General features: G+C 53.8%; 11 protein-coding genes across 19 annotated transcripts; all 11 read right to left on the bottom strand.

Annotated features, from left to right (window-relative positions):
* Positions 1-6342: 6342 nt before the first annotated feature.
* On the bottom strand, positions 6343-33419 carry LOC308184833 (uncharacterized protein). Of its 3 annotated transcripts, XR_013942934.1 has the most exons (5): positions 33242-33419; positions 31696-31801; positions 29417-29463; positions 11311-14257; positions 6343-6384 (listed from the first exon to the last, which is right to left on the bottom strand). XR_013942934.1 is itself a non-coding variant. In XM_080572417.1 (4 exons), the coding sequence occupies exons 1-4, from the start codon at positions 33382-33384 to the stop codon at positions 25868-25870; spliced, it is 324 nt and encodes a 107-aa protein (XP_080428543.1). In that variant the 5' UTR covers positions 33385-33419; the 3' UTR covers positions 11268-25867. The 3 variants fall into 3 exon arrangements, 2 of the variants coding, with proteins under 2 accessions (XP_080428543.1, XP_080428542.1); XM_080572417.1 differs by lacking the exon at positions 6343-6384 and having other exon boundaries at positions 11268-25895; XM_080572416.1 differs by lacking the exon at positions 6343-6384 and having other exon boundaries at positions 11268-14257.
* Positions 33420-38274: 4855 nt separating this feature from the next.
* Positions 38275-41844, bottom strand: LOC308184806 (adenosine 5'-monophosphoramidase HINT1-like). The gene is made up of 4 exons (XM_080572384.1): positions 41655-41844; positions 40104-40209; positions 39193-39400; positions 38275-38978 (listed from the first exon to the last, which is right to left on the bottom strand). The coding sequence occupies exons 1-4, from the start codon at positions 41795-41797 to the stop codon at positions 38932-38934; spliced, it is 504 nt and encodes a 167-aa protein (XP_080428510.1). The 5' UTR covers positions 41798-41844; the 3' UTR covers positions 38275-38931.
* Positions 41845-44509: 2665 nt separating this feature from the next.
* On the bottom strand, positions 44510-50224 carry LOC308184828 (adenosine 5'-monophosphoramidase HINT1-like). 3 transcript variants are annotated; one of them, XM_080572407.1, is made up of 4 exons: positions 50043-50216; positions 48500-48605; positions 46221-46267; positions 44510-44957 (listed from the first exon to the last, which is right to left on the bottom strand). In XM_080572407.1, the coding sequence occupies exons 1-4, from the start codon at positions 50183-50185 to the stop codon at positions 44876-44878; spliced, it is 378 nt and encodes a 125-aa protein (XP_080428533.1). In that variant the 5' UTR covers positions 50186-50216; the 3' UTR covers positions 44510-44875. The 3 variants fall into 3 exon arrangements, 2 of the variants coding, with proteins under 2 accessions (XP_080428533.1, XP_080428532.1); XM_080572406.1 differs by lacking the exons at positions 44510-44957; positions 46221-46267 and adding exons at positions 46670-47373; positions 47589-47796 and having other exon boundaries at positions 50043-50218; XR_013942933.1 differs by lacking the exons at positions 44510-44957; positions 46221-46267; positions 48500-48605 and adding an exon at positions 46670-47373 and having other exon boundaries at positions 50043-50224.
* A 4853-nt stretch (positions 50225-55077) lies between these two features.
* LOC308184825 (adenosine 5'-monophosphoramidase HINT1-like) lies at positions 55078-58639 on the bottom strand. Its single transcript, XM_080572404.1, has 4 exons — positions 58450-58639; positions 56907-57012; positions 55996-56203; positions 55078-55781 (listed from the first exon to the last, which is right to left on the bottom strand). The coding sequence occupies exons 1-4, from the start codon at positions 58590-58592 to the stop codon at positions 55735-55737; spliced, it is 504 nt and encodes a 167-aa protein (XP_080428530.1). The 5' UTR covers positions 58593-58639; the 3' UTR covers positions 55078-55734.
* A 4836-nt stretch (positions 58640-63475) lies between these two features.
* On the bottom strand, positions 63476-67034 carry LOC308184822 (adenosine 5'-monophosphoramidase HINT1-like). The gene is made up of 4 exons (XM_080572400.1): positions 66845-67034; positions 65306-65411; positions 64395-64602; positions 63476-64179 (listed from the first exon to the last, which is right to left on the bottom strand). Exons 1-4 carry the CDS (start codon positions 66985-66987, stop codon positions 64133-64135), a joined length of 504 nt encoding a protein of 167 aa, XP_080428526.1. The 5' UTR covers positions 66988-67034; the 3' UTR covers positions 63476-64132.
* A 4837-nt stretch (positions 67035-71871) lies between these two features.
* Positions 71872-75434, bottom strand: LOC308184824 (adenosine 5'-monophosphoramidase HINT1-like). Its single transcript, XM_080572403.1, has 4 exons — positions 75245-75434; positions 73702-73807; positions 72791-72998; positions 71872-72575 (listed from the first exon to the last, which is right to left on the bottom strand). The coding sequence occupies exons 1-4, from the start codon at positions 75385-75387 to the stop codon at positions 72529-72531; spliced, it is 504 nt and encodes a 167-aa protein (XP_080428529.1). The 5' UTR covers positions 75388-75434; the 3' UTR covers positions 71872-72528.
* Positions 75435-80286: 4852 nt separating this feature from the next.
* On the bottom strand, positions 80287-83850 carry LOC308184813 (adenosine 5'-monophosphoramidase HINT1-like). Its single transcript, XM_080572391.1, has 4 exons — positions 83666-83850; positions 82119-82224; positions 81208-81415; positions 80287-80990 (listed from the first exon to the last, which is right to left on the bottom strand). Exons 1-4 carry the CDS (start codon positions 83806-83808, stop codon positions 80944-80946), a joined length of 504 nt encoding a protein of 167 aa, XP_080428517.1. The 5' UTR covers positions 83809-83850; the 3' UTR covers positions 80287-80943.
* A 4846-nt stretch (positions 83851-88696) lies between these two features.
* On the bottom strand, positions 88697-92253 carry LOC308184805 (adenosine 5'-monophosphoramidase HINT1-like). The gene is made up of 4 exons (XM_080572383.1): positions 92061-92253; positions 90522-90627; positions 89611-89818; positions 88697-89400 (listed from the first exon to the last, which is right to left on the bottom strand). Exons 1-4 carry the CDS (start codon positions 92201-92203, stop codon positions 89354-89356), a joined length of 504 nt encoding a protein of 167 aa, XP_080428509.1. The 5' UTR covers positions 92204-92253; the 3' UTR covers positions 88697-89353.
* Positions 92254-97083: 4830 nt separating this feature from the next.
* Positions 97084-117500, bottom strand: LOC308184823 (adenosine 5'-monophosphoramidase HINT1-like). Of its 4 annotated transcripts, none has more exons than XM_080572401.1 (4): positions 100457-100641; positions 98910-99015; positions 97999-98206; positions 97084-97787 (listed from the first exon to the last, which is right to left on the bottom strand). In XM_080572401.1, exons 1-4 carry the CDS (start codon positions 100597-100599, stop codon positions 97741-97743), a joined length of 504 nt encoding a protein of 167 aa, XP_080428527.1. In that variant the 5' UTR covers positions 100600-100641; the 3' UTR covers positions 97084-97740. The 4 variants fall into 4 exon arrangements, 2 of the variants coding, with proteins under 2 accessions (XP_080428527.1, XP_080428528.1); XM_080572402.1 differs by lacking the exons at positions 97084-97787; positions 97999-98206; positions 98910-99015; positions 100457-100641 and adding exons at positions 113943-114646; positions 114858-115065; positions 115769-115874; positions 117316-117500; XR_013942929.1 differs by lacking the exons at positions 97999-98206; positions 98910-99015.
* Positions 117501-122368: 4868 nt separating this feature from the next.
* On the bottom strand, positions 122369-125934 carry LOC308184807 (adenosine 5'-monophosphoramidase HINT1-like). Its single transcript, XM_080572385.1, has 4 exons — positions 125750-125934; positions 124199-124304; positions 123288-123495; positions 122369-123072 (listed from the first exon to the last, which is right to left on the bottom strand). The coding sequence occupies exons 1-4, from the start codon at positions 125890-125892 to the stop codon at positions 123026-123028; spliced, it is 504 nt and encodes a 167-aa protein (XP_080428511.1). The 5' UTR covers positions 125893-125934; the 3' UTR covers positions 122369-123025.
* Positions 125935-130791: 4857 nt separating this feature from the next.
* On the bottom strand, positions 130792-134353 carry LOC308184814 (adenosine 5'-monophosphoramidase HINT1-like). Of its 2 annotated transcripts, XM_080572392.1 has the most exons (4): positions 134169-134353; positions 132622-132727; positions 131711-131918; positions 130792-131495 (listed from the first exon to the last, which is right to left on the bottom strand). In XM_080572392.1, the coding sequence occupies exons 1-4, from the start codon at positions 134309-134311 to the stop codon at positions 131449-131451; spliced, it is 504 nt and encodes a 167-aa protein (XP_080428518.1). In that variant the 5' UTR covers positions 134312-134353; the 3' UTR covers positions 130792-131448. The 2 variants fall into 2 exon arrangements, 1 of the variants encoding a protein (XP_080428518.1); XR_013942926.1 differs by lacking the exons at positions 131711-131918; positions 132622-132727 and having other exon boundaries at positions 134169-134350.
* Positions 134354-136043: the final 1690 nt, after the last annotated feature.

Genomic DNA, 136043 nt, shown 5'->3' with positions numbered 1-136043 from the left:
CACCTCCCTGGGCAACCCGTTCCAATGCCTGACTACTCTTTCTGAGAAGAAATGTCTCCTAATTTCCAACCTAAACCTCCCCTGGTGTAACTTGAGGCCATTCCTTCTTGTCCTATCGCTAGTTATCTGCGAGAAGAGACTGACCTCCAGCTCCCTATAACTTCCTTTCAGGTAGTTGTAGAGAGCAATAAGGTCTCCCCTGAGCTTCCTCTTCTCCAGACTAAAGAAACCCAGTTCCCTCAGCCACTCCTCATAGGACTTGTGTTCCAGGCCCTTCACCAGCTTCGTAGTCCTTCTCTGGACACATTCCAGGGCCTCGATGTCCTTCTTGTAGTGAGGGGCCCAAAAGTGAAGACAGTACTTGAGGTGCGGCCTCACCAGAGCAGAGTACAGGGGGACAATCACCTCCCTGGTCCTGCTGGCTATGCTATTCCTGATATAAACCAGGATGCCATTGGCACACTGCTTGCTCATGTTCAGGTGAGCATCGACCAACACCCCCAGGTCCCTTTCCTCTGCACAGCTTTCCAGCCACTCTGCCCCAAGCCGTTAGTGTTGCATGGAGCTGTTGTGGCCAAAGTGCAGGACCCGGCACTTAGCCATATTGAACCTCATCCCATTGGCCTCTGCCCATCCATCCAACCTGTCCAGGTCCCTCTGTAGGGCCTTCCTACCCTCCAGCAGATCGACACTTCGCCCCAGCTTGGTGTCGCCTGCAAACTTACTGAGGGTGCACTCAATTCCCTCATCCAAATCATCAATAAAGATATTAAAGAGGATGGGCCCCAGTACCGACCTCTGGGGAACACCACTCGTAACTGGTCACCAGCTGGATTTAACTCCGTTCACCACCACTCTCTGAGCCCGGCTGTCCAGCCAGTTTTTAACCCAGCAGAGGGTACCTGTCCAATCCATGGGCTTCCAGCTTCTCCAGGAGAATACTGTGGGAGACCGTGTCAAAGGCCTTGATGAAGTCTAGGTAGACTACGTCAACAGCCTTTCCCTCATCCACCAGGTGGGTCACCCAGTCATAGAAGGAGATGAGTTTGGTCAGGCAGGACTTGCCTTTCATGAACCCATGCTGACTGGGCCTGATCCCCAGGTTGTCCTGCACATGCTGCGTGATTGCATTCAAGATGACCTGTTCCATCACCTTTTCTGGAACCGGCTTCAGGCTGACAGGCCTGTAGTTCCCCAGGTCCTCCTTATGACCCTTCTTATAGATGGGCGTCCCATTAGCAAGTCTACAGTCATCTGGGACCTCTCCGGATGACCATGACCGCTGATAGATGACAGAAAGCAGCTTGGCAATCACATCCACCAACTCCCTCTGCACCCTCGGGTGGATAACAAGGTTGAACAATCTAAGTGCGATGTGCTGCACATGGGTTGGGGCAATCCCAGACATGAGAACAGACTGGGAGAAGAATTCATAGAGAGCAGTGTGGTGGTTTTACTCAGAGGGTGGTGAGGCACTGGAATAGGTTGCCCAGAGAAGTTGTGGATGCACCATCCCTGGAGGTGCTCAAGACCAGGTTACATGAGTCCCTGGGCAACCTGATCTAGTGTGTGGTGTCCCTGGCCATGGCCGGGGGTTGGACCTAGATGATCTTTGAGGTTCCTTCCAACCCAAGCCATTTTATGATGCTATGATCTATGAGTGGTTACTCCTATTTTCAGTTCCTTCAAATAAAGAATTCTTTAAAAAGCTTTGACTAATTATTTCAATTTACGGAGCATACAGTGTAGCAATGATCTTTATGTACATTTAGAAAAATATTGAAGTTATTTTGAGAGATGCTCTTTCACAATTACTACCTGATTAGCTTCTATAAAACGATTAAATAGTTTACAGCAAGTTATATCACAGAATGGTTGAGGTTGAAAGGGACCTCTAGAAGTCATCTAATCCAATACCCCTGCTCAAGCAGGGACACCTAGTGAAGGCTGCCCTGCTATGTGGGTGTGAAGCATTTTTTTTGTTTTGTTTTGTTTTGTTTCTAACAAACGGAAGTAGGTGGCTTCTGCTTTACCTCTGGTCAAGGTAATGCAGTTTCTTCTACTTTTAGGTGGGGTTTTTAAAGTAGTAGTCATTCTTCCCTGTACTAAGGTAAGTGGTTTTTAAGAACTTTTTTTCTTTGTGTGTCTGTCTGTGGATGACTTTGATCTGATACGGAACTTGCACTTTGAATATGAGGAAAAGTATCAGTCTTAATATTTGGCTATCTTCTCGTGTACCTGCCCTCTGATTGCAGAATGTGTCCAGAATAACAATACAAAGGGACTTCTCATGGAGCATGAACAAACAAATATTTTAAATTCAGTATCTATCTTAACTGAGTCTCAAATCAGGCTATACTTTGTTTTGTTTTTCAGAGTAATATAATTGAAAGTGCTTCTCCTATATTTGAGGAAGAACAAATTGCTGGTTGGATGGTGGATTAATAAGTAGTTGCCATATTACAAGAGTAAGAAGATATTTGGGGATTTGGGAAGAACTGGATTTTCACCCTAGTTCAGCAGCTTTGCTGCTCACTTAAACACAGATGAATGAAGACCCCATTTGGAAAATCACCAGGTCAGCGGTCCAGAGCTGATGCAGGTGAGGTGTTATTGAATTTGTTTTCATTGTTTGTTAATTGGTTTTTAGTAGGTAAAAAATATTCTTAATACATAAGAAAATATATAAAATAATGGCTTTATGAAGCTGTTACTGTTTCCTTATGTTTTTTTCTGCTTGTTTTTAAAGATAAGAATTATACTTTGATTATAGAAATTGCAGAATTGAAAGGTTATACACAAATTTTAATTAAGCTGTACAGACTTACATATAAGAAATTGTACTGGTTTTGGCTGGGATAGAGTTTATTTTCTTCATAGTGGCTCATATGGTGCTATATTTTGTAGTTATGACCGAAATGGTGTTGATAACGTACCAGTGTTTAAGCTATTGCTTAACAATGCTTATGCAGCATCAAGGCCTTTTCTGCTTCTCATGCTGCCCTGTCAGCAAAGGAAGCTGGGGTTGCACAAGAAGTTGGGAGGGCACACAGCCAGGACAGCTGACCCAAACTTACCAAAGAGTTATTCCATACCATCTCATGTCATGCTCAGCAATAAAATCTGTGGGAAAGAAGGAGGAAGGGGGGATGTTCAGAGTTGTGGTGTTTGTCTTCCCAGAAACTGTTACACATGATGAAGCCCTGCTTTCCTGGAAATGGCTAAACATCTACCTGCCGAAGGGAAATAGTGAATTAATTCCTTATTTTGCTTTGCTTGCAAGTGCAGCTTTTGCTGTGCCTATTAAACTGTCTATCTCAACTCACGAGTTTTCTCTTTTGATTTACCTTTGTGAATCTCTCCCCCATCCCACTATGTGTGTGGGGGGGGGAGTGAGCAAGTAGCTGTGGTGCTTAGCTCCCTACCAGGGTTAATCTACAACTGAAATGCTTGTTAAACTGAAATGCTTGTTAGTAGTCTATAATATCAAAGGTTTAACATAACAGGAAGTTAACTAAAATTCTACAAAGGAGCTTGTGATAGGACTAGAGTAACATTTTGCTCATCCCAGAAGTGCTTGAAAATAAACAGTAATGTATTTACCATACATATTCACCACTGGAGGCCAGTAACTAGCGGAGTACCCCAGGGGTCAATACTGGGTCCAGTCCCTCAGGTGCATCCCATCGGGGCCCATAGATTTGTGGGTGTCTAGCTTGCCTAAATAACCTCTAACCCAATCCTCTTCGACAGGGGAAAGTCTTCCTTTCTCTGGGTTTTCTTTCTTCTTTCCTGGCTCAGTAGTACGTGTAGTGAAGACTGAAGCAAAGAAGGCACTCAGTAACTCCGCCTTCTCTGTATCCGCCGTCACCAAGGCACCCGCCTCATTTAGCAGCGCACCCACGTTTTCCTTAGTCTTCCTTTTGTTGCTGATGTATTTGAAGAAGCCCTTCTTGTCGTCCTTGATGTCTTGCTAAATTTAATTCTAACCAGGCCTTGGCCTTCCTCATTGCATCCCTGCATTCTCTGACAATGTTCCTAGACCAACTGGTCTGTCCCTTCTTCAACATCATGTACGCTTTCTTCTTCTGTTTAAGTTTTCCCAAGAGCTCCTTGCCCATCCATGAAGGTCTCCTGCCCCCCTTGCTCGACTTCTTTCTCGTAGGGATCCACCAGTCCTGAGCTTGGAGGAAGTGGTGCTTGAATATTAGCCAACTCTGCTGGGTCCCCTTTCCCTCTAGGGCCCTGGCCCAGGGGATTCCTCCAATTAGGTCCGTGAAGAGGTCAAAGTTAGCTCTTGAAATCCAGGGTTGCCATCCTACTTTTTGCTCTGCTTCTCACAGGATCTTGAACTACAACATCTCATGATAATTGCAGACGAGACTGCCCTCAACCTTCACTTTTCCAACTAGACCATCTCTGTTTGTTAGTACCAGGTCCAGCAGCGCCCCTCTCCTTGTTGGCTCACCTACCACCTGTGTCAAGAAGTTATCCTCAGTGTTCTGCAGTAACCTCCTGGACTGTTTGTTCTGAGCTGTGTTGTCTTCCCAGCAAATATCGGGGTGGTTAAAGTCTCCCCTAAGAACCAGGGCCTGCGAACGTGAGGCAACTTGCAGCTGCCTGTAGAAGGCCTCATCCACTTCCTCTTCCTGATCCGGTGGCCTGTAGTAAACACCCACCAGAATGTCACCCCTGTTGGCCTGCCCTTTAATCCTCACCCATAGGCTCTCGACTTGCACTTCATCCCCCCCAGGCAGAGCTGCATACATTCCAGTTGCTCACTCACATAAAGAGCAACTCTACCACCTCGCCTTCCTGGCCTGTCCTCTCTAAAAAGCACAAAGCCATCCATGGCCACATTCCAGTCATGGGAGCTGTCCCACCATGTCTCAGTAATTGCGACAAGATCATAGCCCTGCAACCACACGCACACCTCTACTTTCCCTTGTTTATTCCCCATGCTGCGTGTGTTTACATAGAGGCATTTGAGTTGGGCTCCCAATGCGTCTTCCTTTCTGGATGGGGCAACTATAACTCGTCCATGTGGGCCTACGGTAGCTCTCCTGTCAAGCTCTGTTCCCTCTCTAGACTGTAGACATCCTTTGCTGGCTGTGATGTTCAGCTGGCATGAGTGGAATGGCATGTCATCCCGTACCTTATTGCCAGCATCCCTAATGATATCCCCCTCCCTCATCGAATCTAGTTTAAAGCCCAATCAATGAGCCCTGCCAGCTCATGACCAAGGACCCTCTTCCCTCTTTGGGAAAGATGAATCCCATCTGATGCCAGCAAGCCTGGTGCCATGTAAGGCTTCCTGTTGCCAACGAACACAAAATTTTGGCGATGACACCAGCCATGGAGCCATGTGTTAATGGATGCTATCCTTCTTTTCCTGTCACTGTCAGTACTAGGGAGAACGGAGGAGAAGATAACTTGTGCACCTGAATTCCTGATCATCCATCCCAATTCCTTGAAGTCCCTTTTGATTGCTCTCGGGCTACGCGTTGCCACTTTTCCTCCCAGATGTAGGACCAGCGATGGGTAATAGTCCAAAGATCGAACCAAGCTGGGAAGTCTCCTGGTGATGTCCTTAACCTGGGCCCCAGGAAGGCAGCAGACTTCCCTTTGAGGAGGGCCCCTTCTACATATTGGACCCTCTGTTCCCCCCTATTGTGAAATCACCCACAACTAAAACACACCTTTTTTTCCCCCTGCTAATGGTTGTGATATGGGGGGTTGGCCTTTCTGACCCTGGCAATATCTCTGGTGGAGAGGGATTGTCACCTTCTCCATCCATAAATTGCCTTTCAGCCTCCATGGCCTCATACCTGTGGCTCAGGGCTACCTGATAGGGTAAGATGGGTGAAGGCGGATTTCTCCTGCCACCTCGAGTCTGGATTGTCTCCATTCATTCACATCCTTGTAGCTTCTGCCTTGTGTCTGCTGGGGGATGGATACTGCATTCCCTTCTTGTTGGCAAACTCCTCGTGCCTGTTCTTGTTTGACAGAGGCCAGGACTTGGCAACTCCAGTCTACCTCCCTCTCTGAATCCCAGATGCCCCTCAGTTTTTCCACCTCTTCTCATAGCTCAACTACCATGCTGAGCAGGTCTTCCACCTGCTCACATCTCATGCAGTTGCTATCTCTGCAGCTGCCCAAAGGTGGTGTGAAGCTTTGGTACTCCCTGCAGCCTGATACCTGGACGGCTGCATGCTTTTTCAGAAGCTCAGTTTGGGTCCCCACCTCCTTTTTGGCAAGTGTGGATGTGGCATACTGGTAAGAGTCCAATGGAGGTGTGAGAAACAATCTGCAGCCAATAACACAGGCTCAGGCAAGGAGCTCAGTTAAGTAGCAGTTTTATTCATGATTGCAATGGCGGGTGTCCTGCAAACAGGAGCACCCAGCAAAAGTTTATCATAACCTTATATTCCCTATTACACAGTGCTTGATTCCTCTCTTGTTTCATCATTGGCTGAGTACTACAGGTTCACAAACTACTCGACGCTTATCACTATACCATATATGTACAATTATATTTGACCAACTGTTAATTTTTCCTTTTTTTTTTCCCCCCTTCTTCTCTCGTGACTAGAGAGCCCATGATTTTTTTGTTTTTACTGATTTTGCACTGCTTGTCTTGTTTTTCTTAGCTATCTGCCTTATTTTCGGACAGTGGGACCTTCCACTGTCCCCTTATCTGCTTAACATACTCCCCACTGTTATGCCACTGTTATGCCTCTGCAGTCACTTTTGAATATGCAAGGTTAGTGGATTTTCCACTGTAAAAACACAACTTTAATTCTTACAATTCCCCTTCTTCTTTTCTTACTCCTATTGTTGTTTTTGTACCTCTTTACATCCCCCACTACTGGGTTTTTCCAACATTAGGGTGCAATATTTTTCTTCAGATGTCATAGAGGGTGACAGATACACAATGCCATTATTACTAGAATACTAACAAATAGATGCTTGAGCCAATCCCATCCAGGCAACCATGAGGTCAATTTTTCCCAAATGTCTCTAAATCCCCAGGAAATTTCATCTTCGGCCACCTCATGTAAGATCTTGGTTTTCTCCCAAATATTTTTGAGATTAGTCTCAGTTTGCCCCGTTTGGTCTACGTATGTACAGCAACTGGCATTAATTATCGTGCAAACCCCTCCTTGCAAGGCCAGTAATAAATCCAGTACCATTAGATTCTGGAATACCATCTTTGACAGACTTGTCACCTCCTCTTGCAATGCCCAGATCACATCTAGAGTGTTATTTTCTAATTCTTCAGCTATAGCTGAGATATTCACAATAGCTTTCTCTAATTCACTCACCCCTAACCAAGGGATAAACCACCTCACAGAACTGTGAAATACCCTATTCCTTTTTACTAGAGGATAAGCTGGAGTGCTCTTAATTCTGCATATATGGGTCCCAAGGGGGCTTTGGCTTTGTATGTCTTCAATAATAGTTACATTGGAGTTATTGTCCCCAGGGTGCAAGCTCCCTTCCATCCTAGGGGCATTGCCTTCCTGGCTTTATTACCACATAGCCAATACCATCCTTTGCCATTTGAGACAATATATTAGCACACCCATAATTACCATATTTGGTACAGTATGTATAATTCCCTACCTCACAGGTAACATTTTGACACCCAGGGTCAGTATTATTGCCCCCTGAATTTCCATCGGTATGAAGAATGATATACATACTAATATAAAAACCAGAATCCCCTGGGGACACTCTAATTCTATGTAATCCAACTCTTTCCCCCAGTTACATGTGGTATTCATTATTTTTTTCTTAAGGAGAGGTTAAAGGTTAGATTACTACTATGATTCATACCTCTGTGGTGGTTTACTCAGGTGGGCAGCCGAGCTCCATCTCAGCTGCTTTCTCACCCCCCCCCTCCTCAAAGGGAAAGGGGGAGAAAATACAATGCAAAGGGCTCAAGGGTTGAGGTAAGGATGGGGAGATCGCTCAACAATTATTGTGACGGGCAAAACAGACTCAGAGTAGGGAGATAGTAAGATTTACTGCCTATTACTAACAAGCTAGAAAAGTGAGAAACAAAGGAAAGTCAGGACCAGTCAGATGGTCAATTAGGACCAACAAGTACTTAAGTCATCCTACTTTAGGTAACTCAATAAAGTCTACCTGTATACTTTGGAAAGGTTGAATCCCTGGCTCTAGAGGGGTCTAGGTGGGTTACAGATGACCTTTTTATTTACCTTTTGACATATGGTACATCCTCTGCATATTTGCTTCACTAAAGTGTATATTCCTACACAGACATACTTTCTTAGCACAACATCACACATTGCTTGCACCCCCCAATGACTCCCTTGATGTAAAACAGTTAATATTTGCCTCATTAGTGCTTTATTCAGCATTTCTCTCCCATCAGGGAGTATCCATTTTCCTTTGGACTTTGTGGCTCCTAATTCCTTAAAAACCTCTTTCTCTTAAAACTTTTTAGTTCTTTCTTAGTTTTGTGTAGGGGTAGCTCAACAATTCCCTGAATCCTCTCTGGATTTATTCTTTGTTTTCCCTCAGACACTAGATGCCCTAAATACTTCTCTTTCTACATATTGTAATTTATTTTTCAATACTGTCAAGCCCTGTTTTCCCAGAAAGTTGAATAGCTTGTTAGTGGCTTCCTTCACAACTGTTTTCTCCTATTGTCCTGACAATAAAAGATCATCCACATATTGTAACAGTAACACCTCCTCGGGAGGTTGGAATTGCTCCCCGCACGGCCCCGCAGAGAGGCTCATGGTGGAGCAGGCTGCTCCCCCTGCAGCCCATGGTGTACCACGGTGGAGCAGATCTCCATGCTACAGACTGTGGAGAGGAGCCCACGCAGGAGCAGGTGATCAGGGCGGGGAGGGATCTGATGCCTGTGGGGGTCCCAAGCCAGAGCAACCCACTCCCAATGGATGGACCCTGCGGCACAGACCCACACCTGGAACAGCTCCCAAAAGAGCCGCTGCCCATGGAGAAACCCACACAGGACCAGCCCACAAAGGTTGGCACCCCGTGGGAGGGACCTCACACCAGAGCAGGGGAGAGAGTGACCATGGAGGGGTGGTGGAAACGAAGCACCACGGGCTGACTGCATCCCCCACTCCCGGCCCCCCTGCACCACTCAGGGCAGGGAAGAGGTAGAAGAGAGTGGATAGGGGTAGGTGCCCCCAGCTTGTTTCTCTGTTTCTCACCACTCCAGCCTGTCAGAAATAGGTAATAAATTTTATTAATCTTCCTATGCTAAGTCTGTTTTGCCCGCGACGATAACTGTAGAGTGATCCCCATGTCCTTATCTTAACCCTTGAGCTCTTTTTCATTTATCAGGGTCTCTCAGTGGGACTAGCTTTCTGAGAAGCCCCGACTCCCCTATTCTGAATTTATAACAGCAATCTCTCCTCCTTCTTCCACTCCGGATACTCCTATTTGAAGTGGCCAGCCTGGCCACACTTAAAACATCTTCTCAAAGCCTGTCCCTGCTAGGATTTAGGCTGCAACACAGGCAGCTTTCCTTGCCTGCCATTCCTTCGTCTCTCTTCCTCTCCTTTCCATCCTGGACATGACTCCCCCTGAAGATTTTCTTCCTCTTTCTCCAACCCTCTGCCTCACTATCCGGTCCACTCTGAAGACCATTACTTTCGTCTCTGCTTTTCCTTCTCATCTCCTCCTCCCTTCAGGGCCTCCCACAGTAGGGCCTCCAGTGACTGTTCACTCCATCCTCCCACCTTCTGGAGCTTTTTTCCTGTGTATCTGGCCAGGCTTTAATCACAAAATCACAAAACTTTCAAGAGGCCTTGGGATACTGGGTCCTCAGGATTCATCCTCGAGTACTTTCTCATTCTGACCCCAAGTCTCTCATATGATTTCTGTGTTGCGCATTATTATTATTATTATTCCAGCCAGGATCGGCAAGTGGGTATTTCTGCTCTGCTGGTATTACCCCTGGTCCTGGAGGATGAGCTCTTTCCCATTCTTGTATAGCAGCTCTCCTCCTGATCATTCCCCTGTCTTCCCCTGTAAACAACATACTTAGTATAGACATCATTTCCCCCCAAGAGTATAAGTTAGGCCCTAGGAACTGGTCTAATTGTTCAGCTAGCCTGATGGGGTCCTCAATTAAAGACTTCATCTCCTCTTTAAAACCCCTAACACCTCTCTGCCGGTAAGGAGAGGGGGGAGTTCACCTAAGAGGATACACAGTTAGTGTTAGTACTGTTAGTATCAGGGAAGGCAAAATTCTCAGTATCTCTTCTACCTTGTTCTAATTCTTACCAGAGCCTAGAGTACGCTCCTTCTCTAGGGACAGTGTTAATTGCAGTCCCTGTCTCCCTTCCTGGAGCAGCTGTTGCTGCCACTGGTGCAATATTAGGATTATAGGGAGCATAACTTGGCTCCTCCTCCAAAAAAGGAGTCTTATTGTTTACATAAAAATTTAAAGCCTGAATTTTCATTAGACCCCTATTTTGGCCAAAATACTGTTGTTTCCTTAATTGGTTCTTTTGTCCAGATTAATACACAGTATTTCATCATTTTCTTTTTATCATTTCCTCTTAATTTTTTTCCACCCAATTTCTTATAATTCTTCCAGAAGGACTGTCAGTAGGCACTCCCCCAGGGATATCTCCCTGTCTCCTGGAACCCATATTTCCCATTTTTCCTGCTCTTGTCAGTGTGCTGCTACGGAAATTTACCTCCTGCAGGGTACCACACACTAACATTCTGATTCTGGAAAATGGGGGTTTACTGCCAAGCACTTCACCATGCAAGGGGTACCGTACACCAAATTTCCCGAGACTCTTCCTTTCTCTCTCTTATCTCACAATTCGTCCGTCTCTGGCCGCGCCCCTCACGGAGCTATGGGACCGCGGATCAGGACTCCACACTCCCTTCGTACAAAAGTACGTCTCAATCACACGTCACACAGAGTCTCAGCCGACCCCCAAGGCAATACTTAATATTTCTTACCTTGGTCTGTGCACAGAGTTACCAGGTCAATTCTCGAAACCAGAGTGCCTACCTCTTTTTTTTTTCTTCCCTAATTCTTCACCGATCCTGCCTTCTTAACAAGTCTCAGTTCCTTTGTCAGCTCTCTGCAGAACCACTGTCACCAAGACACAGGACTGCTGAAATCAGCAGGGTATGACTTCCTGCTGCAGTGGTAATGGGGCTCCCCAGAAGGTGACGATCCCGGACAAGCCCCCAGTTTGTGAAAAACACTCTGTGGCCAATAATATAGGCTCAGGCGAGGCTCTCAGTGAAGTAGCATTTTTATTCACGATTGCAATGGCGGGCGTCCCGCAAGCGGGAGCGTGCCTACTAGTTACATAGCACGGTTTATATACTTTATCTCTTGACAATTGGGACCCTCCCGTTTCCCCATTGACTGGGTACTCCAGATTCACAACCGATCTGATGCTTCACAGATAATGCATGGCTTTCAGTTGCCAGCCTGTTATTTTTCAAGTTTCTTGTGACTTTTTACTTTGTGAGGTGGTGACATTCCTTCCCTTATCTGACTTGACACTGTGATTTTCACTTAATTGCACTGAGTCTTGTTGTCTGCATTTTACAAGGTTGTCTGGTAAGCTTTCTTATCACTGCAAGCATATCTCAATACCACATTCCTTACCTTTAAACAATGTAACATCTCTTTACAAAAACACAAAAACACTCTTTCTTACAATAACAGCATACAAACTCCTCCTTCTTCTACTCCGGATACTCCTATTTGAAGTGGCTGGCCTGGCCATACTGAAAACATCTTCTCAAAGCCCATCCCCGCTAGGATTTAGGCTGCAACACAGGTAGCTTTCCTTGCGTGCCATTCCTTCATCTCTTCTTCTCCTTTCCATCCTTGGCCCAACTTCCCCTGAAAGTTTTCTTCCTCTTTCTCCAACCCTCTGCCTCACTACCTGGTCCACTGTGAAGACCATTAATTTCCCTCTTTGCTTTTCCTTCTCATCTCCCTTCCTGACATACACCTTCTGGGCCTCCTGCAGGAGGGTCTCCAGTGACTGTTCATGCTGTCTGCAGGTTTGTGCCCAGTACACCCCACCTACAAGCACAGAGTCAGAATCCACATGAAGGCCTTTTAATTAAATAATTATATAACTCTGCAGAGTCAGGTGCTTGGCAATCTTTTGCAAAGTAAGCACACCTCTGGCTTGATTATTTATACACAGCAAACTTGTGAAAACTATCTCTCTGGCTACTTTTGATTGGCTGTTACAGCTCACCTAACTTATCTCTACTGAGCTTGCACTCAGAAGACCGGGGGGGGGAGGGGAGGGGGAGGGGGAGGAGGGAGGGAGGGGGGCACTAAATCCCACATTAGCATACATTAGCTTTTTGATGAGTGTGGTTTTTTAATACGTTAATGACCCTTAATGAGCAAAAGGTTACCATAGGTCAGTCTGGAATTTTCCTGCAGGTGTTTTTCTCCGTCCTGTTTTCTGCCTTTCATCCCTTATCTTCCTTGCTTCTGCTAGCTCAAGGCTACCAGTCTCTCTGTTTTCTTTAAGGTTTCCTTATTTTCTCAGCTAAAGACTACACAAGCTACAAGCCTCCCTATTTTCTTTAAGGTTTCCTTGTTTTTTTCCCAGCTTGGGACTACAATTTCCCTCATTTGAGACTATGTACCTCACTTTTAGGCCTCATAGTTCTCACGACATATTTCTTGTCCATTTCGGCTAATTTGAAGAAGCACTCTGTATTATCTATATCTCATTTTGCTAACATTACTTGGTGAGGTTTGGATGAATAAAGCACTATATGAATTTAGACAATTAGGCATGTATCACAAAACACAACTACATATCACTACCATAGCTACAACTATTATGATAATTAAAAACAGTTGTTTCAACCGTCCAAAATCTGGAAACCATGATCACAGACAGGAAAAAGCTGGTCCACTACCAATGGTTGCACCCTGAGATATTTGGTGAAACAGGTGGGATGCTTGCCAGACTTGGTTAATGTCTGTTTGAATTTGCTTCTTCTCATTTACATAGACACAGCAGCTGCGGTTTATTACAGCACAAACTCCTCCCTGGGCTGCAAGTAGCCCATCTAAGGCAAGATGGTTTTCTAAGGCTATTTGGGATACTTGTTTTATTTCTGTTTGTATTTGACCAAGAGCATCAGTAGCGGCATTGCTTATGATTTCTAGTGTTGCAGATGTTTACTATTGCTCTTTCAAGTTCTACTATTCCCAATGAAGGGATTAAGGCCCTCCACAAATCATGAAACCAGCTATTTCTGTTTGAAAGGGGATTATAAATTCCTTGTTTCTCCCGAGGTGTCATAAAGATGGCCTGTGATCCAAGTGTTGGCCCTTATGTCGATGTGTTTATAGAGTCTAATGGCTGGAACTACAGCTCCCAGGGCACAAGTCCTGTACTCTTCAGGAGGAAGTGCTTTATGCGCTCGTGGACCACATAGCCAATATACTCCTCCTGGGGATATCCACCAATGGAGGCTGATAGGTCCACTTCTGCTTCCATATTTTTTTATGACAGTGTAATTGGTGGTTTCAACTACAATCATTGTTTTACGTTGTCCAATGAGATTCCAAGAACCTACATACGATCCCTGGGCCACATTCTCCTTAATTCTATTAATTGAGTATACACATGATAGATTTTTCTCTTTCGATAGGGTACACAGGGATAGAGGAAGACCGTGATGGAGGAGAAATACTAGTATTACTTGAGTTTGCTAATTGCCACACGTCTGTCTTGTTTACAGTGAGTGGTATGGCATAGATAGGGGTTCCCTCATGCTGAGGCAGGTACATGTGTACACAACCAACAAGATATGTTTGCAAAGTGGGTTAGGTTTAAAGCTAACTGAACTATAGAATTCTGTGTCCAAGCATTGGAACTGTAAGTCGACCCTGTTAAGGAAATTATAATCAGAACAGAAATCATTTTGTCCTTTTAAACAGCAATTTCAAGTCCTCAGTTGGTTCTACCTGCCACAAAGTCTCTTGTGCTTCTTTTGATGGTAGGTCTTGCTTCTCCTCTTCTGGTGGTGCTGCCTTCACACGAGTATAGTGAATTCACAATTTGATCCCTTCTACTTTGATTGCAGCGTAGGTGTGGAGCAAGATAGTATAGGGTCCTTTCCACTCTTTCTTTAGAGGCTTGTCTTTCCACATTCAAATCAGTACCTGATGTCCAGGTCGGAATGGGTGTACCGGAACATCAGTGGAATCGGTAGTCGCTCCTGCATATATCTATGGAGAAAGGACAACATGGCAGACAAAGACAGCAAATATTGCCTTACCCAACCTTCCCACCCCCCCCCCCCCCTTATATGCATTTGATTCCCTTCTGTCACAAATTCATTTACAGGGTGTGGTTTGCCATATAACAATTCAAATGGGCTAACTTTTTCTTTAGCTCTGGGGGCTATCCTAATTCTCAGCAAAACTATTGGTAGGGCTTCTGGTCACTTTAGCTCAGCTTCCTGGCAAATTTTAGTTAACTGCCTTTTTAATGTTTGATTCATTCTTTCTACTTGTCCTCTTGATTGTGGTCACCAAGCAGTATGTAAATCCCACTTGATCTGTAATGCCCTCAATATTTCTTGAACTACTTGTGATATAAAATGAGGTCCATTGTCTGAGGAAAGTCCCTCTGGTATTCCAAAGTGTGGGATTGCTTCTTTCAGTAAAGCCTTTACGACCTCCCTAGTTTTTTAGTTTGGCATGGGAAGGCCTCTGGCCATCCAGTGAATGTGTCTACTAGTACTAGAAGATATCGATATGATCCTTGTCTAGGCAATTCAGAAAAGTCCACTTGCCAGTACTCCCCAGGTTTCATCCCTTTTCTTGACTCCCCTGATGGTGGTTTTGGTTGGATCTTGGAGCTGTTAGCATAGCATACAGGCCATTTTTGCACTATTTGGTTTGCTATAGTTTTCATTTTTGGTCCAATCGAAAAGTGCTTCAGGCTATCTGCCATGGCATCAGCACCAAAGTGTGTCCCTTCATTTAAGTCTTTCATTAACTCCTCAGTCATAGTTTCCATTATCAGGATCTGTTCCACCAGCCATCTTTTTGCTTCGTACATTTTAGTTTTTCCACTAGTTGGATCTCTTTAGTAGAATATTGTGGTGGATTAAGTGAAGTCTTTGCACAGGGGACTAACATGCCTTGTAGGGCTCCTGGTGCCCTTCTGGCTGCTTCTTTGGCGGCTAAGTCATCTTTCCTGTTCCCTAATATTATGTCACGATCACCCTTTTGGTGGGCCTTACAGTGCACTACTGCAACAGCTTTGGGCCTTTGCACTGCCTCCAACAACTGTAAAATTTCTGGACCATGCTTGATTGGTCCTCCAGCTGTTGTCAATAGCCCTCACTCTTTCCAGATGGCTCCATGGACGTGCAAATCTCCAAAGGCATATTTAGTCTCTGTAAACACATTGAGGGTCTTCCCCTCTGTTAATTCTAATGCCCTAGTCAAGGCAATTAATGCAGCTTTTTGTGCTGAAGTCTTATGAGCTACTGACTTTGCTTCTACAGTGTCACGACTGCATATCCTGTGTTACGTTGTCCATTTTCCATAAAACTGCTACCATCTGTAAAATAAGATCTGCATTAGTTATCAGTTCATCCTTAAAGTCAGCTTGGCTGGCATGTGTGCGCTCAATAATACCCACACAGTCATGATGGATTTCTCCTGTCTCTTTGGCTGGAAGAAGCGTGGCTGGGTTCAGGGTGCTGACCACAGACAGCTTTATGTCTCCTTGGTCTACTAATACAGCTTGATATTTAGCCATTCAGCTTGGGGATAACCAGCAGTTTCCGTTGGCTTCCGTTATCTCTAGCAATGCATGTGGCACAGAGTCAGTTTTCTTGCTTCCTGAACTAGGAGTGCCAGAGCGCTGCGAACAGGATGTGCAAACAGGACAGGCTTGGCAGTTAGAGCAGGCAGTTTGCGCGGAGCAGTTTGGGTGGGGCAGGGAGGGAGCACAGGGAGGATCCTCTCCTCTCTTTCTCACTTCCCTTTCTCTTCCTTTCCTCTTCTTTGGGAACTCTGTCTCTTATAACTTATAATTTACCATGGTGGGCACCCATCGCAGCGGCCGGGCCAAGGCAGAAACCCAAACTGAGGGGACACAGCCTCTCTGTGCTCATGTAGGCATGCAGGTGGATACCCTGAGGGGTGAAGTGGCAGTCCAGACTGGTGACTGTGGGGAGCTCCGGAATCTGGAGGCCCCCCTGGGTCCTGAGGGAAGAGAGAGCTGTTGTGGGTGCATGTGTGCCCTGCTCAAGGAACTGCTTGAGAAGATGGCCGGGCTGCAGCGAGAAATTGGCAGCCTGAGGGGCTCCTGGGAGTCTCTGAGGGAGACAGATAGGAGGTGTGAACCTACCCCTACTGAAGCCCAGCAGCCCCCTCCTAAGTCCCTGCAAGGGGCAGTAGCCGATCCAGCTGCTCACCTACAGGACAGAGGGCTTGACAGCCCACGAGAGGAAAGGGGCTGGACTCTTGTCTCAGCTCAAAGGAGAAGGAGGCGTCTTCCCCCAACACCCATGGAGCCACCAACCCCCGCGGTGTCCCTGGGTAATAGGCTCGAGGCTCTTGGTCAGGAAAGGGATGAGGGTCTGGAAAGTAGTCAGAACCCGGGCACCGAGAAGCACATCGAGGTTGAGGGAAGTAGCAAGCATAGGGATCTGGGCCGGATGGGGCACTGCATCAAAACCAGTGCCACAAAAAAAGGGCGGAGAGTCTTAGTGATTGGGGACTCCTTTCTGGGGGGCACCAAGGCTCCCGTTTGCCGCCCGGATAACCTCTCCAGAGAGGTGTGTTGTCTTCCTGAAGCGCGTGTCAGAGACGTTAGGAAGGCTCTGCCGCAGCTCATTAAACCGGAAGACTACTATCCTCTCATCATCATTCAGGCTGGGTCCCAGGATGCTGCGACAAGGAAAATGAGTAATGTTAAAAAGGACTTTGCATCCCTGGGAAGGATGTTGAAGGGATCAGGGGTGCAGGTAGTGTTCTCCTCTGTCCTCCCGATGGGTGCCTGGGACCCAGAAAGAAGGAGGAGAACGGGACAGGTGAATGACTGGCTGAGGGGGTGGTGTCTAGACCAAGGCTTTGGGTATTTTGATCTTGGGCAGGCCTTTGAGAAGCTGGGTATGTGGGCTGCTGACGGACTCTGACTCAGCAAGTGGGGCACAAGTGTATTGTAGTCCCAAAGCTGGGAAAAAAACAAGAAAACATGGAAAAAAATAGGGAGGCCTGTAGCTTGTGTAGTCTTTCTATAGCTTGCGCAGTCTTTTAGCTGAGAAAATAAGGGAAGAAAGAGACAGGTAGCCTTGAGCTAGCAGAAGCAAGGAAGATAAGTGATAAAAGGTAAAAAACAAGAAGGAGAAAAACAGCTCCAGAGTGACCTATAGTAACTTTTTGCTCATAAAGGGTCATTAACATATTAAAAATCACACCCATCAAAATACAAATGTATGCTAATGTGGGATTTGGTGTTACCCCCCCCCCGCTGTTCCTCTGTAATGCGCAAACTCAGTAGAGATAAGTTAGGTGAGCTGTAACAGCCAATTGAAAGTAGCCAAAGAGATAGTTTTCACAAGTTTGCTGTGTATAAATGACGGTGATTCGAGTCAGAGGCGTGTTTGCTTTGTGAAAGATTGCTCAGCACCTGACTCTGCAGAGTTATATAATTAATTATTTAATTAAAAGACCTTCGTGTGGATTCCGACCCTGTATGCTTATTGGTGTGGCGCACCGGGCACGAACCTATGGACAACAGTACTGGGGAGCAAGCTCTCTGGACTGATTACCAGGGCTTTAAACTAGGTTCGACGGGGGAAGGGAGGGGAGTTAGATGTGACAGAGAAGGGCTGGGGGATGTTGTCACTGCTGTTAGTGTTGAAGACAGCAGGGAAAAACCTCTGAGTTGTCCCATAGGATCGTCCGAGGGCTCCTCAGCGAAGATAATATTCCCAATACCCCGTCCGGAATCTTCTTCTTGCGTCCCTCTAGGGGTAACTGAGCCTGCTGCTTCCCTAAAGTGCCTGTATACCAGTGCGCAAAACATGGGAAATAAACAGGATGAGCTCGAGATCTGTGTACAGTTGCGGGGCCACAATCTCATTGCAGTCATGGAAATGTGGTGGGACAGCTCGCATGACTGGAACGCTGTCATGGAGGGCTATGTCCTTTTTAGGAAAGACAGGCTGGGGAAGAGAGGGGGAGGAGTTGCTCTTTATGTGAGGGAGCAATTAGAATGTACCCAGCTCCACCTGGGGGAGGGTGATGAATGAGTGGAGAGCTTGTGGGTGAGAATTAAAGGGTGGGCTGGTGTGGGTGATGCTGTTGTGGGGGTGTACTACAGGTCACCAGATCAGGAGGAGGAGGGGGAGGAGGTTGACGAGGTCTTCTACAAGCAGCTAGAATTAGCCTCACGATCCTGGGTGCTGGTTCTCATGGGGGACTTTAATCATCCAGTTATCTGCTGGGTAAGCAACTTGGCCAGGCACGCGCAGTCCAAATGGTTCCTACAACGAGTTTGTCCTGGTTTCAGTTAGGATAGAGTTAATTTTGCTCCTAGTAACTGGTAGGGTGCTATGTTTTGGATTTAGGATGAGAATGATGTTGATAACACGCTAATGTTTTAATTGTTGCAGAGCAGTGCTTACACTAAGCCAAGGACTTTTCAGCTTCTCGCTCTGTCCTGCCAGCGAGCAGGCTAGGGGTGCAGCAGGAGCTGGGAGGGGACAGACCCAGGACAGCTGACCCAAACTGGCCAAAGGGGTATTCCATACCATCTGACGTCATGCTAAACAATATATAGGGGTGGCTGGCCGGGGTGGGGGGCCGGCTGCTCGGGGATAGGCTGGGCATCGGTCAGCGGGTGGTGAGCAATTGCATTGTGCATCACTTGTTTTGTACACATTATTATTAGTAGTACTATCATCAATATTATTATTTTTTTTCTCCTGTCTTAATAAACTGTCTTTATCTCAACCCACAGGCTTCACTTTCCCGTTTCTCTCCCCCATCCCAGAGAGGGAGGGGGGAGGGTGAGCGAACGGCTGTGTGGTGCTTAGCTGCCAGCCGGGTTAAACCACAACAGTCCTTTTGCTGCCCACCGTGGGGCACAAAGAGTTGAGATAACGACAGATCTGACCAGAGTGTGTTAAAACAAGATTCTGATAAGCATTACATCAGTTTAATAGTTGCTAATCACAATTCCGATTTTTGTGGTTTCAAGTCTGCTGTGCCTGCTTTCCGAACTAAGTTATATAGCACATTACTTAGTGTATGTGTTCCCTGTCATGTTGCTTATCATTTCTGGGGTTGGTACGGGGTTATTATTTTGCTGTACTGTGTAACACTGGCTTACGATATGATAAAATTACTGGCCATGAGACTAATCTGGTATTTGTACCAGCATTGTTGTCAACTCCATACTTTGGAAACCCTACCTCAGAAACTATTAATAATTACACCTTTCACACTTTTTCTTTAGGGAGCCAATCTATGGAGGGGTCAGGGGAAGATGTTTTTTCCCACTTGTTCACTCTCCCTTTCTTCTCCTCCAGGAGAGTTATGGTAGCTTTCCAAAACTTCGAATATCCTTGGGATGTTCAGACCAGCATGTTCTCATTGTTATGTCTCCTGAATGCACTTCAGGTTTTGTCTAAGTGTTAAATACTTAAGAGTGTCATCCAGAGATGTGTCCTGAGGCAGGATAGTTATGAGTGGCAGGGAGAGTGGGAGGATATGGGCATGCATCTAGAGCAGTGGGCACCCCCATTGCTTTGGAAATTCACCCCCGAACAACTGAAAAATCCTAAAAAACAGTAGAGTGCTTGAAAAAGTTTTGTCATCACCCTGGCAGTGCCAGACATACACAAATCACTGCAACGTGCTGGGGCTTGGGCTATGCTTACCGTGATGCATTCAATGCCAATATAATAACCCCTGTGACAGACCCTGTAGCCACTTCAACCCCTGAGACAGGCCCAGTGGCCACTGCAAACCCTAAAACGGGCCCCAAGGCTGAGCCAGGGAAACAAACTGTACCAGTGTCGGTTGCACCCGTAACCAAGATGAAAAAATGGTTTAGAGAGTCAGATCATTTAGAACACAGAAAAACTCCTGCTAAGACTAGGTATGGAGAAGATGAGGCCGGGCCATCAGAGGAACGGGAGGATGAAGATGAAGATGTTGCAAAAACAACAGTAACTACCCGAAACCTATACCAGCGTGAGCTATGAGATGTGCGAAAAGATTTTGGTCGCTGTATAGGTGAGCAGCTTGTCACCTGGCTGCTCCGGTGCTGGGACACCGGAGCCAATTGTGTGGAATTAGAGGGCAGGGAAGCCAGGCGGCTGGGATCCCTTGCTAGAGATGCAGGCATTGACAAAGTAATTGGAGATGGAGCACCATCTTACAGCCTCTGGAGGTGCCTCCTGTCAGCTGTGAAGGAAAGGTATCCCTTCAAGGAAGAACTTGTATGTCTACTAGGCAAGTGGACCACTATGGAGAAGGGAATCCAGTACCTGAGGGAATTAGCCGTACGGGAGGTGATTTATAGGGACCTAGACAATGAACAGATATCCACAGATCCAGATGCAGTCCAGTGTACACGACCCATGTGGCGGAAGTTTGTACGGAGTGCACCATCATCATATGCCAGCTCATTGGCAGTAATGGCCTGGAAAGACCATGAGGAACCCATGGTGGATGAACTGGCTAAACAACTGCAGCAGTACAAAGAAAATCTCTCCTCTTCCCTACAGGCCTGCATCTCGACCTCTTCCAACTTTGACCTCTTCCGGGACCTACTTGGAGGTATCTTATGGGCTAGATTGCTAGAAGGTAAGGGTGCTTGTGACAGCTGGGCAACATTTAAATATCACTTCCTCCAAGCTCAGGATCGGTGCATCCCAAAGAGTAGGAAATCAGGGAAGGGGGTAGGAGAGGGGTGGATGAGCAAGGAGCTCATCAACAAGATCAAAAGGAAGAAGGTCTATGAAATGTGGAAAAAGGGCCTGTCCCCTTGGGAGGAGTATAGGAGTGTTGTCAGGGCCTGCAGGGATGCGATGAGGAAGGCTAAAGCCCACCTCGAGATGAAGCTGGCAAAGAAGACAAAGGATAATAAGAAGGTGTTTTTTTTTTTTTAACTATGTAAAAAATAAAAGGAAGACTAGGGATAATGTGGGTCCCCTGCTGAATGAGGGGGGTGTCCTGGTAACGGGGGATGCTGAGAAGGCAGAGATACTGAATGCCTTCTTTGGTTCGGTCTTTGCTTCAAAGACTCCCCCCCAGGACTCCTGGACCCTGGAGGGAGGAGAAAAAGTCTGGGAAATGGAGATCTTCCCTCTGGTTGAGGAGGGGGTGATCGGGGTGCATCTGGGTGGGATCAACACACACAAAGCCATGGGCCCCGATGGGATGCATCCACGTGTGCTGAGGGAGCTGGCAGAGGTGATCGCCGAACCGCTCTCTATCATCTTTGAAAGGTCTTGGAGAACAGGAGAGGTGCCTGAAGACTGGAGGATAGCCAGTGTCACTCCGGTTTTCAAGAAGGGCAAGAAGGAGGATCTGGGAAACTACAGGCCAGTCAGTCTCACCTCTGTCCCTGGAAAGGTGTTGGAACAGCTTGTTCTGGATGCCATCTCCAAGCCATTGGAAGAGAAGGAGGTTATGAGGAGTAGTCAGCATGGATTCACCAAGGGGAAATCGTGCTCGACCGACCTCGTTGCCTTCTATGATGGCATCACCAGCTGCGTTGATGGAGGGAGAGCAGTGGATGTCATCTACCTTGACTTTAGCAAGGCTTCCGATACTGTCTCCCACGACGTCCTGCTAGCAAAGCTGAGAAAGCGTGGGATAGACGAGTGGACGGTAAGGTGGGTTGAGACCTGGCTGACCGGCCGAGCTCAGAGGGTGGTGATCGGCGGCACAGAGTCCGGCTGCAGCCCTGTGACTAGCGGTGTTCCCCAGGGGTCGGTGCTGGGTCCGGTCTTGTTCAACATCTTCATCGCCGACCTTGACGAGGGAATAGTGTCCAGCCTCAGCAAGTACGCCGATGATACAAAGCTGGGAGGAGTGGCCGACACGCCAGAAGGCTGTGCTGCCATTCAGCGAGACCTGGGCGGGCTGGAGAGCTGGGCAGGAAGAAGCCAAATGAAGTTTAACAAGAGCAAGCGTAGAGTCCTGCACCTGGGAAGGAACAACCGCATGTATCAGTACAGGCTGGGGGATGACCTGCTGGAGAGGAGCGCTGCGGAGAAGGACCCGGGGGTCCTGGTGGACGACAGGTTGACCATGAGCCAGCGGCGTGCCCTGGTGGCCAAGAAGGCCAATGGGATCCTGGCGTGCGTTAAAAGGAGCGTGGCCAGCAGGTCAAGGGAGGTGATCCTCCCCCTCTACTCTGCCCTGGGCAGGCCTCGCCTGGGAGTACCGTGTCCGGTTCCGGGCTCCCCAGTACAAAAAGAGACAGGGATCTCCTGGAAAGAGTCCAGCGGAGGGCAACAAAGATGATACGGGGCCTGGAGCATCTCCCCTATGAGCAAAGACTGAGAGACCTGGGCCTGTTCAGCCTTGAGAAGAGAAGACTGAGAGGGGATCTTATCAATGATTACAAATATCTTAAGTGTGGGAGACAGTGGGACTTGGCCACCCTCTTTTCAGTGGTTTGTGGGGATAGGACAAGGGGCAACGGCCAAAAACTGGAGCACAGGAAGTTCCGCACCAACATGCGAAAGAACTTCTTCACGGTGAGGGTGACGGAGCGCTGGAACAGGCTGCCCGGGGAGGTTGTGGAGTCTCCTTCTCCGGAGATATTCAAGGCCCGTCTGGACGCCTACCTGGGCAGCCTGCTCTAGGGAACCTGCTCTGGCAGGGGGGTTGGACCCGATGATCTCTTGAGGTCCCTTCCAACCCCTACAATTCTGTGATTCTGTGAGTGCAGTTGCTGCTACTGCCCTCAAACAAGACGGCCATCCTTTACTTGTTTCATCTAGCTGTTTGGAAAAATAAGCCATTGGTCTTTTCCAGCTTCCAGCATCTGGGTCATCACCCCGGCTTCCACCCTCCTTTGTTCATGAACAAACTGCTGGAAGGGTTTTGCCATGTTTGGCAGCCCTTGGGCTGGTGCTGACATTAGGGCCCTTTTTAATGTCATTAAATCCCTTACAGCACTCAGCAGTCCACTCTAGCACATTTTCTGTCCCCTTTGTTGCTTCATACAATGGCTTTGCTATTAGTCCAAAATTTGGGATCCAGATTTGACAAAAAACTGCTATCCCTTGGAATCCTCCTAATTGCTTTTTTTGTTTGTTTGTTTGGGGGACAGCAATTTGGCATATAGCTTCTTTTCACTCCAGATCCGGTGCTTGCTGTCCTTGAGAAATATCAGACCCCAAGTACCTTACTTTCTGCTGGGCTACTTAGGCCTTTTTCTGAGATACTCGATATCTGGCCGTTCCCAGGTAATTTAACAAGCAGATAATCAACTGCACACATTTTTCTTTGGTTGGAGCTCTTAGCAACAAGTCATCAACATATTGCAATAAGGTCCCTTCATTCTTGATTTGCCAGTTATCTAAGTCGCCCAGGTGAGCTCTGAGGCAATCAGCTCTGAGGCGGCTCGCCGAGGTGATCGGCTCCGGGACACGTTCTTCAGCGGAGCCGGGGATCGTGGCATGCAGGGGGGGTTCCTGAATCAAGGCCACTTGAGGGAGCCGCCAGTATCCGGTAGCCCTCGCAAGAGCGGCTTTCGAGGCTTGGGCAGAGCCAGGAGCCTCTGTCGTACAAAGGCAGCCCCTAGGGAGCGCAAGCGACTAGGAGCACTGCGAACAGAGCAGGCAAACAGGGCGTGGCGCGGCAGTTGACGCAGGCAGGGCGAGCAGAGAGGGCAGAGTATCGCTCCCCGCTCAGGAGACTAGCTCAACTATCAGCTGCCTACCTGGCAACAAATTCAGCCATGGTCTCTACTAGGCAGAAAGCGTATGCCAAAAAGACTGTGGCAACCCAGACCCAAGAGCTTGCCCAAAAATGTGTATGTTCAGGTCTCCAGCTGCAGGGAGTGCCTGAGCCTGTTGGTGCCATCTGAGGGTGGCAGGTACTGAGACATGGGGTTAGAAATTAGAGGGCAATTGATTAAGAATGAATATGTAGGCAACACTCATTGCTTAATATGTGCTACGTTTGCGATGTACTGTGCTTGTGCTGCGCTTAGGCCTCGAGGTAACAGGAGCCCCTGGGACCCCAAGAACCAGATCAAACCAACCTTATGGTTCGGACTGTGACCAAGGGCTCAGAGAGCACGCGCAGGGAGACGAGGTGAAAAGCTCAACTCTGATGAAGATGTCTTACTTCATCCCAATGGCCACCAGAGAGTACTACACAAGCGCAGAAGGACTGATAAGATAATTAGCATACGAAGCGGGGCTGGGCGGAGCTAGGAAATGAATATGCATAGATGTGTTGCGAGACTTAATGCATATGTAATATTTTAGGGGATAAAAGAGAACGCGAGTGAGCGAATTGTTGTGTATGCCTTTGGGAGCTATCCTGCATGAGCCCGGCACCAAAATAAACCACATACCCACTTTATAACTCATTTGCTTTTGAGTTGTAGAGTTCTTCCGCAAATCAATACCACCTGCATGAGGTGTGAGCAGGTGGATGATCTGCTCAGCCTGGTAGCAGAGCTCAAGGAGGAGGTGGAGAGGTTAAGGACTATCAGGGAGTGTGAGCAGGAGATAGACTGGTGGAGCAACTCCCTGCTATGCCTGTGAGAAAGGCACCGGGGTGATCCACCCCAAATAGTGGTGGACCCCCTGCCCTGCTGCTGTCAGGCAGAAGGAGGGGACCTAAGAGATGAGGAGGAATGGAAATAGGTCCCTGCTCAGCATCACAGGCAAGCCCCTCCCTATCCACTTCTCCTTCCCAGGTGCCCTTACATAATAAGTTTGAGGCTTTGGAGCTTGAGGGATGGATAGGTGAGGATGTGGTGGAAGGGCCACAAAGGAGGTTGTCTAGGGCAAGGCAATTGACTCCCTTCATTCTTGCTTTGCCAGTTATTTAAATATGCTCCCAAAGCAGTCACGAATAATGTGGGGCTATTCTTGAACCCTTGTGGCAGTACAGCTCAGGTGATTGGCTCCGGGGCAGATGCATTCTGCAGCGGAGTGGGGGATCGTGGCGTGCAGAGGGCCATTGAGGCCGCATTGAGGCTACTTGAGGGAGCCGCCAGGATCCTGCGGCCCTCAGGAGGGTGGCTGATGAGGCTTGGGCGGAGCCAGGAGTGCCCCCCCCCTGCCCCCCCCCCCCCCCCCCGTACAAAGGCAACCCCTAGGGAGCATGAGTGACCAGGAGCGCAGCAAACAGAGCAGGCAGTCAGGGCGTGAAGCAGCAGTTTGTGTGGCAGTTCATGCAGGCAGGGTGAGCAGGGAGGGTGGAAGGCAGACCGATCTCTTCCCTCTATTCTGGGAGCGCCATGAAGCAGCTTCCAGTGAGGCAAAAATGGTGTCCATATGCCATACCTGCCGGGCTGAGACTGAAACCCAGATGGAGGGGCCACAACCCTCCCAGTAGATGCCTCTACCCAGACAGACCTCCCAAGGACTGAAAGAGCCGCCCAGACCATCTGTTGCAGGGAGCTCCAATATCTGGAGGTCCCCCTAGGGCCTGAAGGCAGTGTTGGGTGTTGTGGGTGTAAGTGTGACCAGACAGATAAACACTGAGCAAGTTGCCAGGTTGCAATAGGAGCTCAGCAGGCTGCGATGCATCCAGGAATCCGAGCGAGATATCGACGTGTGGTATCATGCGCTGGCGCAGGCTGAGCAACAGCCCCGTCTTAAGTCTTCACAAGGGTGGTAAAATGGTTTCCAACCTGAAACCAGCAGAATTGATGGACTCACAAGACAAGGGTGGCTGGACCCTCGTCTCTGCACAAAGCAGAGCGAGGAATATCCCCCTTGCCCCTGAAGTGCCCCTATGCAACAGATATGATGCTCTGGGGCCCAAAAAAGGACAGTGTGCCACCAACAACAGTAATGGTCAAGACGAGGGAAAGGGCAACTGTAAAAAGGTGGACCAGCATGCTACTTGTCTAAGAACCAGTTCCACAAAAATGTACGGAAGGTGTTGGTAATTGGAAATTCCTCTCTGAGAGGCACTGAGGTGCCCATTTGCCACCCAGACAATCTCTTGAGGGAGGTCTGTTGCCTGCCCGGGGCCTGTATTTGTGACATCACAACGAGGCTACCGAGCTTGGTCAAGCTGGAGGACTATCACCTGTTCCTGCTCTTTCACGTAGGGACAACTGAGGCCATGACAAGGAGACTCGGAAACATCAAAAGGGACTTTATGTCCCTTGGAAAGATGCTGAAGGGATCAGAAGCACAAGTAGTGTTCTTCTCAATCCTCCCAGTCGGAGACTGGGACCCACAGAGGAGGCAGCGTACGGATCAGGTGAATGATTGGCTGCGTAGCTGGTGCCACGATCGAGGTTTCAATTTCTACAATCTCAGGCGTGCTTTTGAGAGATGGGGCATGCTGACACTGGATGGGGTGCACCAAGTGGGGCAAGAGCGTTTTGGGCAGCAAGCTGGCTAGACTCATTATCAGGGCTGGGTCTGTTCAGCCTTGAGAAGAGAAGACTGAGAGGGGATCTTATCAATGATTACAAATATCTTAAGTGTGGGAGACAGTGACCAGCTACCACGCGGGCCACTCAGTGCGACCAGACACCAATTCACCCAAGGCAACAAAAATATTTACAGAGCTACACCTCTCCTCGTAACTGTTTGTTGTTTACGGCTGAAACCACTCCTGGGATAGGATATGCCACCTGGACTGAGCAAAGCCTTTGATACGGTCCCTCACCACATTCTTCTCTCTAAATTGGAGAGGTATGGATTTGAAGGATGGACTGCTGGGCGGATAAAGAATTGGTTGGCTGGTCGCAGCCAAAGGGTTGTGGTCAACGGCTCTATGTCTGGGTGGAGGCCGGTCACAAGCGGTGTCCCTCAGGGGTCGGCCTCGGGACCGGTGCTCTTCAACATCTTTAGCAATGACACAGACGACGGAATCGAGCAAGTTTGCAGATGACACCAAGCTGAGCGGTGCAGTCGATACAACAGAGGGAAGGGATGCCGTCCGGAGGGACCTGGACAGGCCGGAGAAGTGGGCCCATGAGAACCTAATGAGGTTCAACAAGGCCAAGTGCAAGGCGTTGACCTTGGGCTGGGGCAATCCCAGGTATTTCTATAGACTGGGAGAAGAAGAACTTGAGAGCAGCCCTGCGGAGAAGGACTTGGGGGTCCTGATGGACGAGAAGCTGGACACGAGCCAGCAGCGCGCGCTTGCAGCCCGGAAGGCCAACTGTGTCCTGGGCTGCATTAACAAAGGGGTGGCCAGCAGGGAGAGGGAGGTGATTATCCCCCTCTACCCTGCTCTTGGGAGACCCCACCTGGAATACTGCGTGCAGGCCTGGGGCCCCCAGCACAAGAAGGATGTGGAGCTCTTGGAAAGGTCAGTCTCACCTCCGTCCCTGGAAAGGTGTTGGAACAGCTTGTTCTGGATGCCATCTCCAAGCCATTGGAAGAGAAGGAGGTTATGAGGAGTAGTCAGCATGGATTCACCAAGGGGAAATCGTGCTCGACCGACCTCGTTGCCTTCTATGATGGCATCACCAGCTGCGTTGATGGAGGGAGAGCAGTGGATGTCATCTACCTTGACTTTAGCAAGGCTTCCGATACTGTCTCCCACGACGTCCTGCTAGCAAAGCTGAGAAAGCGTGGGATAGACGAGTGGACGGTAAGGTGGGTTGAGACCTGGCTGACCGGCCGAGCTCAGAGGGTGGTGATCGGCGGCGCAGAGTCCGGCTGCAGCCCTGTGACTAGCGGTGTTCCCCAGGGGTCGGTGCTGGGTCCGGTCTTGTTCAACATCTTCATCGCCGACCTTGACGAGGGAATAGTGTCCAGCCTCAGCAAGTACGCCGATGATACAAAGCTGGGAGGAGTGGCCGACACGCCAGAAGGCTGTGCTGCCATTCAGCGAGACCTGGGCGGGCTGGAGAGCTGGGCAGGAAGAAGCCAAATGAAGTTTAACAAGAGCAAGCGTAGAGTCCTGCACCTGGGAAGGAACAACCGCGTGTATCAGTACAGGCTGGGGGATGACCTGCTGGAGAGGAGCGCTGCGGAGAAGGACCCGGGGGTCCTGGTGGACGACAGGTTGACCATGAGCCAGCGGCGTGCCCTGGTGGCCAAGAAGGCCAATGGGATCCTGGCGTGCGTTAAAAGGAGCGTGGCCAGCAGGTCAAGGGAGGTGATCCTCCCCCTCTACTCTGCCTTGGGCAGGCCTCGCCTGGAGTACCGTGTCCGGTTCTGGGCTCCCCAGTACAAAAAGAGAGACAGGGATCTCCTGGAAAGAGTCCAGCGGAGGGCAACAAAGATGATACGGGGCCTGGAGCATCTCCCCTATGAGCAAAGACTGAGAGACCTGGGCCTGTTCAGCCTTGAGAAGAGAAGACTGAGAGGGGATCTTATCAATGATTACAAATATCTTAAGTGTGGGAGACAGTGGGACTTGGCCACCCTCTTTTCAGTGGTTTGTGGGGATAGGACAAGGGGCAACGGCCAAAAACTGGAGCACAGGAAGTTCCGCACCAACACGCGAAAGAACTTCTTCACGGTGAGGGTGACGGAGCGCTGGAACAGGCTGCCCGGGGAGGTTGTGGAGTCTCCTTCTCCGGAGATATTCAAGGCCCGTCTGGACGCCTACCTGGGCAGCCTGCTCTAGGGAACCTGCTCTGGCAGGGGGGTTAGACCCGACGATCTCTTGAGGTCCCTTCCAACCCCTACGAATCTGTATATACAGGAGTAAAAATACACGTGTTGATAGCGATAGGACAAGGGGGAATGGTTTTAAACTAAGACAGGGGAGATTTAGCTTAGATATTAGGAGAAAGTTTTTCACTCAGAGGGCGGTGAGGCACTGGAACGGGTTGCCCAGAGAGGTTCTGGATGCCCCATCCCTGGAGGCATTCAAGGCCAGGCTGGACGCGGCTCTGGGCAGCCTGCTCTAGCGGTTGGCAACGCTGCCCAGAGCAGGGGGGTTGAAACTAGATGATCTTTAAGGTGCTTTTCAACCCAGGCCATTCTATGGTTCTATGATATGCTCTTTGAAAGCGTACAGGCTAAAGGAAGGGTCAAATTGGTGCCTCGGGGGCAAATTTCTTCGCCTTCTACGGTTGTCTAACAGTGCCTATTAAGCAAAGAGATTACCAATTGTCTTCCTCCTCTACTTTCTCAGGAATTAAACACCTTTTGTGAAAGACTACAAGCGCTGATAGCATTAGCTAGACCTAGCTAGACCGACTGGGGAACAGTTGAACACGTAAATACTTACTCAAGGTCCATTTGCACAGGTTTCTTTGAGCAGTTCCATGGGCTCTTCTACGTCAACAAAACAGACCAATGAAAGAGACCAAGGACAAATACAGAAACAGAACAGTTGATCAAGTGCCAATTTAAGAAGCTTTCCCTGAAAGGGCAACAGCATCTCCACCTCCACCCACCCCTCCCCTCCCCTCCCCTCCCCCCCCCCCCCCAAGTAGTTGACTTCCACAACTATTTTCATCTGACCCCGCAAACGGCAAATTCTATATTACTTCGAGTAGAACAAGGGCTGTTTCTTGTTTCGGTTTGGTTTTTATCATTCAGCTTCTTCAAAAGACTTTAGTCATTCACAGCTGCAATCGTTAACCCCGCAAACAGATCCAGTAACAAAGATCATTCCTCCTGCTAAGGAATCGAGTTTCTTTGTGAGGAACGGAGTCACAAAAATCATTTCATTAGCAAGTTTCAAACACTAAAAATATTTAATAGCATTTTAACGCTCCCACGCTCCAGTAAGCCTTGAACGTAACCGCAATTAAACAAGGAGCACAGCAAAGCCAGAGGTCTAACAAAGCACGAGAGGTGATCGCATTTAAACGCCTTATGGTGCCTTTAGCTAATCCTTCTTCTAGTTCCTGAACAACGGACTTCGTTTAGGAAAAAAAAAGACTCTAAAAATACATACAAAAAAATAAAGGGAACGGCAGCCGAGTCTTGAACGTTCAGAAGCCGACTCAAGCATCCCAGAGCCTTCTACGCTTCGAAAAGCGTCTGTGGGAGAAATTACTTCTCGAAGTTGCGAAACCCACGACTGAAAAGAAAGCGGTAGCAAAACTCCTACGGTAGTCAAGAACAGGCTGACAAGCACCTGTCAGAAATCACACCGGGTAGAGTTTATTCTGCCTCCTCGGGACAGGGGCAGACAACAGACGATGCCTGGAAGCTTTCTTCCAACCTTATTCTTCTCTGGTTCTACATCTGCCAGTCCTCGATGCGGCTGTTTCGCAATAAAAGCACGCCCTTTTATTTGGGAGCAGGGGGAAGATAGCAAGGCCTCAAACACACAGCACATCCTAGATCGTCTTAGGGAGATGGAGACCCACAGGACCGCCGAGCGCTTCTATCTTCGCGTTTCAAATGACTGGGCAAACCACCATCTACACGACACTGTCAACAGACCGAAACATTCTTTTAACTTGCAGAACTATTTCCATCGGCAAGACACACAAGACAGAGGTCATATCCCCATGCTCCATCTTTATTGTGCAAGTGCTGCTCAAAGCTCTTTATTACCCTCCATAGACAGCCGTCCAGGAAAAAAAAAAAAAAAATCATACCTCAACAGGGGCTAGATTGACGGGCAACATATGAAACCTACTCGGCGGCGACCCGTACGCGTGCAGTGACGCCTGCGGTGCAAAAACCTTAGCCAGGAGGCCGGCCCAACTGACCGCCACCCAGAATACGTAGATGTACACGACAGCCCGAAGGGCCCGAGGGTGGGCATTCACAGCCATCCGGAATCCATTGGTCAGGTCCAGGTTAGCAGCACACTTCTTGCCAACAACCATTACACGCCCAAGAAGCTGGAAAAAGGAAATAACGTTACCTAACATAACGTGCCACGACGCACAGAACGAACGCGAGCGGAGAACCATCCACAGAACACGGTTAGCTAATCCTTCACGATTCAACCGCTGCTCTTTGAATTACCCTCTAGACAGGAACAGACTACAAAACAGTCACAGAAGCTAAATTTGTCTCGGGGGTTAAAGCCCCCGTCATAGCTTCGGGCAACGTAAGCCGCTCTGGCGGAAAATAAAAGCTTCACGGTGCCTTTTCTTTTGCGTGGCCTCACAAAGCCTTGGAACTTGACTTGCATAGCTAACAGCGAAACAAACACCCAGCGCCGCTCAACCAGCTTTCCCTTTCCTCGCCTCTGACCTGCCCAAACCCCAAGCCCTCTTCTGCATAGTCAAAGTACCACCGCCGCTGTCTGGAAACCGTGAAAACGGGCATCAGACCGTACTTCGGAACAACACTGCTTTTTGCACTACAAGCGCGTAGCCGGAGACCAGCATCGCTTTATATCGCCGCTCTTAGTCAAAAAGCTCAACTCCATTACAAGCTAGAGGCAAAAGACTACAGCATCGGAAAACCCAAAATAGCCTACTGTGCGCCCCTCCGCAACATCCAGAGGAAAAGAGGGGACGGGAAAGAGTCTAGGAAGTTACAAACTAGTTACAGGTACAGCCAGCCTAGCGAAAAGAAAGCTCCCACAGTACTCACGGGTCCGCCAGAATCTTCTGCTTCACATAACCGGACAACTGCCTTCTCAGGAAGGACTAGGAAAAAACACTGGAGCCTGAGGCGAACTATCACGGAACGCAAGGCGCTGGAGGAAGAGTAAACAGTTACAACGCAGTCAGCTTCAGAGAAAGGCAACAGCTTAAGCAAATCACTATGCCCCACCGAACTCGTCCTACCGAAGCAGATTATCAGGTACCCCAAATGCGCACGACAAAACAGCGATTCTTCTTAAGCGATCTTTGAATAGGCAAAGTTCTCTACCTTCTACACGCAAAACACACAAGCGGCAAACAATTGCTAACTGTCCTTCAGTTATGTCCAAATATTGCCTCGGCCAGAGGTAGGAAGGCATCTTCAAAGAACCCGGAGTAATCCGGCTGAGGCTGTATAAACTCTCCGTCCTCGATAACGCCACGTACTCAGGGGAAAGAACATTCCAAGTTAGCCCGTTACGGCCGGCTCTACGTCAGACACCTCCAGACCGAGGCCAAGGTATCACCTGCGAAACACGAATACCACCGATCTGTAGGAAACCATCGACTCGCAACTAATTGCGAGGGAACTCCCCAAATCACCAGCAGACCGAAACTGCATACGGCACCAGAAGCAGGATCCAGCACGCAAGGTGACGGGGGCAACGAGACAGCCGAGTACTTCAGATTAGCGACTTCCGGCAGTTTTATTTATTTTAGATGCGACTGAAACAGCGCCGATAAGACTCGATTCCACAGATGCTTTGCACTTCTTACTCACCATCGCCTTTCACTGCGCGACAATCGAGAATTACGAGCCTTCCTCACACTTCTCCCCCCTATAACATCGCTCAACTGTGAAACAGGCCTTCGGTACAGCGAGCTAAGCAAATTCAAGACCATTCGCTATAGCCAACTACACTCCAAAAGCAGTTCTAAGTTCCCCCCCCGCCTCAAGTGAGGACCAGCAGCCTGCGGGATTGACTGGCTTCTAGATGTTTAAGAAAGCTAGGAAAAGCTGCAATTCTTCCCTTTCACAAGCCACTTTGGAGAGAGCGTGCGCTCGCGTGCGCGGTGGGGGTGGTGCCATAACCAAAGCCTAGCACGGCCGAGCCGGGGCGTCTCTAGAACGCTGTCACGAGGCGCATCAAGACCTGCGTTTCTGCTACGCAGAAATGACTGATTACGGTCACTACTGCGATGCTCGCTGCCTATACGCAGGCAGTCCGAACCCCCAAGGAGACCGACTGCGCCGGCGACCCAGTACGCGCCGTGGCACCCCGGGGGCAGGCGGGACGCGCACCGAAGAAGCGCGGGGTTTTAGAGGCGCTGCAGTAGAGAGCGCCACGAGCCGGAGAGACCCCGACCGACCGACCGACCGTCCGTCCGTCCGTCCGTCCCTCCCTCCCTGCCTGCCTCCCTCCCTCCCGCAGCAAGGCCACCACCCGCCCTGCCGCACTCCCGGGACCCGCGACGGGCCCTCGTTTCAGAGGGCTGCGAGCGGCCGAGGGAAGGAAGGAAAGAGAAGACTCGCACGACGACGCCGCGGCTACCTCCTCGCCCACGACCGCTCATCCTCACGGAGAACGTTGGCGGGGACCTCCTTGCCCTTGCAGGCGACCTCTCCGAAAGCGGCTGCAGCGGCAGCGCCGCCGCCGGGCCAGGCGGCCTGCGCCCTAACGATCCCGTCGGCCATGACGGCGCCCGCTCGGTACAACGCCCCCTCCCTTCCCGCACTCGGCCCGGCCCTCCGCGGCGCTCATTGGGCCGACAGATCGCCGCCGACCGCTCCCGCGCCTCGATTGGCTGCCTCGCCTGCCCTCTTCCCTTGTCCCCGCCCTCTCGGCGGCTCCGCTCCCGTCGACCCGGTGCTTATCGGCGCTCAGGGAGGTCGCGTGCCCTCGGGGCGCGGAGGGATCCGACCGGGAGGGAGGAAGTGGGCGCCCGAAAACGGGCTGGGCGGCTCCGCGGAGGGAAGCCGGGCCCTGCACGGCTGGGAAACGAGCTCCACAGAACGGTTGCTCCGATCATAGAATCATAGCATGGCTTGGCTTGGCAGGGACCTTACTTAAAGATCACCTAATTCCAACCCCCCCGCCCTGGGCAGGGACACCTTCCACTAGACCACGTTGCTCAAAGCCCCATCCAACCTGGCCTTAAACACTTCCAGGGACGGGGCATCCGCCACTTCTCCTGGCAACCCGTTCCAGTGCCTCACCCCCCTCTCAGGAAAGAATCTCTTCCAACTATCCAGTCTAAGTCTACCCTCTTTGAGTTTAAAACCATTACTCCTTGCCCTATCGCTCCTCTCCCTGACAAAGAGTCCCTCCCCAGCTTTCCTGTAGGGCCCCCCCTTTGGGTACTGGAAGGCCCCTCCAAGGTCTCCCCGGAGCCTTCTCTTCTCTCTCCAGGCTGAACCACCCCAACTCCCTCAGCCTGCCTTCCTGGGAGAGGTGCCCCAGCCCCCTGGTCATCTTCGTGGCCCTCCTCTGGACGCGTTCTAGTACGTCCCCGTCCTTCTTGTGCTGGGGGCCCCAGAGCTGAACACAGTACTTACTCTAGGTGGGGCCTCACAAGAGCACAGCAGCAGAGAGGGAGAATCACCTCCCTCGACTTGCCGGCCGCCCTCCTTTTGATGCGGCCCAGGATACGGGTGGCTTTCCGGGCTGCAAGCGTCCATTGCATTGCCGGCTCCGGTTGACGAGCTTCTCATCAACCAACGCCCCCAGGCCCTTCTCCTCAGAGCTGCTCTCCATCCATTCTCCGCCCAGCCTGGATTCGTGCTTAGGATTGCCCCGGACCAAATGCGGGACCTCGCGCTCGTAGCCCCAACTATTATTTATGACCCTATCAGCTCCACCCCAAACACGCTGGTGGCTTTTGGGCGCTGCTCCCCGCAGGCAGATCCCCGCTTTTGCCAGGGCAGGCCTTACCTTTTCAGAAGTTGCTCCACAACCTTCCCTGAGAGCCCCACTTCAACTGCTGGTGTTTCTAAGGGGGAAAGCTGCACCTCCCGCGCACGGGGTGGCGGGGAGGAATACAAAGCCTGTGCTCAGCCCTGGCACATCACAACTGGGTTTGTGCTCAGCTGGGGAGGAGGCTTCTGGAAAAATAGGCAGTGCCCCCCAAGGCTGCCCAAGCGTGGTCCGCGGTGCCCTGCAGCAGCCCCAGGGAGAGCGGAGCTCAAACTGGCCCGACACGGCGGCAGGGACGTGGCCGTCCCCACACGCGCGGTTCCTGCCTGAGTAGGCCACAGCGCTTCTGCCTCTCTGACAGGCTTGGAGGGTAACGACATCAGAATACGCTCGCTTTAGTTTGAGGTTCCAGGCGCTACTGCCATCGGGATGGCACACGGGGACGGGGCTGGGGCTGGGGCTGGGGGCAGGCAACCACAGGCAGCTTTAACATCTCAGTCCTCCCCGTCGGCCATCTCCCAGCTACCACGCGGGCCACTCAGTGCGACCAGACACCAATTCACCCAAGGCAACAAAAATATTTACAGAGCTACACCTCTCCTCGTAACTGTTTGTTGTTTACGGCTGAAACCACTCCTGGGATAGGATATGCCACCTGGACTGAGCAAAGCCTTTGATACGGTCCCTCACCACATTCTTCTCTCTAAATTGGAGAGGTATGGATTTGAAGGATGGACTGCTGGGCGGATAAAGAATTGGTTGGCTGGTCGCAGCCAAAGGGTTGTGGTCAACGGCTCTATGTCTGGGTGGAGGCCGGTCACAAGCGGTGTCCCTCAGGGGTCGGCCTCGGGACCGGTGCTCTTCAACATCTTTAGCAATGACACAGACGACGGAATCGAGCAAGTTTGCAGATGACACCAAGCTGAGCGGTGCAGTCGATACAACAGAGGGAAGGGATGCCGTCCGGAGGGACCTGGACAGGCCGGAGAAGTGGGCCCATGAGAACCTAATGAGGTTCAACAAGGCCAAGTGCAAGGCGTTGACCTTGGGCTGGGGCAATCCCAGGTATTTCTATAGACTGGGAGAAGAAGAACTTGAGAGCAGCCCTGCGGAGAAGGACTTGGGGGTCCTGATGGACGAGAAGCTGGACACGAGCCAGCAGCGCGCGCTTGCAGCCCGGAAGGCCAACTGTGTCCTGGGCTGCATTAACAAAGGGGTGGCCAACAGGGAGAGGGAGGTGATTATCCCCCTCTACCCTGCTCTTGGGAGACCCCACCTGGAATACTGCGTGCAGGCCTGGGGCCCCCAGCACAAGAAGGATGTGGAGCTCTTGGAAAGGTCAGTCTCACCTCCGTCCCTGGAAAGGTGTTGGAACAGCTTGTTCTGGATGCCATCTCCAAGCCATTGGAAGAGAAGGAGGTTATGAGGAGTAGTCAGCATGGATTCACCAAGGGGAAATCGTGCTCGACCGACCTCGTTGCCTTCTATGATGGCATCACCAGCTGCGTTGATGGAGGGAGAGCAGTGGATGTCATCTACCTTGACTTTAGCAAGGCTTCCGATACTGTCTCCCACGACGTCCTGCTAGCAAAGCTGAGAAAGCGTGGGATAGACGAGTGGACGGTAAGGTGGGTTGAGACCTGGCTGACCGGCCGAGCTCAGAGGGTGGTGATCGGCGGCGCAGAGTCCGGCTGCAGCCCTGTGACTAGCGGTGTTCCCCAGGGGTCGGTGCTGGGTCCGGTCTTGTTCAACATCTTCATCGCCGACCTTGACGAGGGAATAGTGTCCACCCTCAGCAAGTACGCCGATGATACAAAGCTGGGAGGAGTGGCCGACACGCCAGAAGGCTGTGCTGCCATTCAGCGAGACCTGGGCGGGCTGGAGAGCTGGGCAGGAAGAAGCCAAATGAAGTTTAACAAGAGCAAGCGTAGAGTCCTGCACCTGGGAAGGAACAACCGCGTGTATCAGTACAGGCTGGGGGATGACCTGCTGGAGAGGAGCGCTGCGGAGAAGGACCCGGGGGTCCTGGTGGACGACAGGTTGACCATGAGCCAGCGGCGTGCCCTGGTGGCCAAGAAGGCCAATGGGATCCTGGCGTGCGTTAAAAGGAGCGTGGCCAGCAGGTCAAGGGAGGTGATCCTCCCCCTCTACTCTGCCTTGGGCAGGCCTCGCCTGGAGTACCGTGTCCGGTTCTGGGCTCCCCAGTACAAAAAGAGAGACAGGGATCTCCTGGAAAGAGTCCAGCGGAGGGCAACAAAGATGATACGGGGCCTGGAGCATCTCCCCTATGAGCAAAGACTGAGAGACCTGGGCCTGTTCAGCCTTGAGAAGAGAAGACTGAGAGGGGATCTTATCAATGATTACAAATATCTTAAGTGTGGGAGACAGTGGGACTTGGCCACCCTCTTTTCAGTGGTTTGTGGGGATAGGACAAGGGGCAACGGCCAAAAACTGGAGCACAGGAAGTTCCGCACCAACACGCGAAAGAACTTCTTCACGGTGAGGGTGACGGAGCGCTGGAACAGGCTGCCCGGGGAGGTTGTGGAGTCTCCTTCTCCGGAGATATTCAAGGCCCGTCTGGACGCCTACCTGGGCAGCCTGCTCTAGGGAACCTGCTCTGGCAGGGGGGTTGGACCCGACGATCTCTTGAGGTCCCTTCCAACCCCTACGAATCTGTATATACAGGAGTAAAAATACACGTGTTGATAGCGATAGGACAAGGGGGAATGGTTTTAAACTAAGACAGGGGAGATTTAGCTTAGATATTAGGAGAAAGTTTTTCACTCAGAGGGCGGTGAGGCACTGGAACGGGTTGCCCAGAGAGGTTCTGGATGCCCCATCCCTGGAGGCATTCAAGGCCAGGCTGGACGCGGCTCTGGGCAGCCTGCTCTAGTGGTTGGCAACGCTGCCCAGAGCAGGGGGGTTGAAACTAGATGATCTTTAAGGTGCTTTTCAACCCAGGCCATTCTATGGTTCTATGATATGCTCTTTGAAAGCGTACAGGCTAAAGGAAGGGTCAAATTGGTGCCTCGGGGGCAAATTTCTTCGCCTTCTACGGTTGTCTAACAGTGCCTATTAAGCAAAGAGATTACCAATCGTCTTCCTCCTCTACTTTCTCAGGAATTAAACACCTTTTGTGAAAGACTACAAGCGCTGATAGCATTAGCTAGACCTAGCTAGACCGACTGGGGAACAGTTGAACACGTAAATACTTACTCAAGGTCCATTTGCACAGGTTTCTTTGAGCAGTTCCATGGGCTCTTCTACGTCAACAAAACAGACCAATGAAAGAGACCAAGGACAAATACAGAAACAGAACAGTTGATCAAGTGCCAATTTAAGAAGCTTTCCCTGAAAGGGCAACAGCATCTCCACCTCCACCCACCCCTCCCCTCCCCTCCCCTCCCCCCCCCCCCCCCCAAGTAGTTGACTTCCACAACTATTTTCATCTGACCCCGCAAACGGCAAATTCTATATTACTTCGAGTAGAACAAGGGCTGTTTCTTGTTTCGGTTTGGTTTTTATCATTCAGCTTCTTCAAAAGACTTTAGTCATTCACAGCTGCAATCGTTAACCCCGCAAACAGATCCAGTAACAAAGATCATTCCTCCTGCTAAGGAATCGAGTTTCTTTGTGAGGAACGGAGTCACAAAAATCATTTCATTAGCAAGTTTCAAACACTAAAAATATTTAATAGCATTTTAACGCTCCCACGCTCCAGTAAGCCTTGAACGTAACCGCAATTAAACAAGGAGCACAGCAAAGCCAGAGGTCTAACAAAGCACGAGAGGTGATCGCATTTAAACGCCTTATGGTGCCTTTAGCTAATCCTTCTTCTAGTTCCTGAACAACGGACTTCGTTTAGGAAAAAAAAAGACTCTAAAAATACATACAAAAAAATAAAGGGAACGGCAGCCGAGTCTTGAACGTTCAGAAGCCGACTCAAGCATCCCAGAGCCTTCTACGCTTTGAAAAGCGTCTGTGGGAGAAATTACTTCTCGAAGTTGCGAAACCCACGACTGAAAAGAAAGCGGTAGCAAAACTCCTACGGTAGTCAAGAACAGGCTGACAAGCACCTGTCAGAAATCACACCGGGTAGAGTTTATTCTGCCTCCTCGGGACAGGGGCAGACAACAGACGATGCCTGGAAGCTTTCTTCCAACCTTATTCTTCTCTGGTTCTACATCTGCCAGTCCTCGATGCGGCTGTTTCGCAATAAAAGCACGCCCTTTTATTTGGGAGCAGGGGGAAGATAGCAAGGCCTCAAACACACAGCACATCCTAGATCGTCTTAGGGAGATGGAGACCCACAGGACCGCCGAGCGCTTCTATCTTCGCGTTTCAAATGACTGGGCAAACCACCATCTACACGACACTGTCAACAGACCGAAACATTCTTTTAACTTGCAGAACTATTTCCATCGGCAAGACACACAAGACAGAGGTCATATCCCCATGCTCCATCTTTATTGTGCAAATGCTGCTCAAAGCTCTTTATTACCCTCCATAGACAGCCGTCCAGGAAAAAAAAAAAAAAAAAAATCATACATCAACAGGGGCTAGATTGACGGGCAACATATGAAACCTACTCGGCGGCGACCCGTACGCGTGCAGTGACGCCTGCGGTGCAAAAACCTTAGCCAGGAGGCCGGCCCAACTGACCGCCACCCAGAATACGTAGATGTACACGACAGCCCGAAGGGCCCGAGGGTGGGCATTCACAGCCATCCGGAATCCATTGGTCAGGTCCAGGTTAGCAGCACACTTCTTGCCAACAACCATTACACGCCCAAGAAGCTGGAAAAAGGAAATAACGTTACCTAACATAACGTGCCACGACGCACAGAACGAACGCGAGCGGAGAACCATCCACAGAACACGGTTAGCTAATCCTTCACGATTCAACCGCTGCTCTTTGAATTACCCTCTAGACAGGAACAGACTACAAAACAGTCACAGAAGCTAAATTTGTCTCGGGGGTTAAAGCCCCCGTCATAGCTTCGGGCAACGTAAGCCGCTCTGGCGGAAAATAAAAGCTTCACGGTGCCTTTTCTTTTGCGTGGCCTCACAAAGCCTTGGAACTTGACTTGCATAGCTAACAGCGAAACAAACACCCAGCGCCGCTCAACCAGCTTTCCCTTTCCTCGCCTCTGACCTGCCCAAACCCCAAGCCCTCTTCTGCATAGTCAAAGTACCACCGCCGCTGTCTGGAAACCGTGAAAACGGGCATCAGACCGTACTTCGGAACAACACTGCTTTTTGCACTACAAGCGCGTAGCCGGAGACCAGCATCGCTTTATATCGCCGCTCTTAGTCAAAAAGCTCAACTCCATTACAAGCTAGAGGCAAAAGACTACAGCATCGGAAAACCCAAAATAGCCTACTGTGCGCCCCTCCGCAACATCCAGAGGAAAAGAGGGGACGGGAAAGAGTCTAGGAAGTTACAAACTAGTTACAGGTACAGCCAGCCTAGCGAAAAGAAAGCTCCCACAGTACTCACGGGTCCGCCAGAATCTTCTGCTTCACATAACCGGACAACTGCCTTCTCAGGAAGGACTAGGAAAAAACACTGGAGCCTGAGGCGAACTATCACGGAACGCAAGGCGCTGGAGGAAGAGTAAACAGTTACAACGCAGTCAGCTTCAGAGAAAGGCAACAGCTTAAGCAAATCACTATGCCCCACCGAACTCGTCCTACCGAAGCAGATTATCAGGTACCCCAAACGCGCACGACAAAACAGCGATTCTTCTTAAGCGATCTTTGAATAGGCAAAGTTCTCTACCTTCTACACGCAAAACACACAAGCGGCAAACAATTGCTAACTGTCCTTCAGTTATGTCCAAATATTGCCTCGGCCAGAGGTAGGAAGGCATCTTCAAAGAACCCGGAGTAATCCGGCTGAGGCTGTATAAACTCTCCGTCCTCGATAACGCCACGTACTCAGGGGAAAGAACATTCCAAGTTAGCCCGTTACGGCCGGCTCTACGTCAGACACCTCCAGACCGAGGCCAAGGTATCACCTGCGAAACACGAATACCACCGATCTGTAGGAAACCATCGACTCGCAACTAATTGCGAGGGAACTCCCCAAATCACCAGCAGACCGAAACTGCATACGGCACCAGAAGCAGGATCCAGCACGCAAGGTGACGGGGGCAACGAGACAGCCGAGTACTTCAGATTAGCGACTTCCGGCAGTTTTATTTATTTTAGATGCGACTGAAACAGCGCCGATAAGACTCGATTCCACAGATGCTTTGCACTTCTTACTCACCATCGCCTTTCACTGCGCGACAATCGAGAATTACGAGCCTTCCTCACACTTCTCCCCCCTATAACATCGCTCAACTGTGAAACAGGCCTTCGGTACAGCGAGCTAAGCAAATTCAAGACCATTCGCTATAGCCAACTACACTCCAAAAGCAGTTCTAAGTTCCCCCCCCGCCTCAAGTGAGGACCAGCAGCCTGCGGGATTGACTGGCTTCTAGATGTTTAAGAAAGCTAGGAAAAGCTGCAATTCTTCCCTTTCACAAGCCACTTTGGAGAGAGCGTGCGCTCGCGTGCGCGGTGGGGGTGGTGCCATAACCAAAGCCTAGCACGGCCGAGCCGGGGCGTCTCTAGAACGCTGTCACGAGGCGCATCAAGACCTGCGTTTCTGCTACGCAGAAATGACTGATTACGGTCACTACTGCGATGCTCGCTGCCTATACGCAGGCAGTCCGAACCCCCAAGGAGACCGACTGCGCCGGCGACCCAGTACGCGCCGTGGCACCCCGGGGGCAGGCGGGACGCGCACCGAAGAAGCGCGGGGTTTTAGAGGCGCTGCAGTAGAGAGCGCCACGAGCCGGAGAGACCCCGACCGACCGACCGACCGACCGACCGTCCGTCCGTCCGTCCCTCCCTCCCTGCCTGCCTCCCTCCCTCCCGCAGCAAGGCCACCACCCGCCCTGCCGCACTCCCGGGACCCGCGACGGGCCCTCGTTTCAGAGGGCCTGCGAGCGGCCGAGGGAAGGAAGGAAAGAGAAGACTCGCACGACGACGCCGCGGCTACCTCCTCGCCCACGACCGCTCATCCTCACGGAGAACGTTGGCGGGGACCTCCTTGCCCTTGCAGGCGACCTCTCCGAAAGCGGCTGCAGCGGCAGCGCCGCCGCCGGGCCAGGCGGCCTGCGCCCTAACGATCCCGTCGGCCATGACGGCGCCCGCTCGGTACAACGCCCCCTCCCTTCCCGCACTCGGCCCGGCCCTCCGCGGCGCTCATTGGGCCGACAGATCGCCGCCGACCGCTCCCGCGCCTCGATTGGCTGCCTCGCCTGCCCTCTTCCCTTGTCCCCGCCCTCTCGGCGGCTCCGCTCCCGTCGACCCGGTGCTTATCGGCGCTCAGGGAGGTCGCGTGCCCTCGGGGCGCGGAGGGATCCGACCGGGAGGGAGGAAGTGGGCGCCCGAAAACGGGCTGGGCGGCTCCGCGGAGGGAAGCCGGGCCCTGCACGGCTGGGAAACGAGCTCCACAGAACGGTTGCTCCGATCATAGAATCATAGCATGGCTTGGCTTGGCAGGGACCTTACTTAAAGATCACCTAATTCCAACCCCCCCGCCCTGGGCAGGGACACCTTCCACTAGACCACGTTGCTCAAAGCCCCATCCAACCTGGCCTTAAACACTTCCAGGGACGGGGCATCCGCCACTTCTCCTGGCAACCCGTTCCAGTGCCTCACCCCCCTCTCAGGAAAGAATCTCTTCCAACTATCCAGTCTAAGTCTACCCTCTTTGAGTTTAAAACCATTACTCCTTGCCCTATCGCTCCTCTCCCTGACAAAGAGTCCCTCCCCAGCTTTCCTGTAGGGCCCCCCCTTTGGGTACTGGAAGGCCCCTCCAAGGTCTCCCCGGAGCCTTCTCTTCTCTCTCCAGGCTGAACCACCCCAACTCCCTCAGCCTGCCTTCCTGGGAGAGGTGCCCCAGCCCCCTGGTCATCTTCGTGGCCCTCCTCTGGACGCGTTCTAGTACGTCCCCGTCCTTCTTGTGCTGGGGGCCCCAGAGCTGAACACAGTACTTACTCTAGGTGGGGCCTCACAAGAGCACAGCAGCAGAGAGGGAGAATCACCTCCCTCGACTTGCCGGCCGCCCACCTTTTGATGCGGCCCAGGATACGGGTGGCTTTCCGGGCTGCAAGCGTCCATTGCATTGCCGGCTCCGGTTGACGAGCTTCTCATCAACCAACGCCCCCAGGCCCTTCTCCTCAGAGCTGCTCTCCATCCATTCTCCGCCCAGCCTGGATTCGTGCTTAGGATTGCCCCGGACCAAATGCGGGACCTCGCGCTCGTAGCCCCAACTATTATTTATGACCCTATCAGCTCCACCCCAAACACGCTGGTGGCTTTTGGGCGCTGCTCCCCGCAGGCAGATCCCCGCTTTTGCCAGGGCAGGCCTTACCTTTTCAGAAGTTGCTCCACAACCTTCCCTGAGAGCCCCACTTCAACTGCTGGTGTTTCTAAGGGGGAAAGCTGCACCTCCCGCGCACGGGGTGGCGGGGAGGAATACAAAGCCTGTGCTCAGCCCTGGCACATCACAACTGGGTTTGTGCTCAGCTGGGGAGGAGGCTTCTGGAAAAATAGGCAGTGCCCCCCAAGGCTGCCCAAGCGTGGTCCGCGGTGCCCTGCAGCAGCCCCAGGGAGAGCGGAGCTCAAACTGGCCCGACACGGCGGCAGGGACGTGGCCGTCCCCACACGCGCGGTTCCTGCCTGAGTAGGCCACAGCGCTTCTGCCTCTCTGACAGGCTTGGAGGGTAACGACATCAGAATACGCTCGCTTTAGTTTGAGGTTCCAGGCGCTACTGCCATCGGGATGGCACACGGGGACGGGGCTGGGGCTGGGGCTGGGGGCAGGCAACCACAGGCAGCTTTAACATCTCAGTCCTCCCCGTCGGCCATCTCCCAGCTACCACGCGGGCCACTCAGTGCGACCAGACACCAATTCACCCAAGGCAACAAAAATATTTACAGAGCTACACCTCTCCTCGTAACTGTTTGTTGTTTACGGCTGAAACCACTCCTGGGATAGGATATGCCACCTGGACTGAGCAAAGCCTTTGATACGGTCCCTCACCACATTCTTCTCTCTAAATTGGAGAGGTATGGATTTGAAGGATGGACTGCTGGGCGGATAAAGAATTGGTTGGCTGGTCGCAGCCAAAGGGTTGTGGTCAACGGCTCTATGTCTGGGTGGAGGCCGTTCACAAGCGGTGTCCCTCAGGGGTCGGCCTCGGGACCGGTGCTCTTCAACATCTTTAGCAATGACACAGACGACGGAATCGAGCAAGTTTGCAGATGACACCAAGCTGAGCGGTGCAGTCGATACAACAGAGGGAAGGGATGCCGTCCGGAGGGACCTGGACAGGCCGGAGAAGTGGGCCCATGAGAACCTAATGAGGTTCAACAAGGCCAAGTGCAAGGCGTTGACCTTGGGCTGGGGCAATCCCAGGTATTTCTATAGACTGGGAGAAGAAGAACTTGAGAGCAGCCCTGCGGAGAAGGACTTGGGGGTCCTGATGGACGAGAAGCTGGACACGAGCCAGCAGCGCGCGCTTGCAGCCCGGAAGGCCAACTGTGTCCTGGGCTGCATTAACAAAGGGGTGGCCAGCAGGGAGAGGGAGGTGATTATCCCCCTCTACCCTGCTCTTGGGAGACCCCACCTGGAATACTGCGTGCAGGCCTGGGGCCCCCAGCACAAGAAGGATGTGGAGCTCTTGGAAAGGTCAGTCTCACCTCCGTCCCTGGAAAGGTGTTGGAACAGCTTGTTCTGGATGCCATCTCCAAGCCATTGGAAGAGAAGGAGGTTATGAGGAGTAGTCAGCATGGATTCACCAAGGGGAAATCGTGCTCGACCGACCTCGTTGCCTTCTATGATGGCATCACCAGCTGCGTTGATGGAGGGAGAGCAGTGGATGTCATCTACCTTGACTTTAGCAAGGCTTCCGATACTGTCTCCCACGACGTCCTGCTAGCAAAGCTGAGAAAGCGTGGGATAGACGAGTGGACGGTAAGGTGGGTTGAGACCTGGCTGACCGGCCGAGCTCAGAGGGTGGTGATCGGCGGCGCAGAGTCCGGCTGCAGCCCTGTGACTAGCGGTGTTCCCCAGGGGTCGGTGCTGGGTCCGGTCTTGTTCAACATCTTCATCGCCGACCTTGACGAGGGAATAGTGTCCACCCTCAGCAAGTACGCCGATGATACAAAGCTGGGAGGAGTGGCCGACACGCCAGAAGGCTGTGCTGCCATTCAGCGAGACCTGGGCGGGCTGGAGAGCTGGGCAGGAAGAAGCCAAATGAAGTTTAACAAGAGCAAGCGTAGAGTCCTGCACCTGGGAAGGAACAACCGCGTGTATCAGTACAGGCTGGGGGATGACCTGCTGGAGAGGAGCGCTGCGGAGAAGGACCCGGGGGTCCTGGTGGACGACAGGTTGACCATGAGCCAGCGGCGTGCCCTGGTGGCCAAGAAGGCCAATGGGATCCTGGCGTGCGTTAAAAGGAGCGTGGCCAGCAGGTCAAGGGAGGTGATCCTCCCCCTCTACTCTGCCTTGGGCAGGCCTCGCCTGGAGTACCGTGTCCGGTTCTGGGCTCCCCAGTACAAAAAGAGAGACAGGGATCTCCTGGAAAGAGTCCAGCGGAGGGCAACAAAGATGATACGGGGCCTGGAGCATCTCCCCTATGAGCAAAGACTGAGAGACCTGGGCCTGTTCAGCCTTGAGAAGAGAAGACTGAGAGGGGATCTTATCAATGATTACAAATATCTTAAGTGTGGGAGACAGTGGGACTTGGCCACCCTCTTTTCAGTGGTTTGTGGGGATAGGACAAGGGGCAACGGCCAAAAACTGGAGCACAGGAAGTTCCGCACCAACATGCGAAAGAACTTCTTCACGGTGAGGGTGACGGAGCGCTGGAACAGGCTGCCCGGGGAGGTTGTGGAGTCTCCTTCTCCGGAGATATTCAAGGCCCGTCTGGACGCCTACCTGGGCAGCCTGCTCTAGGGAACCTGCTCTGGCAGGGGGGTTGGACCCGACGATCTCTTGAGGTCCCTTCCAACCCCTACGAATGTGTATATACAGGAGTAAAAATACACGTGTTGATAGCGATAGGACAAGGGGGAATGGTTTTAAACTAAGACGGGAGATTTAGCTTAGATATTAGGAGAAAGTTTTTCACTCAGAGGGAGGTGAGGCACTGGAACGGGTTGCCCAGAGAGGTTCTGGATGCCCCATCCCTGGAGGCATTCAAGGCCAGGCTGGACGCGGCTCTGGGCAGCCTGCTCTAGTGGTTGGCAACGCTGCCCAGAGCAGGGGGGTTGAAACTAGATGATCTTTAAGGTGCTTTTCAACCCAGGCCATTCTATGGTTCTATGATATGCTCTTTGAAAGCGTACAGGCTAAAGGAAGGGTCAAATTGGTGCCTCGGGGGCAAATTTCTTCGCCTTCTACGGTTGTCTAACAGAGCCTATTAAGCAAAGAGATTACCAATCATCTTCCTCCTCTACTTTCTCAGGAATTAAACACCTTTTGTGAAAGACTACAAGCGCTGATAGCATTAGCTAGACCGACTGGGGAACAGTTGAACACGTAAATACTTACTCAAGGTCCATTTGCACAGGTTTCTTTGAGCAGTTCCATCGGCTCTTCTACGTCAACAAAACAGACCAATGAAAGAGACCAAGGACAAATACAGAAACAGAACAGTTGATCAAGTGCCAATTTAAGAAGCTTTCCCTGAAAGGGCAACAGCATCTCCACCTCCACCCACCCCTCCCCTCCCCTCCCCTCCCCCCCCCCAAGTAGTTGACTTCCACAACTATTTTCATCTGACCCCGCAAACGGCAAATTCTATATTACTTCGAGTAGAACAAGGGCTGTTTCTTGTTTCGGTTTGGTTTTTATCATTCAGCTTCTTCAAAAGACTTTAGTCATTCACAGCTGCAATCGTTAACCCCGCAAACAGATCCAGTAACAAAGATCATTCCTCCTGCTAAGGAATCGAGTTTCTTTGTGAGGAACGGAGTCACAAAAATCATTTCATTAGCAAGTTTCAAACACTAAAAATATTTAATAGCATTTTAACGCTCCCACGCTCCAGTAAGCCTTGAACGTAACCGCAATTAAACAAGGAGCACAGCAAAGCCAGAGGTCTAACAAAGCACGAGAGGTGATCGCATTTAAACGCCTTATGGTGCCTTTAGCTAATCCTTCTTCTAGTTCCTGAACAACGGACTTCGTTTAGGAAAAAAGAAGACTCTAAAAATACATACAAAAAAATAAAGGGAACGGCAGCCGAGTCTTGAACGTTCAGAAGCCGACTCAAGCATCCCAGAGCCTTCTACGCTTCGAAAAGCGTCTGTGGGAGAAATTACTTCTCGAAGTTGCGAAACCCACGACTGAAAAGAAAGCGGTAGCAAAACTCCTACGGTAGTCAAGAACAGGCTGACAAGCACCTGTCAGAAATCACACCGGGTAGAGTTTATTCTGCCTCCTCGGGACAGGGGCAGACAACAGACGATGCCTGGAAGCTTTCTTCCAACCTTATTCTTCTCTGGTTCTACATCTGCCAGTCCTCGATGCGGCTGTTTCGCAATAAAAGCACGCCCTTTTATTTGGGAGCAGGGGGAAGATAGCAAGGCCTCAAACACACAGCACATCCTAGATCGTCTTAGGGAGATGGAGACCCACAGGACCGCCGAGCGCTTCTATCTTCGCGTTTCAAATGACTGGGCAAACCACCATCTACACGACACTGTCAACAGACCGAAACATTCTTTTAACTTGCAGAACTATTTCCATCGGCAAGACACACAAGACAGAGGTCATATCCCCATGCTCCATCTTTATTGTGCAAGTGCTGCTCAAAGCTCTTTATTACCCTCCATAGACAGCCGTCCAGGAAAAAAAAAAAAAAAAAAAATCATACATCAACAGGGGCTAGATTGACGGGCAACATATGAAACCTACTCGGCGGCGACCCGTACGCGTGCAGTGACGCCTGCGGTGCAAAAACCTTAGCCAGGAGGCCGGCCCAACTGACCGCCACCCAGAATACGTAGATGTACACGACAGCCCGAAGGGCCCGAGGGTGGGCATTCACAGCCATCCGGAATCCATTGGTCAGGTCCAGGTTAGCAGCACACTTCTTGCCAACAACCATTACACGCCCAAGAAGCTGGAAAAAGGAAATAACGTTACCTAACATAACGTGCCACGACGCACAGAACGAACGCGAGCGGAGAACCATCCACAGAACACGGTTAGCTAATCCTTCACGATTCAACCGCTGCTCTTTGAATTACCCTCTAGACAGGAACAGACTACAAAACAGTCACAGAAGCTAAATTTGTCTCGGGGGTTAAAGCCCCCGTCATAGCTTCGGGCAACGTAAGCCGCTCTGGCGGAAAATAAAAGCTTCACGGTGCCTTTTCTTTTGCGTGGCCTCACAAAGCCTTGGAACTTGACTTGCATAGCTAACAGCGAAACAAACACCCAGCGCCGCTCAACCAGCTTTCCCTTTCCTCGCCTCTGACCTGCCCAAACCCCAAGCCCTCTTCTGCATAGTCAAAGTACCACCGCCGCTGTCTGGAAACCGTGAAAACGGGCATCAGACCGTACTTCGGAACAACACTGCTTTTTGCACTACAAGCGCGTAGCCGGAGACCAGCATCGCTTTATATCGCCGCTCTTAGTCAAAAAGCTCAACTCCATTACAAGCTAGAGGCAAAAGACTACAGCATCGGAAAACCCAAAATAGCCTACTGTGCGCCCCTCCGCAACATCCAGAGGAAAAGAGGGGACGGGAAAGAGTCTAGGAAGTTACAAACTAGTTACAGGTACAGCCAGCCTAGCGAAAAGAAAGCTCCCACAGTACTCACGGGTCCGCCAGAATCTTCTGCTTCACATAACCGGACAACTGCCTTCTCAGGAAGGACTAGGAAAAAACACTGGAGCCTGAGGCGAACTATCACGGAACGCAAGGCGCTGGAGGAAGAGTAAACAGTTACAACGCAGTCAGCTTCAGAGAAAGGCAACAGCTTAAGCAAATCACTATGCCCCACCGAACTCGTCCTACCGAAGCAGATTATCAGGTACCCCAAACGCGCACGACAAAACAGCGATTCTTCTTAAGCGATCTTTGAATAGGCAAAGTTCTCTACCTTCTACACGCAAAACACACAAGCGGCAAACAATTGCTAACTGTCCTTCAGTTATGTCCAAATATTGCCTCGGCCAGAGGTAGGAAGGCATCTTCAAAGAACCCGGAGTAATCCGGCTGAGGCTGTATAAACTCTCCGTCCTCGATAACGCCACGTACTCAGGGGAAAGAACATTCCAAGTTAGCCCGTTACGGCCGGCTCTACGTCAGACACCTCCAGACCGAGGCCAAGGTATCACCTGCGAAACACGAATACCACCGATCTGTAGGAAACCATCGACTCGCAACTAATTGCGAGGGAACTCCCCAAATCACCAGCAGACCGAAACTGCATACGGCACCAGAAGCAGGATCCAGCACGCAAGGTGACGGGGGCAACGAGACAGCCGAGTACTTCAGATTAGCGACTTCCGGCAGTTTTATTTATTTTAGATGCGACTGAAACAGCGCCGATAAGACTCGATTCCACAGATGCTTTGCACTTCTTACTCACCATCGCCTTTCACTGCGCGACAATCGAGAATTACGAGCCTTCCTCACACTTCTCCCCCCTATAACATCGCTCAACTGTGAAACAGGCCTTCGGTACAGCGAGCTAAGCAAATTCAAGACCATTCGCTATAGCCAACTACACTCCAAAAGCAGTTCTAAGTTCCCCCCCCGCCTCAAGTGAGGACCAGCAGCCTGCGGGATTGACTGGCTTCTAGATGTTTAAGAAAGCTAGGAAAAGCTGCAATTCTTCCCTTTCACAAGCCACTTTGGAGAGAGCGTGCGCTCGCGTGCGCGGTGGGGGTGGTGCCATAACCAAAGCCTAGCACGGCCGAGCCGGGGCGTCTCTAGAACGCTGTCACGAGGCGCATCAAGACCTGCGTTTCTGCTACGCAGAAATGACTGATTACGGTCACTACTGCGATGCTCGCTGCCTATACGCAGGCAGTCCGAACCCCCAAGGAGACCGACTGCGCCGGCGACCCAGTACGCGCCGTGGCACCCCGGGGGCAGGCGGGACGCGCACCGAAGAAGCGCGGGGTTTTAGAGGCGCTGCAGTAGAGAGCGCCACGAGCCGGAGAGACCCCGACCGACCGACCGACCGTCCGCCCGTCCGTCCGTCCGTCCCTCCCTCCCTCCCTCCCTCCCGCAGCAAGGCCACCACCCGCCCTGCCGCACTCCCGGGACCCGCGACGGGCCCTCGTTTCAGAGGGCCTGCGAGCGGCCGAGGGAAGGAAGGAAAGAGAAGACTCGCACGACGACGCCGCGGCTACCTCCTCGCCCACGACCGCTCATCCTCACGGAGAACGTTGGCGGGGACCTCCTTGCCCTTGCAGGCGACCTCTCCGAAAGCGGCTGCAGCGGCAGCGCCGCCGCCGGGCCAGGCGGCCTGCGCCCTAACGATCCCGTCGGCCATGACGGCGCCCGCTCGGTACAACGCCCCCTCCCTTCCCGCACTCGGCCCGGCCCTCCGCGGCGCTCATTGGGCCGACAGATCGCCGCCGACCGCTCCCGCGCCTCGATTGGCTGCCTCGCCTGCCCTCTTCCCTTGTCCCCGCCCTCTCGGCGGCTCCGCTCCCGTCGACCCGGTGCTTATCGGCGCTCAGGGAGGTCGCGTGCCCTCGGGGCGCGGAGGGATCCGACCGGGAGGGAGGAAGTGGGCGCCCGAAAACGGGCTGGGCGGCTCCGCGGAGGGAAGCCGGGCCCTGCACGGCTGGGAAACGAGCTCCACAGAACGGTTGCTCCGATCATAGAATCATAGCATGGCTTGGCTTGGCAGGGACCTTACTTAAAGATCACCTAATTCCAACCCCCCCGCCCTGGGCAGGGACACCTTCCACTAGACCACGTTGCTCAAAGCCCCATCCAACCTGGCCTTAAACACTTCCAGGGACGGGGCATCCGCCACTTCTCCTGGCAACCCGTTCCAGTGCCTCACCCCCCTCTCAGGAAAGAATCTCTTCCAACTATCCAGTCTAAGTCTACCCTCTTTGAGTTTAAAACCATTACTCCTTGCCCTATCGCTCCTCTCCCTGACAAAGAGTCCCTCCCCAGCTTTCCTGTAGGGCCCCCCCTTTGGGTACTGGAAGGCCCCTCCAAGGTCTCCCCGGAGCCTTCTCTTCTCTCTCCAGGCTGAACCACCCCAACTCCCTCAGCCTGCCTTCCTGGGAGAGGTGCCCCAGCCCCCTGGTCATCTTCGTGGCCCTCCTCTGGACGCGTTCTAGTACGTCCCCGTCCTTCTTGTGCTGGGGGCCCCAGAGCTGAACACAGTACTTACTCTAGGTGGGGCCTCACAAGAGCACAGCAGCAGAGAGGGAGAATCACCTCCCTCGACTTGCCGGCCGCCCTCCTTTTGATGCGGCCCAGGATACGGGTGGCTTTCCGGGCTGCAAGCGTCCATTGCATTGCCGGCTCCGGTTGACGAGCTTCTCATCAACCAACGCCCCCAGGCCCTTCTCCTCAGAGCTGCTCTCCATCCATTCTCCGCCCAGCCTGGATTCGTGCTTAGGATTGCCCCGGACCAAATGCGGGACCTCGCGCTCGTAGCCCCAACTATTATTTATGACCCTATCAGCTCCACCCCAAACACGCTGGTGGCTTTTGGGCGCTGCTCCCCGCAGGCAGATCCCCGCTTTTGCCAGGGCAGGCCTTACCTTTTCAGAAGTTGCTCCACAACCTTCCCTGAGAGCCCCACTTCAACTGCTGGTGTTTCTAAGGGGGAAAGCTGCACCTCCCGCGCACGGGGTGGCGGGGAGGAATACAAAGCCTGTGCTCAGCCCTGGCACATCACAACTGGGTTTGTGCTCAGCTGGGGAGGAGGCTTCTGGAAAAATAGGCAGTGCCCCCCAAGGCTGCCCAAGCGTGGTCCGCGGTGCCCTGCAGCAGCCCCAGGGAGAGCGGAGCTCAAACTGGCCCGACACGGCGGCAGGGACGTGGCCGTCCCCACACGCGCGGTTCCTGCCTGAGTAGGCCACAGCGCTTCTGCCTCTCTGACAGGCTTGGAGGGTAACGACATCAGAATACGCTCGCTTTAGTTTGAGGTTCCAGCCGCTACTGCCATCGGGATGGCACACGGGGACGGGGCTGGGGCTGGGGGCAGGCAACCACAGGCAGCTTTAACATCTCAGTCCTCCCCGTCGGCCATCTCCCAGCTACCACGCGGGCCACTCAGTGCGACCAGACACCAATTCACCCAAGGCAACAAAAATATTTACAGAGCTACACCTCTCCTCGTAACTGTTTGTTGTTTACGGCTGAAACCAGTCCTGGGATAGGATATGCCACCTGGACTGAGCAAAGCCTTTGATACGGTCCCTCACCACATTCTTCTCTCTAAATTGGAGAGGTATGGATTTGAAGGATGGACTGCTGGGCGGATAAAGAATTGGTTGGCTGGTCGCAGCCAAAGGGTTGTGGTCAACGGCTCTATGTCTGGGTGGAGGCCGGTCACAAGCGGTGTCCCTCAGGGGTCGGCCTCGGGACCGGTGCTCTTCAACATCTTTAGCAATGACACAGATGACGGAATCGAGCAAGTTTGCAGATGACACCAAGCTGAGCGGTGCAGTCGATACAACAGAGGGAAGGGATGCCGTCCGGAGGGACCTGGACAGGCCGGAGAAGTGGGCCCATGAGAACCTAATGAGGTTCAACAAGGCCAAGTGCAAGGCGTTGACCTTGGGCTGGGGCAATCCCAGGTATTTCTATAGACTGGGAGAAGAAGAACTTGAGAGCAGCCCTGCGGAGAAGGACTTGGGGGTCCTGATGGACGAGAAGCTGGACACGAGCCAGCAGCGCGCGCTTGCAGCCCGGAAGGCCAACTGTGTCCTGGGCTGCATTAACAAAGGGGTGGCCAGCAGGGAGAGGGAGGTGATTATCCCCCTCTACCCTGCTCTTGGGAGACCCCACCTGGAATACTGCGTGCAGGCCTGGGGCCCCCAGCACAAGAAGGATGTGGAGCTCTTGGAAAGGTCAGTCTCACCTCCGTCCCTGGAAAGGTGTTGGAACAGCTGGAAAGGTGTTGGAACAGCTTGTTCTGGATGCCATCTCCAAGCCATTGGAAGAGAAGGAGGTTATGAGGAGTAGTCAGCATGGATTCACCAAGGGGAAATCGTGCTCGACCGACCTCGTTGCCTTCTATGATGGCATCACCAGCTGCGTTGATGGAGGGAGAGCAGTGGATGTCATCTACCTTGACTTTAGCAAGGCTTCCGATACTGTCTCCCACGACGTCCTGCTAGCAAAGCTGAGAAAGCGTGGGATAGACGAGTGGACGGTAAGGTGGGTTGAGACCTGGCTGACCGGCTGAGCTCAGAGGGCGGTGATCGGCGGCGCAGAGTCCGGCTGCAGCCCTGTGACTAGCGGTGTTCCCCAGGGGTCGGTGCTGGGTCCGGTCTTGTTCAACATCTTCATCGCCGACCTTGACGAGGGAATAGTGTCCACCCTCAGCAAGTACGCCGATGATACAAAGCTGGGAGGAGTGGCCGACACGCCAGAAGGCTGTGCTGCCATTCAGCGAGACCTGGGCGGGCTGGAGAGCTGGGCAGGAAGAAGCCAAATGAAGTTTAACAAGAGCAAGCGTAGAGTCCTGCACCTGGGAAGGAACAACCGCGTGTATCAGTACAGGCTGGGGGATGACCTGCTGGAGAGGAGCGCTGCGGAGAAGGACCCGGGGGTCCTGGTGGACGACAGGTTGACCATGAGCCAGCGGCGTGCCCTGGTGGCCAAGAAGGCCAATGGGATCCTGGCGTGCGTTAAAAGGAGCGTGGCCAGCAGGTCAAGGGAGGTGATCCTCCCCCTCTACTCTGCCTTGGGCAGGCCTCGCCTGGAGTACCGTGTCCGGTTCTGGGCTCCCCAGTACAAAAAGAGAGACAGGGATCTCCTGGAAAGAGTCCAGCGGAGGGCAACAAAGATGATACGGGGCCTGGAGCATCTCCCCTATGAGCAAAGACTGAGAGACCTGGGCCTGTTCAGCCTTGAGAAGAGAAGACTGAGAGGGGATCTTATCAATGATTACAAATATCTTAAGTGTGGGAGACAGTGGGACTTGGCCACCCTCTTTTCAGTGGTTTGTGGGGATAGGACAAGGGGCAACGGCCAAAAACTGGAGCACAGGAAGTTCCGCACCAACACGCGAAAGAACTTCTTCACGGTGAGGGTGACGGAGCGCTGGAACAGGCTGCCCGGGGAGGTTGTGGAGTCTCCTTCTCCGGAGATATTCAAGGCCCGTCTGGACGCCTACCTGGGCAGCCTGCTCTAGGGAACCTGCTCTGGCAGGGGGGTTGGACCCGACGATCTCTTGAGGTCCCTTCCAACCCCTACGAATCTGTATATACAGGAGTAAAAATACACGTGTTGATAGCGATAGGACAAGGGGGAATGGTTTTAAACTAAGACAGGGGAGATTTAGCTTAGATATTAGGAGAAAGTTTTTCACTCAGAGGGCGGTGAGGCACTGGAACGGGTTGCCCAGAGAGGTTCTGGATGCCCCATCCCTGGAGGCATTCAAGGCCAGGCTGGACGCGGCTCTGGGCAGCCTGCTCTAGTGGTTGGCAACGCTGCCCAGAGCAGGGGGGTTGAAACTAGATGATCTTTAAGGTGCTTTTCAACCCAGGCCATTCTATGGTTCTATGATATGCTCTTTGAAAGCGTACAGGCTAAAGGAAGGGTCAAATTGGTGCCTCGGGGGCAAATTTCTTCGCCTTCTACGGTTGTCTAACAGTGCCTATTAAGCAAAGAGATTACCAATCGTCTTCCTCCTCTACTTTCTCAGGAATTAAACACCTTTTGTGAAAGACTACAAGCGCTGATAGCATTAGCTAGACCGACTGGGGAACAGTTGAACACGTAAATACTTACTCAAGGTCCATTTGCACAGGTTTCTTTGAGCAGTTCCATCGGCTCTTCTACGTCAACAAAACAGACCAATGAAAGAGACCAAGGACAAATACAGAAACAGAACAGTTGATCAAGTGCCAATTTAAGAAGCTTTCCCTGAAAGGGCAACAGCATCTCCACCTCCACCCACCCCTCCCCTCCCCTCCCCTCCCCTCCCCCCCCCAAGTAGTTGACTTCCACAACTATTTTCATCTGACCCCGCAAACGGCAAATTCTATATTACTTCGAGTAGAACAAGGGCTGTTTCTTGTTTCGGTTTGGTTTTTATCATTCAGCTTCTTCAAAAGACTTTAGTCATTCACAGCTGCAATCGTTAACCCCGCAAACAGATCCAGTAACAAAGATCATTCCTCCTGCTAAGGAATCGAGTTTCTTTGTGAGGAACGGAGTCACAAAAAACATTTCATTAGCAAGTTTCAAACACTAAAAATATTTAATAGCATTTTAACGCTCCCACGCTCCAGTAAGCCTTGAACGTAACCGCAATTAAACAAGGAGCACAGCAAAGCCAGAGGTCTAACAAAGCACGAGAGGTGATCGCATTTAAACGCCTTATGGTGCCTTTAGCTAATCCTTCTTCTAGTTCCTGAACAACGGACTTCGTTTAGGAAAAAAAAAGACTCTAAAAATACATACAAAAAAATAAAGGGAACGGCAGCCGAGTCTTGAACGTTCAGAAGCCGACTCAAGCATCCCAGAGCCTTCTACGCTTCGAAAAGCGTCTGTGGGAGAAATTACTTCTCGAAGTTGCGAAACCCACGACTGAAAAGAAAGCGGTAGCAAAACTCCTACGGTAGTCAAGAACAGGCTGACAAGCACCTGTCAGAAATCACACCGGGTAGAGTTTATTCTGCCTCCTCGGGACAGGGGCAGACAACAGACGATGCCTGGAAGCTTTCTTCCAACCTTATTCTTCTCTGGTTCTACATCTGCCAGTCCTCGATGCGGCTGTTTCGCAATAAAAGCACGCCCTTTTATTTGGGAGCAGGGGGAAGATAGCAAGGCCTCAAACACACAGCACATCCTAGATCGTCTTAGGGAGATGGAGACCCACAGGACCGCCGAGCGCTTCTATCTTCGCGTTTCAAATGACTGGGCAAACCACCATCTACACGACACTGTCAACAGACCGAAACATTCTTTTAACTTGCAGAACTATTTCCATCGGCAAGACACACAAGACAGAGGTCATATCCCCATGCTCCATCTTTATTGTGCAAGTGCTGCTCAAAGCTCTTTATTACCCTCCATAGACAGCCGTCCAGGAAAAAAAAAAAAAAAAAAATCATACATCAACAGGGGCTAGATTGACGGGCAACATATGAAACCTACTCGGCGGCGACCCGTACGCGTGCAGTGACGCCTGCGGTGCAAAAACCTTAGCCAGGAGGCCGGCCCAACTGACCGCCACCCAGAATACGTAGATGTACACGACAGCCCGAAGGGCCCGAGGGTGGGCATTCACAGCCATCCGGAATCCATTGGTCAGGTCCAGGTTAGCAGCACACTTCTTGCCAACAACCATTACACGCCCAAGAAGCTGGAAAAAGGAAATAACGTTACCTAACATAACGTGCCACGACGCACAGAACGAACGCGAGCGGAGAACCATCCACAGAACACGGTTAGCTAATCCTTCACGATTCAACCGCTGCTCTTTGAATTACCCTCTAGACGGGAACAGACTACAAAACAGTCACAGAAGCTAAATTTGTCTCGGGGGTTAAAGCCCCCGTCATAGCTTCGGGCAACGTAAGCCGCTCTGGCGGAAAATAAAAGCTTCACGGTGCCTTTTCTTTTGCGTGGCCTCACAAAGCCTTGGAACTTGACTTGCATAGCTAACAGCGAAACAAACACCCAGCGCCGCTCAACCAGCTTTCCCTTTCCTCGCCTCTGACCTGCCCAAACCCCAAGCCCTCTTCTGCATAGTCAAAGTACCACCGCCGCTGTCTGGAAACCGTGAAAACGGGCATCAGACCGTACTTCGGAACAACACTGCTTTTTGCACTACAAGCGCGTAGCCGGAGACCAGCATCGCTTTATATCGCCGCTCTTAGTCAAAAAGCTCAACTCCATTACAAGCTAGAGGCAAAAGACTACAGCATCGGAAAACCCAAAATAGCCTACTGTGCGCCCCTCCGCAACATCCAGAGGAAAAGAGGGGACGGGAAAGAGTCTAGGAAGTTACAAACTAGTTACAGGTACAGCCAGCCTAGCGAAAAGAAAGCTCCCACAGTACTCACGGGTCCGCCAGAATCTTCTGCTTCACATAACCGGACAACTGCCTTCTCAGGAAGGACTAGGAAAAAACACTGGAGCCTGAGGCGAACTATCACGGAACGCAAGGCGCTGGAGGAAGAGTAAACAGTTACAACGCAGTCAGCTTCAGAGAAAGGCAACAGCTTAAGCAAATCACTATGCCCCACCGAACTCGTCCTACCGAAGCAGATTATCAGGTACCCCAAACGCGCACGACAAAACAGCGATTCTTCTTAAGCGATCTTTGAATAGGCAAAGTTCTCTACCTTCTACACGCAAAACACACAAGCGGCAAACAATTGCTAACTGTCCTTCAGTTATGTCCAAATATTGCCTCGGCCAGAGGTAGGAAGGCATCTTCAAAGAACCCGGAGTAATCCGGCTGAGGCTGTATAAACTCTCCGTCCTCGATAACGCCACGTACTCAGGGGAAAGAACATTCCAAGTTAGCCCGTTACGGCCGGCTCTACGTCAGACACCTCCAGACCGAGGCCAAGGTATCACCTGCGAAACACGAATACCACCGATCTGTAGGAAACCATCGACTCGCAACTAATTGCGAGGGAACTCCCCAAATCACCAGCAGACCGAAACTGCATACGGCACCAGAAGCAGGATCCAGCACGCAAGGTGACGGGGGCAACGAGACAGCCGAGTACTTCAGATTAGCGACTTCCGGCAGTTTTATTTATTTTAGATGCGACTGAAACAGCGCCGATAAGACTCGATTCCACAGATGCTTTGCACTTCTTACTCACCATCGCCTTTCACTGCGCGACAATCGAGAATTACGAGCCTTCCTCACACTTCTCCCCCCTATAACATCGCTCAACTGTGAAACAGGCCTTCGGTACAGCGAGCTAAGCAAATTCAAGACCATTCGCTATAGCCAACTACACTCCAAAAGCAGTTCTAAGTTCCCCCCCCGCCTCAAGTGAGGACCAGCAGCCTGCGGGATTGACTGGCTTCTAGATGTTTAAGAAAGCTAGGAAAAGCTGCAATTCTTCCCTTTCACAAGCCACTTTGGAGAGAGCGTGCGCTCGCGTGCGCGGTGGGGGTGGTGCCATAACCAAAGCCTAGCACGGCCGAGCCGGGGCGTCTCTAGAACGCTGTCACGAGGCGCATCAAGACCTGCGTTTCTGCTACGCAGAAATGACTGATTACGGTCACTACTGCGATGCTCGCTGCCTATACGCAGGCAGTCCGAACCCCCAAGGAGACCGACTGCGCCGGCGACCCAGTACGCGCCGTGGCACCCCGGGGGCAGGCGGGACGCGCACCGAAGAAGCGCGGGGTTTTAGAGGCGCTGCAGTAGAGAGCGCCACGAGCCGGAGAGACCCCGACCGACCGACCGACCGTCCGCCCGTCCGTCCGTCCCTCCCTCCCTCCCTCCCTCCCTCCCGCAGCAAGGCCACCACCCGCCCTGCCGCACTCCCGGGACCCGCGACGGGCCCTCGTTTCAGAGGGCCTGCGAGCGGCCGAGGGAAGGAAGGAAAGAGAAGACTCGCACGACGACGCCGCGGCTACCTCCTCGCCCACGACCGCTCATCCTCACGGAGAACGTTGGCGGGGACCTCCTTGCCCTTGCAGGCGACCTCTCCGAAAGCGGCTGCAGCGGCAGCGCCGCCGCCGGGCCAGGCGGCCTGCGCCCTAACGATCCCGTCGGCCATGACGGCGCCCGCTCGGTACAACGCCCCCTCCCTTCCCGCACTCGGCCCGGCCCTCCGCGGCGCTCATTGGGCCGACAGATCGCCGCCGACCGCTCCCGCGCCTCGATTGGCTGCCTCGCCTGCCCTCTTCCCTTGTCCCCGCCCTCTCGGCGGCTCCGCTCCCGTCGACCCGGTGCTTATCGGCGCTCAGGGAGGTCGCGTGCCCTCGGGGCGCGGAGGGATCCGACCGGGAGGGAGGAAGTGGGCGCCCGAAAACGGGCTGGGCGGCTCCGCGGAGGGAAGCCGGGCCCTGCACGGCTGGGAAACGAGCTCCACAGAACGGTTGCTCCGATCATAGAATCATAGCATGGCTTGGCTTGGCAGGGACCTTACTTAAAGATCACCTAATTCCAACCCCCCCGCCCTGGGCAGGGACACCTTCCACTAGACCACGTTGCTCAAAGCCCCATCCAACCTGGCCTTAAACACTTCCAGGGACGGGGCATCCGCCACTTCTCCTGGCAACCCGTTCCAGTGCCTCACCCCCCTCTCAGGAAAGAATCTCTTCCAACTATCCAGTCTAAGTCTACCCTCTTTGAGTTTAAAACCATTACTCCTTGCCCTATCGCTCCTCTCCCTGACAAAGAGTCCCTCCCCAGCTTTCCTGTAGGGCCCCCCCTTTGGGTACTGGAAGGCCCCTCCAAGGTCTCCCCGGAGCCTTCTCTTCTCTCTCCAGGCTGAACCACCCCAACTCCCTCAGCCTGCCTTCCTGGGAGAGGTGCCCCAGCCCCCTGGTCATCTTCGTGGCCCTCCTCTGGACGCGTTCTAGTACGTCCCCGTCCTTCTTGTGCTGGGGGCCCCAGAGCTGAACACAGTACTTACTCTAGGTGGGGCCTCACAAGAGCACAGCAGCAGAGAGGGAGAATCACCTCCCTCGACTTGCCGGCCGCCCTCCTTTTGATGCGGCCCAGGATACGGGTGGCTTTCCGGGCTGCAAGCGTCCATTGCATTGCCGGCTCCGGTTGACGAGCTTCTCATCAACCAACGCCCCCAGGCCCTTCTCCTCAGAGCTGCTCTCCATCCATTCTCCGCCCAGCCTGGATTCGTGCTTAGGATTGCCCCGGACCAAATGCGGGACCTCGCGCTCGTAGCCCCAACTATTATTTATGACCCTATCAGCTCCACCCCAAACACGCTGGTGGCTTTTGGGCGCTGCTCCCCGCAGGCAGATCCCCGCTTTTGCCAGGGCAGGCCTTACCTTTTCAGAAGTTGCTCCACAACCTTCCCTGAGAGCCCCACTTCAACTGCTGGTGTTTCTAAGGGGGAAAGCTGCACCTCCCGCGCAGGGGGTGGCGGGGAGGAATACAAAGCCTGTGCTCAGCCCTGGCACATCACAACTGGGTTTGTGCTCAGCTGGGGAGGAGGCTTCTGGAAAAATAGGCAGTGCCCCCCAAGGCTGCCCAAGCGTGGTCCGCGGTGCCCTGCAGCAGCCCCAGGGAGAGCGGAGCTCAAACTGGCCCGACACGGTGGCAGGGACGTGGCCGTCCCCACACGCGCGGTTCCTGCCTGAGTAGGCCACAGCGCTTCTGCCTCTCTGACAGGCTTGGAGGGTAACGACATCAGAATACGCTCGCTTTAGTTTGAGGTTCCAGCCGCTACTGCCATCGGGATGGCACACGGGGACGGGGCTGGGGCTGGGGGCAGGCAACCACAGGCAGCTTTAACATCTCAGTCCTCCCCGTCGGCCATCTCCCAGCTACCACGCGGGCCACTCAATGCGACCAGACACCAATTCACCCAAGGCAACAAAAATATTTACAGAGCTACACCTCTCCTCGTAACTGTTTGTTGTTTACGGCTGAAACCAGTCCTGGGATAGGATATGCTACCTGGACTGAGCAAAGCCTTTGATATGGTCCCTCACCACATTCTTCTCTCTAAATTGGAGAGGTATGGATTTGAAGGATGGACTGCTGGGCGGATAAAGAATTGGTTGGCTGGTCGCAGCCAAAGGGTTGTGGTCAACGGCTCTATGTCTGGGTGGAGGCCGGTCACAAGCGGTGTCCCTCAGGGGTCGGCCTCGGGACCGGTGCTCTTCAACATCTTTAGCAATGACACAGACGACGGAATCGAGCAAGTTTGCAGATGACACCAAGCTGAGCGGTGCAGTCGATACAACAGAGGGAAGGGATGCCGTCCGGAGGGACCTGGACAGGCCGGAGAAGTGGGCCCATGAGAACCTAATGAGGTTCAACAAGGCCAAGTGCAAGGCGTTGACCTTGGGCTGGGGCAATCCCAGGTATTTCTATAGACTGGGAGAAGAAGAACTTGAGAGCAGCCCTGCGGAGAAGGACTTGGGGGTCCTGATGGACGAGAAGCTGGACACGAGCCAGCAGCGCGCGCTTGCAGCCCGGAAGGCCAACTGTGTCCTGGGCTGCATTAACAAAGGGGTGGCCAGCAGGGAGAGGGAGGTGATTATCCCCCTCTACCCTGCTCTTGGGAGACCCCACCTGGAATACTGCGTGCAGGCCTGGGGCCCCCAGCACAAGAAGGATGTGGAGCTCTTGGAAAGGTCAGTCTCACCTCCGTCCCTGGAAAGGTGTTGGAACAGCTTGTTCTGGATGCCATCTCCAAGCCATTGGAAGAGAAGGAGGTTATGAGGAGTAGTCAGCATGGATTCACCAAGGGGAAATCGTGCTCGACCGACCTCGTTGCCTTCTATGATGGCATCACCAGCTGCGTTGATGGAGGGAGAGCAGTGGATGTCATCTACCTTGACTTTAGCAAGGCTTCCGATACTGTCTCCCACGACGTCCTGCTAGCAAAGCTGAGAAAGCGTGGGATAGACGAGTGGACGGTAAGGTGGGTTGAGACCTGGCTGACCGGCCGAGCTCAGAGGGCGGTGATCGGCGGCGCAGAGTCCGGCTGCAGCCCTGTGACTAGCGGTGTTCCCCAGGGGTCGGTGCTGGGTCCGGTCTTGTTCAACATCTTCATCGCCGACCTTGACGAGGGAATAGTGTCCACCCTCAGCAAGTACGCCGATGATACAAAGCTGGGAGGAGTGGCCGACACGCCAGAAGGCTGTGCTGCCATTCAGCGAGACCTGGGCGGGCTGGAGAGCTGGGCAGGAAGAAGCCAAATGAAGTTTAACAAGAGCAAGCGTAGAGTCCTGCACCTGGGAAGGAACAACCGCGTGTATCAGTACAGGCTGGGGGATGACCTGCTGGAGAGGAGCGCTGCGGAGAAGGACCCGGGGGTCCTGGTGGACGACAGGTTGACCATGAGCCAGCGGCGTGCCCTGGTGGCCAAGAAGGCCAATGGGATCCTGGCGTGCGTTAAAAGGAGCGTGGCCAGCAGGTCAAGGGAGGTGATCCTCCCCCTCTACTCTGCCTTGGGCAGGCCTCGCCTGGAGTACCGTGTCCGGTTCTGGGCTCCCCAGTACAAAAAGAGAGACAGGGATCTCCTGGAAAGAGTCCAGCGGAGGGCAACAAAGATGATACGGGGCCTGGAGCATCTCCCCTATGAGCAAAGACTGAGAGACCTGGGCCTGTTCAGCCTTGAGAAGAGAAGACTGAGAGGGGATCTTATCAATGATTACAAGTATCTTAAGTGTGGGAGACAGTGGGACTTGGCCACCCTCTTTTCAGTGGTTTGTGGGGATAGGACAAGGGGCAACGGCCAAAAACTGGAGCACAGGAAGTTCCGCACCAACACGCGAAAGAACTTCTTCACGGTGAGGGTGACGGAGCGCTGGAACAGGCTGCCCAGGGAGGTTGTGGAGTCTCCTTCTCCGGAGATATTCAAGGCCCGTCTGGACGCCTACCTGGGCAGCCTGCTCTAGGGAACCTGCTCTGGCAGGGGGGTTGGACCCGACGATCTCTTGAGGTCCCTTCCAACCCCTACGAATCTGTATATACAGGAGTAAAAATACACGTGTTGATAGCGATAGGACAAGGGGGAATGGTTTTAAACTAAGACAGGGGAGATTTAGCTTAGATATTAGGAGAAAGTTTTTCACTCAGAGGGTGGTGAGGCACTGGAACGGGTTGCCCAGAGAGGTTCTGGATGCCCCATCCCTGGAGGCATTCAAGGCCAGGCTGGACGCGGCTCTGGGCAGCCTGCTCTAGTGGTTGGCAACGCTGCCCAGAGCAGGGGGGTTGAAACTAGATGATCTTTAAGGTGCTTTTCAACCCAGGCCATTCTATGGTTCTATGATATGCTCTTTGAAAGCGTACAGGCTAAAGGAAGGGTCAAATTGGTGCCTCGGGGGCAAATTTCTTCGCCTTCTACGGTTGTCTAACAGTGCCTATTAAGCAAAGAGATTACCAATCATCTTCCTCCTCTACTTTCTCAGGAATTAAACACCTTTTGTGAAAGACTACAAGCGCTGATAGCATTAGCTAGACCGACTGGGGAACAGTTGAACACGTAAATACTTACTCAAGGTCCATTTGCACAGGTTTCTTTGAGCAGTTCCATCGGCTCTTCTACGTCAACAAAACAGACCAATGAAAGAGACCAAGGACAAATACAGAAACAGAACAGTTGATCAAGTGCCAATTTAAGAAGCTTTCCCTGAAAGTGCAACAGCATCTCCACCTCCACCCACCCCTCCCTTCCCTTCCCTTCCACTCCCCTCCCCTCCCCCCCCCCAAGTAGTTGACTTCCACAACTATTTTCATCTGACCCCGCAAACGGCAAATTCTATATTACTTCGAGTAGAACAAGGGCTGTTTCTTGTTTCGGTTTGGTTTTTATCATTCAGCTTCTTCAAAAGACTTTAGTCATTCACAGCTGCAATCGTTAACCCCGCAAACAGATCCAGTAACAAAGATCATTCCTCCTGCTAAGGAATCGAGTTTCTTTGTGAGGAACGGAGTCACAAAAATCATTTCATTAGCAAGTTTCAAACACTAAAAATATTTAATAGCATTTTAACGCTCCCACGCTCCAGTAAGCCTTGAACGTAACCGCAATTAAACAAGGAGCACAGCAAAGCCAGAGGTCTAACAAAGCACGAGAGGTGATCGCATTTAAACGCCTTATGGTGCCTTTAGCTAATCCTTCTTCTAGTTCCTGAACAACGGACTTCGTTTAGGAAAAAAAAAGACTCTAAAAATACATACAAAAAAATAAAGGGAACGGCAGCCGAGTCTTGAACGTTCAGAAGCCGACTCAAGCATCCCAGAGCCTTCTACGCTTCGAAAAGCGTCTGTGGGAGAAATTACTTCTCGAAGTTGCGAAACCCACGACTGAAAAGAAAGCGGTAGCAAAACTCCTACGGTAGTCAAGAACAGGCTGACAAGCACCTGTCAGAAATCACACCGGGTAGAGTTTATTCTGCCTCCTCGGGACAGGGGCAGACAACAGACGATGCCTGGAAGCTTTCTTCCAACCTTATTCTTCTCTGGTTCTACATCTGCCAGTCCTCGATGCGGCTGTTTCGCAATAAAAGCACGCCCTTTTATTTGGGAGCAGGGGGAAGATAGCAAGGCCTCAAACACACAGCACATCCTAGATCGTCTTAGGGAGATGGAGACCCACAGGACCGCCGAGCGCTTCTATCTTCGCGTTTCAAATGACTGGGCAAACCACCATCTACACGACACTGTCAACAGACCGAAACATTCTTTTAACTTGCAGAACTATTTCCATCGGCAAGACATACAAGACAGAGGTCATATCCCCATGCTCCATCTTTATTGTGCAAATGCTGCTCAAAGCTCTTTATTACCCTCCATAGACAGCCGTCCAGGAAAAAAAAAAAAAAAAAAAATCATACATCAACAGGGGCTAGATTGACGGGCAACATATGAAACCTACTCGGCGGCGACCCGTACGCGTGCAGTGACGCCTGCGGTGCAAAAACCTTAGCCAGGAGGCCGGCCCAACTGACCGCCACCCAGAATACGTAGATGTACACGACAGCCCGAAGGGCCCGAGGGTGGGCATTCACAGCCATCCGGAATCCATTGGTCAGGTCCAGGTTAGCAGCACACTTCTTGCCAACAACCATTACACGCCCAAGAAGCTGGAAAAAGGAAATAACGTTACCTAACATAACGTGCCACGACGCACAGAACGAACGCGAGCGGAGAACCATCCACAGAACACGGTTAGCTAATCCTTCACGATTCAACCGCTGCTCTTTGAATTACCCTCTAGACGGGAACAGACTACAAAACAGTCACAGAAGCTAAATTTGTCTCGGGGGTTAAAGCCCCCGTCATAGCTTCGGGCAACGTAAGCCGCTCTGGCGGAAAATAAAAGCTTCACGGTGCCTTTTCTTTTGCGTGGCCTCACAAAGCCTTGGAACTTGACTTGCATAGCTAACAGCGAAACAAACACCCAGCGCCGCTCAACCAGCTTTCCCTTTCCTCGCCTCTGACCTGCCCAAACCCCAAGCCCTCTTCTGCATAGTCAAAGTACCACCGCCGCTGTCTGGAAACCGTGAAAACGGGCATCAGACTGTACTTCGGAACAACACTGCTTTTTGCACTACAAGCGCGTAGCCGGAGACCAGCATCGCTTTATATCGCCGCTCTTAGTCAAAAAGCTCAACTCCATTACAAGCTAGAGGCAAAAGACTACAGCATCGGAAAACCCAAAATAGCCTACTGTGCGCCCCTCCGCAACATCCAGAGGAAAAGAGGGGACGGGAAAGAGTCTAGGAAGTTACAAACTAGTTACAGGTACAGCCAGCCTAGCGAAAAGAAAGCTCCCACAGTACTCACGGGTCCGCCAGAATCTTCTGCTTCACATAACCGGACAACTGCCTTCTCAGGAAGGACTAGGAAAAAACACTGGAGCCTGAGGCGAACTATCACGGAACGCAAGGCGCTGGAGGAAGAGTAAACAGTTACAACGCAGTCAGCTTCAGAGAAAGGCAACAGCTTAAGCAAATCACTATGCCCCACCGAACTCGTCCTACCGAAGCAGATTATCAGGTACCCCAAACGCGCACGACAAAACAGCGATTCTTCTTAAGCGATCTTTGAATAGGCAAAGTTCTCTACCTTCTACACGCAAAACACACAAGCGGCAAACAATTGCTAACTGTCCTTCAGTTATGTCCAAATATTGCCTCGGCCAGAGGTAGGAAGGCATCTTCAAAGAACCCGGAGTAATCCGGCTGAGGCTGTATAAACTCTCCGTCCTCGATAACGCCACGTACTCAGGGGAAAGAACATTCCAAGTTAGCCCGTTACGGCCGGCTCTACGTCAGACACCTCCAGACCGAGGCCAAGGTATCACCTGCGAAACACGAATACCACCGATCTGTAGGAAACCATCGACTCGCAACTAATTGCGAGGGAACTCCCCAAATCACCAGCAGACCGAAACTGCATACGGCACCAGAAGCAGGATCCAGCACGCAAGGTGACGGGGGCAACGAGACAGCCGAGTACTTCAGATTAGCGACTTCCGGCAGTTTTATTTATTTTAGATGCGACTGAAACAGCGCCGATAAGACTCGATTCCACAGATGCTTTGCACTTCTTACTCACCATCGCCTTTCACTGCGCGACAATCGAGAATTACGAGCCTTCCTCACACTTCTCCCCCCTATAACATCGCTCAACTGTGAAACAGGCCTTCGGTACAGCGAGCTAAGCAAATTCAAGACCATTCGCTATAGCCAACTACACTCCAAAAGCAGTTCTAAGTTCCCCCCCCGCCTCAAGTGAGGACCAGCAGCCTGCGGGATTGACTGGCTTCTAGATGTTTAAGAAAGCTAGGAAAAGCTGCAATTCTTCCCTTTCACAAGCCACTTTGGAGAGAGCGTGCGCTCGCGTGCGCGGTGGGGGTGGTGCCATAACCAAAGCCTAGCACGGCCGAGCCGGGGCGTCTCTAGAACGCTGTCACGAGGCGCATCAAGACCTGCGTTTCTGCTACGCAGAAATGACTGATTACGGTCACTACTGCGATGCTCGCTGCCTATACGCAGGCAGTCCGAACCCCCAAGGAGACCGACTGCGCCGGCGACCCAGTACGCGCCGTGGCACCCCGGGGGCAGGCGGGACGCGCACCGAAGAAGCGCGGGGTTTTAGAGGCGCTGCAGTAGAGAGCGCCACGAGCCGGAGAGACCCCGACCGACCGACCGACCGTCCGTCCGTCCGTCCGTCCCTCCCTCCCTCCCTCCCTCCCGCAGCAAGGCCACCACCCGCCCTGCCGCACTCCCGGGACCCGCGACGGGCCCTCGTTTCAGAGGGCCTGCGAGCGGCCGAGGGAAGGAAGGAAAGAGAAGACTCGCACGACGACGCCGCGGCTACCTCCTCGCCCACGACCGCTCATCCTCACGGAGAACGTTGGCGGGGACCTCCTTGCCCTTGCAGGCGACCTCTCCGAAAGCGGCTGCAGCGGCAGCGCCGCCGCCGGGCCAGGCGGCCTGCGCCCTAACGATCCCGTCGGCCATGACGGCGCCCGCTCGGTACAACGCCCCCTCCCTTCCCGCACTCGGCCCGGCCCTCCGCGGCGCTCATTGGGCCGACAGATCGCCGCCGACCGCTCCCGCGCCTCGATTGGCTGCCTCGCCTGCCCTCTTCCCTTGTCCCCGCCCTCTCGGCGGCTCCGCTCCCGTCGACCCGGTGCTTATCGGCGCTCAGGGAGGTCGCGTGCCCTCGGGGCGCGGAGGGATCCGACCGGGAGGGAGGAAGTGGGCGCCCGAAAACGGGCTGGGCGGCTCCGCGGAGGGAAGCCGGGCCCTGCACGGCTGGGAAACGAGCTCCACAGAACGGTTGCTCCGATCATAGAATCATAGCATGGCTTGGCTTGGCAGGGACCTTACTTAAAGATCACCTAATTCCAACCCCCCCGCCCTGGGCAGGGACACCTTCCACTAGACCACGTTGCTCAAAGCCCCATCCAACCTGGCCTTAAACACTTCCAGGGACGGGGCATCCGCCACTTCTCCTGGCAACCCGTTCCAGTGCCTCACCCCCCTCTCAGGAAAGAATCTCTTCCAACTATCCAGTCTAAGTCTACCCTCTTTGAGTTTAAAACCATTACTCCTTGCCCTATCGCTCCTCTCCCTGACAAAGAGTCCCTCCCCAGCTTTCCTGTAGGGCCCCCCCTTTGGGTACTGGAAGGCCCCTCCAAGGTCTCCCCGGAGCCTTCTCTTCTCTCTCCAGGCTGAACCACCCCAACTCCCTCAGCCTGCCTTCCTGGGAGAGGTGCCCCAGCCCCCTGGTCATCTTCGTGGCCCTCCTCTGGACGCGTTCTAGTACGTCCCCGTCCTTCTTGTGCTGGGGGCCCCAGAGCTGAACACAGTACTTACTCTAGGTGGGGCCTCACAAGAGCACAGCAGCAGAGAGGGAGAATCACCTCCCTCGACTTGCCGGCCGCCCTCCTTTTGATGCGGCCCAGGATACGGGTGGCTTTCCGGGCTGCAAGCGTCCATTGCATTGCCGGCTCCGGTTGACGAGCTTCTCATCAACCAACGCCCCCAGGCCCTTCTCCTCAGAGCTGCTCTCCATCCATTCTCCGCCCAGCCTGGATTCGTGCTTAGGATTGCCCCGGACCAAATGCGGGACCTCGCGCTCGTAGCCCCAACTATTATTTATGACCCTATCAGCTCCACCCCAAACACGCTGGTGGCTTTTGGGCGCTGCTCCCCGCAGGCAGATCCCCGCTTTTGCCAGGGCAGGCCTTACCTTTTCAGAAGTTGCTCCACAACCTTCCCTGAGAGCCCCACTTCAACTGCTGGTGTTTCTAAGGGGGAAAGCTGCACCTCCCGCGCAGGGGGTGGCGGGGAGGAATACAAAGCCTGTGCTCAGCCCTGGCACATCACAACTGGGTTTGTGCTCAGCTGGGGAGGAGGCTTCTGGAAAAATAGGCAGTGCCCCCCAAGGCTGCCCAAGCGTGGTCCGCGGTGCCCTGCAGCAGCCCCAGGGAGAGCGGAGCTCAAACTGGCCCGACACGGTGGCAGGGACGTGGCCGTCCCCACACGCGCGGTTCCTGCCTGAGTAGGCCACAGCGCTTCTGCCTCTCTGACAGGCTTGGAGGGTAACGACATCAGAATACGCTCGCTTTAGTTTGAGGTTCCAGCCGCTACTGCCATCGGGATGGCACACGGGGACGGGGCTGGGGCTGGGGGCAGGCAACCACAGGCAGCTTTAACATCTCAGTCCTCCCCGTCGGCCATCTCCCAGCTACCACGCGGGCCACTCAATGCGACCAGACACCAATTCACCCAAGGCAACAAAAATATTTACAGAGCTACACCTCTCCTCGTAACTGTTTGTTGTTTACGGCTGAAACCAGTCCTGGGATAGGATATGCTACCTGGACTGAGCAAAGCCTTTGATATGGTCCCTCACCACATTCTTCTCTCTAAATTGGAGAGGTATGGATTTGAAGGATGGACTGCTGGGCGGATAAAGAATTGGTTGGCTGGTCGCAGCCAAAGGGTTGTGGTCAACGGCTCTATGTCTGGGTGGAGGCCGGTCACAAGCGGTGTCCCTCAGGGGTCGGCCTCGGGACCGGTGCTCTTCAACATCTTTAGCAATGACACAGACGACGGAATCGAGCAAGTTTGCAGATGACACCAAGCTGAGCGGTGCAGTCGATACAACAGAGGGAAGGGATGCCGTCCGGAGGGACCTGGACAGGCCGGAGAAGTGGGCCCATGAGAACCTAATGAGGTTCAACAAGGCCAAGTGCAAGGCGTTGACCTTGGGCTGGGGCAATCCCAGGTATTTCTATAGACTGGGAGAAGAAGAACTTGAGAGCAGCCCTGCGGAGAAGGACTTGGGGGTCCTGATGGACGAGAAGCTGGACACGAGCCAGCAGCGCGCGCTTGCAGCCCGGAAGGCCAACTGTGTCCTGGGCTGCATTAACAAAGGGGTGGCCAGCAGGGAGAGGGAGGTGATTATCCCCCTCTACCCTGCTCTTGGGAGACCCCACCTGGAATACTGCGTGCAGGCCTGGGGCCCCCAGCACAAGAAGGATGTGGAGCTCTTGGAAAGGTCAGTCTCACCTCCGTCCCTGGAAAGGTGTTGGAACAGCTTGTTCTGGATGCCATCTCCAAGCCATTGGAAGAGAAGGAGGTTATGAGGAGTAGTCAGCATGGATTCACCAAGGGGAAATCGTGCTCGACCGACCTCGTTGCCTTCTATGATGGCATCACCAGCTGCGTTGATGGAGGGAGAGCAGTGGATGTCATCTACCTTGACTTTAGCAAGGCTTCCGATACTGTCTCCCACGACGTCCTGCTAGCAAAGCTGAGAAAGCGTGGGATAGACGAGTGGACGGTAAGGTGGGTTGAGACCTGGCTGACCGGCCGAGCTCAGAGGGCGGTGATCGGCGGCGCAGAGTCCGGCTGCAGCCCTGTGACTAGCGGTGTTCCCCAGGGGTCGGTGCTGGGTCCGGTCTTGTTCAACATCTTCATCGCCGACCTTGACGAGGGAATAGTGTCCACCCTCAGCAAGTACGCCGATGATACAAAGCTGGGAGGAGTGGCCGACACGCCAGAAGGCTGTGCTGCCATTCAGCGAGACCTGGGCGGGCTGGAGAGCTGGGCAGGAAGAAGCCAAATGAAGTTTAACAAGAGCAAGCGTAGAGTCCTGCACCTGGGAAGGAACAACCGCGTGTATCAGTACAGGCTGGGGGATGACCTGCTGGAGAGGAGCGCTGCGGAGAAGGACCCGGGGGTCCTGGTGGACGACAGGTTGACCATGAGCCAGCGGCGTGCCCTGGTGGCCAAGAAGGCCAATGGGATCCTGGCGTGCGTTAAAAGGAGCGTGGCCAGCAGGTCAAGGGAGGTGATCCTCCCCCTCTACTCTGCCTTGGGCAGGCCTCGCCTGGAGTACCGTGTCCGGTTCTGGGCTCCCCAGTACAAAAAGAGAGACAGGGATCTCCTGGAAAGAGTCCAGCGGAGGGCAACAAAGATGATACGGGGCCTGGAGCATCTCCCCTATGAGCAAAGACTGAGAGACCTGGGCCTGTTCAGCCTTGAGAAGAGAAGACTGAGAGGGGATCTTATCAATGATTACAAGTATCTTAAGTGTGGGAGACAGTGGGACTTGGCCACCCTCTTTTCAGTGGTTTGTGGGGATAGGACAAGGGGCAACGGCCAAAAACTGGAGCACAGGAAGTTCCGCACCAACACGCGAAAGAACTTCTTCACGGTGAGGGTGACGGAGCGCTGGAACAGGCTGCCCAGGGAGGTTGTGGAGTCTCCTTCTCCGGAGATATTCAAGGCCCGTCTGGACGCCTACCTGGGCAGCCTGCTCTAGGGAACCTGCTCTGGCAGGGGGGTTGGACCCGACGATCTCTTGAGGTCCCTTCCAACCCCTACGAATCTGTATATACAGGAGTAAAAATACACGTGTTGATAGCGATAGGACAAGGGGGAATGGTTTTAAACTAAGACAGGGGAGATTTAGCTTAGATATTAGGAGAAAGTTTTTCACTCAGAGGGTGGTGAGGCACTGGAACGGGTTGCCCAGAGAGGTTCTGGATGCCCCATCCCTGGAGGCATTCAAGGCCAGGCTGGACGCGGCTCTGGGCAGCCTGCTCTAGTGGTTGGCAACGCTGCCCAGAGCAGGGGGGTTGAAACTAGATGATCTTTAAGGTGCTTTTCAACCCAGGCCATTCTATGGTTCTATGATATGCTCTTTGAAAGCGTACAGGCTAAAGGAAGGGTCAAATTGGTGCCTCGGGGGCAAATTTCTTCGCCTTCTACGGTTGTCTAACAGTGCCTATTAAGCAAAGAGATTACCAATCATCTTCCTCCTCTACTTTCTCAGGAATTAAACACCTTTTGTGAAAGACTACAAGCGCTGATAGCATTAGCTAGACCGACTGGGGAACAGTTGAACACGTAAATACTTACTCAAGGTCCATTTGCACAGGTTTCTTTGAGCAGTTCCATCGGCTCTTCTACGTCAACAAAACAGACCAATGAAAGAGACCAAGGACAAATACAGAAACAGAACAGTTGATCAAGTGCCAATTTAAGAAGCTTTCCCTGAAAGTGCAACAGCATCTCCACCTCCACCCACCCCTCCCTTCCCTTCCCTTCCACTCCCCTCCCCTCCCCCCCCCCCAAGTAGTTGACTTCCACAACTATTTTCATCTGACCCCGCAAACGGCAAATTCTATATTACTTCGAGTAGAACAAGGGCTGTTTCTTGTTTCGGTTTGGTTTTTATCATTCAGCTTCTTCAAAAGACTTTAGTCATTCACAGCTGCAATCGTTAACCCCGCAAACAGATCCAGTAACAAAGATCATTCCTCCTGCTAAGGAATCGAGTTTCTTTGTGAGGAACGGAGTCACAAAAATCATTTCATTAGCAAGTTTCAAACACTAAAAATATTTAATAGCATTTTAACGCTCCCACGCTCCAGTAAGCCTTGAACGTAACCGCAATTAAACAAGGAGCACAGCAAAGCCAGAGGTCTAACAAAGCACGAGAGGTGATCGCATTTAAACGCCTTATGGTGCCTTTAGCTAATCCTTCTTCTAGTTCCTGAACAACGGACTTCGTTTAGGAAAAAAAAAGACTCTAAAAATACATACAAAAAAATAAAGGGAACGGCAGCCGAGTCTTGAACGTTCAGAAGCCGACTCAAGCATCCCAGAGCCTTCTACGCTTCGAAAAGCGTCTGTGGGAGAAATTACTTCTCGAAGTTGCGAAACCCACGACTGAAAAGAAAGCGGTAGCAAAACTCCTACGGTAGTCAAGAACAGGCTGACAAGCACCTGTCAGAAATCACACCGGGTAGAGTTTATTCTGCCTCCTCGGGACAGGGGCAGACAACAGACGATGCCTGGAAGCTTTCTTCCAACCTTATTCTTCTCTGGTTCTACATCTGCCAGTCCTCGATGCGGCTGTTTCGCAATAAAAGCACGCCCTTTTATTTGGGAGCAGGGGGAAGATAGCAAGGCCTCAAACACACAGCACATCCTAGATCGTCTTAGGGAGATGGAGACCCACAGGACCGCCGAGCGCTTCTATCTTCGCGTTTCAAATGACTGGGCAAACCACCATCTACACGACACTGTCAACAGACCGAAACATTCTTTTAACTTGCAGAACTATTTCCATCGGCAAGACATACAAGACAGAGGTCATATCCCCATGCTCCATCTTTATTGTGCAAATGCTGCTCAAAGCTCTTTATTACCCTCCATAGACAGCCGTCCAGGAAAAAAAAAAAAAAAAAAAATCATACATCAACAGGGGCTAGATTGACGGGCAACATATGAAACCTACTCGGCGGCGACCCGTACGCGTGCAGTGACGCCTGCGGTGCAAAAACCTTAGCCAGGAGGCCGGCCCAACTGACCGCCACCCAGAATACGTAGATGTACACGACAGCCCGAAGGGCCCGAGGGTGGGCATTCACAGCCATCCGGAATCCATTGGTCAGGTCCAGGTTAGCAGCACACTTCTTGCCAACAACCATTACACGCCCAAGAAGCTGGAAAAAGGAAATAACGTTACCTAACATAACGTGCCACGACGCACAGAACGAACGCGAGCGGAGAACCATCCACAGAACACGGTTAGCTAATCCTTCACGATTCAACCGCTGCTCTTTGAATTACCCTCTAGACAGGAACAGACTACAAAACAGTCACAGAAGCTAAATTTGTCTCGGGGGTTAAAGCCCCCGTCATAGCTTCGGGCAACGTAAGCCGCTCTGGCGGAAAATAAAAGCTTCACGGTGCCTTTTCTTTTGCGTGGCCTCACAAAGCCTTGGAACTTGACTTGCATAGCTAACAGCGAAACAAACACCCAGCGCCGCTCAACCAGCTTTCCCTTTCCTCGCCTCTGACCTGCCCAAACCCCAAGCCCTCTTCTGCATAGTCAAAGTACCACCGCCGCTGTCTGGAAACCGTGAAAACGGGCATCAGACCGTACTTCGGAACAACACTGCTTTTTGCACTACAAGCGCGTAGCCGGAGACCAGCATCGCTTTATATCGCCGCTCTTAGTCAAAAAGCTCAACTCCATTACAAGCTAGAGGCAAAAGACTACAGCATCGGAAAACCCAAAATAGCCTACTGTGCGCCCCTCCGCAACATCCAGAGGAAAAGAGGGGACGGGAAAGAGTCTAGGAAGTTACAAACTAGTTACAGGTACAGCCAGCCTAGCGAAAAGAAAGCTCCCACAGTACTCACGGGTCCGCCAGAATCTTCTGCTTCACATAACCGGACAACTGCCTTCTCAGGAAGGACTAGGAAAAAACACTGGAGCCTGAGGCGAACTATCACGGAACGCAAGGCGCTGGAGGAAGAGTAAACAGTTACAACGCAGTCAGCTTCAGAGAAAGGCAACAGCTTAAGCAAATCACTATGCCCCACCGAACTCGTCCTACCGAAGCAGATTATCAGGTACCCCAAACGCGCACGACAAAACAGCGATTCTTCTTAAGCGATCTTTGAATAGGCAAAGTTCTCTACCTTCTACACGCAAAACACACAAGCGGCAAACAATTGCTAACTGTCCTTCAGTTATGTCCAAATATTGCCTCGGCCAGAGGTAGGAAGGCATCTTCAAAGAACCCGGAGTAATCCGGCTGAGGCTGTATAAACTCTCCGTCCTCGATAACGCCACGTACTCAGGGGAAAGAACATTCCAAGTTAGCCCGTTACGGCCGGCTCTACGTCAGACACCTCCAGACCGAGGCCAAGGTATCACCTGCGAAACACGAATACCACCGATCTGTAGGAAACCATCGACTCGCAACTAATTGCGAGGGAACTCCCCAAATCACCAGCAGACCGAAACTGCATACGGCACCAGAAGCAGGATCCAGCACGCAAGGTGACGGGGGCAACGAGACAGCCGAGTACTTCAGATTAGCGACTTCCGGCAGTTTTATTTATTTTAGATGCGACTGAAACAGCGCCGATAAGACTCGATTCCACAGATGCTTTGCACTTCTTACTCACCATCGCCTTTCACTGCGCGACAATCGAGAATTACGAGCCTTCCTCACACTTCTCCCCCCTATAACATCGCTCAACTGTGAAACAGGCCTTCGGTACAGCGAGCTAAGCAAATTCAAGACCATTCGCTATAGCCAACTACACTCCAAAAGCAGTTCTAAGTTCCCCCCCCGCCTCAAGTGAGGACCAGCAGCCTGCGGGATTGACTGGCTTCTAGATGTTTAAGAAAGCTAGGAAAAGCTGCAATTCTTCCCTTTCACAAGCCACTTTGGAGAGAGCGTGCGCTCGCGTGCGCGGTGGGGGTGGTGCCATAACCAAAGCCTAGCACGGCCGAGCCGGGGCGTCTCTAGAACGCTGTCACGAGGCGCATCAAGACCTGCGTTTCTGCTACGCAGAAATGACTGATTACGGTCACTACTGCGATGCTCGCTGCCTATACGCAGGCAGTCCGAACCCCCAAGGAGACCGACTGCGCCGGCGACCCAGTACGCGCCGTGGCACCCCGGGGGCAGGCGGGACGCGCACCGAAGAAGCGCGGGGTTTTAGAGGCGCTGCAGTAGAGAGCGCCACGAGCCGGAGAGACCCCGACCGACCGACCGACCGTCCGTCCGTCCGTCCGTCCGTCCGTCCGTCCCTCCCTCCCTCCCTCCCGCAGCAAGGCCACCACCCGCCCTGCCGCACTCCCGGGACCCGCGACGGGCCCTCGTTTCAGAGGGCCTGCGAGCGGCCGAGGGAAGGAAAGAGAAGACTCGCACGACGACGCCGCGGCTACCTCCTCGCCCACGACCGCTCATCCTCACGGAGAACGTTGGCGGGGACCTCCTTGCCCTTGCAGGCGACCTCTCCGAAAGCGGCTGCAGCGGCAGCGCCGCCGCCGGGCCAGGCGGCCTGCGCCCTAACGATCCCGTCGGCCATGACGGCGCCCGCTCGGTACAACGCCCCCTCCCTTCCCGCACTCGGCCCGGCCCTCCGCGGCGCTCATTGGGCCGACAGATCGCCGCCGACCGCTCCCGCGCCTCGATTGGCTGCCTCGCCTGCCCTCTTCCCTTGTCCCCGCCCTCTCGGCGGCTCCGCTCCCGTCGACCCGGTGCTTATCGGCGCTCAGGGAGGTCGCGTGCCCTCGGGGCGCGGAGGGATCCGACCGGGAGGGAGGAAGTGGGCGCCCGAAAACGGGCTGGGCGGCTCCGCGGAGGGAAGCCGGGCCCTGCACGGCTAGGAAACGAGCTCCACAGAACGGTTGCTCCGATCATAGAATCATAGCATGGCTTGGCTTGGCAGGGACCTTACTTAAAGATCACCTAATTCCAACCCCCCCGCCCTGGGCAGGGACACCTTCCACTAGACCACGTTGCTCAAAGCCCCATCCAACCTGGCCTTAAACACTTCCAGGGACGGGGCATCCGCCACTTCTCCTGGCAACCCGTTCCAGTGCCTCACCCCCCTCTCAGGAAAGAATCTCTTCCAACTATCCAGTCTAAGTCTACCCTCTTTGAGTTTAAAACCATTACTCCTTGCCCTATCGCTCCTCTCCCTGACAAAGAGTCCCTCCCCAGCTTTCCTGTAGGGCCCCCCCTTTGGGTACTGGAAGGCCCCTCCAAGGTCTCCCCGGAGCCTTCTCTTCTCTCTCCAGGCTGAACCACCCCAACTCCCTCAGCCTGCCTTCCTGGGAGAGGTGCCCCAGCCCCCTGGTCATCTTCGTGGCCCTCCTCTGGACGCGTTCTAGTACGTCCCCGTCCTTCTTGTGCTGGGGGCCCCAGAGCTGAACACAGTACTTACTCTAGGTGGGGCCTCACAAGAGCACAGCAGCAGAGAGGGAGAATCACCTCCCTCGACTTGCCGGCCGCCCTCCTTTTGATGCGGCCCAGGATACGGGTGGCTTTCCGGGCTGCAAGCGTCCATTGCATTGCCGGCTCCGGTTGACGAGCTTCTCATCAACCAACGCCCCCAGGCCCTTCTCCTCAGAGCTGCTCTCCATCCATTCTCCGCCCAGCCTGGATTCGTGCTTAGGATTGCCCCGGACCAAATGCGGGACCTCGCGCTCGTAGCCCCAACTATTATTTATGACCCTATCAGCTCCACCCCAAACACGCTGGTGGCTTTTGGGCGCTGCTCCCCGCAGGCAGATCCCCGCTTTTGCCAGGGCAGGCCTTACCTTTTCAGAAGTTGCTCCACAACCTTCCCTGAGAGCCCCACTTCAACTGCTGGTGTTTCTAAGGGGGAAAGCTGCACCTCCCGCGCACGGGGTGGCGGGGAGGAATACAAAGCCTGTGCTCAGCCCTGGCACATCACAACTGGGTTTGTGCTCAGCTGGGGAGGAGGCTTCTGGAAAAATAGGCAGTGCCCCCCAAGGCTGCCCAAGCGTGGTCCGCGGTGCCCTGCAGCAGCCCCAGGGAGAGCGGAGCTCAAACTGGCCCGACACGGCGGCAGGGACGTGGCCGTCCCCACACGCGCGGTTCCTGCCTGAGTAGGCCACAGCGCTTCTGCCTCTCTGACAGGCTTGGAGGGTAACGACATCAGAATACGCTCGCTTTAGTTTGAGGTTCCAGGCGCTACTGCCATCGGGATGGCACACGGGGACGGGGCTGGGGCTGGGGCTGGGGGCAGGCAACCACAGGCAGCTTTAACATCTCGGTCCTCCCCGTCGGCCATCTCCCAGCTACCACGCGGGCCACTCAGTGCGACCAGACACCAATTCACCCAAGGCAACAAAAATATTTACAGAGCTACACCTCTCCTCGTAACTGTTTGTTGTTTACGGCTGAAACCACTCCTGGGATAGGATATGCCACCTGGACTGAGCAAAGCCTTTGATATGGTCCCTCACCACATTCTTCTCTCTAAATTGGAGAGGTATGGATTTGAAGGATGGACTGCTGGGCGGATAAAGAATTGGTTGGCTGGTCGCAGCCAAAGGGTTGTGGTCAACGGCTCTATGTCTGGGTGGAGGCCGGTCACAAGCGGTGTCCCTCAGGGGTCGGCCTCGGGACCGGTGCTCTTCAACATCTTTAGCAATGACACAGACGACGGAATCGAGCAAGTTTGCAGATGACACCAAGCTGAGCGGTGCAGTCGATACAACAGAGGGAAGGGATGCCGTCCGGAGGGACCTGGACAGGCCGGAGAAGTGGGCCCATGAGAACCTAATGAGGTTCAACAAGGCCAAGTGCAAGGCGTTGACCTTGGGCTGGGGCAATCCCAGGTATTTCTATAGACTGGGAGAAGAAGAACTTGAGAGCAGCCCTGCGGAGAAGGACTTGGGGGTCCTGATGGACGAGAAGCTGGACACGAGCCAGCAGCGCGCGCTTGCAGCCCGGAAGGCCAACTGTGTCCTGGGCTGCATTAACAAAGGGGTGGCCAGCAGGGAGAGGGAGGTGATTATCCCCCTCTACCCTGCTCTTGGGAGACCCCACCTGGAATACTGCGTGCAGGCCTGGGGCCCCCAGCACAAGAAGGATGTGGAGCTCTTGGAAAGGTCAGTCTCACCTCCGTCCCTGGAAAGGTGTTGGAACAGCTGGAAAGGTGTTGGAACAGCTTGTTCTGGATGCCATCTCCAAGCCATTGGAAGAGAAGGAGGTTATGAGGAGTAGTCAGCATGGATTCACCAAGGGGAAATCGTGCTCGACCGACCTCGTTGCCTTCTATGATGGCATCACCAGCTGCGTTGATGGAGGGAGAGCAGTGGATGTCATCTACCTTGACTTTAGCAAGGCTTCCGATACTGTCTCCCACGACGTCCTGCTAGCAAAGCTGAGAAAGCGTGGGATAGACGAGTGGACGGTAAGGTGGGTTGAGACCTGGCTGACCGGCCGAGCTCAGAGGGCGGTGATCGGCGGCGCAGAGTCCGGCTGCAGCCCTGTGACTAGCGGTGTTCCCCAGGGGTCGGTGCTGGGTCCGGTCTTGTTCAACATCTTCATCGCCGACCTTGACGAGGGAATAGTGTCCACCCTCAGCAAGTACGCCGATGATACAAAGCTGGGAGGAGTGGCCGACACGCCAGAAGGCTGTGCTGCCATTCAGCGAGACCTGGGCGGGCTGGAGAGCTGGGCAGGAAGAAGCCAAATGAAGTTTAACAAGAGCAAGCGTAGAGTCCTGCACCTGGGAAGGAACAACCGCGTGTATCAGTACAGGCTGGGGGATGACCTGCTGGAGAGGAGCGCTGCGGAGAAGGACCCGGGGGTCCTGGTGGACGACAGGTTGACCATGAGCCAGCGGCGTGCCCTGGTGGCCAAGAAGGCCAACGGGATCCTGGCGTGCGTTAAAAGGAGCGTGGCCAGCAGGTCAAGGGAGGTGATCCTCCCCCTCTACTCTGCCCTGGGCAGGCCTCGCCTGGGAGTACCGTGTCCGGTTCCGGGCTCCCCAGTACAAAAAGAGAGACAGGGATCTCCTGGAAAGAGTCCAGCGGAGGGCAACAAAGATGATACGGGGCCTGGAGCATCTCCCCTATGAGCAAAGACTGAGAGACCTGGGCCTGTTCAGCCTTGAGAAGAGAAGACTGAGAGGGGATCTTATCAATGATTACAAATATCTTAAGTGTGGGAGACAGTGGGACTTGGCCACCCTCTTTTCAGTGGTTTGTGGGGATAGGACAAGGGGCAACGGCCAAAAACTGGAGCACAGGAAGTTCCGCACCAACATGCGAAAGAACTTCTTCACGGTGAGGGTGACGGAGCGCTGGAACAGGCTGCCCAGGGAGGTTGTGGCGTCTCCTTCTCCGGAGATATTCAAGGCCCGTCTGGACGCCTACCTGGGCAGCCTGCTCTAGGGAACCTGCTCTGGCAGGGGGGTTGGACCCGACGATCTCTTGAGGTCCCTTCCAACCCCTACGAATCTGTATATACAGGAGTAAAAATACACGTGTTGATAGCGATAGGACAAGGGGGAATGGTTTTAAACTAAGACAGGGGAGATTTAGCTTAGATATTAGGAGAAAGTTTTTCACTCAGAGGGCGGTGAGGCACTGGAACGGGTTGCCCAGAGAGGTTCTGGATGCCCCATCCCTGGAGGCATTCAAGGCCAGGCTGGACGCGGCTCTGGGCAGCCTGCTCTAGTGGTTGGCAACGCTGCCCAGAGCAGGGGGGTTGAAACTAGATGATCTTTAAGGTGCTTTTCAACCCAGGCCATTCTATGGTTCTATGATATGCTCTTTGAAAGCGTACAGGCTAAAGGAAGGGTCAAATTGGTGCCTCGGGGGCAAATTTCTTCGCCTTCTACGGTTGTCTAACAGTGCCTATTAAGCAAAGAGATTACCAATCATCTTCCTCCTCTACTTTCTCAGGAATTAAACACCTTTTGTGAAAGACTACAAGCGCTGATAGCATTAGCTAGACCGACTGGGGAACAGTTGAACACGTAAATACTTACTCAAGGTCCATTTGCACAGGTTTCTTTGAGCAGTTCCATGGGCTCTTCTACGTCAACAAAACAGACCAATGAAAGAGACCAAGGACAAATACAGAAACAGAACAGTTGATCAAGTGCCAATTTAAGAAGCTTTCCCTGAAAGGGCAACAGCATCTCCACCTCCACCCACCCCTCCCCTCCCCTCCCCTCCCCTCCCCCCCCCAAGTAGTTGACTTCCACAACTATTTTCATCTGACCCCGCAAACGGCAAATTCTATATTACTTCGAGTAGAACAAGGGCTGTTTCTTGTTTCGGTTTGGTTTTTATCATTCAGCTTCTTCAAAAGACTTTAGTCATTCACAGCTGCAATCGTTAACCCCGCAAACAGATCCAGTAACAAAGATCATTCCTCCTGCTAAGGAATCGAGTTTCTTTGTGAGGAACGGAGTCACAAAAATCATTTCATTAGCAAGTTTCAAACACTAAAAATATTTAATAGCATTTTAACGCTCCCACGCTCCAGTAAGCCTTGAACGTAACCGCAATTAAACAAGGAGCACAGCAAAGCCAGAGGTCTAACAAAGCACGAGAGGTGATCGCATTTAAACGCCTTATGGTGCCTTTAGCTAATCCTTCTTCTAGTTCCTGAACAACGGACTTCGTTTAGAAAAAAAGAAGACTCTAAAAATACATACAAAAAAATAAAGGGAACGGCAGCCGAGTCTTGAACGTTCAGAAGCCGACTCAAGCATCCCAGAGCCTTCTACGCTTTGAAAAGCGTCTGTGGGAGAAATTACTTCTCGAAGTTGCGAAACCCACGACTGAAAAGAAAGCGGTAGCAAAACTCCTACGGTAGTCAAGAACAGGCTGACAAGCACCTGTCAGAAATCACACCGGGTAGAGTTTATTCTGCCTCCTCGGGACAGGGGCAGACAACAGACGATGCCTGGAAGCTTTCTTCCAACCTTATTCTTCTCTGGTTCTACATCTGCCAGTCCTCGATGCGGCTGTTTCGCAATAAAAGCACGCCCTTTTATTTGGGAGCAGGGGGAAGATAGCAAGGCCTCAAACACACAGCACATCCTAGATCGTCTTAGGGAGATGGAGACCCACAGGACCGCCGAGCGCTTCTATCTTCGCGTTTCAAATGACTGGGCAAACCACCATCTACACGACACTGTCAACAGACCGAAACATTCTTTTAACTTGCAGAACTATTTCCATCGGCAAGACACACAAGACAGAGGTCATATCCCCATGCTCCATCTTTATTGTGCAAGTGCTGCTCAAAGCTCTTTATTACCCTCCATAGACAGCCGTCCAGGAAAAAAAAAAAAAAAAAAAAAATCATACATCAACAGGGGCTAGATTGACGGGCAACATATGAAACCTACTCGGCGGCGACCCGTACGCGTGCAGTGACGCCTGCGGTGCAAAAACCTTAGCCAGGAGGCCGGCCCAACTGACCGCCACCCAGAATACGTAGATGTACACGACAGCCCGAAGGGCCCGAGGGTGGGCATTCACAGCCATCCGGAATCCATTGGTCAGGTCCAGGTTAGCAGCACACTTCTTGCCAACAACCATTACACGCCCAAGAAGCTGGAAAAAGGAAATAACGTTACCTAACATAACGTGCCACGACGCACAGAACGAACGCGAGCGGAGAACCATCCACAGAACACGGTTAGCTAATCCTTCACGATTCAACCGCTGCTCTTTGAATTACCCTCTAGACAGGAACAGACTACAAAACAGTCACAGAAGCTAAATTTGTCTCGGGGGTTAAAGCCCCCGTCATAGCTTCGGGCAACGTAAGCCGCTCTGGCGGAAAATAAAAGCTTCACGGTGCCTTTTCTTTTGCGTGGCCTCACAAAGCCTTGGAACTTGACTTGCATAGCTAACAGCGAAACAAACACCCAGCGCCGCTCAACCAGCTTTCCCTTTCCTCGCCTCTGACCTGCCCAAACCCCAAGCCCTCTTCTGCATAGTCAAAGTACCACCGCCGCTGTCTGGAAACCGTGAAAACGGGCATCAGACCGTACTTCGGAACAACACTGCTTTTTGCACTACAAGCGCGTAGCCGGAGACCAGCATCGCTTTATATCGCCGCTCTTAGTCAAAAAGCTCAACTCCATTACAAGCTAGAGGCAAAAGACTACAGCATCGGAAAACCCAAAATAGCCTACTGTGCGCCCCTCCGCAACATCCAGAGGAAAAGAGGGGACGGGAAAGAGTCTAGGAAGTTACAAACTAGTTACAGGTACAGCCAGCCTAGCGAAAAGAAAGCTCCCACAGTACTCACGGGTCCGCCAGAATCTTCTGCTTCACATAACCGGACAACTGCCTTCTCAGGAAGGACTAGGAAAAAACACTGGAGCCTGAGGCGAACTATCACGGAACGCAAGGCGCTGGAGGAAGAGTAAACAGTTACAACGCAGTCAGCTTCAGAGAAAGGCAACAGCTTAAGCAAATCACTATGCCCCACCGAACTCGTCCTACCGAAGCAGATTATCAGGTACCCCAAACGCGCACGACAAAACAGCGATTCTTCTTAAGCGATCTTTGAATAGGCAAAGTTCTCTACCTTCTACACGCAAAACACACAAGCGGCAAACAATTGCTAACTGTCCTTCAGTTATGTCCAAATATTGCCTCGGCCAGAGGTAGGAAGGCATCTTCAAAGAACCCGGAGTAATCCGGCTGAGGCTGTATAAACTCTCCGTCCTCGATAACGCCACGTACTCAGGGGAAAGAACATTCCAAGTTAGCCCGTTACGGCCGGCTCTACGTCAGACACCTCCAGACCGAGGCCAAGGTATCACCTGCGAAACACGAATACCACCGATCTGTAGGAAACCATCGACTCGCAACTAATTGCGAGGGAACTCCCCAAATCACCAGCAGACCGAAACTGCATACGGCACCAGAAGCAGGATCCAGCACGCAAGGTGACGGGGGCAACGAGACAGCCGAGTACTTCAGATTAGCGACTTCCGGCAGTTTTATTTATTTTAGATGCGACTGAAACAGCGCCGATAAGACTCGATTCCACAGATGCTTTGCACTTCTTACTCACCATCGCCTTTCACTGCGCGACAATCGAGAATTACGAGCCTTCCTCACACTTCTCCCCCCTATAACATCGCTCAACTGTGAAACAGGCCTTCGGTACAGCGAGCTAAGCAAATTCAAGACCATTCGCTATAGCCAACTACACTCCAAAAGCAGTTCTAAGTTCCCCCCCCGCCTCAAGTGAGGACCAGCAGCCTGCGGGATTGACTGGCTTCTAGATGTTTAAGAAAGCTAGGAAAAGCTGCAATTCTTCCCTTTCACAAGCCACTTTGGAGAGAGCGTGCGCTCGCGTGCGCGGTGGGGGTGGTGCCATAACCAAAGCCTAGCACGGCCGAGCCGGGGCGTCTCTAGAACGCTGTCACGAGGCGCATCAAGACCTGCGTTTCTGCTACGCAGAAATGACTGATTACGGTCACTACTGCGATGCTCGCTGCCTATACGCAGGCAGTCCGAACCCCCAAGGAGACCGACTGCGCCGGCGACCCAGTACGCGCCGTGGCACCCCGGGGGCAGGCGGGACGCGCACCGAAGAAGCGCGGGGTTTTAGAGGCGCTGCAGTAGAGAGCGCCACGAGCCGGAGAGACCCCGACCGACCGACCGACCGTCCGTCCGTCCGTCCGTCCGTCCGTCCGTCCCTCCCTCCCTCCCTCCCGCAGCAAGGCCACCACCCGCCCTGCCGCACTCCCGGGACCCGCGACGGGCCCTCGTTTCAGAGGGCCTGCGAGCGGCCGAGGGAAGGAAGGAAAGAGAAGACTCGCACGACGACGCCGCGGCTACCTCCTCGCCCACGACCGCTCATCCTCACGGAGAACGTTGGCGGGGACCTCCTTGCCCTTGCAGGCGACCTCTCCGAAAGCGGCTGCAGCGGCAGCGCCGCCGCCGGGCCAGGCGGCCTGCGCCCTAACGATCCCGTCGGCCATGACGGCGCCCGCTCGGTACAACGCCCCCTCCCTTCCCGCACTCGGCCCGGCCCTCCGCGGCGCTCATTGGGCCGACAGATCGCCGCCGACCGCTCCCGCGCCTCGATTGGCTGCCTCGCCTGCCCTCTTCCCTTGTCCCCGCCCTCTCGGCGGCTCCGCTCCCGTCGACCCGGTGCTTATCGGCGCTCAGGGAGGTCGCGTGCCCTCGGGGCGCGGAGGGATCCGACCGGGAGGGAGGAAGTGGGCGCCCGAAAACGGGCTGGGCGGCTCCGCGGAGGGAAGCCGGGCCCTGCACGGCTGGGAAACGAGCTCCACAGAACGGTTGCTCCGATCATAGAATCATAGCATGGCTTGGCTTGGCAGGGACCTTACTTAAAGATCACCTAATTCCAACCCCCCCGCCCTGGGCAGGGACACCTTCCACTAGACCACGTTGCTCAAAGCCCCATCCAACCTGGCCTTAAACACTTCCAGGGACGGGGCATCCGCCACTTCTCCTGGCAACCCGTTCCAGTGCCTCACCCCCCTCTCAGGAAAGAATCTCTTCCAACTATCCAGTCTAAGTCTACCCTCTTTGAGTTTAAAACCATTACTCCTTGCCCTATCGCTCCTCTCCCTGACAAAGAGTCCCTCCCCAGCTTTCCTGTAGGGCCCCCCCTTTGGGTACTGGAAGGCCCCTCCAAGGTCTCCCCGGAGCCTTCTCTTCTCTCTCCAGGCTGAACCACCCCAACTCCCTCAGCCTGCCTTCCTGGGAGAGGTGCCCCAGCCCCCTGGTCATCTTCGTGGCCCTCCTCTGGACGCGTTCTAGTACGTCCCCGTCCTTCTTGTGCTGGGGGCCCCAGAGCTGAACACAGTACTTACTCTAGGTGGGGCCTCACAAGAGCACAGCAGCAGAGAGGGAGAATCACCTCCCTCGACTTGCCGGCCGCCCTCCTTTTGATGCGGCCCAGGATACGGGTGGCTTTCCGGGCTGCAAGCGTCCATTGCATTGCCGGCTCCGGTTGACGAGCTTCTCATCAACCAACGCCCCCAGGCCCTTCTCCTCAGAGCTGCTCTCCATCCATTCTCCGCCCAGCCTGGATTCGTGCTTAGGATTGCCCCGGACCAAATGCGGGACCTCGCGCTCGTAGCCCCAACTATTATTTATGACCCTATCAGCTCCACCCCAAACACGCTGGTGGCTTTTGGGCGCTGCTCCCCGCAGGCAGATCCCCGCTTTTGCCAGGGCAGGCCTTACCTTTTCAGAAGTTGCTCCACAACCTTCCCTGAGAGCCCCACTTCAACTGCTGGTGTTTCTAAGGGGGAAAGCTGCACCTCCCGCGCACGGGGTGGCGGGGAGGAATACAAAGCCTGTGCTCAGCCCTGGCACATCACAACTGGGTTTGTGCTCAGCTGGGGAGGAGGCTTCTGGAAAAATAGGCAGTGCCCCCCAAGGCTGCCCAAGCGTGGTCCGCGGTGCCCTGCAGCAGCCCCAGGGAGAGCGGAGCTCAAACTGGCCCGACACGGCGGCAGGGACGTGGCCGTCCCCACACGCGCGGTTCCTGCCTGAGTAGGCCACAGCGCTTCTGCCTCTCTGACAGGCTTGGAGGGTAACGACATCAGAATACGCTCGCTTTAGTTTGAGGTTCCAGCCGCTACTGCCATCGGGATGGCACACGGGGACGGGGCTGGGGCTGGGGCTGGGGGCAGGCAACCACAGGCAGCTTTAACATCTCAGTCCTCCCCGTCGGCCATCTCCCAGCTACCACGCGGGCCACTCAGTGCGACCAGACACCAATTCACCCAAGGCAACAAAAATATTTACAGAGCTACACCTCTCCTCGTAACTGTTTGTTGTTTACGGCTGAAACCACTCCTGGGATAGGATATGCCACCTGGACTGAGCAAAGCCTTTGATACGGTCCCTCACCACATTCTTCTCTCTAAATTGGAGAGGTATGGATTTGAAGGATGGACTGCTGGGCGGATAAAGAATTGGTTGGCTGGTCGCAGCCAAAGGGTTGTGGTCAACGGCTCTATGTCTGGGTGGAGGCCGGTCACAAGCGGTGTCCCTCAGGGGTCGGCCTCGGGACCGGTGCTCTTCAACATCTTTAGCAATGACACAGACGACGGAATCGAGCAAGTTTGCAGATGACACCAAGCTGAGCGGTGCAGTCGATACAACAGAGGGAAGGGATGCCGTCCGGAGGGACCTGGACAGGCCGGAGAAGTGGGCCCATGAGAACCTAATGAGGTTCAACAAGGCCAAGTGCAAGGCGTTGACCTTGGGCTGGGGCAATCCCAGGTATTTCTATAGACTGGGAGAAGAAGAACTTGAGAGCAGCCCTGCGGAGAAGGACTTGGGGGTCCTGATGGACGAGAAGCTGGACACGAGCCAGCAGCGCGCGCTTGCAGCCCGGAAGGCCAACTGTGTCCTGGGCTGCATTAACAAAGGGGTGGCCAGCAGGGAGAGGGAGGTGATTATCCCCCTCTACCCTGCTCTTGGGAGACCCCACCTGGAATACTGCGTGCAGGCCTGGGGCCCCCAGCACAAGAAGGATGTGGAGCTCTTGGAAAGGTCAGTCTCACCTCCGTCCCTGGAAAGGTGTTGGAACAGCTTGTTCTGGATGCCATCTCCAAGCCATTGGAAGAGAAGGAGGTTATGAGGAGTAGTCAGCATGGATTCACCAAGGGGAAATCGTGCTCGACCGACCTCGTTGCCTTCTATGATGGCATCACCAGCTGCGTTGATGGAGGGAGAGCAGTGGATGTCATCTACCTTGACTTTAGCAAGGCTTCCGATACTGTCTCCCACGACGTCCTGCTAGCAAAGCTGAGAAAGCGTGGGATAGACGAGTGGACGGTAAGGTGGGTTGAGACCTGGCTGACCGGCCGAGCTCAGAGGGCGGTGATCGGCGGCGCAGAGTCCGGCTGCAGCCCTGTGACTAGCGGTGTTCCCCAGGGGTCGGTGCTGGGTCCGGTCTTGTTCAACATCTTCATCGCCGACCTTGACGAGGGAATAGTGTCCAGCCTCAGCAAGTACGCCGATGATACAAAGCTGGGAGGAGTGGCCGACACGCCAGAAGGCTGTGCTGCCATTCAGCGAGACCTGGGCGGGCTGGAGAGCTGGGCAGGAAGAAGCCAAATGAAGTTTAACAAGAGCAAGCGTAGAGTCCTGCACCTGGGAAGGAACAACCGCGTGTATCAGTACAGGCTGGGGGATGACCTGCTGGAGAGGAGCGCTGCGGAGAAGGACCCGGGGGTCCTGGTGGACGACAGGTTGACCATGAGCCAGCGGCGTGCCCTGGTGGCCAAGAAGGCCAACGGGATCCTGGCGTGCGTTAAAAGGAGCGTGGCCAGCAGGTCAAGGGAGGTGATCCTCCCCCTCTACTCTGCCCTGGGCAGGCCTCGCCTGGGAGTACCGTGTCCGGTTCCGGGCTCCCCAGTACAAAAAGAGACAGGGATCTCCTGGAAAGAGTCCAGCGGAGGGCAACAAAGATGATACGGGGCCTGGAGCATCTCCCCTATGAGCAAAGACTGAGAGACCTGGGCCTGTTCAGCCTTGAGAAGAGAAGACTGAGAGGGGATCTTATCAATGATTACAAATATCTTAAGTGTGGGAGACAGTGGGACTTGGCCACCCTCTTTTCAGTGGTTTGTGGGGATAGGACAAGGGGCAACGGCCAAAAACTGGAGCACAGGAAGTTCCGCACCAACATGCGAAAGAACTTCTTCACGGTGAGGGTGACGGAGCGCTGGAACAGGCTGCCCAGGGAGGTTGTGGAGTCTCCTTCTCCGGAGATATTCAAGGCCCGTCTGGACGCCTACCTGGGCAGCCTGCTCTAGGGAACCTGCTCTGGCAGGGGGGTTGGACCCGACGATCTCTTGAGGTCCCTTCCAACCCCTACGAATCTGTATATACAGGAGTAAAAATACACGTGTTGATAGCGATAGGACAAGGGGGAATGGTTTTAAACTAAGACAGGGGAGATTTAGCTTACATATTAGGAGAAAGTTTTTCACTCAGAGGGCGGTGAGGCACTGGAACGGGTTGCCCAGAGAGGTTCTGGATGCCCCATCCCTGGAGGCATTCAAGGCCAGGCTGGACGCGGCTCTGGGCAGCCTGCTCTAGCGGTTGGCAACGCTGCCCAGAGCAGGGGGGTTGAAACTAGATGATCTTTAAGGTGCTTTTCAACCCAGGCCATTCTATGGTTCTATGATATGCTCTTTGAAAGCGTACAGGCTAAAGGAAGGGTCAAATTGGTGCCTCGGGGGCAAATTTCTTCGCCTTCTACGGTTGTCTAACAGTGCCTATTAAGCAAAGAGATTACCAATCATCTTCCTCCTCTACTTTCTCAGGAATTAAACACCTTTTGTGAAAGACTACAAGCGCTGATAGCATTAGCTAGACCTAGCTAGACCGACTGGGGAACAGTTGAACACGTAAATACTTACTCAAGGTCCATTTGCACAGGTTTCTTTGAGCAGTTCCATGGGCTCTTCTACGTCAACAAAACAGACCAATGAAAGAGACCAAGGACAAATACAGAAACAGAACAGTTGATCAAGTGCCAATTTAAGAAGCTTTCCCTGAAAGGGCAACAGCATCTCCACCTCCACCCACCCCTCCCCTCCCCTCCCCTCCCCTCCCCCCCCCCAAGTAGTTGACTTCCACAACTATTTTCATCTGACCCCGCAAACGGCAAATTCTATATTACTTCGAGTAGAACAAGGGCTGTTTCTTGTTTCGGTTTGGTTTTTATCATTCAGCTTCTTCAAAAGACTTTAGTCATTCACAGCTGCAATCGTTAACCCCGCAAACAGATCCAGTAACAAAGATCATTCCTCCTGCTAAGGAATCGAGTTTCTTTGTGAGGAACGGAGTCACAAAAATCATTTCATTAGCAAGTTTCAAACACTAAAAATATTTAATAGCATTTTAACGCTCCCACGCTCCAGTAAGCCTTGAACGTAACCGCAATTAAACAAGGAGCACAGCAAAGCCAGAGGTCTAACAAAGCACGAGAGGTGATCGCATTTAAACGCCTTATGGTGCCTTTAGCTAATCCTTCTTCTAGTTCCTGAACAACGGACTTCGTTTAGAAAAAAAGAAGACTCTAAAAATACATACAAAAAAATAAAGGGAACGGCAGCCGAGTCTTGAACGTTCAGAAGCCGACTCAAGCATCCCAGAGCCTTCTACGCTTTGAAAAGCGTCTGTGGGAGAAATTACTTCTCGAAGTTGCGAAACCCACGACTGAAAAGAAAGCGGTAGCAAAACTCCTACGGTAGTCAAGAACAGGCTGACAAGCACCTGTCAGAAATCACACCGGGTAGAGTTTATTCTGCCTCCTCGGGACAGGGGCAGACAACAGACGATGCCTGGAAGCTTTCTTCCAACCTTATTCTTCTCTGGTTCTACATCTGCCAGTCCTCGATGCGGCTGTTTCGCAATAAAAGCACGCCCTTTTATTTGGGAGCAGGGGGAAGATAGCAAGGCCTCAAACACACAGCACATCCTAGATCGTCTTAGGGAGATGGAGACCCACAGGACCGCCGAGCGCTTCTATCTTCGCGTTTCAAATGACTGGGCAAACCACCATCTACACGACACTGTCAACAGACCGAAACATTCTTTTAACTTACAGAACTATTTCCATCGGCAAGACACACAAGACAGAGGTCATATCCCCATGCTCCATCTTTATTGTGCAAGTGCTGCTCAAAGCTCTTTATTACCCTCCATAGACAGCCGTCCAGGAAAAAAAAAAAAAAATCATACGTCAACAGGGGCTAGATTGACGGGCAACATATGAAACCTACTCGGCGGCGACCCGTACGCGTGCAGTGACGCCTGCGGTGCAAAAACCTTAGCCAGGAGGCCGGCCCAACTGACCGCCACCCAGAATACGTAGATGTACACGACAGCCCGAAGGGCCCGAGGGTGGGCATTCACAGCCATCCGGAATCCATTGGTCAGGTCCAGGTTAGCAGCACACTTCTTGCCAACAACCATTACACGCCCAAGAAGCTGGAAAAAGGAAATAACGTTACCTAACATAACGTGCCACGACGCACAGAACGAACGCGAGCGGAGAACCATCCACAGAACACGGTTAGCTAATCCTTCACGATTCAACCGCTGCTCTTTGAATTACCCTCTAGACAGGAACAGACTACAAAACAGTCACAGAAGCTAAATTTGTCTCGGGGGTTAAAGCCCCCGTCATAGCTTCGGGCAACGTAAGCCGCTCTGGCGGAAAATAAAAGCTTCACGGTGCCTTTTCTTTTGCGTGGCCTCACAAAGCCTTGGAACTTGACTTGCATAGCTAACAGCGAAACAAACACCCAGCGCCGCTCAACCAGCTTTCCCTTTCCTCGCCTCTGACCTGCCCAAACCCCAAGCCCTCTTCTGCATAGTCAAAGTACCACCGCCGCTGTCTGGAAACCGTGAAAACGGGCATCAGACCGTACTTCGGAACAACACTGCTTTTTGCACTACAAGCGCGTAGCCGGAGACCAGCATCGCTTTATATCGCCGCTCTTAGTCAAAAAGCTCAACTCCATTACAAGCTAGAGGCAAAAGACTACAGCATCGGAAAACCCAAAATAGCCTACTGTGCGCCCCTCCGCAACATCCAGAGGAAAAGAGGGGACGGGAAAGAGTCTAGGAAGTTACAAACTAGTTACAGGTACAGCCAGCCTAGCGAAAAGAAAGCTCCCACAGTACTCACGGGTCCGCCAGAATCTTCTGCTTCACATAACCGGACAACTGCCTTCTCAGGAAGGACTAGGAAAAAACACTGGAGCCTGAGGCGAACTATCACGGAACGCAAGGCGCTGGAGGAAGAGTAAACAGTTACAACGCAGTCAGCTTCAGAGAAAGGCAACAGCTTAAGCAAATCACTATGCCCCACCGAACTCGTCCTACCGAAGCAGATTATCAGGTACCCCAAACGCGCACGACAAAACAGCGATTCTTCTTAAGCGATCTTTGAATAGGCAAAGTTCTCTACCTTCTACACGCAAAACACACAAGCGGCAAACAATTGCTAACTGTCCTTCAGTTATGTCCAAATATTGCCTCGGCCAGAGGTAGGAAGGCATCTTCAAAGAACCCGGAGTAATCCGGCTGAGGCTGTATAAACTCTCCGTCCTCGATAACGCCACGTACTCAGGGGAAAGAACATTCCAAGTTAGCCCGTTACGGCCGGCTCTACGTCAGACACCTCCAGACCGAGGCCAAGGTATCACCTGCGAAACACGAATACCACCGATCTGTAGGAAACCATCGACTCGCAACTAATTGCGAGGGAACTCCCCAAATCACCAGCAGACCGAAACTGCATACGGCACCAGAAGCAGGATCCAGCACGCAAGGTGACGGGGGCAACGAGACAGCCGAGTACTTCAGATTAGCGACTTCCGGCAGTTTTATTTATTTTAGATGCGACTGAAACAGCGCCGATAAGACTCGATTCCACAGATGCTTTGCACTTCTTACTCACCATCGCCTTTCACTGCGCGACAATCGAGAATTACGAGCCTTCCTCACACTTCTCCCCCCTATAACATCGCTCAACTGTGAAACAGGCCTTCGGTACAGCGAGCTAAGCAAATTCAAGACCATTCGCTATAGCCAACTACACTCCAAAAGCAGTTCTAAGTTCCCCCCCCGCCTCAAGTGAGGACCAGCAGCCTGCGGGATTGACTGGCTTCTAGATGTTTAAGAAAGCTAGGAAAAGCTGCAATTCTTCCCTTTCACAAGCCACTTTGGAGAGAGCGTGCGCTCGCGTGCGCGGTGGGGGTGGTGCCATAACCAAAGCCTAGCACGGCCGAGCCGGGGCGTCTCTAGAACGCTGTCACGAGGCGCATCAAGACCTGCGTTTCTGCTACGCAGAAATGACTGATTACGGTCACTACTGCGATGCTCGCTGCCTATACGCAGGCAGTCCGAACCCCCAAGGAGACCGACTGCGCCGGCGACCCAGTACGCGCCGTGGCACCCCGGGGGCAGGCGGGACGCGCACCGAAGAAGCGCGGGGTTTTAGAGGCGCTGCAGTAGAGAGCGCCACGAGCCGGAGAGACCCCGACCGACCGACCGACCGTCCGTCCGTCCGTCCGTCCGTCCGTCCCTCCCTCCCTCCCGCAGCAAGGCCACCACCCGCCCTGCCGCACTCCCGGGACCCGCGACGGGCCCTCGTTTCAGAGGGCCTGCGAGCGGCCGAGGGAAGGAAGGAAAGAGAAGACTCGCACGACGACGCCGCGGCTACCTCCTCGCCCACGACCGCTCATCCTCACGGAGAACGTTGGCGGGGACCTCCTTGCCCTTGCAGGCGACCTCTCCGAAAGCGGCTGCAGCGGCAGCGCCGCCGCCGGGCCAGGCGGCCTGCGCCCTAACGATCCCGTCGGCCATGACGGCGCCCGCTCGGTACAACGCCCCCTCCCTTCCCGCACTCGGCCCGGCCCTCCGCGGCGCTCATTGGGCCGACAGATCGCCGCCGACCGCTCCCGCGCCTCGATTGGCTGCCTCGCCTGCCCTCTTCCCTTGTCCCCGCCCTCTCGGCGGCTCCGCTCCCGTCGACCCGGTGCTTATCGGCGCTCAGGGAGGTCGCGTGCCCTCGGGGCGCGGAGGGATCCGACCGGGAGGGAGGAAGTGGGCGCCCGAAAACGGGCTGGGCGGCTCCGCGGAGGGAAGCCGGGCCCTGCACGGCTGGGAAACGAGCTCCACAGAACGGTTGCTCCGATCATAGAATCATAGCATGGCTTGGCTTGGCAGGGACCTTACTTAAAGATCACCTAATTCCAACCCCCCCGCCCTGGGCAGGGACACCTTCCACTAGACCACGTTGCTCAAAGCCCCATCCAACCTGGCCTTAAACACTTCCAGGGACGGGGCATCCGCCACTTCTCCTGGCAACCCGTTCCAGTGCCTCACCCCCCTCTCAGGAAAGAATCTCTTCCAACTATCCAGTCTAAGTCTACCCTCTTTGAGTTTAAAACCATTACTCCTTGCCCTATCGCTCCTCTCCCTGACAAAGAGTCCCTCCCCAGCTTTCCTGTAGGGCCCCCCCTTTGGGTACTGGAAGGCCCCTCCAAGGTCTCCCCGGAGCCTTCTCTTCTCTCTCCAGGCTGAACCACCCCAACTCCCTCAGCCTGCCTTCCTGGGAGAGGTGCCCCAGCCCCCTGGTCATCTTCGTGGCCCTCCTCTGGACGCGTTCTAGTACGTCCCCGTCCTTCTTGTGCTGGGGGCCCCAGAGCTGAACACAGTACTTACTCTAGGTGGGGCCTCACAAGAGCACAGCAGCAGAGAGGGAGAATCACCTCCCTCGACTTGCCGGCCGCCCTCCTTTTGATGCGGCCCAGGATACGGGTGGCTTTCCGGGCTGCAAGCGTCCATTGCATTGCCGGCTCCGGTTGACGAGCTTCTCATCAACCAACGCCCCCAGGCCCTTCTCCTCAGAGCTGCTCTCCATCCATTCTCCGCCCAGCCTGGATTCGTGCTTAGGATTGCCCCGGACCAAATGCGGGACCTCGCGCTCGTAGCCCCAACTATTATTTATGACCCTATCAGCTCCACCCCAAACACGCTGGTGGCTTTTGGGCGCTGCTCCCCGCAGGCAGATCCCCGCTTTTGCCAGGGCAGGCCTTACCTTTTCAGAAGTTGCTCCACAACCTTCCCTGAGAGCCCCACTTCAACTGCTGGTGTTTCTAAGGGGGAAAGCTGCACCTCCCGCGCACGGGGTGGCGGGGAGGAATACAAAGCCTGTGCTCAGCCCTGGCACATCACAACTGGGTTTGTGCTCAGCTGGGGAGGAGGCTTCTGGAAAAATAGGCAGTGCCCCCCAAGGCTGCCCAAGCGTGGTCCGCGGTGCCCTGCAGCAGCCCCAGGGAGAGCGGAGCTCAAACTGGCCCGACACGGCGGCAGGGACGTGGCCGTCCCCACACGCGCGGTTCCTGCCTGAGTAGGCCACAGCGCTTCTGCCTCTCTGACAGGCTTGGAGGGTAACGACATCAGAATACGCTCGCTTTAGTTTGAGGTTCCAGCCGCTACTGCCATCGGGATGGCACACGGGGACGGGGCTGGGGCTGGGGCTGGGGGCAGGCAACCACAGGCAGCTTTAACATCTCAGTCCTCCCCGTCGGCCATCTCCCAGCTACCACGCGGGCCACTCAGTGCGACCAGACACCAATTCACCCAAGGCAACAAAAATATTTACAGAGCTACACCTCTCCTCGTAACTGTTTGTTGTTTACGGCTGAAACCACTCCTGGGATAGGATATGCCACCTGGACTGAGCAAAGCCTTTGATACGGTCCCTCACCACATTCTTCTCTCTAAATTGGAGAGGTATGGATTTGAAGGATGGACTGCTGGGCGGATAAAGAATTGGTTGGCTGGTCGCAGCCAAAGGGTTGTGGTCAACGGCTCTATGTCTGGGTGGAGGCCGGTCACAAGCAGTGTCCCTCAGGGGTCGGCCTCGGGACCGGTGCTCTTCAACATCTTTAGCAATGACACAGACGACGGAATCGAGCAAGTTTGCAGATGACACCAAGCTGAGCGGTGCAGTCGATACAACAGAGGGAAGGGATGCCGTCCGGAGGGACCTGGACAGGCCGGAGAAGTGGGCCCATGAGAACCTAATGAGGTTCAACAAGGCCAAGTGCAAGGCGTTGACCTTGGGCTGGGGCAATCCCAGGTATTTCTATAGACTGGGAGAAGAAGAACTTGAGAGCAGCCCTGCGGAGAAGGACTTGGGGGTCCTGATGGACGAGAAGCTGGACACGAGCCAGCAGCGCGCGCTTGCAGCCCGGAAGGCCAACTGTGTCCTGGGCTGCATTAACAAAGGGGTGGCCAGCAGGGAGAGGGAGGTGATTATCCCCCTCTACCCTGCTCTTGGGAGACCCCACCTGGAATACTGCGTGCAGGCCTGGGGCCCCCAGCACAAGAAGGATGTGGAGCTCTTGGAAAGGTCAGTCTCACCTCCGTCCCTGGAAAGGTGTTGGAACAGCTTGTTCTGGATGCCATCTCCAAGCCATTGGAAGAGAAGGAGGTTATGAGGAGTAGTCAGCATGGATTCACCAAGGGGAAATCGTGCTCGACCGACCTCGTTGCCTTCTATGATGGCATCACCAGCTGCGTTGATGGAGGGAGAGCAGTGGATGTCATCTACCTTGACTTTAGCAAGGCTTCCGATACTGTCTCCCACGACGTCCTGCTAGCAAAGCTGAGAAAGCGTGGGATAGACGAGTGGACGGTAAGGTGGGTTGAGACCTGGCTGACCGGCCGAGCTCAGAGGGCGGTGATCGGCGGCGCAGAGTCCGGCTGCAGCCCTGTGACTAGCGGTGTTCCCCAGGGGTCGGTGCTGGGTCCGGTCTTGTTCAACATCTTCATCGCCGACCTTGACGAGGGAATAGTGTCCACCCTCAGCAAGTACGCCGATGATACAAAGCTGGGAGGAGTGGCCGACACGCCAGAAGGCTGTGCTGCCATTCAGCGAGACCTGGGCGGGCTGGAGAGCTGGGCAGGAAGAAGCCAAATGAAGTTTAACAAGAGCAAGCGTAGAGTCCTGCACCTGGGAAGGAACAACCGCGTGTATCAGTACAGGCTGGGGGATGACCTGCTGGAGAGGAGCGCTGCGGAGAAGGACCCGGGGGTCCTGGTGGACGACAGGTTGACCATGAGCCAGCGGCGTGCCCTGGTGGCCAAGAAGGCCAACGGGATCCTGGCGTGCGTTAAAAGGAGCGTGGCCAGCAGGTCAAGGGAGGTGATCCTCCCCCTCTACTCTGCCCTGGGCAGGCCTCGCCTGGGAGTACCGTGTCCGGTTCCGGGCTCCCCAGTACAAAAAGAGAGACAGGGATCTCCTGGAAAGAGTCCAGCGGAGGGCAACAAAGATGATACGGGGCCTGGAGCATCTCCCCTATGAGCAAAGACTGAGAGACCTGGGCCTGTTCAGCCTTGAGAAGAGAAGACTGAGAGGGGATCTTATCAATGATTACAAATATCTTAAGTGTGGGAGACAGTGGGACTTGGCCACCCTCTTTTCAGTGGTTTGTGGGGATAGGACAAGGGGCAACGGCCAAAAACTGGAGCACAGGAAGTTCCGCACCAACATGCGAAAGAACTTCTTCACGGTGAGGGTGACGGAGCGCTGGAACAGGCTGCCCAGGGAGGTTGTGGAGTCTCCTTCTCCGGAGATATTCAAGGCCCGTCTGGACGCCTACCTGGGCAGCCTGCTCTAGGGAACCTGCTCTGGCAGGGGGGTTGGACCCGACGATCTCTTGAGGTCCCTTCCAACCCCTACGAATCTGTATATACAGGAGTAAAAATACACGTGTTGATAGCGATAGGACAAGGGGGAATGGTTTTAAACTAAGACAGGGGAGATTTAGCTTACATATTAGGAGAAAGTTTTTCACTCAGAGGGCGGTGAGGCACTGGAACGGGTTGCCCAGAGAGGTTCTGGATGCCCCATCCCTGGAGGCATTCAAGGCCAGGCTGGACGCGGCTCTGGGCAGCCTGCTCTAGCGGTTGGCAACGCTGCCCAGAGCAGGGGGGTTGAAACTAGATGATCTTTAAGGTGCTTTTCAACCCAGGCCATTCTATGGTTCTATGATATGCTCTTTGAAAGCGTACAGGCTAAAGGAAGGGTCAAATTGGTGCCTCGGGGGCAAATTTCTTCGCCTTCTACGGTTGTCTAACAGTGCCTATTAAGCAAAGAGATTACCAATCATCTTCCTCCTCTACTTTCTCAGGAATTAAACACCTTTTGTGAAAGACTACAAGCGCTGATAGCATTAGCTAGACCGACTGGGGAACAGTTGAACACGTAAATACTTACTCAAGGTCCATTTGCACAGGTTTCTTTGAGCAGTTCCATGGGCTCTTCTACGTCAACAAAACAGACCAATGAAAGAGACCAAGGACAAATACAGAAACAGAACAGTTGATCAAGTGCCAATTTAAGAAGCTTTCCCTGAAAGGGCAACAGCATCTCCACCTCCACCCACCCCTCCCCTCCCCTCCCCTCCCCTCCCCCCCCCCAAGTAGTTGACTTCCACAACTATTTTCATCTGACCCCGCAAACGGCAAATTCTATATTACTTCGAGTAGAACAAGGGCTGTTTCTTGTTTCGGTTTGGTTTTTATCATTCAGCTTCTTCAAAAGACTTTAGTCATTCACAGCTGCAATCGTTAACCCCGCAAACAGATCCAGTAACAAAGATCATTCCTCCTGCTAAGGAATCGAGTTTCTTTGTGAGGAACGGAGTCACAAAAATCATTTCATTAGCAAGTTTCAAACACTAAAAATATTTAATAGCATTTTAACGCTCCCACGCTCCAGTAAGCCTTGAACGTAACCGCAATTAAACAAGGAGCACAGCAAAGCCAGAGGTCTAACAAAGCACGAGAGGTGATCGCATTTAAACGCCTTATGGTGCCTTTAGCTAATCCTTCTTCTAGTTCCTGAACAACGGACTTCGTTTAGAAAAAAAGAAGATTCTAAAAATACATACAAAAAAATAAAGGGAACGGCAGCCGAGTCTTGAACGTTCAGAAGCCGACTCAAGCATCCCAGAGCCTTCTACGCTTTGAAAAGCGTCTGTGGGAGAAATTACTTCTCGAAGTTGCGAAACCCACGACTGAAAAGAAAGCGGTAGCAAAACTCCTACGGTAGTCAAGAACAGGCTGACAAGCACCTGTCAGAAATCACACCGGGTAGAGTTTATTCTGCCTCCTCGGGACAGGGGCAGACAACAGACGATGCCTGGAAGCTTTCTTCCAACCTTATTCTTCTCTGGTTCTACATCTGCCAGTCCTCGATGCGGCTGTTTCGCAATAAAAGCACGCCCTTTTATTTGGGAGCAGGGGGAAGATAGCAAGGCCTCAAACACACAGCACATCCTAGATCGTCTTAGGGAGATGGAGACCCACAGGACCGCCGAGCGCTTCTATCTTCGCGTTTCAAATGACTGGGCAAACCACCATCTACACGACACTGTCAACAGACCGAAACATTCTTTTAACTTGCAGAACTATTTCCATCGGCAAGACACACAAGACAGAGGTCATATCCCCATGCTCCATCTTTATTGTGCAAGTGCTGCTCAAAGCTCTTTATTACCCTCCATAGACAGCCGTCCAGGAAAAAAAAAAAAAAAATCATACATCAACAGGGGCTAGATTGACGGGCAACATATGAAACCTACTCGGCGGCGACCCGTACGCGTGCAGTGACGCCTGCGGTGCAAAAACCTTAGCCAGGAGGCCGGCCCAACTGACCGCCACCCAGAATACGTAGATGTACACGACAGCCCGAAGGGCCCGAGGGTGGGCATTCACAGCCATCCGGAATCCATTGGTCAGGTCCAGGTTAGCAGCACACTTCTTGCCAACAACCATTACACGCCCAAGAAGCTGGAAAAAGGAAATAACGTTACCTAACATAACGTGCCACGACGCACAGAACGAACGCGAGCGGAGAACCATCCACAGAACACGGTTAGCTAATCCTTCACGATTCAACCGCTGCTCTTTGAATTACCCTCTAGACAGGAACAGACTACAAAACAGTCACAGAAGCTAAATTTGTCTCGGGGGTTAAAGCCCCCGTCATAGCTTCGGGCAACGTAAGCCGCTCTGGCGGAAAATAAAAGCTTCACGGTGCCTTTTCTTTTGCGTGGCCTCACAAAGCCTTGGAACTTGACTTGCATAGCTAACAGCGAAACAAACACCCAGCGCCGCTCAACCAGCTTTCCCTTTCCTCGCCTCTGACCTGCCCAAACCCCAAGCCCTCTTCTGCATAGTCAAAGTACCACCGCCGCTGTCTGGAAACCGTGAAAACGGGCATCAGACCGTACTTCGGAACAACACTGCTTTTTGCACTACAAGCGCGTAGCCGGAGACCAGCATCGCTTTATATCGCCGCTCTTAGTCAAAAAGCTCAACTCCATTACAAGCTAGAGGCAAAAGACTACAGCATCGGAAAACCCAAAATAGCCTACTGTGCGCCCCTCCGCAACATCCAGAGGAAAAGAGGGGACGGGAAAGAGTCTAGGAAGTTACAAACTAGTTACAGGTACAGCCAGCCTAGCGAAAAGAAAGCTCCCACAGTACTCACGGGTCCGCCAGAATCTTCTGCTTCACATAACCGGACAACTGCCTTCTCAGGAAGGACTAGGAAAAAACACTGGAGCCTGAGGCGAACTATCACGGAACGCAAGGCGCTGGAGGAAGAGTAAACAGTTACAACGCAGTCAGCTTCAGAGAAAGGCAACAGCTTAAGCAAATCACTATGCCCCACCGAACTCGTCCTACCGAAGCAGATTATCAGGTACCCCAAACGCGCACGACAAAACAGCGATTCTTCTTAAGCGATCTTTGAATAGGCAAAGTTCTCTACCTTCTACACGCAAAACACACAAGCGGCAAACAATTGCTAACTGTCCTTCAGTTATGTCCAAATATTGCCTCGGCCAGAGGTAGGAAGGCATCTTCAAAGAACCCGGAGTAATCCGGCTGAGGCTGTATAAACTCTCCGTCCTCGATAACGCCACGTACTCAGGGGAAAGAACATTCCAAGTTAGCCCGTTATGGCCGGCTCTACGTCAGACACCTCCAGACCGAGGCCAAGGTATCACCTGCGAAACACGAATACCACCGATCTGTAGGAAACCATCGACTCGCAACTAATTGCGAGGGAACTCCCCAAATCACCAGCAGACCGAAACTGCATACGGCACCAGAAGCAGGATCCAGCACGCAAGGTGACGGGGGCAACGAGACAGCCGAGTACTTCAGATTAGCGACTTCCGGCAGTTTTATTTATTTTAGATGCGACTGAAACAGCGCCGATAAGACTCGATTCCACAGATGCTTTGCACTTCTTACTCACCATCGCCTTTCACTGCGCGACAATCGAGAATTACGAGCCTTCCTCACACTTCTCCCCCCTATAACATCGCTCAACTGTGAAACAGGCCTTCGGTACAGCGAGCTAAGCAAATTCAAGACCATTCGCTATAGCCAACTACACTCCAAAAGCAGTTCTAAGTTCCCCCCCCGCCTCAAGTGAGGACCAGCAGCCTGCGGGATTGACTGGCTTCTAGATGTTTAAGAAAGCTAGGAAAAGCTGCAATTCTTCCCTTTCACAAGCCACTTTGGAGAGAGCGTGCGCTCGCGTGCGCGGTGGGGGTGGTGCCATAACCAAAGCCTAGCACGGCCGAGCCGGGGCGTCTCTAGAACGCTGTCACGAGGCGCATCAAGACCTGCGTTTCTGCTACGCAGAAATGACTGATTACGGTCACTACTGCGATGCTCGCTGCCTATACGCAGGCAGTCCGAACCCCCAAGGAGACCGACTGCGCCGGCGACCCAGTACGCGCCGTGGCACCCCGGGGGCAGGCGGGACGCGCACCGAAGAAGCGCGGGGTTTTAGAGGCGCTGCAGTAGAGAGCGCCACGAGCCGGAGAGACCCCGACCGACCGACCGACCGTCCGTCCGTCCGTCCGTCCCTCCCTCCCTGCCTGCCTCCCTCCCTCCCGCAGCAAGGCCACCACCCGCCCTGCCGCACTCCCGGGACCCGCGACGGGCCCTCGTTTCAGAGGGCCTGCGAGCGGCCGAGGGAAGGAAGGAAAGAGAAGGCTCGCACGACGACGCCGCGGCTACCTCCTCGCCCACGACCGCTCATCCTCACGGAGAACGTTGGCGGGGACCTCCTTGCCCTTGCAGGCGACCTCTCCGAAAGCGGCTGCAGCGGCAGCGCCGCCGCCGGGCCAGGCGGCCTGCGCCCTAACGATCCCGTCGGCCATGACGGCGCCCGCTCGGTACAACGCCCCCTCCCTTCCCGCACTCGGCCCGGCCCTCCGCGGCGCTCATTGGGCCGACAGATCGCCGCCGACCGCTCCCGCGCCTCGATTGGCTGCCTCGCCTGCCCTCTTCCCTTGTCCCCGCCCTCTCGGCGGCTCCGCTCCCGTCGACCCGGTGCTTATCGGCGCTCAGGGAGGTCGCGTGCCCTCGGGGCGCGGAGGGATCCGACCGGGAGGGAGGAAGTGGGCGCCCGAAAACGGGCTGGGCGGCTCCGCGGAGGGAAGCCGGGCCCTGCACGGCTGGGAAACGAGCTCCACAGAACGGTTGCTCCGATCATAGAATCATAGCATGGCTTGGCTTGGCAGGGACCTTACTTAAAGATCACCTAATTCCAACCCCCCCGCCCTGGGCAGGGACACCTTCCACTAGACCACGTTGCTCAAAGCCCCATCCAACCTGGCCTTAAACACTTCCAGGGACGGGGCATCCGCCACTTCTCCTGGCAACCCGTTCCAGTGCCTCACCCCCCTCTCAGGAAAGAATCTCTTCCAACTATCCAGTCTAAGTCTACCCTCTTTGAGTTTAAAACCATTACTCCTTGCCCTATCGCTCCTCTCCCTGACAAAGAGTCCCTCCCCAGCTTTCCTGTAGGGCCCCCCCTTTGGGTACTGGAAGGCCCCTCCAAGGTCTCCCCGGAGCCTTCTCTTCTCTCTCCAGGCTGAACCACCCCAACTCCCTCAGCCTGCCTTCCTGGGAGAGGTGCCCCAGCCCCCTGGTCATCTTCGTGGCCCTCCTCTGGACGCGTTCTAGTACGTCCCCGTCCTTCTTGTGCTGGGGGCCCCAGAGCTGAACACAGTACTTACTCTAGGTGGGGCCTCACAAGAGCACAGCAGCAGAGAGGGAGAATCACCTCCCTCGACTTGCCGGCCGCCCTCCTTTTGATGCGGCCCAGGATACGGGTGGCTTTCCGGGCTGCAAGCGTCCATTGCATTGCCGGCTCCGGTTGACGAGCTTCTCATCAACCAACGCCCCCAGGCCCTTCTCCTCAGAGCTGCTCTCCATCCATTCTCCGCCCAGCCTGGATTCGTGCTTAGGATTGCCCCGGACCAAATGCGGGACCTCGCGCTCGTAGCCCCAACTATTATTTATGACCCTATCAGCTCCACTCCAAACACGCTGGTGGCTTTTGGGCGCTGCTCCCCGCAGGCAGATCCCCGCTTTTGCCAGGGCAGGCCTTACCTTTTCAGAAGTTGCTCCACAACCTTCCCTGAGAGCCCCACTTCAACTGCTGGTGTTTCTAAGGGGGAAAGCTGCACCTCCCGCGCACGGGGTGGCGGGGAGGAATACAAAGCCTGTGCTCAGCCCTGGCACATCACAACTGGGTTTGTGCTCAGCTGGGGAGGAGGCTTCTGGAAAAATAGGCAGTGCCCCCCAAGGCTGCCCAAGCGTGGTCCGCGGTGCCCTGCAGCAGCCCCAGGGAGAGCGGAGCTCAAACTGGCCCGACACGGCGGCAGGGACGTGGCCGTCCCCACACGCGCGGTTCCTGCCTGAGTAGGCCACAGCGCTTCTGCCTCTCTGACAGGCTTGGAGGGTAACGACATCAGAATACGCTCGCTTTAGTTTGAGGTTCCAGCCGCTACTGCCATCGGGATGGCACACGGGGACGGGGCTGGGGCTGGGGCTGGGGGCAGGCAACCACAGGCAGCTTTAACATCTCAGTCCTCCCCGTCGGCCATCTCCCAGCTACCACGCGGGCCACTCAGTGCGACCAGACACCAATTCACCCAAGGCAACAAAAATATTTACAGAGCTACACCTCTCCTCGTAACTGTTTGTTGTTTACGGCTGAAACCAGTCCTGGGATAGGATATGCCACCTGGACTGAGCAAAGCCTTTGATATGGTCCCTCACCACATTCTTCTCTCTAAATTGGAGAGGTATGGATTTGAAGGATGGACTGCTGGGCGGATAAAGAATTGGTTGGCTGGTCGCAGCCAAAGGGTTGTGGTCAACGGCTCTATGTCTGGGTGGAGGCCGGTCACAAGCGGTGTCCCTCAGGGGTCGGCCTCGGGACCGGTGCTCTTCAACATCTTTAGCAATGACACAGACGACGGAATCGAGCAAGTTTGCAGATGACACCAAGCTGAGCGGTGCAGTCGATACAACAGAGGGAAGGGATGCCGTCCGGAGGGACCTGGACAGGCCGGAGAAGTGGGCCCATGAGAACCTAATGAGGTTCAACAAGGCCAAGTGCAAGGCGTTGACCTTGGGCTGGGGCAATCCCAGGTATTTCTATAGACTGGGAGAAGAAGAACTTGAGAGCAGCCCTGCGGAGAAGGACTTGGGGGTCCTGATGGACGAGAAGCTGGACACGAGCCAGCAGCGCGCGCTTGCAGCCCGGAAGGCCAACTGTGTCCTGGGCTGCATTAACAAAGGGGTGGCCAGCAGGGAGAGGGAGGTGATTATCCCCCTCTACCCTGCTCTTGGGAGACCCCACCTGGAATACTGCGTGCAGGCCTGGGGCCCCCAGCACAAGAAGGATGTGGAGCTCTTGGAAAGGTCAGTCTCACCTCCGTCCCTGGAAAGGTGTTGGAACAGCTGGAAAGGTGTTGGAACAGCTTGTTCTGGATGCCATCTCCAAGCCATTGGAAGAGAAGGAGGTTATGAGGAGTAGTCAGCATGGATTCACCAAGGGGAAATCGTGCTCGACCGACCTCGTTGCCTTCTATGATGGCATCACCAGCTGCGTTGATGGAGGGAGAGCAGTGGATGTCATCTACCTTGACTTTAGCAAGGCTTCCGATACTGTCTCCCACGACGTCCTGCTAGCAAAGCTGAGAAAGCGTGGGATAGACGAGTGGACGGTAAGGTGGGTTGAGACCTGGCTGACCGGCCGAGCTCAGAGGGTGGTGATCGGCGGCGCAGAGTCCGGCTGCAGCCCTGTGACTAGCGGTGTTCCCCAGGGGTCGGTGCTGGGTCCGGTCTTGTTCAACATCTTCATCGCCGACCTTGACGAGGGAATAGTGTCCAGCCTCAGCAAGTACGCCGATGATACAAAGCTGGGAGGAGTGGCCGACACGCCAGAAGGCTGTGCTGCCATTCAGCGAGACCTGGGCGGGCTGGAGAGCTGGGCAGGAAGAAGCCAAATGAAGTTTAACAAGAGCAAGCGTAGAGTCCTGCACCTGGGAAGGAACAACCGCGTGTATCAGTACAGGCTGGGGGATGACCTGCTGGAGAGGAGCGCTGCGGAGAAGGACCCGGGGGTCCTGGTGGACGACAGGTTGACCATGAGCCAGCGGCGTGCCCTGGTGGCCAAGAAGGCCAACGGGATCCTGGCGTGCGTTAAAAGGAGCGTGGCCAGCAGGTCAAGGGAGGTGATCCTCCCCCTCTACTCTGCCCTGGGCAGGCCTCGCCTGGGAGTACCGTGTCCGGTTCCGGGCTCCCCAGTACAAAAAGAGAGACAGGGATCTCCTGGAAAGAGTCCAGCGGAGGGCAACAAAGATGATACGGGGCCTGGAGCATCTCCCCTATGAGCAAAGACTGAGAGACCTGGGCCTGTTCAGCCTTGAGAAGAGAAGACTGAGAGGGGATCTTATCAATGATTACAAATATCTTAAGTGTGGGAGACAGTGGGACTTGGCCACCCTCTTTTCAGTGGTTTGTGGGGATAGGACAAGGGGCAACGGCCAAAAACTGGAGCACAGGAAGTTCCGCACCAACATGCGAAAGAACTTCTTCACGGTGAGGGTGACGGAGCGCTGGAACAGGCTGCCCAGGGAGGTTGTGGAGTCTCCTTCTCCGGAGATATTCAAGGCCCGTCTGGACGCCTACCTGGGCAGCCTGCTCTAGGGAACCTGCTCTGGCAGGGGGGTTGGACCCGACGATCTCTTGAGGTCCCTTCCAACCCCTACGAATCTGTATATACAGGAGTAAAAATACACGTGTTGATAGCGATAGGACAAGGGGGAATGGTTTTAAACTAAGACAGGGGAGATTTAGCTTAGATATTAGGAGAAAGTTTTTCACTCAGAGGGCGGTGAGGCACTGGAACGGGTTGCCCAGAGAGGTTCTGGATGCCCCATCCCTGGAGGCATTCAAGGCCAGGCTGGACGCGGCTCTGGGCAGCCTGCTCTAGCGGTTGGCAACGCTGCCCAGAGCAGGGGGGTTGAAACTAGATGATCTTTAAGGTGCTTTTCAACCCAGGCCATTCTATGGTTCTATGATATGCTCTTTGAAAGCGTACAGGCTAAAGGAAGGGTCAAATTGGTGCCTCGGGGGCAAATTTCTTCGCCTTCTACGGTTGTCTAACAGTGCCTATTAAGCAAAGAGATTACCAATCGTCTTCCTCCTCTACTTTCTCAGGAATTAAACACCTTTTGTGAAAGACTACAAGCGCTGATAGCATTAGCTAGACCTAGCTAGACCGACTGGGGAACAGTTGAACACGTAAATACTTACTCAAGGTCCATTTGCACAGGTTTCTTTGAGCAGTTCCATGGGCTCTTCTACGTCAACAAAACAGACCAATGAAAGAGACCAAGGACAAATACAGAAACAGAACAGTTGATCAAGTGCCAATTTAAGAAGCTTTCCCTGAAAGGGCAACAGCATCTCCACCTCCACCCACCCCTCCCCTCCCCTCCCCTCCCCCCCCCCAAGTAGTTGACTTCCACAACTATTTTCATCTGACCCCGCAAACGGCAAATTCTATATTACTTCGAGTAGAACAAGGGCTGTTTCTTGTTTCGGTTTGGTTTTTATCATTCAGCTTCTTCAAAAGACTTTAGTCATTCACAGCTGCAATCGTTAACCCCGCAAACAGATCCAGTAACAAAGATCATTCCTCCTGCTAAGGAATCGAGTTTCTTTGTGAGGAACGGAGTCACAAAAATCATTTCATTAGCAAGTTTCAAACACTAAAAATATTTAATAGCATTTTAACGCTCCCACGCTCCAGTAAGCCTTGAACGTAACCGCAATTAAACAAGGAGCACAGCAAAGCCAGAGGTCTAACAAAGCACGAGAGGTGATCGCATTTAAACGCCTTATGGTGCCTTTAGCTAATCCTTCTTCTAGTTCCTGAACAACGGACTTCGTTTAGAAAAAAAGAAGACTCTAAAAATACATACAAAAAAATAAAGGGAACGGCAGCCGAGTCTTGAACGTTCAGAAGCCGACTCAAGCATCCCAGAGCCTTCTACGCTTTGAAAAGCGTCTGTGGGAGAAATTACTTCTCGAAGTTGCGAAACCCACGACTGAAAAGAAAGCGGTAGCAAAACTCCTACGGTAGTCAAGAACAGGCTGACAAGCACCTGTCAGAAATCACACCGGGTAGAGTTTATTCTGCCTCCTCGGGACAGGGGCAGACAACAGACGATGCCTGGAAGCTTTCTTCCAACCTTATTCTTCTCTGGTTCTACATCTGCCAGTCCTCGATGCGGCTGTTTCGCAATAAAAGCACGCCCTTTTATTTGGGAGCAGGGGGAAGATAGCAAGGCCTCAAACACACAGCACATCCTAGATCGTCTTAGGGAGATGGAGACCCACAGGACCGCCGAGCGCTTCTATCTTCGCGTTTCAAATGACTGGGCAAACCACCATCTACACGACACTGTCAACAGACCGAAACATTCTTTTAACTTGCAGAACTATTTCCATCGGCAAGACACACAAGACAGAGGTCATATCCCCATGCTCCATCTTTATTGTGCAAGTGCTGCTCAAAGCTCTTTATTACCCTCCATAGACAGCCGTCCAGGAAAAAAAAAAAAAAAAAAAAATCATACGTCAACAGGGGCTAGATTGACGGGCAACATATGAAACCTACTCGGCGGCGACCCGTACGCGTGCAGTGACGCCTGCGGTGCAAAAACCTTAGCCAGGAGGCCGGCCCAACTGACCGCCACCCAGAATACGTAGATGTACACGACAGCCCGAAGGGCCCGAGGGTGGGCATTCACAGCCATCCGGAATCCATTGGTCAGGTCCAGGTTAGCAGCACACTTCTTGCCAACAACCATTACACGCCCAAGAAGCTGGAAAAAGGAAATAACGTTACCTAACATAACGTGCCACGACGCACAGAACGAACGCGAGCGGAGAACCATCCACAGAACACGGTTAGCTAATCCTTCACGATTCAACCGCTGCTCTTTGAATTACCCTCTAGACAGGAACAGACTACAAAACAGTCACAGAAGCTAAATTTGTCTCGGGGGTTAAAGCCCCCGTCATAGCTTCGGGCAACGTAAGCCGCTCTGGCGGAAAATAAAAGCTTCACGGTGCCTTTTCTTTTGCGTGGCCTCACAAAGCCTTGGAACTTGACTTGCATAGCTAACAGCGAAACAAACACCCAGCGCCGCTCAACCAGCTTTCCCTTTCCTCGCCTCTGACCTGCCCAAACCCCAAGCCCTCTTCTGCATAGTCAAAGTACCACCGCCGCTGTCTGGAAACCGTGAAAACGGGCATCAGACCGTACTTCGGAACAACACTGCTTTTTGCACTACAAGCGCGTAGCCGGAGACCAGCATCGCTTTATATCGCCGCTCTTAGTCAAAAAGCTCAACTCCATTACAAGCTAGAGGCAAAAGACTACAGCATCGGAAAACCCAAAATAGCCTACTGTGCGCCCCTCCGCAACATCCAGAGGAAAAGAGGGGACGGGAAAGAGTCTAGGAAGTTACAAACTAGTTACAGGTACAGCCAGCCTAGCGAAAAGAAAGCTCCCACAGTACTCACGGGTCCGCCAGAATCTTCTGCTTCACATAACCGGACAACTGCCTTCTCAGGAAGGACTAGGAAAAAACACTGGAGCCTGAGGCGAACTATCACGGAACGCAAGGCGCTGGAGGAAGAGTAAACAGTTACAACGCAGTCAGCTTCAGAGAAAGGCAACAGCTTAAGCAAATCACTATGCCCCACCGAACTCGTCCTACCGAAGCAGATTATCAGGTACCCCAAACGCGCACGACAAAACAGCGATTCTTCTTAAGCGATCTTTGAATAGGCAAAGTTCTCTACCTTCTACACGCAAAACACACAAGCGGCAAACAATTGCTAACTGTCCTTCAGTTATGTCCAAATATTGCCTCGGCCAGAGGTAGGAAGGCATCTTCAAAGAACCCGGAGTAATCCGGCTGAGGCTGTATAAACTCTCCGTCCTCGATAACGCCACGTACTCAGGGGAAAGAACATTCCAAGTTAGCCCGTTACGGCCGGCTCTACGTCAGACACCTCCAGACCGAGGCCAAGGTATCACCTGCGAAACACGAATACCACCGATCTGTAGGAAACCATCGACTCGCAACTAATTGCGAGGGAACTCCCCAAATCACCAGCAGACCGAAACTGCATACGGCACCAGAAGCAGGATCCAGCACGCAAGGTGACGGGGGCAACGAGACAGCCGAGTACTTCAGATTAGCGACTTCCGGCAGTTTTATTTATTTTAGATGCGACTGAAACAGCGCCGATAAGACTCGATTCCACAGATGCTTTGCACTTCTTACTCACCATCGCCTTTCACTGCGCGACAATCGAGAATTACGAGCCTTCCTCACACTTCTCCCCCCTATAACATCGCTCAACTGTGAAACAGGCCTTCGGTACAGCGAGCTAAGCAAATTCAAGACCATTCGCTATAGCCAACTACACTCCAAAAGCAGTTCTAAGTTCCCCCCCCGCCTCAAGTGAGGACCAGCAGCCTGTGGGATTGACTGGCTTCTAGATGTTTAAGAAAGCTAGGAAAAGCTGCAATTCTTCCCTTTCACAAGCCACTTTGGAGAGAGCGTGCGCTCGCGTGCGCGGTGGGGGTGGTGCCATAACCAAAGCCTAGCACGGCCGAGCCGGGGCGTCTCTAGAACGCTGTCACGAGGCGCATCAAGACCTGCGTTTCTGCTACGCAGAAATGACTGATTACGGTCACTACTGCGATGCTCGCTGCCTATACGCAGGCAGTCCGAACCCCCAAGGAGACCGACTGCGCCGGCGACCCAGTACGCGCCGTGGCACCCCGGGGGCAGGCGGGACGCGCACCGAAGAAGCGCGGGGTTTTAGAGGCGCTGCAGTAGAGAGCGCCACGAGCCGGAGAGACCCCGACCGACCGACCGACCGACCGACCGACCGACCGACCGTCCGTCCGTCCCTCCCTCCCTGCCTCCCTCCCTCCCTCCCGCAGCAAGGCCACCACCCGCCCTGCCGCACTCCCGGGACCCGCGACGGGCCCTCGTTTCAGAGGGCCTGCGAGCGGCCGAGGGAAGGAAGGAAAGAGAAGACTCGCACGACGACGCCGCGGCTACCTCCTCGCCCACGACCGCTCATCCTCACGGAGAACGTTGGCGGGGACCTCCTTGCCCTTGCAGGCGACCTCTCCGAAAGCGGCTGCAGCGGCAGCGCCGCCGCCGGGCCAGGCGGCCTGCGCCCTAACGATCCCGTCGGCCATGACGGCGCCCGCTCGGTACAACGCCCCCTCCCTTCCCGCACTCGGCCCGGCCCTCCGCGGCGCTCATTGGGCCGACAGATCGCCGCCGACCGCTCCCGCGCCTCGATTGGCTGCCTCGCCTGCCCTCTTCCCTTGTCCCCGCCCTCTCGGCGGCTCCGCTCCCGTCGACCCGGTGCTTATCGGCGCTCAGGGAGGTCGCGTGCCCTCGGGGCGCGGAGGGATCCGACCGGGAGGGAGGAAGTGGGCGCCCGAAAACGGGCTGGGCGGCTCCGCGGAGGGAAGCCGGGCCCTGCACGGCTGGGAAACGAGCTCCACAGAACGGTTGCTCCGATCATAGAATCATAGCATGGCTTGGCTTGGCAGGGACCTTACTTAAAGATCACCTAATTCCAACCCCCCCGCCCTGGGCAGGGACACCTTCCACTAGACCACGTTGCTCAAAGCCCCATCCAACCTGGCCTTAAACACTTCCAGGGACGGGGCATCCGCCACTTCTCCTGGCAACCCGTTCCAGTGCCTCACCCCCCTCTCAGGAAAGAATCTCTTCCAACTATCCAGTCTAAGTCTACCCTCTTTGAGTTTAAAACCATTACTCCTTGCCCTATCGCTCCTCTCCCTGACAAAGAGTCCCTCCCCAGCTTTCCTGTAGGGCCCCCCCTTTGGGTACTGGAAGGCCCCTCCAAGGTCTCCCCGGAGCCTTCTCTTCTCTCTCCAGGCTGAACCACCCCAACTCCCTCAGCCTGCCTTCCTGGGAGAGGTGCCCCAGCCCCCTGGTCATCTTCGTGGCCCTCCTCTGGACGCGTTCTAGTACGTCCCCGTCCTTCTTGTGCTGGGGGCCCCAGAGCTGAACACAGTACTTACTCTAGGTGGGGCCTCACAAGAGCACAGCAGCAGAGAGGGAGAATCACCTCCCTCGACTTGCCGGCCGCCCTCCTTTTGATGCGGCCCAGGATACGGGTGGCTTTCCGGGCTGCAAGCGTCCATTGCATTGCCGGCTCCGGTTGACGAGCTTCTCATCAACCAACGCCCCCAGGCCCTTCTCCTCAGAGCTGCTCTCCATCCATTCTCCGCCCAGCCTGGATTCGTGCTTAGGATTGCCCCGGACCAAATGCGGGACCTCGCGCTCGTAGCCCCAACTATTATTTATGACCCTATCAGCTCCACCCCAAACACGCTGGTGGCTTTTGGGCGCTGCTCCCCGCAGGCAGATCCCCGCTTTTGCCAGGGCAGGCCTTACCTTTTCAGAAGTTGCTCCACAACCTTCCCTGAGAGCCCCACTTCAACTGCTGGTGTTTCTAAGGGGGAAAGCTGCACCTCCCGCGCACGGGGTGGCGGGGAGGAATACAAAGCCTGTGCTCAGCCCTGGCACATCACAACTGGGTTTGTGCTCAGCTGGGGAGGAGGCTTCTGGAAAAATAGGCAGTGCCCCCCAAGGCTGCCCAAGCGTGGTCCGCGGTGCCCTGCAGCAGCCCCAGGGAGAGCGGAGCTCAAACTGGCCCGACACGGCGGCAGGGACGTGGCCGTCCCCACACGCGCGGTTCCTGCCTGAGTAGGCCACAGCGCTTCTGCCTCTCTGACAGGCTTGGAGGGTAACGACATCAGAATACGCTCGCTTTAGTTTGAGGTTCCAGGCGCTACTGCCATCGGGATGGCACACGGGGACGGGGCTGGGGCTGGGGCTGGGGGCAGGCAACCACAGGCAGCTTTAACATCTCAGTCCTCCCCGTCGGCCATCTCCCAGCTACCACGCGGGCCACTCAGTGCGACCAGACACCAATTCACCCAAGGCAACAAAAATATTTACAGAGCTACACCTCTCCTCGTAACTGTTTGTTGTTTACGGCTGAAACCACTCCTGGGATAGGATATGCCACGTGGACTGAGCAAAGCCTTTGATACGGTCCCTCACCACATTCTTCTCTCTAAATTGGAGAGGTATGGATTTGAAGGATGGACTGCTGGGCGGATAAAGAATTGGTTGGCTGGTCGCAGCCAAAGGGTTGTGGTCAACGGCTCTATGTCTGGGTGGAGGCCGGTCACAAGCGGTGTCCCTCAGGGGTCGGCCTCGGGACCGGTGCTCTTCAACATCTTTAGCAATGACACAGACGACGGAATCGAGCAAGTTTGCAGATGACACCAAGCTGAGCGGTGCAGTCGATACAACAGAGGGAAGGGATGCCGTCCGGAGGGACCTGGACAGGCCGGAGAAGTGGGCCCATGAGAACCTAATGAGGTTCAACAAGGCCAAGTGCAAGGCGTTGACCTTGGGCTGGGGCAATCCCAGGTATTTCTATAGACTGGGAGAAGAAGAACTTGAGAGCAGCCCTGCGGAGAAGGACTTGGGGGTCCTGATGGACGAGAAGCTGGACACGAGCCAGCAGCGCGCGCTTGCAGCCCGGAAGGCCAACTGTGTCCTGGGCTGCATTAACAAAGGGGTGGCCAGCAGGGAGAGGGAGGTGATTATCCCCCTCTACCCTGCTCTTGGGAGACCCCACCTGGAATACTGCGTGCAGGCCTGGGGCCCCCAGCACAAGAAGGATGTGGAGCTCTTGGAAAGGTCAGTCTCACCTCCGTCCCTGGAAAGGTGTTGGAACAGCTGGAAAGGTGTTGGAACAGCTTGTTCTGGATGCCATCTCCAAGCCATTGGAAGAGAAGGAGGTTATGAGGAGTAGTCAGCATGGATTCACCAAGGGGAAATCGTGCTCGACCGACCTCGTTGCCTTCTATGATGGCATCACCAGCTGCGTTGATGGAGGGAGAGCAGTGGATGTCATCTACCTTGACTTTAGCAAGGCTTCCGATACTGTCTCCCACGACGTCCTGCTAGCAAAGCTGAGAAAGCGTGGGATAGACGAGTGGACGGTAAGGTGGGTTGAGACCTGGCTGACCGGCCGAGCTCAGAGGGCGGTGATCGGCGGCGCAGAGTCCGGCTGCAGCCCTGTGACTAGCGGTGTTCCCCAGGGGTCGGTGCTGGGTCCGGTCTTGTTCAACATCTTCATCGCCGACCTTGACGAGGGAATAGTGTCCAGCCTCAGCAAGTACGCCGATGATACAAAGCTGGGAGGAGTGGCCGACACGCCAGAAGGCTGTGCTGCCATTCAGCGAGACCTGGGCGGGCTGGAGAGCTGGGCAGGAAGAAGCCAAATGAAGTTTAACAAGAGCAAGCGTAGAGTCCTGCACCTGGGAAGGAACAACCGCGTGTATCAGTACAGGCTGGGGGATGACCTGCTGGAGAGGAGCGCTGCGGAGAAGGACCCGGGGGTCCTGGTGGACGACAGGTTGACCATGAGCCAGCGGCGTGCCCTGGTGGCCAAGAAGGCCAACGGGATCCTGGCGTGCGTTAAAAGGAGCGTGGCCAGCAGGTCAAGGGAGGTGATCCTCCCCCTCTACTCTGCCCTGGGCAGGCCTCGCCTGGGAGTACCGTGTCCGGTTCCGGGCTCCCCAGTACAAAAAGAGAGACAGGGATCTCCTGGAAAGAGTCCAGCGGAGGGCAACAAAGATGATACGGGGCCTGGAGCATCTCCCCTATGAGCAAAGACTGAGAGACCTGGGCCTGTTCAGCCTTGAGAAGAGAAGACTGAGAGGGGATCTTATCAATGATTACAAATATCTTAAGTGTGGGAGACAGTGGGACTTGGCCACCCTCTTTTCAGTGGTTTGTGGGGATAGGACAAGGGGCAACGGCCAAAAACTGGAGCACAGGAAGTTCCGCACCAACATGCGAAAGAACTTCTTCACGGTGAGGGTGACGGAGCGCTGGAACAGGCTGCCCAGGGAGGTTGTGGAGTCTCCTTCTCCGGAGATATTCAAGGCCCGTCTGGACGCCTACCTGGGCAGCCTGCTCTAGGGAACCTGCTCTGGCAGGGGGGTTGGACCCGACGATCTCTTGAGGTCCCTTCCAACCCCTACGAATCTGTATATACAGGAGTAAAAATACACGTGTTGATAGCGATAGGACAAGGGGGAATGGTTTTAAACTAAGACAGGGGAGATTTAGCTTACATATTAGGAGAAAGTTTTTCACTCAGAGGGCGGTGAGGCACTGGAACGGGTTGCCCAGAGAGGTTCTGGATGCCCCATCCCTGGAGGCATTCAAGGCCAGGCTGGACGCGGCTCTGGGCAGCCTGCTCTAGCGGTTGGCAACGCTGCCCAGAGCAGGGGGGTTGAAACTAGATGATCTTTAAGGTGCTTTTCAACCCAGGCCATTCTATGGTTCTATGATATGCTCTTTGAAAGCGTACAGGCTAAAGGAAGGGTCAAATTGGTGCCTCGGGGGCAAATTTCTTCGCCTTCTACGGTTGTCTAACAGTGCCTATTAAGCAAAGAGATTACCAATCATCTTCCTCCTCTACTTTCTCAGGAATTAAACACCTTTTGTGAAAGACTACAAGCGCTGATAGCATTAGCTAGACCGACTGGGGAACAGTTGAACACGTAAATACTTACTCAAGGTCCATTTGCACAGGTTTCTTTGAGCAGTTCCATGGGCTCTTCTACGTCAACAAAACAGACCAATGAAAGAGACCAAGGACAAATACAGAAACAGAACAGTTGATCAAGTGCCAATTTAAGAAGCTTTCCCTGAAAGGGCAACAGCATCTCCACCTCCACCCACCCCTCCCCTCCCCTCCCCTCCCCTCCCCTCCCCCCCCCCAAGTAGTTGACTTCCACAACTATTTTCATCTGACCCCGCAAACGGCAAATTCTATATTACTTCGAGTAGAACAAGGGCTGTTTCTTGTTTCGGTTTGGTTTTTATCATTCAGCTTCTTCAAAAGACTTTAGTCATTCACAGCTGCAATCGTTAACCCCGCAAACAGATCCAGTAACAAAGATCATTCCTCCTGCTAAGGAATCGAGTTTCTTTGTGAGGAACGGAGTCACAAAAATCATTTCATTAGCAAGTTTCAAACACTAAAAATATTTAATAGCATTTTAACGCTCCCACGCTCCAGTAAGCCTTGAACGTAACCGCAATTAAACAAGGAGCACAGCAAAGCCAGAGGTCTAACAAAGCACGAGAGGTGATCGCATTTAAACGCCTTATGGTGCCTTTAGCTAATCCTTCTTCTAGTTCCTGAACAACGGACTTCGTTTAGAAAAAAAGAAGATTCTAAAAATACATACAAAAAAATAAAGGGAACGGCAGCCGAGTCTTGAACGTTCAGAAGCCGACTCAAGCATCCCAGAGCCTTCTACGCTTTGAAAAGCGTCTGTGGGAGAAATTACTTCTCGAAGTTGCGAAACCCACGACTGAAAAGAAAGCGGTAGCAAAACTCCTACGGTAGTCAAGAACAGGCTGACAAGCACCTGTCAGAAATCACACCGGGTAGAGTTTATTCTGCCTCCTCGGGACAGGGGCAGACAACAGACGATGCCTGGAAGCTTTCTTCCAACCTTATTCTTCTCTGGTTCTACATCTGCCAGTCCTCGATGCGGCTGTTTCGCAATAAAAGCACGCCCTTTTATTTGGGAGCAGGGGGAAGATAGCAAGGCCTCAAACACACAGCACATCCTAGATCGTCTTAGGGAGATGGAGACCCACAGGACCGCCGAGCGCTTCTATCTTCGCGTTTCAAATGACTGGGCAAACCACCATCTACACGACACTGTCAACAGACCGAAACATTCTTTTAACTTGCAGAACTATTTCCATCGGCAAGACACACAAGACAGAGGTCATATCCCCATGCTCCATCTTTATTGTGCAAGTGCTGCTCAAAGCTCTTTATTACCCTCCATAGACAGCCGTCCAGGAAAAAAAAAAAAAAAATCATACATCAACAGGGGCTAGATTGACGGGCAACATATGAAACCTACTCGGCGGCGACCCGTACGCGTGCAGTGACGCCTGCGGTGCAAAAACCTTAGCCAGGAGGCCGGCCCAACTGACCGCCACCCAGAATACGTAGATGTACACGACAGCCCGAAGGGCCCGAGGGTGGGCATTCACAGCCATCCGGAATCCATTGGTCAGGTCCAGGTTAGCAGCACACTTCTTGCCAACAACCATTACACGCCCAAGAAGCTGGAAAAAGGAAATAACGTTACCTAACATAACGTGCCACGACGCACAGAACGAACGCGAGCGGAGAACCATCCACAGAACACGGTTAGCTAATCCTTCACGATTCAACCGCTGCTCTTTGAATTACCCTCTAGACAGGAACAGACTACAAAACAGTCACAGAAGCTAAATTTGTCTCGGGGGTTAAAGCCCCCGTCATAGCTTCGGGCAACGTAAGCCGCTCTGGCGGAAAATAAAAGCTTCACGGTGCCTTTTCTTTTGCGTGGCCTCACAAAGCCTTGGAACTTGACTTGCATAGCTAACAGCGAAACAAACACCCAGCGCCGCTCAACCAGCTTTCCCTTTCCTCGCCTCTGACCTGCCCAAACCCCAAGCCCTCTTCTGCATAGTCAAAGTACCACCGCCGCTGTCTGGAAACCGTGAAAACGGGCATCAGACCGTACTTCGGAACAACACTGCTTTTTGCACTACAAGCGCGTAGCCGGAGACCAGCATCGCTTTATATCGCCGCTCTTAGTCAAAAAGCTCAACTCCATTACAAGCTAGAGGCAAAAGACTACAGCATCGGAAAACCCAAAATAGCCTACTGTGCGCCCCTCCGCAACATCCAGAGGAAAAGAGGGGACGGGAAAGAGTCTAGGAAGTTACAAACTAGTTACAGGTACAGCCAGCCTAGCGAAAAGAAAGCTCCCACAGTACTCACGGGTCCGCCAGAATCTTCTGCTTCACATAACCGGACAACTGCCTTCTCAGGAAGGACTAGGAAAAAACACTGGAGCCTGAGGCGAACTATCACGGAACGCAAGGCGCTGGAGGAAGAGTAAACAGTTACAACGCAGTCAGCTTCAGAGAAAGGCAACAGCTTAAGCAAATCACTATGCCCCACCGAACTCGTCCTACCGAAGCAGATTATCAGGTACCCCAAACGCGCACGACAAAACAGCGATTCTTCTTAAGCGATCTTTGAATAGGCAAAGTTCTCTACCTTCTACACGCAAAACACACAAGTGGCAAACAATTGCTAACTGTCCTTCAGTTATGTCCAAATATTGCCTCGGCCAGAGGTAGGAAGGCATCTTCAAAGAACCCGGAGTAATCCGGCTGAGGCTGTATAAACTCTCCGTCCTCGATAACGCCACGTACTCAGGGGAAAGAACATTCCAAGTTAGCCCGTTATGGCCGGCTCTACGTCAGACACCTCCAGACCGAGGCCAAGGTATCACCTGCGAAACACGAATACCACCGATCTGTAGGAAACCATCGACTCGCAACTAATTGCGAGGGAACTCCCCAAATCACCAGCAGACCGAAACTGCATACGGCACCAGAAGCAGGATCCAGCACGCAAGGTGACGGGGGCAACGAGACAGCCGAGTACTTCAGATTAGCGACTTCCGGCAGTTTTATTTATTTTAGATGCGACTGAAACAGCGCCGATAAGACTCGATTCCACAGATGCTTTGCACTTCTTACTCACCATCGCCTTTCACTGCGCGACAATCGAGAATTACGAGCCTTCCTCACACTTCTCCCCCCTATAACATCGCTCAACTGTGAAACAGGCCTTCGGTACAGCGAGCTAAGCAAATTCAAGACCATTCGCTATAGCCAACTACACTCCAAAAGCAGTTCTAAGTTCCCCCCCCGCCTCAAGTGAGGACCAGCAGCCTGCGGGATTGACTGGCTTCTAGATGTTTAAGAAAGCTAGGAAAAGCTGCAATTCTTCCCTTTCACAAGCCACTTTGGAGAGAGCGTGCGCTCGCGTGCGCGGTGGGGGTGGTGCCATAACCAAAGCCTAGCACGGCCGAGCCGGGGCGTCTCTAGAACGCTGTCACGAGGCGCATCAAGACCTGCGTTTCTGCTACGCAGAAATGACTGATTACGGTCACTACTGCGATGCTCGCTGCCTATACGCAGGCAGTCCGAACCCCCAAGGAGACCGACTGCGCCGGCGACCCAGTACGCGCCGTGGCACCCCGGGGGCAGGCGGGACGCGCACCGAAGAAGCGCGGGGTTTTAGAGGCGCTGCAGTAGAGAGCGCCACGAGCCGGAGAGACCCCGACCGACCGACCGACCGTCCGTCCGTCCGTCCGTCCCTCCCTCCCTGCCTGCCTCCCTCCCTCCCGCAGCAAGGCCACCACCCGCCCTGCCGCACTCCCGGGACCCGCGACGGGCCCTCGTTTCAGAGGGCCTGCGAGCGGCCGAGGGAAGGAAGGAAAGAGAAGACTCGCACGACGACGCCGCGGCTACCTCCTCGCCCACGACCGCTCATCCTCACGGAGAACGTTGGCGGGGACCTCCTTGCCCTTGCAGGCGACCTCTCCGAAAGCGGCTGCAGCGGCAGCGCCGCCGCCGGGCCAGGCGGCCTGCGCCCTAACGATCCCGTCGGCCATGACGGCGCCCGCTCGGTACAACGCCCCCTCCCTTCCCGCACTCGGCCCGGCCCTCCGCGGCGCTCATTGGGCCGACAGATCGCCGCCGACCGCTCCCGCGCCTCGATTGGCTGCCTCGCCTGCCCTCTTCCCTTGTCCCCGCCCTCTCGGCGGCTCCGCTCCCGTCGACCCGGTGCTTATCGGCGCTCAGGGAGGTCGCGTGCCCTCGGGGCGCGGAGGGATCCGACCGGGAGGGAGGAAGTGGGCGCCCGAAAACGGGCTGGGCGGCTCCGCGGAGGGAAGCCGGGCCCTGCACGGCTGGGAAACGAGCTCCACAGAACGGTTGCTCCGATCATAGAATCATAGCATGGCTTGGCTTGGCAGGGACCTTACTTAAAGATCACCTAATTCCAACCCCCCCGCCCTGGGCAGGGACACCTTCCACTAGACCACGTTGCTCAAAGCCCCATCCAACCTGGCCTTAAACACTTCCAGGGACGGGGCATCCGCCACTTCTCCTGGCAACCCGTTCCAGTGCCTCACCCCCCTCTCAGGAAAGAATCTCTTCCAACTATCCAGTCTAAGTCTACCCTCTTTGAGTTTAAAACCATTACTCCTTGCCCTATCGCTCCTCTCCCTGACAAAGAGTCCCTCCCCAGCTTTCCTGTAGGGCCCCCCCTTTGGGTACTGGAAGGCCCCTCCAAGGTCTCCCCGGAGCCTTCTCTTCTCTCTCCAGGCTGAACCACCCCAACTCCCTCAGCCTGCCTTCCTGGGAGAGGTGCCCCAGCCCCCTGGTCATCTTCGTGGCCCTCCTCTGGACGCGTTCTAGTACGTCCCCGTCCTTCTTGTGCTGGGGGCCCCAGAGCTGAACACAGTACTTACTCTAGGTGGGGCCTCACAAGAGCACAGCAGCAGAGAGGGAGAATCACCTCCCTCGACTTGCCGGCCGCCCTCCTTTTGATGCGGCCCAGGATACGGGTGGCTTTCCGGGCTGCAAGCGTCCATTGCATTGCCGGCTCCGGTTGACGAGCTTCTCATCAACCAACGCCCCCAGGCCCTTCTCCTCAGAGCTGCTCTCCATCCATTCTCCGCCCAGCCTGGATTCGTGCTTAGGATTGCCCCGGACCAAATGCGGGACCTCGCGCTCGTAGCCCCAACTATTATTTATGACCCTATCAGCTCCACCCCAAACACGCTGGTGGCTTTTGGGCGCTGCTCCCCGCAGGCAGATCCCCGCTTTTGCCAGGGCAGGCCTTACCTTTTCAGAAGTTGCTCCACAACCTTCCCTGAGAGCCCCACTTCAACTGCTGGTGTTTCTAAGGGGGAAAGCTGCACCTCCCGCGCACGGGGTGGCGGGGAGGAATACAAAGCCTGTGCTCAGCCCTGGCACATCACAACTGGGTTTGTGCTCAGCTGGGGAGGAGGCTTCTGGAAAAATAGGCAGTGCCCCCCAAGGCTGCCCAAGCGTGGTCCGCGGTGCCCTGCAGCAGCCCCAGGGAGAGCGGAGCTCAAACTGGCCCGACACGGCGGCAGGGACGTGGCCGTCCCCACACGCGCGGTTCCTGCCTGAGTAGGCCACAGCGCTTCTGCCTCTCTGACAGGCTTGGAGGGTAACGACATCAGAATACGCTCGCTTTAGTTTGAGGTTCCAGCCGCTACTGCCATCGGGATGGCACACGGGGACGGGGCTGGGGCTGGGGCTGGGGGCAGGCAACCACAGGCAGCTTTAACATCTCAGTCCTCCCCGTCGGCCATCTCCCAGCTACCACGCGGGCCACTCAGTGCGACCAGACACCAATTCACCCAAGGCAACAAAAATATTTACAGAGCTACACCTCTCCTCGTAACTGTTTGTTGTTTACGGCTGAAACCAGTCCTGGGATAGGATATGCCACCTGGACTGAGCAAAGCCTTTGATATGGTCCCTCACCACATTCTTCTCTCTAAATTGGAGAGGTATGGATTTGAAGGATGGACTGCTGGGCGGATAAAGAATTGGTTGGCTGGTCGCAGCCAAAGGGTTGTGGTCAACGGCTCTATGTCTGGGTGGAGGCCGGTCACAAGCGGTGTCCCTCAGGGGTCGGCCTCGGGACCGGTGCTCTTCAACATCTTTAGCAATGACACAGACGACGGAATCGAGCAAGTTTGCAGATGACACCAAGCTGAGCGGTGCAGTCGATACAACAGAGGGAAGGGATGCCGTCCGGAGGGACCTGGACAGGCCGGAGAAGTGGGCCCATGAGAACCTAATGAGGTTCAACAAGGCCAAGTGCAAGGCGTTGACCTTGGGCTGGGGCAATCCCAGGTATTTCTATAGACTGGGAGAAGAAGAACTTGAGAGCAGCCCTGCGGAGAAGGACTTGGGGGTCCTGATGGACGAGAAGCTGGACACGAGCCAGCAGCGCGCGCTTGCAGCCCGGAAGGCCAACTGTGTCCTGGGCTGCATTAACAAAGGGGTGGCCAGCAGGGAGAGGGAGGTGATTATCCCCCTCTACCCTGCTCTTGGGAGACCCCACCTGGAATACTGCGTGCAGGCCTGGGGCCCCCAGCACAAGAAGGATGTGGAGCTCTTGGAAAGGTCAGTCTCACCTCCGTCCCTGGAAAGGTGTTGGAACAGCTGGAAAGGTGTTGGAACAGCTTGTTCTGGATGCCATCTCCAAGCCATTGGAAGAGAAGGAGGTTATGAGGAGTAGTCAGCATGGATTCACCAAGGGGAAATCGTGCTCGACCGACCTCGTTGCCTTCTATGATGGCATCACCAGCTGCGTTGATGGAGGGAGAGCAGTGGATGTCATCTACCTTGACTTTAGCAAGGCTTCCGATACTGTCTCCCACGACGTCCTGCTAGCAAAGCTGAGAAAGCATGGGATAGACGAGTGGACGGTAAGGTGGGTTGAGACCTGGCTGACCGGCCGAGCTCAGAGGGTGGTGATCGGCGGCGCAGAGTCCGGCTGCAGCCCTGTGACTAGCGGTGTTCCCCAGGGGTCGGTGCTGGGTCCGGTCTTGTTCAACATCTTCATCGCCGACCTTGACGAGGGAATAGTGTCCAGCCTCAGCAAGTACGCCGATGATACAAAGCTGGGAGGAGTGGCCGACACGCCAGAAGGCTGTGCTGCCATTCAGCGAGACCTGGGCGGGCTGGAGAGCTGGGCAGGAAGAAGCCAAATGAAGTTTAACAAGAGCAAGCGTAGAGTCCTGCACCTGGGAAGGAACAACCGCGTGTATCAGTACAGGCTGGGGGATGACCTGCTGGAGAGGAGCGCTGCGGAGAAGGACCCGGGGGTCCTGGTGGACGACAGGTTGACCATGAGCCAGCGGCGTGCCCTGGTGGCCAAGAAGGCCAACGGGATCCTGGCGTGCGTTAAAAGGAGCGTGGCCAGCAGGTCAAGGGAGGTGATCCTCCCCCTCTACTCTGCCCTGGGCAGGCCTCGCCTGGGAGTACCGTGTCCGGTTCCGGGCTCCCCAGTACAAAAAGAGAGACAGGGATCTCCTGGAAAGAGTCCAGCGGAGGGCAACAAAGATGATACGGGGCCTGGAGCATCTCCCCTATGAGCAAAGACTGAGAGACCTGGGCCTGTTCAGCCTTGAGAAGAGAAGACTGAGAGGGGATCTTATCAATGATTACAAATATCTTAAGTGTGGGAGACAGTGGGACTTGGCCACCCTCTTTTCAGTGGTTTGTGGGGATAGGACAAGGGGCAACGGCCAAAAACTGGAGCACAGGAAGTTCCGCACCAACATGCGAAAGAACTTCTTCACGGTGAGGGTGACGGAGCGCTGGAACAGGCTGCCCAGGGAGGTTGTGGAGTCTCCTTCTCCGGAGATATTCAAGGCCCGTCTGGACGCCTACCTGGGCAGCCTGCTCTAGGGAACCTGCTCTGGCAGGGGGGTTGGACCCGACGATCTCTTGAGGTCCCTTCCAACCCCTACGAATCTGTATATACAGGAGTAAAAATACACGTGTTGATAGCGATAGGACAAGGGGGAATGGTTTTAAACTAAGACAGGGGAGATTTAGCTTAGATATTAGGAGAAAGTTTTTCACTCAGAGGGCGGTGAGGCACTGGAACGGGTTGCCCAGAGAGGTTCTGGATGCCCCATCCCTGGAGGCATTCAAGGCCAGGCTGGACGCGGCTCTGGGCAGCCTGCTCTAGCGGTTGGCAACGCTGCCCAGAGCAGGGGGGTTGAAACTAGATGATCTTTAAGGTGCTTTTCAACCCAGGCCATTCTATGGTTCTATGATATGCTCTTTGAAAGCGTACAGGCTAAAGGAAGGGTCAAATTGGTGCCTCGGGGGCAAATTTCTTCGCCTTCTACGGTTGTCTAACAGTGCCTATTAAGCAAAGAGATTACCAATCGTCTTCCTCCTCTACTTTCTCAGGAATTAAACACCTTTTGTGAAAGACTACAAGCGCTGATAGCATTAGCTAGACCTAGCTAGACCGACTGGGGAACAGTTGAACACGTAAATACTTACTCAAGGTCCATTTGCACAGGTTTCTTTGAGCAGTTCCATGGGCTCTTCTACGTCAACAAAACAGACCAATGAAAGAGACCAAGGACAAATACAGAAACAGAACAGTTGATCAAGTGCCAATTTAAGAAGCTTTCCCTGAAAGGGCAACAGCATCTCCACCTCCACCCACCCCTCCCCTCCCCTCCCCTCCCCTCCCCCCCCCCAAGTAGTTGACTTCCACAACTATTTTCATCTGACCCCGCAAACGGCAAATTCTATATTACTTCGAGTAGAACAAGGGCTGTTTCTTGTTTCGGTTTGGTTTTTATCATTCAGCTTCTTCAAAAGACTTTAGTCATTCACAGCTGCAATCGTTAACCCCGCAAACAGATCCAGTAACAAAGATCATTCCTCCTGCTAAGGAATCGAGTTTCTTTGTGAGGAACGGAGTCACAAAAATCATTTCATTAGCAAGTTTCAAACACTAAAAATATTTAATAGCATTTTAACGCTCCCACGCTCCAGTAAGCCTTGAACGTAACCGCAATTAAACAAGGAGCACAGCAAAGCCAGAGGTCTAACAAAGCACGAGAGGTGATCGCATTTAAACGCCTTATGGTGCCTTTAGCTAATCCTTCTTCTAGTTCCTGAACAACGGACTTCGTTTAGAAAAAAAGAAGACTCTAAAAATACATACAAAAAAATAAAGGGAACGGCAGCCGAGTCTTGAACGTTCAGAAGCCGACTCAAGCATCCCAGAGCCTTCTACGCTTTGAAAAGCGTCTGTGGGAGAAATTACTTCTCGAAGTTGCGAAACCCACGACTGAAAAGAAAGCGGTAGCAAAACTCCTACGGTAGTCAAGAACAGGCTGACAAGCACCTGTCAGAAATCACACCGGGTAGAGTTTATTCTGCCTCCTCGGGACAGGGGCAGACAACAGACGATGCCTGGAAGCTTTCTTCCAACCTTATTCTTCTCTGGTTCTACATCTGCCAGTCCTCGATGCGGCTGTTTCGCAATAAAAGCACGCCCTTTTATTTGGGAGCAGGGGGAAGATAGCAAGGCCTCAAACACACAGCACATCCTAGATCGTCTTAGGGAGATGGAGACCCACAGGACCGCCGAGCGCTTCTATCTTCGCGTTTCAAATGACTGGGCAAACCACCATCTACACGACACTGTCAACAGACCGAAACATTCTTTTAACTTGCAGAACTATTTCCATCGGCAAGACACACAAGACAGAGGTCATATCCCCATGCTCCATCTTTATTGTGCAAGTGCTGCTCAAAGCTCTTTATTACCCTCCATAGACAGCCGTCCAGGAAAAAAAAAAAAAAAAAAAATCATACGTCAACAGGGGCTAGATTGACGGGCAACATATGAAACCTACTCGGCGGCGACCCGTACGCGTGCAGTGACGCCTGCGGTGCAAAAACCTTAGCCAGGAGGCCGGCCCAACTGACCGCCACCCAGAATACGTAGATGTACACGACAGCCCGAAGGGCCCGAGGGTGGGCATTCACAGCCATCCGGAATCCATTGGTCAGGTCCAGGTTAGCAGCACACTTCTTGCCAACAACCATTACACGCCCAAGAAGCTGGAAAAAGGAAATAACGTTACCTAACATAACGTGCCACGACGCACAGAACGAACGCGAGCGGAGAACCATCCACAGAACACGGTTAGCTAATCCTTCACGATTCAACCGCTGCTCTTTGAATTACCCTCTAGACAGGAACAGACTACAAAACAGTCACAGAAGCTAAATTTGTCTCGGGGGTTAAAGCCCCCGTCATAGCTTCGGGCAACGTAAGCCGCTCTGGCGGAAAATAAAAGCTTCACGGTGCCTTTTCTTTTGCGTGGCCTCACAAAGCCTTGGAACTTGACTTGCATAGCTAACAGCGAAACAAACACCCAGCGCCGCTCAACCAGCTTTCCCTTTCCTCGCCTCTGACCTGCCCAAACCCCAAGCCCTCTTCTGCATAGTCAAAGTACCACCGCCGCTGTCTGGAAACCGTGAAAACGGGCATCAGACCGTACTTCGGAACAACACTGCTTTTTGCACTACAAGCGCGTAGCCGGAGACCAGCATCGCTTTATATCGCCGCTCTTAGTCAAAAAGCTCAACTCCATTACAAGCTAGAGGCAAAAGACTACAGCATCGGAAAACCCAAAATAGCCTACTGTGCGCCCCTCCGCAACATCCAGAGGAAAAGAGGGGACGGGAAAGAGTCTAGGAAGTTACAAACTAGTTACAGGTACAGCCAGCCTAGCGAAAAGAAAGCTCCCACAGTACTCACGGGTCCGCCAGAATCTTCTGCTTCACATAACCGGACAACTGCCTTCTCAGGAAGGACTAGGAAAAAACACTGGAGCCTGAGGCGAACTATCACGGAACGCAAGGCGCTGGAGGAAGAGTAAACAGTTACAACGCAGTCAGCTTCAGAGAAAGGCAACAGCTTAAGCAAATCACTATGCCCCACCGAACTCGTCCTACCGAAGCAGATTATCAGGTACCCCAAACGCGCACGACAAAACAGCGATTCTTCTTAAGCGATCTTTGAATAGGCAAAGTTCTCTACCTTCTACACGCAAAACACACAAGCGGCAAACAATTGCTAACTGTCCTTCAGTTATGTCCAAATATTGCCTCGGCCAGAGGTAGGAAGGCATCTTCAAAGAACCCGGAGTAATCCGGCTGAGGCTGTATAAACTCTCCGTCCTCGATAACGCCACGTACTCAGGGGAAAGAACATTCCAAGTTAGCCCGTTACGGCCGGCTCTATGTCAGACACCTCCAGACCGAGGCCAAGGTATCACCTGCGAAACACGAATACCACCGATCTGTAGGAAACCATCGACTCGCAACTAATTGCGAGGGAACTCCCCAAATCACCAGCAGACAGAAACTGCATACGGCACCAGAAGCAGGATCCAGCACGCAAGGTGACGGGGGCAACGAGACAGCCGAGTACTTCAGATTAGCGACTTCCGGCAGTTTTATTTATTTTAGATGCGACTGAAACAGCGCCGATAAGACTCGATTCCACAGATGCTTTGCACTTCTTACTCACCATCGCCTTTCACTGCGCGACAATCGAGAATTACGAGCCTTCCTCACACTTCTCCCCCCTATAACATCGCTCAACTGTGAAACAGGCCTTCGGTACAGCGAGCTAAGCAAATTCAAGACCGTTCGCTATAGCCAACTACACTCCAAAAGCAGTTCTAAGTTCCCCCCCCGCCTCAAGTGAGGACCAGCAGCCTGCGGGATTGACTGGCTTCTAGATGTTTAAGAAAGCTAGGAAAAGCTGCAATTCTTCCCTTTCACAAGCCACTTTGGAGAGAGCGTGCGCTCGCGTGCGCGGTGGGGGTGGTGCCATAACCAAAGCCTAGCACGGCCGAGCCGGGGCGTCTCTAGAACGCTGTCACGAGGCGCATCAAGACCTGCGTTTCTGCTACGCAGAAATGACTGATTACGGTCACTACTGCGATGCTCGCTGCCTATACGCAGGCAGTCCGAACCCCCAAGGAGACCGACTGCGCCGGCGACCCAGTACGCGCCGTGGCACCCCGGGGGCAGGCGGGACGCGCACCGAAGAAGCGCGGGGTTTTAGAGGCGCTGCAGTAGAGAGCGCCACGAGCCGGAGAGACCCCGACCGACCGACCGACCGACCGACCGACCGTCCGTCCGTCCCTCCCTCCCTGCCTGCCTCCCTCCCTCCCGCAGCAAGGCCACCACCCGCCCTGCCGCACTCCCGGGACCCGCGACGGGCCCTCGTTTCAGAGGGCCTGCGAGCGGCCGAGGGAAGGAAGGAAAGAGAAGACTCGCACGACGACGCCGCGGCTACCTCCTCGCCCACGACCGCTCATCCTCACGGAGAACGTTGGCGGGGACCTCCTTGCCCTTGCAGGCGACCTCTCCGAAAGCGGCTGCAGCGGCAGCGCCGCCGCCGGGCCAGGCGGCCTGCGCCCTAACGATCCCGTCGGCCATGACGGCGCCCGCTCGGTACAACGCCCCCTCCCTTCCCGCACTCGGCCCGGCCCTCCGCGGCGCTCATTGGGCCGACAGATCGCCGCCGACCGCTCCCGCGCCTCGATTGGCTGCCTCGCCTGCCCTCTTCCCTTGTCCCCGCCCTCTCGGCGGCTCCGCTCCCGTCGACCCGGTGCTTATCGGCGCTCAGGGAGGTCGCGTGCCCTCGGGGCGCGGAGGGATCCGACCGGGAGGGAGGAAGTGGGCGCCCGAAAACGGGCTGGGCGGCTCCGCGGAGGGAAGCCGGGCCCTGCACGGCTGGGAAACGAGCTCCACAGAACGGTTGCTCCGATCATAGAATCATAGCATGGCTTGGCTTGGCAGGGACCTTACTTAAAGATCACCTAATTCCAACCCCCCCGCCCTGGGCAGGGACACCTTCCACTAGACCACGTTGCTCAAAGCCCCATCCAACCTGGCCTTAAACACTTCCAGGGACGGGGCATCCGCCACTTCTCCTGGCAACCCGTTCCAGTGCCTCACCCCCCTCTCAGGAAAGAATCTCTTCCAACTATCCAGTCTAAGTCTACCCTCTTTGAGTTTAAAACCATTACTCCTTGCCCTATCGCTCCTCTCCCTGACAAAGAGTCCCTCCCCAGCTTTCCTGTAGGGCCCCCCCTTTGGGTACTGGAAGGCCCCTCCAAGGTCTCCCCGGAGCCTTCTCTTCTCTCTCCAGGCTGAACCACCCCAACTCCCTCAGCCTGCCTTCCTGGGAGAGGTGCCCCAGCCCCCTGGTCATCTTCGTGGCCCTCCTCTGGACGCGTTCTAGTACGTCCCCGTCCTTCTTGTGCTGGGGGCCCCAGAGCTGAACACAGTACTTACTCTAGGTGGGGCCTCACAAGAGCACAGCAGCAGAGAGGGAGAATCACCTCCCTCGACTTGCCGGCCGCCCTCCTTTTGATGCGGCCCAGGATACGGGTGGCTTTCCGGGCTGCAAGCGTCCATTGCATTGCCGGCTCCGGTTGACGAGCTTCTCATCAACCAACGCCCCCAGGCCCTTCTCCTCAGAGCTGCTCTCCATCCATTCTCCGCCCAGCCTGGATTCGTGCTTAGGATTGCCCCGGACCAAATGCGGGACCTCGCGCTCGTAGCCCCAACTATTATTTATGACCCTATCAGCTCCACCCCAAACACGCTGGTGGCTTTTGGGCGCTGCTCCCCGCAGGCAGATCCCCGCTTTTGCCAGGGCAGGCCTTACCTTTTCAGAAGTTGCTCCACAACCTTCCCTGAGAGCCCCACTTCAACTGCTGGTGTTTCTAAGGGGGAAAGCTGCACCTCCCGCGCACGGGGTGGCGGGGAGGAATACAAAGCCTGTGCTCAGCCCTGGCACATCACAACTGGGTTTGTGCTCAGCTGGGGAGGAGGCTTCTGGAAAAATAGGCAGTGCCCCCCAAGGCTGCCCAAGCGTGGTCCGCGGTGCCCTGCAGCAGCCCCAGGGAGAGCGGAGCTCAAACTGGCCCGACACGGCGGCAGGGACGTGGCCGTCCCCACACGCGCGGTTCCTGCCTGAGTAGGCCACAGCGCTTCTGCCTCTCTGACAGGCTTGGAGGGTAACGACATCAGAATACGCTCGCTTTAGTTTGAGGTTCCAGCCGCTACTGCCATCGGGATGGCACACGGGGACGGGGCTGGGGCTGGGGCTGGGGGCAGGCAACCACAGGCAGCTTTAACATCTCAGTCCTCCCCGTCGGCCATCTCCCAGCTACCACGCGGGCCACTCAGTGCGACCAGACACCAATTCACCCAAGGCAACAAAAATATTTACAGAGCTACACCTCTCCTCGTAACTGTTTGTTGTTTACGGCTGAAACCAGTCCTGGGATAGGATATGCCACCTGGACTGAGCAAAGCCTTTGATACGGTCCCTCACCACATTCTTCTCTCTAAATTGGAGAGGTATGGATTTGAAGGATGGACTGCTGGGCGGATAAAGAATTGGTTGGCTGGTCGCAGCCAAAGGGTTGTGGTCAACGGCTCTATGTCTGGGTGGAGGCCGGTCACAAGCGGTGTCCCTCAGGGGTCGGCCTCGGGACCGGTGCTCTTCAACATCTTTAGCAATGACACAGACGACGGAATCGAGCAAGTTTGCAGATGACACCAAGCTGAGCGGTGCAGTCGATACAACAGAGGGAAGGGATGCCGTCCGGAGGGACCTGGACAGGCCGGAGAAGTGGGCCCATGAGAACCTAATGAGGTTCAACAAGGCCAAGTGCAAGGCGTTGACCTTGGGCTGGGGCAATCCCAGGTATTTCTATAGACTGGGAGAAGAAGAACTTGAGAGCAGCCCTGCGGAGAAGGACTTGGGGGTCCTGATGGACGAGAAGCTGGACACGAGCCAGCAGCGCGCGCTTGCAGCCCGGAAGGCCAACTGTGTCCTGGGCTGCATTAACAAAGGGGTGGCCAGCAGGGAGAGGGAGGTGATTATCCCCCTCTACCCTGCTCTTGGGAGACCCCACCTGGAATACTGCGTGCAGGCCTGGGGCCCCCAGCACAAGAAGGATGTGGAGCTCTTGGAAAGGTCAGTCTCACCTCCGTCCCTGGAAAGGTGTTGGAACAGCTGGAAAGGTGTTGGAACAGCTTGTTCTGGATGCCATCTCCAAGCCATTGGAAGAGAAGGAGGTTATGAGGAGTAGTCAGCATGGATTCACCAAGGGGAAATCGTGCTCGACCGACCTCGTTGCCTTCTATGATGGCATCACCAGCTGCGTTGATGGAGGGAGAGCAGTGGATGTCATCTACCTTGACTTTAGCAAGGCTTCCGATACTGTCTCCCACGACGTCCTGCTAGCAAAGCTGAGAAAGCGTGAGATAGACGAGTGGACGGTAAGGTGGGTTGAGACCTGGCTGACCGGCCGAGCTCAGAGGGCGGTGATCGGCGGCGCAGAGTCCGGCTGCAGCCCTGTGACTAGCGGTGTTCCCCAGGGGTCGGTGCTGGGTCCGGTCTTGTTCAACATCTTCATCGCCGACCTTGACGAGGGAATAGTGTCCAGCCTCAGCAAGTACGCCGATGATACAAAGCTGGGAGGAGTGGCCGACACGCCAGAAGGCTGTGCTGCCATTCAGCGAGACCTGGGCGGGCTGGAGAGCTGGGCAGGAAGAAGCCAAATGAAGTTTAACAAGAGCAAGCGTAGAGTCCTGCACCTGGGAAGGAACAACCGCATGTATCAGTACAGGCTGGGGGATGACCTGCTGGAGAGGAGCGCTGCGGAGAAGGACCCGGGGGTCCTGGTGGACGACAGGTTGACCATGAGCCAGCGGCGTGCCCTGGTGGCCAAGAAGGCCAATGGGATCCTGGCGTGCGTTAAAAGGAGCGTGGCCAGCAGGTCAAGGGAGGTGATCCTCCCCCTCTACTCTGCCCTGGGCAGGCCTCGCGTGGGAGTACCGTGTCCGGTTCTGGGCTCCCCAGTACAAAAAGAGACAGGGATCTCCTGGAAAGAGTCCAGCGGAGGGCAACAAAGATGATACGGGGCCTGGAGCATCTCCCCTATGAGCAAAGACTGAGAGACCTGGGCCTGTTCAGCCTTGAGAAGAGAAGACTGAGAGGGGATCTTATCAATGATTACAAGTATCTTAAGTGTGGGAGACAGTGGGACTTGGCCACCCTCTTTTCAGTGGTTTGTGGGGATAGGACAAGGGGCAACGGCCAAAAACTGGAGCACAGGAAGTTCCGCACCAACATGCGAAAGAACTTCTTCACGGTGAGGGTGACGGAGCGCTGGAACAGGCTGCCCGGGGAGGTTGTGGAGTCTCCTTCTCCGGAGATATTCAAGGCCCGTCTGGACGCCTACCTGGGCAGCCTGCTCTAGGGAACCTGCTCTGGCAGGGGGGTTGGACCCGACGATCTCTTGAGGTCCCTTCCAACCCCTACGAATCTGTATATACAGGAGTAAAAATACACGTGTTGATAGCGATAGGACAAGGGGGAATGGTTTTAAACTAAGACAGGGGAGATTTAGCTTAGATATTAGGAGAAAGTTTTTCACTCAGAGGGCGGTGAGGCACTGGAACGGGTTGCCCAGAGAGGTTCTGGATGCCCCATCCCTGGAGGCATTCAAGGCCAGGCTGGACGCGGCTCTGGGCAGCCTGCTCTAGCGGTTGGCAACGCTGCCCAGAGCAGGGGGGTTGAAACTAGATGATCTTTAAGGTGCTTTTCAACCCAGGCCATTCTATGGTTCTATGATATGCTCTTTGAAAGCGTACAGGCTAAAGGAAGGGTCAAATTGGTGCCTCGGGGGCAAATTTCTTCGCCTTCTACGGTTGTCTAACAGTGCCTATTAAGCAAAGAGATTACCAATCGTCTTCCTCCTCTACTTTCTCAGGAATTAAACACCTTTTGTGAAAGACTACAAGCGCTGATAGCATTAGCTAGACCTAGCTAGACCGACTGGGGAACAGTTGAACATGTAAATACTTACTCAAGGTCCATTTGCACAGGTTTCTTTGAGCAGTTCCATGGGCTCTTCTACGTCAACAAAACAGACCAATGAAAGAGACCAAGGACAAATACAGAAACAGAACAGTTGATCAAGTGCCAATTTAAGAAGCTTTCCCTGAAAGTGCAACAGCATCTCCACCTCCACCCACCCCTCCCCTCCCCTCCCCCCCCCCCAAGTAGTTGACTTCCACAACTATTTTCATCTGACCCCGCAAACGGCAAATTCTATATTACTTTGAGTAGAACAAGGGCTGTTTCTTGTTTCGGTTTGGTTTTTATCATTCAGCTTCTTCAAAAGACTTTAGTCATTCACAGCTGCAATCGTTAACCCCGCAAACAGATCCAGTAACAAAGATCATTCCTCCTGCTAAGGAATCGAGTTTCTTTGTGAGGAACGGAGTCACAAAAATCATTTCATTAGCAAGTTTCAAACACTAAAAATATTTAATAGCATTTTAATGCTCCCACGCTCCAGTAAGCCTTGAACGTAACCGCAATTAAACAAGGAGCACAGCAAAGCCAGAGGTCTAACAAAGCACGAGAGGTGATCGCATTTAAACGCCTTATGGTGCCTTTAGCTAATCCTTCTTCTAGTTCCTGAACAACGGACTTCGTTTAGGAAAAAAAAAGACTCTAAAAATACATACAAAAAAATAAAGGGAACGGCAGCCGAGTCTTGAACGTTCAGAAGCCGACTCAAGCATCCCAGAGCCTTCTACGCTTTGAAAAGCGTCTGTGGGAGAAATTACTTCTCGAAGTTGCGAAACCCACGACTGAAAAGAAAGCGGTAGCAAAACTCCTACGGTAGTCAAGAACAGGCTGACAAGCACCTGTCAGAAATCACACCGGGTAGAGTTTATTCTGCCTCCTCGGGACAGGGGCAGACAACAGACGATGCCTGGAAGCTTTCTTCCAACCTTATTCTTCTCTGGTTCTACATCTGCCAGTCCTCGATGCGGCTGTTTCGCAATAAAAGCACGCCCTTTTATTTGGGAGCAGGGGGAAGATAGCAAGGCCTCAAACACACAGCACATCCTAGATCGTCTTAGGGAGATGGAGACCCACAGGACCGCCGAGCGCTTCTATCTTCGCGTTTCAAATGACTGGGCAAACCACCATCTACACGACACTGTCAACAGACCGAAACATTCTTTTAACTTGCAGAACTATTTCCATCGGCAAGACACACAAGACAGAGGTCATATCCCCATGCTCCATCTTTATTGTGCAAGTGCTGCTCAAAGCTCTTTATTACCCTCCATAGACAGCCGTCCAGGAAAAAAAAAAAAAAAAAAAATCATACGTCAACAGGGGCTAGATTGACGGGCAACATATGAAACCTACTCGGCGGCGACCCGTACGCGTGCAGTGACGCCTGCGGTGCAAAAACCTTAGCCAGGAGGCCGGCCCAACTGACCGCCACCCAGAATACGTAGATGTACACGACAGCCCGAAGGGCCCGAGGGTGGGCATTCACAGCCATCCGGAATCCATTGGTCAGGTCCAGGTTAGCAGCACACTTCTTGCCAACAACCATTACACGCCCAAGAAGCTGGAAAAAGGAAATAACGTTACCTAACATAACGTGCCACGACGCACAGAACGAACGCGAGCGGAGAACCATCCACAGAACACGGTTAGCTAATCCTTCACGATTCAACCGCTGCTCTTTGAATTACCCTCTAGACAGGAACAGACTACAAAACAGTCACAGAAGCTAAATTTGTCTCGGGGGTTAAAGCCCCCGTCATAGCTTCGGGCAACGTAAGCCGCTCTGGCGGAAAATAAAAGCTTCACGGTGCCTTTTCTTTTGCGTGGCCTCACAAAGCCTTGGAACTTGACTTGCATAGCTAACAGCGAAACAAACACCCAGCGCCGCTCAACCAGCTTTCCCTTTCCTCGCCTCTGACCTGCCCAAACCCCAAGCCCTCTTCTGCATAGTCAAAGTACCACCGCCGCTGTCTGGAAACCGTGAAAACGGGCATCAGACCGTACTTCGGAACAACACTGCTTTTTGCACTACAAGCGCGTAGCCGGAGACCAGCATCGCTTTATATCGCCGCTCTTAGTCAAAAAGCTCAACTCCATTACAAGCTAGAGGCAAAAGACTACAGCATCGGAAAACCCAAAATAGCCTACTGTGCGCCCCTCCGCAACATCCAGAGGAAAAGAGGGGACGGGAAAGAGTCTAGGAAGTTACAAACTAGTTACAGGTACAGCCAGCCTAGCGAAAAGAAAGCTCCCACAGTACTCACGGGTCCGCCAGAATCTTCTGCTTCACATAACCGGACAACTGCCTTCTCAGGAAGGACTAGGAAAAAACACTGGAGCCTGAGGCGAACTATCACGGAACGCAAGGCGCTGGAGGAAGAGTAAACAGTTACAACGCAGTCAGCTTCAGAGAAAGGCAACAGCTTAAGCAAATCACTATGCCCCACCGAACTCGTCCTACCGAAGCAGATTATCAGGTACCCCAAACGCGCACGACAAAACAGCGATTCTTCTTAAGCGATCTTTGAATAGGCAAAGTTCTCTACCTTCTACACGCAAAACACACAAGCGGCAAACAATTGCTAACTGTCCTTCAGTTATGTCCAAATATTGCCTCGGCCAGAGGTAGGAAGGCATCTTCAAAGAACCCGGAGTAATCCGGCTGAGGCTGTATAAACTCTCCGTCCTCGATAACGCCACGTACTCAGGGGAAAGAACATTCCAAGTTAGCCCGTTACGGCCGGCTCTATGTCAGACACCTCCAGACCGAGGCCAAGGTATCACCTGCGAAACACGAATACCACCGATCTGTAGGAAACCATCGACTCGCAACTAATTGCGAGGGAACTCCCCAAATCACCAGCAGACCGAAACTGCATACGGCACCAGAAGCAGGATCCAGCACGCAAGGTGACGGGGGCAACGAGACAGCCGAGTACTTCAGATTAGCGACTTCCGGCAGTTTTATTTATTTTAGATGCGACTGAAACAGCGCCGATAAGACTCGATTCCACAGATGCTTTGCACTTCTTACTCACCATCGCCTTTCACTGCGCGACAATCGAGAATTACGAGCCTTCCTCACACTTCTCCCCCCTATAACATCGCTCAACTGTGAAACAGGCCTTCGGTACAGCGAGCTAAGCAAATTCAAGACCATTCGCTATAGCCAACTACACTCCAAAAGCAGTTCTAAGTTCCCCCCCCGCCTCAAGTGAGGACCAGCAGCCTGCGGGATTGACTGGCTTCTAGATGTTTAAGAAAGCTAGGAAAAGCTGCAATTCTTCCCTTTCACAAGCCACTTTGGAGAGAGCGTGCGCTCGCGTGCGCGGTGGGGGTGGTGCCATAACCAAAGCCTAGCACGGCCGAGCCGGGGCGTCTCTAGAACGCTGTCACGAGGCGCATCAAGACCTGCGTTTCTGCTACGCAGAAATGACTGATTACGGTCACTACTGCGATGCTCGCTGCCTATACGCAGGCAGTCCGAACCCCCAAGGAGACCGACTGCGCCGGCGACCCAGTACGCGCCGTGGCACCCCGGGGGCAGGCGGGACGCGCACCGAAGAAGCGCGGGGTTTTAGAGGCGCTGCAGTAGAGAGCGCCACGAGCCGGAGAGACCCCGACCGACCGACCGACCGTCCGTCCGTCCGTCCGTCCCTCCCTCCCTGCCTGCCTCCCTCCCTCCCGCAGCAAGGCCACCACCCGCCCTGCCGCACTCCCGGGACCCGCGACGGGCCCTCGTTTCAGAGGGCCTGCGAGCGGCCGAGGGAAGGAAGGAAAGAGAAGACTCGCACGACGACGCCGCGGCTACCTCCTCGCCCACGACCGCTCATCCTCACGGAGAACGTTGGCGGGGACCTCCTTGCCCTTGCAGGCGACCTCTCCGAAAGCGGCTGCAGCGGCAGCGCCGCCGCCGGGCCAGGCGGCCTGCGCCCTAACGATCCCGTCGGCCATGACGGCGCCCGCTCGGTACAACGCCCCCTCCCTTCCCGCACTCGGCCCGGCCCTCCGCGGCGCTCATTGGGCCGACAGATCGCCGCCGACCGCTCCCGCGCCTCGATTGGCTGCCTCGCCTGCCCTCTTCCCTTGTCCCCGCCCTCTCGGCGGCTCCGCTCCCGTCGACCCGGTGCTTATCGGCGCTCAGGGAGGTCGCGTGCCCTCGGGGCGCGGAGGGATCCGACCGGGAGGGAGGAAGTGGGCGCCCGAAAACGGGCTGGGCGGCTCCGCGGAGGGAAGCCGGGCCCTGCACGGCTGGGAAACGAGCTCCACAGAACGGTTGCTCCGATCATAGAATCATAGCATGGCTTGGCTTGGCAGGGACCTTACTTAAAGATCACCTAATTCCAACCCCCCCGCCCTGGGCAGGGACACCTTCCACTAGACCACGTTGCTCAAAGCCCCATCCAACCTGGCCTTAAACACTTCCAGGGACGGGGCATCCGCCACTTCTCCTGGCAACCCGTTCCAGTGCCTCACCCCCCTCTCAGGAAAGAATCTCTTCCAACTATCCAGTCTAAGTCTACCCTCTTTGAGTTTAAAACCATTACTCCTTGCCCTATCGCTCCTCTCCCTGACAAAGAGTCCCTCCCCAGCTTTCCTGTAGGGCCCCCCCTTTGGGTACTGGAAGGCCCCTCCAAGGTCTCCCCGGAGCCTTCTCTTCTCTCTCCAGGCTGAACCACCCCAACTCCCTCAGCCTGCCTTCCTGGGAGAGGTGCCCCAGCCCCCTGGTCATCTTCGTGGCCCTCCTCTGGACGCGTTCTAGTACGTCCCCGTCCTTCTTGTGCTGGGGGCCCCAGAGCTGAACACAGTACTTACTCTAGGTGGGGCCTCACAAGAGCACAGCAGCAGAGAGGGAGAATCACCTCCCTCGACTTGCCGGCCGCCCTCCTTTTGATGCGGCCCAGGATACGGGTGGCTTTCCGGGCTGCAAGCGTCCATTGCATTGCCGGCTCCGGTTGACGAGCTTCTCATCAACCAACGCCCCCAGGCCCTTCTCCTCAGAGCTGCTCTCCATCCATTCTCCGCCCAGCCTGGATTCGTGCTTAGGATTGCCCCGGACCAAATGCGGGACCTCGCGCTCGTAGCCCCAACTATTATTTATGACCCTATCAGCTCCACCCCAAACACGCTGGTGGCTTTTGGGCGCTGCTCCCCGCAGGCAGATCCCCGCTTTTGCCAGGGCAGGCCTTACCTTTTCAGAAGTTGCTCCACAACCTTCCCTGAGAGCCCCACTTCAACTGCTGGTGTTTCTAAGGGGGAAAGCTGCACCTCCCGCGCACGGGGTGGCGGGGAGGAATACAAAGCCTGTGCTCAGCCCTGGCACATCACAACTGGGTTTGTGCTCAGCTGGGGAGGAGGCTTCTGGAAAAATAGGCAGTGCCCCCCAAGGCTGCCCAAGCGTGGTCCGCGGTGCCCTGCAGCAGCCCCAGGGAGAGCGGAGCTCAAACTGGCCCGACACGGCGGCAGGGACGTGGCCGTCCCCACACGCGCGGTTCCTGCCTGAGTAGGCCACAGCGCTTCTGCCTCTCTGACAGGCTTGGAGGGTAACGACATCAGAATACGCTCGCTTTAGTTTGAGGTTCCAGCCGCTACTGCCATCGGGATGGCACACGGGGACGGGGCTGGGGCTGGGGCTGGGGGCAGGCAACCACAGGCAGCTTTAACATCTCAGTCCTCCCCGTCGGCC

Source organism: Anser brachyrhynchus, assembly GCF_964034855.1.
Source record: "Anser brachyrhynchus genome assembly, chromosome: W".
Lineage (NCBI taxonomy): Eukaryota > Metazoa > Chordata > Aves > Anseriformes > Anatidae > Anser > Anser brachyrhynchus.
Note: the sequence above shows the minus strand (reverse complement) of the source record. Positions and strands in the feature narration are given on the sequence as shown.

Coding starts and splice junctions, on each gene's coding strand:
- LOC308184828 (XM_080572406.1), bottom strand. CDS start 50,185: ATGGCCGACGGGATCGTTAGGGCGCAGGCCGCCTGGCCCGGCGGCGGC. Junction 48,606..50,042: donor GAGCGGTCGTGGGCGAGGAG/GTAGCCGCGGCG, acceptor CTCTTCCTCCAG/CGCCTTGCGTTCCGTGATAG. Junction 47,374..47,588: donor CGCGTACGGGTCGCCGCCGA/GTAGGTTTCATA, acceptor GTCTGTTGACAG/TGTCGTGTAGATGGTGGTTT.
- LOC308184833 (XM_080572416.1), bottom strand. CDS start 33,384: ATGGCCGACGGGATCGTTAGGGCGCAGGCCGCCTGGCCCGGCGGCGGC. Junction 31,802..33,241: donor GAGCGGTCGTGGGCGAGGAG/GTAGCCGCGGCG, acceptor CTCTTCCTCCAG/CGCCTTGCGTTCCGTGATAG. Junction 14,258..29,416: donor CCTGTGCAAATGGACCTTGA/GTAAGTATTTAC, acceptor CTTTCTCCATAG/ATATATGCAGGAGCGACTAC.
- LOC308184825 (XM_080572404.1), bottom strand. CDS start 58,592: ATGGCCGACGGGATCGTTAGGGCGCAGGCCGCCTGGCCCGGCGGCGGC. Junction 57,013..58,449: donor GAGCGGTCGTGGGCGAGGAG/GTAGCCGCGGCG, acceptor CTCTTCCTCCAG/CGCCTTGCGTTCCGTGATAG. Junction 56,204..56,906: donor CAGAAGATTCTGGCGGACCC/GTGAGTACTGTG, acceptor TCCTTTTTCCAG/CTTCTTGGGCGTGTAATGGT.
- LOC308184814 (XM_080572392.1), bottom strand. CDS start 134,311: ATGGCCGACGGGATCGTTAGGGCGCAGGCCGCCTGGCCCGGCGGCGGC. Junction 132,728..134,168: donor GAGCGGTCGTGGGCGAGGAG/GTAGCCGCGGCG, acceptor CTCTTCCTCCAG/CGCCTTGCGTTCCGTGATAG. Junction 131,496..131,710: donor CGCGTACGGGTCGCCGCCGA/GTAGGTTTCATA, acceptor GTCTGTTGACAG/TGTCGTGTAGATGGTGGTTT.
- LOC308184813 (XM_080572391.1), bottom strand. CDS start 83,808: ATGGCCGACGGGATCGTTAGGGCGCAGGCCGCCTGGCCCGGCGGCGGC. Junction 81,416..82,118: donor CAGAAGATTCTGGCGGACCC/GTGAGTACTGTG, acceptor TCCTTTTTCCAG/CTTCTTGGGCGTGTAATGGT. Junction 80,991..81,207: donor CGCGTACGGGTCGCCGCCGA/GTAGGTTTCATA, acceptor GTCTGTTGACAG/TGTCGTGTAGATGGTGGTTT.
- LOC308184823 (XM_080572402.1), bottom strand. CDS start 117,458: ATGGCCGACGGGATCGTTAGGGCGCAGGCCGCCTGGCCCGGCGGCGGC. Junction 115,875..117,315: donor GAGCGGTCGTGGGCGAGGAG/GTAGCCGCGGCG, acceptor CTCTTCCTCCAG/CGCCTTGCGTTCCGTGATAG. Junction 115,066..115,768: donor CAGAAGATTCTGGCGGACCC/GTGAGTACTGTG, acceptor TCCTTTTTCCAG/CTTCTTGGGCGTGTAATGGT.
- LOC308184806 (XM_080572384.1), bottom strand. CDS start 41,797: ATGGCCGACGGGATCGTTAGGGCGCAGGCCGCCTGGCCCGGCGGCGGC. Junction 40,210..41,654: donor GAGCGGTCGTGGGCGAGGAG/GTAGCCGCGGCG, acceptor CTCTTCCTCCAG/CGCCTTGCGTTCCGTGATAG. Junction 38,979..39,192: donor CGCGTACGGGTCGCCGCCGA/GTAGGTTTCATA, acceptor GTCTGTTGACAG/TGTCGTGTAGATGGTGGTTT.
- LOC308184824 (XM_080572403.1), bottom strand. CDS start 75,387: ATGGCCGACGGGATCGTTAGGGCGCAGGCCGCCTGGCCCGGCGGCGGC. Junction 73,808..75,244: donor GAGCGGTCGTGGGCGAGGAG/GTAGCCGCGGCG, acceptor CTCTTCCTCCAG/CGCCTTGCGTTCCGTGATAG. Junction 72,999..73,701: donor CAGAAGATTCTGGCGGACCC/GTGAGTACTGTG, acceptor TCCTTTTTCCAG/CTTCTTGGGCGTGTAATGGT.
- LOC308184807 (XM_080572385.1), bottom strand. CDS start 125,892: ATGGCCGACGGGATCGTTAGGGCGCAGGCCGCCTGGCCCGGCGGCGGC. Junction 123,496..124,198: donor CAGAAGATTCTGGCGGACCC/GTGAGTACTGTG, acceptor TCCTTTTTCCAG/CTTCTTGGGCGTGTAATGGT. Junction 123,073..123,287: donor CGCGTACGGGTCGCCGCCGA/GTAGGTTTCATA, acceptor GTCTGTTGACAG/TGTCGTGTAGATGGTGGTTT.
- LOC308184822 (XM_080572400.1), bottom strand. CDS start 66,987: ATGGCCGACGGGATCGTTAGGGCGCAGGCCGCCTGGCCCGGCGGCGGC. Junction 65,412..66,844: donor GAGCGGTCGTGGGCGAGGAG/GTAGCCGCGGCG, acceptor CTCTTCCTCCAG/CGCCTTGCGTTCCGTGATAG. Junction 64,180..64,394: donor CGCGTACGGGTCGCCGCCGA/GTAGGTTTCATA, acceptor GTCTGTTGACAG/TGTCGTGTAGATGGTGGTTT.
- LOC308184805 (XM_080572383.1), bottom strand. CDS start 92,203: ATGGCCGACGGGATCGTTAGGGCGCAGGCCGCCTGGCCCGGCGGCGGC. Junction 90,628..92,060: donor GAGCGGTCGTGGGCGAGGAG/GTAGCCGCGGCG, acceptor CTCTTCCTCCAG/CGCCTTGCGTTCCGTGATAG. Junction 89,401..89,610: donor CGCGTACGGGTCGCCGCCGA/GTAGGTTTCATA, acceptor GTCTGTTGACAG/TGTCGTGTAGATGGTGGTTT.